The 144,179-nt window shown below is 41.9% G+C and overlaps 4 protein-coding genes across 14 annotated transcripts; 2 read left to right on the plus strand and 2 right to left on the minus strand.

Annotated features, from left to right (window-relative positions):
- The first annotated feature begins 9,798 nt into the window (after positions 1 to 9,798).
- GPR155 (G protein-coupled receptor 155) lies at positions 9,799 to 63,035 on the plus strand. 9 transcript variants are annotated; one of them, XM_061608448.1, is made up of 17 exons: positions 9,799 to 9,878; positions 25,373 to 25,880; positions 34,561 to 34,960; positions 36,563 to 36,728; positions 37,617 to 37,772; positions 39,163 to 39,246; positions 40,511 to 40,631; positions 44,062 to 44,146; positions 44,235 to 44,325; positions 46,768 to 46,984; positions 47,877 to 47,981; positions 50,312 to 50,445; positions 51,572 to 51,667; positions 53,421 to 53,485; positions 55,049 to 55,183; positions 57,538 to 57,612; positions 58,932 to 63,035. In XM_061608448.1, exons 2-17 carry the CDS (start codon positions 25,409 to 25,411, stop codon positions 59,176 to 59,178), a joined length of 2,649 nt encoding a protein of 882 aa, XP_061464432.1. In that variant the 5' UTR covers positions 9,799 to 9,878; positions 25,373 to 25,408; the 3' UTR covers positions 59,179 to 63,035. The 9 variants fall into 9 exon arrangements, with proteins under 9 accessions (XP_061464432.1, XP_061464428.1, XP_061464430.1 ...); XM_061608444.1 differs by lacking the exon at positions 9,799 to 9,878 and adding an exon at positions 10,408 to 11,039; XM_061608446.1 differs by lacking the exon at positions 9,799 to 9,878 and adding an exon at positions 10,408 to 10,960.
- A 111-nt stretch (positions 63,036 to 63,146) lies between these two features.
- On the minus strand, positions 63,147 to 82,573 carry SCRN3 (secernin 3). Of its 3 annotated transcripts, XR_009760469.1 has the most exons (9): positions 82,330 to 82,573; positions 74,671 to 74,842; positions 73,216 to 73,397; positions 71,914 to 72,113; positions 71,066 to 71,278; positions 68,118 to 68,280; positions 66,855 to 67,035; positions 64,663 to 65,250; positions 63,147 to 63,925 (listed from the first exon to the last, which is right to left on the minus strand). XR_009760469.1 is itself a non-coding variant. In XM_061608454.1 (8 exons), exons 2-8 carry the CDS (start codon positions 74,839 to 74,841, stop codon positions 65,095 to 65,097), a joined length of 1,266 nt encoding a protein of 421 aa, XP_061464438.1. In that variant the 5' UTR covers position 74,842; positions 82,330 to 82,573; the 3' UTR covers positions 63,934 to 65,094. The 3 variants fall into 3 exon arrangements, 2 of the variants coding, with proteins under 2 accessions (XP_061464438.1, XP_061464439.1); XM_061608454.1 differs by lacking the exon at positions 63,147 to 63,925 and having other exon boundaries at positions 63,934 to 65,250; XM_061608455.1 differs by lacking the exon at positions 63,147 to 63,925 and having other exon boundaries at positions 63,934 to 65,250; positions 82,270 to 82,573.
- Positions 82,431 to 110,514, plus strand: CIR1 (corepressor interacting with RBPJ, CIR1). Its single transcript, XM_061608456.1, has 10 exons — positions 82,431 to 82,836; positions 86,055 to 86,149; positions 87,080 to 87,153; positions 87,615 to 87,625; positions 89,529 to 89,584; positions 89,924 to 89,972; positions 90,140 to 90,257; positions 104,362 to 104,468; positions 107,042 to 107,127; positions 108,997 to 110,514. Exons 1-10 carry the CDS (start codon positions 82,765 to 82,767, stop codon positions 109,661 to 109,663), a joined length of 1,335 nt encoding a protein of 444 aa, XP_061464440.1. The 5' UTR covers positions 82,431 to 82,764; the 3' UTR covers positions 109,664 to 110,514.
- A 13,579-nt stretch (positions 110,515 to 124,093) lies between these two features.
- Positions 124,094 to 126,350, minus strand: SP9 (Sp9 transcription factor). The gene is made up of 2 exons (XM_061612692.1): positions 126,330 to 126,350; positions 124,094 to 125,431 (listed from the first exon to the last, which is right to left on the minus strand). The coding sequence occupies exons 1-2, from the start codon at positions 126,348 to 126,350 to the stop codon at positions 124,094 to 124,096; spliced, it is 1,359 nt and encodes a 452-aa protein (XP_061468676.1).
- Positions 126,351 to 144,179: the final 17,829 nt, after the last annotated feature.

Genomic DNA, 144,179 nt, shown 5'->3' on the forward strand with positions numbered 1-144,179 from the left:
AAATGTCTTTAGATACTGGATTCCTACCTCCTCTCATGGAGGATGGTTATATCACACAGCATTTAAAGATGAATATGAGACTTCCCTCATGCTGAGGAACACTTACGCATTTGACATACAGTATCTCCTGAATAACCTTTAATTGGGTAAAAAAGGATGCAGGCTCCCAGTTTAGCACTAGGTGTTGTTGTTGTTATGTGCCTTCAAGTCGATTACGACTTATGTCGACCGTATGAATCAGCAACCTCCAAGAGCATCTGTCATGAACCACCCTGCTCAGATCTTGTAAGTTCAGGTCTGTAGCTTTACTAGGTGGCGCTTCTTATTTAAACCTCTACATCAGAATCACCAACTTGTCTGTACTGTAATGAAATCAACAGAACAGGTCCAAGGTAGTTTGTCTCTTCAGGTGTGAAATCCAAATGGAGCCTGCCAGCTATGGTTAAAATACAGTAAATTAAAGAGCTGGTGATTTACTTGAGCTGTCATCTGAGGAAGCCACCTCATTCTACTCAATGCTAGGGGCTGCTCTGGAAATTAGGATTAATTTTACATAGGGTGGGGGGTTTTTTGAAGAGGGAAGATTAACTAATAGCATAAATCGTTCAAAAAGTTGATACTAAGATGCAGGTATTGGGTTCATAATGTCTTTCTTACATTTGTAACAATTCCGAGAGTAGTAGCTGTGTTAATTATTCATTTAGGAAATCTTTATCCCACCCTTTGCCATTATTCACCCCAGGATGGGTTACAGCTGTATGAAAACAATGAATACATTTAATCACAGTAATACAAAAGAGGATTAAAAACACTAAAGCAATTAAAATACATAAAACTAACAAATACTGCGGATGGTTCCAGAATAACAATATTTAAAAGCATGGGGCAAAATATAAGCATTGAACTAACCATAGAGTTAGCCTGCTGCACCTTAAATCATAAATACATAATTGCACAATCTTTTATGGACTACAGTAACTTCAACAGATGGTTCTACTCAAAAGATGTATGTAATTGTAGATATGATTAAAGGGATTCCCCACCTCTACAAGCCTATTCAACCAAACATACTGGTGGCCATCACATTTCATATGCCATTCTGTATAGTAGATGCACACTTAGGCTATCTACTTGTGACTCTTGTTGCTGAGTTATTTGCTTCCATTCCAGAAACTATCTGCATAGTTCTCAATCATATAAAGAGCAATTCATCCTCTCCTTTCAAATTTTGTGTCCAGCTCCCAATTTAACTATATCAATGGTCACATCCACTCTAGGCATTTAAAACATGCTTATTCCATGTTAGCAGTCAAGGCTTTCCCCAAAGAATCCAGGGAACTGTAGTTTAAGGGAACTGAGAATTGCAGTTCTGTGAGGAGCTCCCAGGATTCTTTTGGGGGAAGCCACGACTGTTAAAATGGAATAAATATGCTTTAAACGTATGGTGTAGGTATGACCTCTGTACTGCCACACATCAGCATCCTTTCTGATGTTTATTAGTATCATGCTTTTTTAAAAATCCTAAAATGACCAACACAACCCCCCATGGCTGCACTTTGGATGATGCATTTCAGATAAAGTAATTTGCCCATGGATAGCTTATGTTCGGATGCACACCTTAATGTGGTGTGTTATGTGAGTGTGTGTGGTGAGGGGGTTTGAGTGTGTTATGTGAGTGTGTGTGGTGAGGGGGTTTGAGTGTGTTATCTTCGGATGCACACCTTAATGTGGTGAGGGGGTCTGAGTGTGTTGAAGAAGCTGAGAGCAATGCCGTCAGGAGTCTAGGCCAAGAGGCTAGACTCCTAGCAGGGGCACCCAAGGCGGAATGGTCAAAGCTGAAACACCAGACTAAGATGCATCCAAACTCAGAGGAAGGCAATGGTAAACCACCTCTGAATATCTCTTACCATGCAAACCCTATGAACAGAGTATCCAAAATGCAACACAAGATAGTGCTGGAAGATGAGACCCCCAGGTCAGAAGGCACTCAACGAGCTACTGGGGAAGAACAAAGGACAAGTACGAGTAGTGCTGTGACTAATGACGCAGCTGGGTCAAAGCCAAAAGGAAGCCCAGAGGCTGATGCGCACAGATGCGAAAGGAGAGTCCGGAGTTGTACGATGCACACAATAGGAACATGGAATGTGAGAAGCATGAACCAGGGAAAGTTAGAAATTGTCAAGCAAGAAATGGAACGCATCAACATTACAATACTTGGTGTGAGCGAACTAAAATGGATGGGTATGGGACATTTCCAATCAAGCAACTACAAAATATTTTATGCAGGAAATGAGAAATTAAGAAGAAATGGGGTTGCTTTAATAGCAAGCAGTGATCTAGCAAGTGCAATTAGGAGCTACAACGCAAGGTCTGAGCGAGTGATATCAATGAGATTAAATGGGAAACCTATCAACATAACCATCATCCAAGTCTATGCTCCAACGGCAAATGCAGAAGGAGAGGAATTGGAGAGATTTTATGCAGAAGTTCAAGAAGAAATTGATCACACACCAAAACAAGATGTGCTGATAATCATGGGGGATTGGAATGCAAAAGTAGGGAACAGAGAAGAATTAGGAATTGTGGGGAAATGGGGCCTAGGAGACAGAAATGAAGCAGGAGACAGACTTATTGAATTCTGTGAAGCCAATAATTTGTTTCTTGCAAACACATTTTTTGAGCAACCAAAAAGATGACTATACACGTGGACATCACCAGATGGTCAATATAGGAATCAAATTGATTATATAAGTGGTAGCAGAAGATGGAGAAGTTCCATACTTTCTGCAAAAACAAGACCAGGAGCAGACTGTGGTACAGATCATGAACTGGTCGTATCGAAAAATCAGACTAAAGCTAAAGGAGACCAACAAAGCAAACATAACGCCAAAATACAATTTAAATAACATCCCAGAAGCATATAAAGATCAAATAAGGAACAGGTTTGAGGCTTTAAACTTAGTTGACAGAGAACCAGAAGAACTATGGAATGAAGTCAGAGACGTTATCAGAGAAGAATGCAAAAAGACAATACTTCTAGTTAAAAAGAGAGAAAGACCCCAATGGATGACTGAAGAAACTCTTAAAATGGTTAGAGAAGGAAAGCAAAAGCAAAAAGAGATAGAAACACAGTCAGAACCCTAAATGCAACAATACAGCGACTAGTACATAGGGACAAAGAACTATTACAATAGTTACTGTATAGAAATTGAAGAGGACAACAAAAAGGGTAGAAGAAGAGCCCTGTTCCAAAAGATTAGAGAAATGAAAGGGAAATTTAAACCAAGAGTAGGGATGTTGAATAATCAACAGGGGAACACACTGACTGACCAAGATGAAATAAAAGGAAGATGGAAGCAATACACTGAAGAACTCTATTAAAGAATTGCAAGGATGACAGATTCATTCACGGAGGAATCATATGATGAAGAACCAGAAAATTTAAAATGCGAGGTGAAAGCTGCTCTTAAAATACTTGGAAGAAACAAATCACCAGGAACAGATGGCGTACCAATAGAGTTGCTACAAGCTACCGAGACTGAATCAGTCCAAATTTTGACAAAATCTGTCAAGAAATATGGAAAACTAAACAATGGTCCACAGACTGGAAGCGTTCCACATACATCGCAATTCCAAAGAAAGGGGATCCCAGGGAATGCAGTAATTATCAATTGCCTTAATATCCCATGCAAGTAAAGTAATGCTCAAGATTCTACAACAAAAGCTCTTACTATATATGGAGCGAGAAATGCCAGACGTCCAAGCTGGATTTAGAAAGGGAAGAGGCACCAGAGATCATATCGCAAACATACATTGGATAATGGAATGGAGCAAGGAATTTCAGAAGAAAATCACCTTGTGCTTTATAGATTACAGCAAAGCCTTTGACTGTGTAGATCATGAAAAACTATGGAATCCTTTAAAAGAAATGGGAGTGCCACAGCATCTGATTGTCCTGATGCGCAACCTATACTCTGCACAAGAGGCTACTGTAAGGACAGATTATGGAAAAACCGATTGGTTCCCCATCGGAAAGGGTGTGAGACAGGCAGAGCTTGGAAGATTACTTTTAAAAAGTAATAAATTACAGTTACAATTACTTGGCCAAAAAGTAGTAATCACAGTTAAAATTACAACTGCTCTGAAGTAATCATTACAATTACATTTCAGTTACTTTTTAAAAAAATGCCTACAAGGTGCTGGCCTTGGCTGCTTCACATCTAAGTAGCCTAAAACAATATTAAAACTAAACACACACACACACAGGGGGTAGTAGAAGGGTTTGAATCCCCACATAGCCATGAAGCTCACTGGGTGACCTTGGGCCAGTCACTGCCTCTCATGAAAACCCTATTCATAGGGTCACCATAAGTCGGAATCAACTTGAGGCAGTACATTTATTTTTTATTTTGAAGGTGATGATAATGCAGCATTTCAGATTAATTCTGTATGACAAGCATTCCATGCCAAGCTTGGAAAACCAAGGAGGAGGTATAAAATGTAGACAAAAATACTTTTGACAAAATGCCATTTATCCTTTATATCTATATCTATAATTAACAATACAGCTGAATGATGTATGTAAAGTATTTTTTCTCTTTCCCTTTTTTATTAGTATTTTAGTACTACTGCTAAAGTTCTGATGAAAGAATAAAGCATTCATTAGCCAAATTCAAAGATTAGAACACATCACATAAATTCCACTGAAGTTGGAGTTTTTGCCATAGAAAAGGCAAAAAATACATACCCTATGATAGCCCAATAGACAATCAGAACTAATATAAAACCCTATTGCTTCTCATTTGCAAATGTTGCAAAATCTAAGGTAACTCTAGATCATGTGAGTTCAGGTGATGTAAATTTGTATAGATATTAGCAGAGATTGTCAACAGTCTGAGATGTGTGTGTGCCAATGTGTGCGTTTACCTAAGTGGCAGGCTTTTACCCTGCACTGAGATCACTGAGACTTAAGACTTAGTAAAATAAGAAAAGCTATTTTATTTATAGAAATACATTGTAGATAGGAAAGGCATACCTAGTTCTAACTAACTTGGAGGCACAACACTCAGGTTTGGGAGTTGCCCTCATGGCTCAGGAGGGAGAGAGCAGAGACAAAGTTGTCTCCTCTCTCTTGGATTACTTTATTGCTTAACTGCATTCTGTGTTTGCCTCTGTAATTCTCACTTTTTTTTACCCACTGTTTGAATGTCTTTTGGGAATGCCTACTGATTATTTGTTATCATTTTGGGCTGATTACCTTCAGCTATTATCTCACCAAAGTTGCATACACATGACAGATTTAAAGCACATTTCCACCACCACCCCAAAAAAGAATCCTGGGAACTGTAGTTTGTTACGGGTGCTGGGAATTGTAGCTCTGTGAGGAGTAAACTACAGTCCCCAAGATTCTTGGGGAAAAGCCATGTGCTTACATGTATGGTGTCTACTGGGAGACTCTTACGGATTGATTCTATACTCCCAGAAGTAAATCCTATTTACTGCTATGGGAATTACTTCCAAGTAAGTATGCTTGGAATTGCAGCTTTTAGGTCATGCTTAATAGCCACCTTGTATCAAATTGAACAGTTTCCAATCAGATTTAAATACTAACCACTTAAACTGGTCAGAGTGTCATTCCCTCTATTTCTGAAGCTCAGGCTGGAAGTGTTGTTGCTTATGTAGCCATGGTATCACCATCCATACCACACATAATAAGGAGTATTAGTGGGCAAGAGGGAACCCCAAGTGCTGCAGAATACAAAAAAGTGAGAGAGAAAACAGAAAGGGGATGACTCCCAAAACAGCCCAAATGAGTACTGAGCATGCTCTGTTATGGAATGCTCAGTTGCTGAGTGAGTGAGTGAGTGAGTGAGAGAGAGAGAGAGTGAGAGAGTGAGTGAGTGAGTGAGTGAGAGAGAGAGAGAGAGAGAGAGAGAGAGAGAGAGAGAGAGAGAGAGAGAGAGAGAGAGAGAGAGAGAGAGAGAGAGAGATGTCTCAGCTAACAGAAAATTATAGAACAGTAGAGTTGGAAGGAACCTTTAAGGTCATCGAGTCCACACCCATGCTCAATGCAGGAATCCAAGTTAAAGCACACCTGACAGGTGGCTGTCCAGCTGCCTCTTGAATGCTTCCAATGTTGGAGAGCCCACCACTTCCCTAGGTAATTGGTTCCATTGTCATACTGCTCTAATGACTGACAGTCCTTTTTTGAGTGTTGAAAGATGTTTCAAATAAAATTCTAACTTTTATAATAGTCCAGATTTTTTTAATGTCCATATGATTAATGGGCAGGCTGGAAAGAAAAATGACTCACTAAGGCTACATCCACACCAGACATTTATTCCACTTTAAGCAGTCATGATCTCAGAATCCTGGGAAGTGTAATTTGTGAAGGGTCCTGAGAGTTGTTAGGAGACCCCAATTCCACCCACAGAACTCCAGTCACAGAATTGTCTGAGAAGAGGGGTTGACTGTTAAACCACTCTGGACATTGGAGCTCTGTCGGGAGAATAGGAGTCTCCTAATAACACTCAGCACCCGTCACAAACTACACTTGCCAGGATTCTTTGGGGGAAGTCATGACTGTTTAAAGTGGCATAAATGCCTGGTGTGGGTATGGCCAGAAGGTCATCAAGTGAGTTCATGGCTGTGGTAAGATATGAACTCAGAACATCCCAGCTGCACCCAGCATGGAACTACACTTTCAGCAGCAAATACCAGAAAACCAACTAAATGTGTGCTGATGTGCAAAGCATTTGCTGGGGTGCATTTGGGTAGGTGAAGCAGGAGATAGATGGAAGGGGCTGTTTTCCATGCCTGCCATTTTACCAGTGCAATGCCCTATATTTTTCCTTATTGACCTCCATCAGCTAGGGGAAAGTGGCCAGGGAAGGGGTTTCAGATAAAAAGTTTCAGCAGCAAATTACCCCCTCTCATCACTTCTCCCTAACAAAATGCCCCCCACATCAGTAGCAGACACCAGCAGGGAAGTTCTTTTTTGAGTTGTAATTCAGCTCTCATTCTGTTAATTCCCAAACTACACCAGTTGTCATTTTGACCTACATGCATAGGGAGAAAGACAGTGTAAAGGGTGTGCACAAGGGGGAGGGGATGACAAAGGATTTAGGACTTAAAGATTTAATATTCCATGAGTAGAAAAAAAATACCCTATGCAAATGTCTATATTATTGCAGAAAAGTTCAGTTCTACATATGTTTGCCATCTTTTCCTCAAGCACAACTGTTTTTGAGATAATAGTCTTATTCTCTCTTGCCCTTCACCCAAAAGCCATGTTAGTTGTCCAGTATGTGAAATGACTGCAAGCAGGTGCAGCCCAAGCAGAAGAGCAAATGGTGCCCTGCCCCCAAGTCAAGGTCATAGTACCATAGCTTGAAAAGTTATGTTGGCATTTGAGGCAGAAAATCTCACAAGTACCTCTTCCTGACAGTAAATATACAACAACCAAAAATTAAAATAGCCAATAATTTGTTGCATGGTGCCCCAAATTAGTTGCTTGGGGTAGTCATCTCTTGCTGCCTAGTGAGAGTCGCTCTATGAGAGGCACATAACTGAAGCAAAACACACAAACAGAAGTATGAGACTGCACCTACCTCCTAGTCTCTTGCCAGTTCCCAATTTTCACCCTCTCTGGAGGGGTGCAATGACAAGCAGAGGGGATGCAAAGAGGGTGCAAGGACAAGCAGAGGAGATGCAAAGAGGGTGCAAGGACAAGCAGAGGAGATGCAAAGAGGGTGCAAGGACAAGCAGAGGAGATGCAAAGAGGGTGCAAGGACAAGCAGAGGAGATGCAAAGAGGGTGCAAGGACAAGCGGAGGGGATGCAGAGAGGGTGCAAGGACAAGCGGAGGGGATGCAGAGAGGGTGCAAGGACAAGCGGAGGAGATGCAGAGGGGGTGCAAGGACAAGCGGAGGGAATGCAGAGGGGGTGCAAGGACAAGCGGAGGGAATGCAAAGAGGGTGCAAGGACAAGCGGAGGGGATGCAAAGAGGGTGCAAGGGCAAGCAGAGGGGGTGCAAAGAGGGTGCAAGGACAAGCAGAGGGGATGCAAAGAGGGTGCAAGGACAAGCGGAGGGGATGCAAAGAGGGTGCAAGGACAAGCAGAGGGGATGCAAAGAGGGTGCAAGGACAAGCGGAGGGGTGCAAAGAGGGTGCAAGGACAAGCGGAGGGGTGCAAAGAGGGTGCAAGGACAAGCGGAGGGGGTGCAAGGACAAGCGGAGGGGGTGCAAGGACAAGCAGAGGAGATGCAAGGACAATCAGGGGGTGCCAAGAATAGCAGAGGGGATGGGCGAGCAGACTGAGGGAGGCAGGACGAGTGGGGGGGCAGGGAGAGTAGGCTGGAAAGGGTAACACATACACTCACCTCCACAGCTCTTCACTTCCATTCTGCTGCTTCTGCCTTCTACTCCTCCTTGTCCTCCAGCGCTGTCTGACTCTCCACTTCCTCCCTCATGCCTCCATAGAGCACGAGGGAAGAGCTAAACAGCGCAGAAGCCCAGTTTGAGGCACATATCTTTCCTCCACCATTCCACCAATCACAGCAGCAGATGATTTCCCCTGCTTTCCCCCCAGTAACGTCCAAATGTAACGCAAAAAAGTTACATTTGCAGCTCAAAAGTAATGAAATTACCACTCGTTGTTACATACAAAATGTAACGAAGTTACCCACTCGTTATGCAAAATAGTAACAAATTATAAGTAACTCGTTATTTCTAACTAGTTACTTCCAAGCTCTGGAGACAGGGGTGTGTTTTATCACCCTATTTGTTTAATCTATACGCAGAACATATCATACGGAAAACAGGATTGGACCAAGAAGAAGGTGTGAAAATTGGAGGGAGAAATACCAATAATTTAAGATATGCAGTCGATACCATACTACTAGCAGAAACCAGTAATGATTTGAAACGAATGCTGATGAAAGTTAAAGAGGAAAGCACAAAAGCAGGACTACAGCTGAACGCCAATAAGACTAAAGTAATGACAACAGAAGATTTATGCAACTTTACAGTTGACAATGAGGATACTGAACTTGTCAAGGATTATCAATACCTTGGCACAATCATTAACCAAAATGGAGACTATAGTCAAGAAATCAGAAGAAGGCTCGGACTGGGGAGGGCAGCTGTGAGAGAACCAGAAAAGGTCCTCAAATGCAAAGATGTATCACTGAACACTAAAGTCAGGATCATTCAGACCATGGTATTCCCGATCTCTGTATGGATGTGAAAGTTGGACAGTGAAAAAAGCTGATAAGAGAAAAATCAACGCATTTGAAATGTGGTGTTGGAGGAGAGCTTTGCGGATTCCATGGACTGCAAAAAAGACAAATAATTGGGTGTTAGAACAAATTAAACCAGAACTATCACTAGAAGCTAAAATGATGAAACTGAGGTTATTCTACTTTGGACACATAATGAGAAGACATGATTCATTAGAAAAGATAATAATGCTTGGAAAAACAGAAGGAAGTAGAAAAAGAGGAAGGCCAAACAAGAGATGGATTGATTCCATAAAGGAAGCCACAGACCTGAACTTACAAGATCTGAACAGGGTGCTTCATGACAGATGCTCTTGGAGGTCACTGATTTGTAGGGTCGCCATAAGTCGTAGTCGACTTGGAGACACATAACAACAAAGCTTATGTTAGCTATGGTACACTGAGTGAATGAGGGTCAGCCTCCTATATGGGCTACTACGTTGGATTGGCAGAGAAGAGAAAGGCAATCCCGCCCCCTTCTCAATTAGTAGCAGCCCTTGGGGTGCTGGGAAAGGGGTGTCCTTCCTTCATCCCTGTTCCAGCGTAACGAGATGACGTAGAGTCCACTTCTTTCATCCTGTGCACCTCCGCCTTTGTAGCAGGTTCGTCTCTAAATCCCAGAGACCTGAAATTGTAGCAGAAGAACAAAAGTTTTTTTAAAAAAACAGCGTCCCCAATAAGTTGAAATTAGGGACAATGATGTAACACTCAGGTGTCGGAAAATAACGGTTGTCTCTGATGAATGAGGGCTGTTGGAACATATGCTCGTATAATTCCCCTCACCCATCGACTTCCCCCTCCCAACCCAGTAGTTAATAGGCGAACTATTTTTTAAAAAACGGCAGGCTACAAGGTAAGAAGAAAAAATGATTATGGGAGGGGAAAAATACAGGAAAGGGTAAATAAGAGGAAAGTGAAGCAGTAACACAAAATCTCTCCATGCACAAGATTAACTTTGCCTCTCTAGTAAGAAGTGGTACTAAATTCAATGCGGGCTTATTTCCCGGAAAAGCGCATTTAGCCTAAGGCAGCAATCCTACCACAACCGTACTAAGTAGGAGCTACGTCCAAGCGAAGAGTCACTGGTTGGGACTCTAAACAGGTCTGTTATAAGAGGGAAGGACGGCGCCTGTGCAGCGAGAGGGAGGTGAATAGCTGCGGTGCGTCCAGATTCCCAAAGACCTTGTTTGGACACCGCTTTTGCCGCCGCCATCTTAGCAGGCTTTCGCAACTTCAATCTGGGGCGGGTTTTGCCAGCCAGTCCCGCCTCTGCGGTGACCTCACGCGCCGCAGGTTCAGTCCCCACGCGCTCGGCTCCTGGCGGCCGGGCGACAGCGGCGCTGAGGGCCCGGGATGCCAGCCTTGCTTTTCCTGCCATTGCTGTAGCCCCCGTAGGGCGAAGGCAGGTAAACGAGGGCGAGGCGTTCTCTCCCTTCCTCTCCCGCTTCTCGAGACACCTTCAAAACAGCTGAAGGCGGAGGGAGCAGTTTGAGGAGACTTCACGCCGCGCCTAGTTCACCTTGCGAAGCTGGCTGCTGCTCCTACTCTAGTATTACTACTGCTGGTGTTGCGGGGAAATATGGAGAGCGCTTGGGTGGGCTGGAGACAGAGCCGCGTGCGAAGCGTCGGGGCTGAAAAAAAAATCCAACGAGGCCTCCGAAAGTGAAGCAACCCCGAAGAGCAGGCACGTGAAGCGGGAGTTCCCGTCCTTCTGCCTCTTTTTGCGGCCGCCTGGTTTGGGAGTATGGCTTTGCGTTTGTCAGGTGATGAATTTTGTGTAGACCCCGTACCTAGCGGGGTATGGGAGGCGTTGTTTGGGTGTATGGCTGTACGAGAGTGACCGTTCCCCGGTGGCGTGAACGGCTGTTGTGGGTGTACCGCAGTGTCGGATCACTTTCTCTGTGCTCTTCGTACGAGTGCTGGATTTGCTTTTAGTAGTTTTCCTTCAGGTTTAGCTGTAATCCCGACGTCGCTTTAGGGTCACCGCCACTCAAACTATCCACCAATAAATTCTCCTCTTTTGTTAACTGGATCCCATTGGCTGTGGTGGGCCTTTCAGGGTTCTGTAAATGCTTCTGATGCAGGTTGCCTCTGGCGAATTGGCGGGGGCGGGGTGACTTTGTATTTAATCAGTAATCCCAGCCCCGTTGTGTGTTGTCTGCTCGCCTGTCTCCTCACGCGTTGCAAACCGGATAAGCGAAGTCGAGTGTTTCTCTTCTTGAGTCGCAGTTAGAAGACAGTTGTATGGCTTTCATTTAAATCAGTTTATCTACAGTTGATAAGAACTGGCTCCAAGCTAAGTTCTTTTAAATAACATATTGCAAAAGGCAACACAGCTGGAGGTTTGTTACTTAGTTTTATATAAATTCCAGAAAAGTTATAGTGAATGTTGGATCTCCCATTTACAAACGAGGGAAAACATGAGTTTTCTGAAAGTAAAATCAGTAATGGGCACAGTCCAAAGAAAGTTAGATGCTCCCAATTCTTACTGAAACTAGAGCAACTGATTTTGCAGTTGTTTTGTTAGGTATTTAACCATCTCTGGGTTGTATTTTCAGCTTTAGTCCTAACATCGCTAACTAAACTTCCAATAAAATCAGTTGATCATATATGTCCAAATAACTGGAGCTGCAGCATTTACTTAATCTTAAACCAATGTTTTCATGTGTTAAAATGTTTTCGACACAAGCATGTGTGTAAAATGCAGATAAGTCTGACCTTAAGAATCATTTTGTGTGAGTGAGAGAACATCTTCTGAGGTAATGCTTGAAGTGATGTGTGCGTGTGTGTGTGTGTGCATCAAATAAAAAATAAAAATGAAGGATGTGTATCTTTAAAACTTTTCTTTCTTTTTGGCTTGTGCAGATTTAATCAAGCCACCAACTAAAATTCATATGTGGTTTCTTAATTAGGTAACAGTCCTACAAATAATATCTATAGGATTGTGGTATTACACTTCTGTTCAGATATTTAGGTGAAATATTTTTTTTATTAGTGTGGCATGCTTTTAGTAAGACTTGCATGCTTGATCATCAGTAGGACCATTTGTGAGTTTTGCAACATACTGTATCGCCATCTGGTTCATTGGCAATATTTGGATGCAGCACACAGAACAGGCAAATCTCTTTAGGATGGTTGCTGTGTAAGCCCAGTTCAGTTCAGCCTACATTCTCAGATGGCAAAGTAGATATTTTTGGGGGAGGGGTTGCAAAAGGCTGATCCCACCAGGTATTACAGTAAAAAGAGGTGGGGTTTGACTTGCGCCATGTGCGTCCATTTTCAAAAAAGAGGTAGAGACACACTGGAACCAACGGATTAGTGAGTGTGTCTCTGCCCTAGGACTTTAGAAACATAAGACTTAATGAATGAAAATGGACAAGTCAGACCTTTGCTTTGTCAACAGAATTGGTAAGGAACTGAGAGATGTTTACACAGGGCTAGCATTTGTAACAAGATCAACCTTAAGGCTGCTCAGCTTTCCTGAGGGATGTATTCATATGCTAATAAGTGATTTTGGGGATCTCAGCAAGGAGTAACTTCTCTGACGTTTGCCTCTGCTGTTCGTGTATGGGCCGAGGATCTAAAAAGGATCATTACCATCTGGGATGTATAATCATTTTTATAATTGTGAGTCTATCTTCAGGCTTTCCATAAATATTTTATATTATGTCTTCAAATGGTTAAAGAGAGAAAGAAGGCATAAAAACATGGTTAGAACCCTAAATGAAACAATAAAGTGACTAATACATAGGGACAAAGAGAACTATTACAATAGTTGTTGTATAGAAATAGAAAAAATGGACAGCCTTCAAGTCGATTCTGACTTATGGCGACCCTATGAATAGGGTTTTCATGGTAAGCGGTATTCAGAGGGGGTTTACCATTGCCTTCCTCTGATGCTGAGAGGCAGTGACTGGACCAAGATCACCCAGTGAGCTTCATGGCTGTGTGGGGATTTCCCAGATCTGGTCTCCCAGATTGTAGTCCAACAAGAGGACAACAAAAAGGGTAAGACAAGAGACCTATTCCAAAAGATTAGAGAAATGAAAGGGACATTTAAACCAAGAGTAGGGATGTTGAATAATCAATAGGGGAACACACGGACTGACCAAGATGAAATAAAAGGAAGGTGGAAGCAATACACTGAAGAACTCTATAAAAGAGATGCAAGGATGACAGATTCATTTATGGAGGAATCATATGATGAAGAACCAGAAATTTTACAATGTGAGGTGAAAGCTGCTCTCAAAATACTTGGAAGAAACAAATCACCAGGAACAGACGGCATACCAGTAGAATTGCTACAAGCTACTGAGACTAAATCTGTCCAAAGTTTGACAAAAATTTGCCAACAAATATGGAAAATTAAACAATGGGCCACAGACTGGAAGCTTTCAATGTATGTCCCAATTCCAAAGAAAGGGAATTCCAGGGAATGCAGTAATTAGCAAACTATTGCCTTAATATCCCATGCAAGTAAAGTAATGCTCAAGATTCTACTACGAATATATTGAGCAAGAAATGCCAGATGTCCAAGCTGGATTTAGAAAGAAAAGAGGCACCAGAGACCATATCACAAACATAAGTTGGATAATGGAATGGAGCAAGGAATTTCAGAAGGAAATCGCCCTGTGCTTTATAGATTACAGCAAACCTTTGACTGGATAGATGAAAAACCATGCAGTGCTTTAAAAGAAATAGGGGTGCCACAGCATCTGATTGTCTTGATGTGCAACCTGTACTTTGGACAATACTGTAAGGACAGATTATGGTGAAACTGATTGGTTCCCAATTGGAAAGGGTGTGAGACAGGGTTATATTTTGTCACCCTATTTGTTTAATCTATGCTCAGAACATATCATCTGGAAAATGGGATTGGACCAAGATGAAGGAGGTGTGAAAATTGCACGGATTGCAATATCAATTTTAGATATGCAGACGATACCATACTACTAGCAGAAACCAGTAATGATTTGAAACGAATGCTGATGAAAGTTAAAAAGGAAAGCACAAAAGCAGGACTATAGCTGAATGACAAAAAGACTAAAGTAATGACAACAGAAGATTTATGTAACTTTAAAGTTGACAATGAGGACATTGAACTTGCCAAGGATTATCAATACCTCGGCACAATTGTTAACCAAAATGGAGACAAGAGTCAAGAAATCAGAAGAAGGCTAGGACTGGGTAGGGCAACTATGGGAGAACTAGAAAAAGTCCTCAAATGCAAAGATGTGTCGCTGAACACTTAAATCAGGATCATTCAGTCCATGGTATTCCCGATCTCTATGTATGGATGTGAAAGTTGGTAAAGTGGGTAAGAGAAAAATCAACTCATTTGAAATGTGGTGTTGGAGGAGAGCTTTGCACATATCATGGACTGTGAAAAATACAAATGATTGGGTGTTAGAACAAATTAAACCAGAACTGTCACTAGAAGCTAAAATGACAAAACTGCAGTTATCATACTTAACATGCCGACCTGGGCTCCTACTGGGAGGAAGGGTGGGATACATAATAAGACATGATTCACTAGAAAAGACAATAATGCTGGGAAAAACAGAAGGGAGTAGAAAAAGAGGAAGACCAAACAAGAGATGGATTGATTCCATAAAGGAAGCCACAGACCTGAACTTACAAGATCTGAGCAGGGTGGTTTATAACAAATGCTATTGGAGGGCACTGATTCATAGGTTGCCATAAATCAAAATTGACTTGAAGGCATGTAACAAAACTACAACAACATAATAAATATTTTCATACCAACAGCAGTGGAGAAAGAACTGTTAATTACAATTTTGGATTAATAAAAAGTTGAGATTACATCCACTCCTTTTATTACCTATCTCAAAAATTAAGATGCTGCCCTGGGCTCCTGCTGGAAGGAAGGGTGGGGTATAAATAAATAGATGTCTTCACTTATTTTGTTTCAATGTCTTGCCCAGTCCTGCTTGCTGATTTAAAAGGCGAGATGACTTTTGTAGCGATTTTGCTTGGTTTACAAGAATAGGAAGTGTGCCAGTTATGTCTCATTTTCTTACATAAAAAACCCTCCTGTCACTTGAGTAGGGTAAAAAAAGTACATCTAGCTTCCTCCTACACAGATTTTACTTCAGTGTAGTTAGAAACCACTAACTGCAATCAGTGCTTCTTCCTCTGTAAAGCAGATGTTTCTCAGCGAAGATTCCTTTGTTATAGAAACTTTTGTTCTATTTCAATTTTGTGCACTTGGCTTACTGTAATATTTTGGGGTTCCTAGTTTCACTTTTCTGATTGATATTTGAACAGTTACCCAAATTAAGATTCAATAATTTACTCTTTATTTTAATGTGCAAACTGATGTACTTCAATGTATGTAGGTGGTCCCTCCACATGTGTAGAAACCACTACCTTATTTTGTTCTGGTTTGTTTTCTGCTGGGCACTCTTATTACTTTGCATTCCCTAGTAGAGGGAGCAAATGACACCTGCACTGTATCCCCACCCCCTAACAAGAGTGTTCCTGTTCAGGGTACCAGCCAGCTGTGCCCACCTTCACAATATAAGCTGTATTCACCCTCTCCATCCAGCCACATGGTTTTCCAGTTTACTTTTTCAACTGGCTTTCAACATTGTGAGGCTCCTGGAAGCCACTGAATACACTCAGTCCCTATTGGGCTGATACACTTTGGGAAAGCATTGCCCCCTTAGATTTTTGAAAATGTTTTATAGTTATGCGTACTTTAGGGTTCATCCAACGAAGTGGTACTTCTCCCTTGTTCCTCAGTTTTGGCTCCAATCCTGTCCAACCACATGAATTGACTATTACCTTAGAGAGAATAATATTCATTTCCTGTTTTATAAGGCATATTTGGGAGCAATTTAATGCCCCTTATGATTGAACCGTTATGGCAGAGAAGAGTAATGGTGGGGAATGGGGCCATTGCTTTAATACTCATATTTGGGAGGGCGGTGGAATACACACAGTAGTGGTTTTGTATGTGTAACAGTTAAGAAAAGTAACAATTAGTGTTTGAACAGTATTATACAGCCATGAGAGTGGCTGTATATTGTAGCCAGCATGGATTTTTCACATTCCGCAATGTTAAATTGAAAATACTGTTTCGAATGGACCTTGAACTTCCTCATGAGCAGAGCTCACTAGAAATGCAAGTTCTAGAAATGCATGGCTTCCCTCAGAGAATCTGGGGAACTGTAGTTTGTGAAGGGTGCTGAGAGGAGACTGCTATTCTCCTGACAGAGCTCCAGTGGCCAGAGTGGTTTAACAGTCAGCCGCCCTGATTGAAGCTCTGTGAGGGCAACAGGACATCTCCTAGCACCTTTCAGCACCTTTCAGCACCTTTCACTAACTACACTTCCCAGGATTCTTTGGGAGAAGCCATGACTATCTAAAGTGAAATAAGGGTCTGGTGTGGATGTGGCCAGGGACAGCTTTGGTTTAAATGTGGGTGAGAGGCTACATGTGCCTGCTGTAGAATAAAAAGGTGGGGGAAAGCCTGAAAAAGAATGATACTGTTCACAATGTTTTCCTTTTGAAAAGGAAAGGGTCTTCCCCTCTGCCCAGTACCCACCCATTCAATCTCCTCCCCCTCCTCCTCCCCTCCCTGCCCCTTTCCCAGGTGAGTTCCCCAGGTTGGACTACGATCTGGGAGACAAGGGTTGAAATCCACACAAAGCCATGAAGCTCACTGGGTGACCTTGGGCCAGTCATTGCCTCTCAGCCTCAAAAGAAGACAATGGTAAAACTGCCACTGAATACCGTTTACCATGAAAACCCTATTCATAGGGTCGCCATAAGTCGGGATCGACTTGAGGGCAGTCCATTTCCATTTTCAAACATGATTGCACAGAAATAAATCCCATGGAACTCAAAAAGTATGCAACTGATCAAACCCACCCTTCCTTCTCCTCCCTCCTATCCCCTCCCCATGGTCAGTTTTACCTATCTTAAGCATGATTGCATAGGAGTAAATACCATTGAACTCAATAAGCATGCAAATGATCACACATGACTTTCCTTCCTCTCTTCTCTCCCTTCTCCCCAACCCTCTTCCTTCTTCCTCCTTTCCTGCCCACTCCAGCCATCCTTCTCTCCCCCCGGTTAGTTTTACCTATCCTAAGCATGATTGCACAGGAGTAAATCCCACTGAACTCAATAAGCATGCAAATGATCAAACCTGTCCTCCTCCTCTCCCCCTCCTGCCTGCTCCCCTCCCCCTCCTCCCTTCCCTGCTCCTCCCCTCCCCATTCCCTGTGGTCAGTTTCACCTATTATAAGCATGATTGCAGGGGAGTAAATCCCATTGAACTCAGTAAGTATGCAAATGATCAATCAATTCTTGACAAGCTTGCAGAGGATCCCATTTCTTACCTCCCGGATTAAAAAACAGAGAAATTCACTAATAGTAAAAAAAATCTTTGCGGTTTAAGAATGTACCTATAGCTCACAGATATTTCTATCAAACTTTAAAAAGCAGGGAAATTGGGCAGCTATATTGAATGCACCAGGGGAGCAGGAGACCTGACCTCTCTGAGACATTGTACTGCCTTACAAATTGGTCAAAATGCAAACACAATTTGGGTTGGTCTTTCACAATCCAATCCATTTGCTGTGTAGCTTGGAAGAATTTGGTAACGTGCCTCTGAGCATATGGTGAGTGGTGGCAATACCTGCCATGTCCAAAGATGGAGAATTATATTTTTGTATGTTGGTGTTTTTCTTACTTTGCTTCATTCCTGTGTTACTATTGTTTCTACAGAGAAACTAATCTAGAAAATTTTATTTCTCTCATTCATCCTAGAAACTTGTGTCAAATTTATTTTTATTTCAAAGTCTTTTTATTGGTCAGTGTCATATGATGGTGAAGATAGCCTTTTTTGTTTCAAATTGGAGGTTATGTTCTATTTCTGTTCTAGGTACATTAACAGTTGAATCTGAAACTGCAGTTTGATGTAAAATCAGACAGATTACAATATGTTGCTACTTCAGGAATGACTCTAGCTGTTGGAAAAAACAAACATAGCCTGCCCAAGATGCAAGTTTTCAGCCTGCTGTGTTTAAACCACTTCATTTAAGGCAATGTGAGCACGGTCAATTAAAAACAGAGCACACCTAGAATTTTGTAGAATATATTTCACCTCCCACTATTTTATCTTGTGCAAACTGAGACATTCCTGGTGTCCACTGGAGACTATTCTGCAGAATACAGGAATACCCCGCATTAATGTACGCAATGGGTCCAGAGCGAGTACGTAAACCGAAAATGTACTTAAAATGAAGCACTACCTATTTTCACTTGCACCGCCACTGTGCCACCTCTACTTTACGCGGAGCCTCAAAGCCCCATGCTAAAGCCTCTGCTGCTGCGCTGCGCTGCCTCTGCTGCTGTGCTGCCGCGCCTCTCAGCTGATTGCGATCGCTCCTCCCAGCTGATTTGCGGTCGCGCGATCGTGTCTCTTTCTACCCCCCACGCACTGAAAGAACAGGTCACAACCAAAGGTTAAGTGTCCGTTCTTGCGAAGCGAGCGTAAGTAAACGGGAATGGTGCTACTGTAAGTATGTCCGTAATCGCAAGTGTCTGTAAAGTGAAGGTCCATATAGCAGGGTATTCCTGTAGTCAGTGCCATTATTCCACAATTATTTTTGGAGGTTCTTTAGCGTAAATTTTGCAAAGTGTTACTGTACTTCACATATTCACAGAAATAGAAACAAAAGGAAACTTCACTAAAATTGCAAAGGAAATCAGACATATTTAAAATGACCATCTGAACTATATCAACTGTCTTAATAATGTTGCTTTCTCCCTTCTAAAACAAGATCAGCACAGCATGTCTTGTTTCTATTATTTGGGCTGATTACAGGTGTTGCCACCACTCACCATATGCTCAGAGGCACATGTTACCAAATTCTTCCAAGCTACACAGGAAGTGGATTGGATTGTGAAAGACCAACCCAAATGGTGTTTGCATTTTGACCAATTTGTAGGGCAGTCCAATATCTCAGAGAGGAGGTCATGTCTCCTGCTCCCCTGGTGCATTCACTACAGCTGCCCAATTTCCCTGCTTTTTAAAGTTTGATAGAAATATCTGTGGGCTATAGGTACGTTCTTAAACCGCAAGGGTTTTTTGCCTATTAGTGAATTAACAACTAGGTACGCTTGTTTTAATGTCCTATAAAAAGAAAAGATCCCTCCTGTAATATATGAGTGACAGAAAGTTATGCTTCACTTGGCATTGCACCAGCAGGCAATATTTTAGAGGAAAGGACCCCCAAGACTTTAAAAAAAAATGTACTGGGGTCCAAATATGTTGATATACATGGATGGTAAACCAATTTCGGGCTCATAAAGGCCTCTTCCCCACTCCAGTATATGTAGAGTATTAATCCAATCATCAATATTTGCATTATAGGGGCAAGTGGAAGGGGAGATCTTGAAGAGTAGCTTTCATTCTGCTGGGAAGGAGAAGGGAAAATGGGACAAACCATGTAACTCTTGTAGACATTTTTAAAACTAAAAAGTTTTTTTTCTGGCAATATGAAAATCATGTTCTTTTTGTAATAAGAAGACCCTTGGGTTATCTGCTTAATTACAATATCTGTGGTGTTATAATACATTTCCTCCCACGTCACGAACATTTTCTATTCATATATTTTTATGAATTGGCTATAAATATCTTTTTGAGGCTTCATTAACCTCTTCACCTTAAAATTCTTACTTCTAAAGACTCAAAACTTTCTCAGTATTTATTATCTGACGAGAAAGGAGAGCAGTGCAGTGACCAACTTTACTGTTGACTGGAATAATGAGTGGAATAATGAAGATTTCCAAGCTGAAGGATTGGGAATTAAAATGGGAAGTGCAATTCAATTATAGCAAGTAGCAAGTGATGCACCTTGGGTTAAACATATACACTAATGGGGTAATGACTGACCTGGCAATGATTAACAAAGAAAAGGATCTTACAGTTGTAGTTGATAGCTCGATGAAAAAGTTGACCAAAAATGCTATTGCTATATAAAAAAGCAAATAACATGTTGGGGATTATTCAGAAATAATCTAAAATAAATTGCCAATATCATAAGGCCTATTCTGATCACCCACCATACCTCACAGTGGATGTTGTAGAGATGACAAAGGTGCCGTAAGGAGCAACCAAAATGGTCAAGGGGTTGAAATCATTCCCTGTCAGAAAAGTTTACAACATTTGGAGCTTTGGAGCTTAGAAAAAATATGAGTATGGAGGGACATGATAGAGGTGTATAAAATGATGCATGGTGGGAAGAAGGCCAGTTTTGTCCACGTTGAAAATCTGCTGCTTAGTATATCCACCATCTTCTATGATCTTTGCAAGCTCATGTGGATACCTTTCTGCAGCTTCTGCATCAGCACTAGCTGCTTCACCCTGCACTTTGATGTTGTGGAGATGGCTTCTTTCCTTAAACCTGTTAAACCAGCCTCTGCTAGCTTCAAACCTTTCCTCAGCAGCTTCCTCGCCTCTCTCAGCCTTTATAGCATTGAAGAGACTTAGGGCCTTGCCCTGGATGATGGCTCGGCTTAAAGGCACATTGTGACTGGTTTTATCTTCAGTCCACACCACTAAGAGTTTTTCCATGTCAGCAATAAGGCTATCACGTTTTCTTATAACTGTTGTGTTCACTGGTGTGGCACTTTTAATTTCCTTCAACACTTTCTCCTTACTGTTCACAACTGTGCTAATTGTTTGGCAAGCCAAACCTAGCTGACGGCCTATCTCAGCCATAGACATGCCTTGTTCACTTAGTTTTATCATTTCTAACTTGGCAGCTAAAGAAAGAGGCTTACGTCTCTTTTTTTATCACTACATTGAGATGCCATTATAATTAACACAAAAATATTACTGTACTGTACTGCATATATTTTGTACAGTACTGTACTGCATACAGTATATTTTACTGTATACAGTACAGTATATTATATACAGTACTTTACAGTATCGTATGTTACAGTATAGTACTGTATATATATACAGTATATTACTATATATACAGTATTGTAAATTGTAAAATTATAAATTATTATAATTATAATTATATATTATTATATATAATTACATAATTATATATATATATGCAGTATATATTTATAGAGTACAGTATACTGTACAATATAAATAAATATTATTTATATATACAGTATATATTTATAAGTACAGTATACAGAGTATAATATACAGTAATACAGTACTGTACAGTACTTAACCTTTTTGTAAAATTGCCAGAATGCAGAGAAGAGACGCTGAATGCACTACAATACTGTAACGCTGAATCACACTGCACCGACAATACAGTACTACTGTAGACAAAATGGCGCCCAATGCTCAGAGCTTGGAAACGTTCCTTGCTTCTACTACAACTCCCATCAGCCCAACTGTGGGAGGAAGCTCTGATGACACGCTCACAGCATCGGGTGCCATCAATTGCATCTCTGCGGGAGGACGGGAAATCGCCGCAAAAACGGAACCAGTGCCGCAAAAACGGGACAAGGTGTAAACTTAAAACCGCCGCATGAACGAAGTGCCGTAAAGCAGAACTCCGTAAAGCGGGGCCCTACTGTGCAGTTTTAGGTGAATGCTGAAGATGTGCCTATTTACCTTGGCCTTTGACACCTGAGATGTGTATTTTTAGGACCCACCCTATTTTGTGATTTCAGGTTGTTTTTAATTGTTTTTAATGCTATATTTTAAAATTGTTGTAACCTGCCATGGAACCTTTGGGTGAAGGTCAGGTAATTGATGATGATGTTGGTGGTGCAGTGATTACATGACAAATTATGGTATGGTTTCCACTGCAGATACAGCCCAGTTTCCCCCTCCCCCTGAATTCTAATTCTTCAGAATAGCATACTTCAGTGATTTGGGATGACATTCCATTCTAAAGCTATTCAGAATAGATCCATGGAAGCCAATAGATATGACTGACTTAGGTTCATTAATTTTTTTTCATTAATTTTTATTCAAAGTTTCAAAAAACATAACAGAACAAAACAAAACAAAACAAAAAAACAAATTAATAACTAATACAATAAAATAAAATGTTGACTTCCGATTTGTCGCAGATCAGTTATAGGTCTATAATATATAACAAACCTGTCTCTTAATATATTACAAAATCACTTTCCTCCAGTAATTATCTTAATTAATCATCAAATCTCGTTAACATCACTTTATTCTTTCCGCAAAAAGTCAAAGAGAGGCTTCCACTCCTTGAGAAATATATCCATTGATTTTTCTCCAAATAAACATGTCAATTAATCCATCTCATCAAGTCTGCTAGGTCCAGTAGTTTCAATAGCCATTCTCAGTGTTAATTCCATCTTCCATCTTCCATCCTTGCACCCATAATAATCTTGCTGTCATAGTCATAGTCATATAATAAAAGTCTGATAGGAATTTCTTTCATCACAAATATTTCCTTGCCATCAATTCCGAATGTACCACTGAAATGTTGTTGTAAAGCTGCATCTCTGCTCCTCCTTTCCGCAGAATGCATCAGCACATCTCCCGAGAGTTTTTCCATTGTCACACATCTGGAATTAATTCTGTAAACTTTCTCCATTTCAAGTTCCATCAAATCCTTCCAATCCAGGAATTTTTTTGAACCGTTGATATCTTTATCTCTAATCTCTTCACCAATTCCTTCAAGGACAGCGCTGAATTCCAAACAGTAATATTTATCTCCAGGATCCATCACAGCCATAAAATCCAAATCTTTTTCCAAGTCCATATTTGATATATCTATTCCAATCTCCAGGGCTTGAACCTTTCCTTTAATTTTTCTTTCATCTTCTTTTATTTGTCCAGCCAAATCTTTGGTCTCATCCACCTCCCCTCTCACAGAATCCTGAATTTCCTTCAGCTCCTGTCTCATTTTGCCAAATTCACTTTTCATCTCTTGTCTGCTCTGTCTCAACTCCTGTCTCACCAGCTTAATCTCATTCATTATTTTCTGAAACATATCTAGATAGAGAACCCCTTCCTGTACATCCAGGGTCTCAGCCACCTTCTTGATTGTCATTCTTAACTATTCCCAAGCAAAGAACAGTTTATTTCTTTTTCCAGTCACAAAGGAGTTAATCCTCAAAGCCTGCTGACATCACCCTCTAGACAGCACAAACCACCTTATCTCTTATGTGTCCAAAAGTGCAAAACAAATTTGGTTCACAGCATTCAAATAATTAGTGGCATAGAGAATAAGCAGATTCGTCAAAAAAAAAGTAGATCAGAAAAAATAGTCCCAGACACTTAATACTCAAATGTCATAAAATCAGATTTCCTCTTTAGACTAGATGCCCCTCATCCGTTTGTATCTTTAAAATGCTCAATTCCATGCCAGCTTTTTGCAATAAAAAACAAAGATAGGCTATTTCGATTTTCTTCCTCCTTAATTCCGTGTATATGAGAGAAAGTTATAACTCACCCAGGGATTCTTTGTTGCTGATCCTTTAACAAATCTCTTTTACTGTAACGATAACAAAATGATAAGGATAGACAGAAGGATGCTTGCCTGTTAATACGTTTTTCTTTAAAGAAAGAAAAAAGTCTCGCTTAATCAGTTTGAGCTTGCTTGTAATCCCTGGTTCCGTCCGACGCTGCTGGCTACCTTCTTTCATAGACGAACCTAATGAATTCCAGTCCCCAACAAACACAACAAAGCTTCGTGGATGATCTCTACGTTTCTCCCTTGCCTGGGAGAAAATTTTCCCCAGTCAAAAAAACCTGACTGGTTTTAAAACTGAAAAAGCTTCCTCTGAGACGGGAGCTCGTCTCAAAAGGCAGTCACAGGCGGAGCAATCCTCCTGGGAAGTTCATTAGGTTCATTAATTTCAAGGGTCTGCTCTGAGTAGGACTTAGTTAAATACATCTCTTAACTTCAGAATCTGCAAACAACTGAAATTGTAAAACTTGCTGAACAGGATCAATTATAGGAAAGCAAGAAAAAACAAACATTTGAAAATCTTGGTTGCTGTTTTTTGTGTTAAACATTAATAAAATCTAGACAAACAATTTTTTTCTGGTGCAGAAATTGAGTTATCTATCTTCAGGATTTTTTAAATGTGCACGTAATTCTGACCCACTTAATTTTATTTATTTGATTTATTAGTCACTTGCTACCTGAAGATCTCCAAGTAATTTACAACATAATTAAAAGCCAAAATAATATATCATACATAAAATAAAACAAAACAAAAATAAAACAACCACCACCCACAGAAAGCTTTGGCAGCACACTAATCATGGCTGCCATCCTTTTTTCTGGTCAGGATTCACATTACTGTTGGAATCTTATACAACACACTGATGCTAGAGAGGCTGTGACTCTATACTGCTGACAATCAGAAGTGTTTTTTGGTTACAGATTTGTGAGAATACTTAGTGAAACATAACATCAACTCAGAATAGTTTGATTTGAATGTTATTTGTTGTTTTTTGTATTCTTACTGTTTAGAGAACTTACTTGGATGGGTGCTATACAAATGTAACACATATTTTTAGATTTGTTTGTTTAAAATAATTTCTGTGCCCCCTTTCATAAAATAAATCCCAGGATGGTTTGCAACAATAAATATAACTATACTAATAAGACATAAGTATGAGTTGGAAAAACTTCACAATTACAGTATTAGGGTTGTTAAAAGATAGCATCAATGGTCATGAAACACTTGTGCAAAAATATGTTTTTAGTAAATGGTAGAAGTCCACCACCACTAATGCTTGTATTGCAGAGAGGAGGTAATTCCAAAGAGTAGGTGTCACCATGGAGAAGTGGAAGTAGATGCAAAATGCAGTGGGTCAGATATATTATTTATTGTTATTTCCAACACGTTTCGGACTTTGCTGGGAAAGCCAGAGAAATAAAGATTAAACGTTTAGATGTGCTGTCTCTTCCTTCTTCTTTTAATCATAAAATAATAACTCTTTTGTCTACCCCATTCCTTTTTGCTCCTACTTCCAATTCTTTTTTAGGGTTCCTGTTTTTGTTACATTTTGCCACCATGGTGAAAGCCCTTTTCTGTCTCACTGCAAGATATAATAACTAACACTGCCTTTCTTGTTTTACAGATAAGAATCTATAAGTTACATTTTCCGAAGTGGTGAATGAATATGGATATTTACACGTATGTCAGCACAAAGAATCTCTCTTCTTCAGCCAATATGTCCAGTCTTCTTTCAAGCCGATTTGGGTACCAGATGAACTTAACCAGCGATTCTCCCTCTATGTCAATAAGTAAACTTTTTCCAGCCTTGTTACAATGCTTTGGCATAATCCTTTGTGGCTATATAGCTGGAAGAGTTAACATAATCACATCAACTCAGGCCAAAGGACTAGGAAACTTTGTCTCCTGCTTTGCACTCCCTGCTTTATTGTTTAAAAACATGGTTGTACTGAATTTTTCCAATGTGAATTGGTCCTTCCTGTGTAGCATCCTGGTTGCCAAAGCATCTGTGTTTTTATTAGTCTGCATTTTAACATTGTTGATAGCAACTCCTGAGAGGCGGTTTAGCAAAGCTGGACTCTTCCCTATTTTTGCTACTCAGAGCAATGACTTTGCACTGGGATATCCTATAGGTAAGAAACAATTTTACATATTTTGTTATGTTGACAATATTTTGTAACATTTTGTGCCTTAGGAATGCATAGTACCTCTTTGCACCATTAAAGTAGGGTATGTGTACTATTTAATTCGCTATCTTGTGTTTGAATTTGAGAAAGAACATGTTGTGCTGCATTAATGAAGCATATCCATGTATTGCAATGTTTACTTAATTGGGGGTACTTATATGACTTCTGGGGGTTGACATTTGAACTGTCTGTTAGTGTCGCTCAGAACTGTTCAGTGGTAGGCATGTTTTCAATCTGCCTAAAGAGTCCTTGGCGACATTAGAACCTTTTTATTCCTTTGCCACCAAAAACTGATCCAGCAGAATATTTTTATCTTGTCATTTCTTGCATTACTTTCTGGGATAGATGAGCACAATGTCCATCTGTAGATGGACAGATTATATAATCCCAGTGGGGATGAACAGGAGGATATCCTATAGGTAAGAAACAATCTTTAGCTTTGTATTGCAGACAGTAGACTGGATATCAGAATCAAACACACCACCACAAGCAAGAAAGAAAGTGGCAGTTAGCACTGTTCTGCAAATTCGTATATGAAAGTTTACTCAGTGATATAATAGGAATGCTGTACAAGTATTGTATAACTGCTTGAATTTGCTTGGCCTGTACAACTTGCTGTACAAGTGGAAGAGTATATTGGGATTAAGGCCCCATCTGTAGTATACATTTAAAGCAGTATTGTACGTCTTTATAACGGTCATGGCTTCCCTCCCTTAAATCCTGGGTATTGTACTTTGTTTAAGGGTATTGAGAGTTGTTAGGAGAGCCCCTATTACCCTCACAGAGCTACTATTCCCACAGTTCCCTGAGAAGAGGGATTTTGTTTGTTAAACCACTCTGAGAACTGTACCCTTAACAATTATAGTTCATAAGATTCTCTGGGGAAAGTCATGACTGTTTAAAGTAGTATAATACTGCTTTAAGTGTGTAGTGAAGATGGGGACTTAGTTTCATTTTTCTTGTGTCTTGCTCTAGCACAAGGTGTAAAAAGACCTTCCATCAGGAAAAATTCCTTTCTGTACAGGGAAGGGCACCTTTGAATACAATTCACTGTCTTTGCAGTTGTGTTGCAATATTTTGTTGCACTGTTGCAGAAGTTGGTGTACCTCATTGTAAACCCTTGTTGGTTGATAACTCAGGATTGGGCATTTAGCATTGTTGATAATAAGGTTGATCCAGTGAAAAGAGGCCATGTCCAAAGTGGACAGGCACATCTCTTTCTGCCTTGGGGTCAGTTCATGCAATGACTCCTTTTTGTGTATTCAGTCAATGGCGGAATCCTTGACACAGTTTAATTACTTAATCCTGGTTGATTTTGATGGGATTTAAGCAGGGCTATGGAGCTGGAGTTGGAGTCGGAATCAGAAGCGATTTTGGGTGGAGTTGGAGTCAGTAGAAATGTACTGGTTCCGACTCCGGCTTCAAAATAAAATTAATATTTTAATAAATTAAATTAAATTTATTGGATTTCTTAGTCGCCCATCTGGCTGGCTAACCAGTCACTCTGGGCGACATACAAAATAAGCAAAATAGCACAAAATCACACATCAATACAATAACATTAAAATCTAAAAGCAATGATGTTAAAATTTAGCCCACCCCAAAGGCCTGCCTGAAGAGCCAGGTCTTCACGGCCCAGTGGAAACTCATTGTAGAGGGCGCCTGGTGGAGATCATTTGGAAGGGAGTTTCATAGGGTGGGGGCCACAATTGAAAAAGCCCTTTCTCTAGTCCTCCCCAGTCTAGCTGTTTTGACTGGTGGGATAGAGAGAAGGTCTTTTGAGGCCGATCTTGTTAGGCGGCATAGCTGATGATGCTGGAGGCGCTCCTTCAGATAGGCTGGGCCGAAACCGTGTAGGGATTTAAAGGTCAAAACCAACACCTTGAATTGGGCCCGGCAAGCAACTGGTAGCCAGTGCAACTCTTTGAGCACTGGAGTTACGTGATCTCACCGGCGGCTGCCTTTAATCAGGCGCCCTGCCACATTCTGTACCAGTTGCAGCTTCCAGACCGTTTTCAAGGGTAGCCCTACGTAGAGCGCATTACAGTAGTCAAGGCGAGAGGAGACCAGGGCATGTACCACCGATGGGAGCAGATGATTGGGAAGGTAGTGGTGTAGCCTCCATATCAGATGGAGTTGATACAGTGCTGGCCGGCTCGCAGCCGAAACCTGAGCTTCCATGGACAGTTGGGAGTCAGAAATGACCCCGAGGCTGCGGACCTGGTCTTTTAGGGGCAGTTGTACCCCATTGAGCACCAGGTCCAAGTCCCCTAACCTTCCGTTATCTCCCACGAACAGTACCTTGGTTTTGTCAGGGTTCAGTTTATTCCTTCCCATCCAGGCACTCACCGACTCTAGGCACTTGGACAGGGTTTCTGCAGCCAACCTCAGTGAAGATTTAAATGAGAGATAGAGCTGCGTGTCATCCGCATATTGGTGACACTGCAGCCCAAATCTCCTGATGATAGCCCCCAGCGGCTTTATATAGATATAGATGTTAAATAGCATCGGGGAGAGGATGGAGCCCTGTGGCACCCCACAGGTGAGAGGCCAAGGGTCTGAAACCTCATCCCCCAGTGCTACTCTTTGGTACCTATCAGAAAGGAAGGAACGGAACCACTGCAAAACAGTGCCCCCTATGCCTAACCCCTCCAATCGGTCCAAAAGGATACCGTGGTCAACGGTATCAAAGGCCACTGAGAGATCCAGGAGGACGAGGAAGGTGCATTCACCCCTATCCAACGCTCTCCTCATATCATCCACCAAGGCGACGAAGGCTGTTTCAGTCCCATGTCCCGGCCTGAAGCACGACTGAAATGGATCCAGATAAACTGCTTCCTCCAAGTGCGCTTGCAACTGCTTCGCCACCACCCGCTCGACCGCCTTGCCCAAGAATGGTAAGTTTGAGATTGGGCGAAAGTTGCTCAGATCTTGGGGATCCAAGGAGGGCTTCTTTAAGATTGGTTTTATTACTGCCTCCTTGAGAGCTGATGGCATCGCGCCCTCTGCCAAGGACGCGTTTACCACCGCCTTGATCCCCTCGCCCAGTCTGTTCTTGCAGCTCATAATGAGCCACGATGGGCAAGGATCAAGTAAGCAGGTGGTTGGCCTTAAGGTTGAAAGCACCTTGTCCACTTCATCAGAAGGAAGAAGCTGGAACTGATCCCACATCACTGGAAAACCACTGTCTGACTCTGGCTCACTCACTGTATCCACAGCGACAGCATGCGGAATCGTACTCTTTATATGATTGATTTTATCCGCAAAGTGCTTTGCAAACTCATCACAGGAGGTCTTAGAATGTCCCATTGGTTCCGAAGCAACTAGACCGACCAGGCTTCAAACCACTTGGAACAGCCTCCTGGGACAGTGCTCTGTGGATGCAAAAGAGGCAGCAAAAAAGCTGCTCTTATTGCCACATGGTAGGCCGCTGCAGCAGCTCTAACCCATGTCTGATCGTCCTCAGAGCGAGATTTCCGCCACCAGCGTTCTAGCCGTCTCACCTCTCGCCTCAGAATTCGCAACCGTGGAGTATACCACAGTGCCGTCTGAGTCCTATTCAGGGGGAGAGGGGGTTTCGGAGCCACCCAGTCCAATGCCCCGGTGATCGCCTCATTCCACTCCTTCACCAGGGATTCGGCCGAGTGCCCGTCTGCAGGCTCCATAAAATCCCCAAGCGCATTCAGGAATCCATCTGGATCCATCAAACGCCTGGGGCGGACTCTCCTAATGGGTCCTTTGCCCCCACGGAGGGGGTGTGGCATCAAAAGGTCTACTCTCACCAGATAGTGATCTGACCATGACAAGGGGGTAAGAGATGTAGCCCCCATTTTCAGATCACTTCCCTCTTCACCCGAGGCAAATACAAGGTTAAGTGCATGACCAGCTACATGGGTGGGCCCCATGGAAACAAGGCACAGCTCCCAGGAAGCCATGGTTTCCATGAAATCCCGAGGTGCCCCTGTGAGGGCGGTCCCAGCATGTACGCTGAAATCCTCCAGCACCAGCAAATTTGAGGATTGCGTCCGCGCATCTGAGACCACCTCCAGCACCTCGGCCAGGGAGTCCGTCATGCAGCGGGGTGGACGGTACACGAGCAGAATCCCTAAGCAGCCCTTTGGGCCCAACCTCCAGTACATGCAATCTACAACCTTGGTCTCATGGAGAGGAGGTCTGGTGAGAACCAGGGACCCCTGATAGATGACCGCCACTCCCCGTCTCCCGACCCTCGGTTGCTGCGCATATAGGAACCCAGCTGGACACATGGCCTCAAGGATGGGAGCTGCGGCCTCATCCAGCCAGGTTTCCGTAATACATGCCAGATCCGCTCCCTCATCCAATATCATATCATGGATGAGAGATGTTTTTTGGGCAACGGACCTGGCATTGCATATACATTTGCCATTTATGAAGGAGTCGGAGTCGGACAGTAGAAAAATAGAGGAGTCGGAGTCGAAGGTTTGACATACTGACTCCACAGCCCTGGATTTAAGTAGCCTCCATGTGTATAAGACTATAGAGAGAGAAGTTTTTGGTTTATTGAACAGGTTAATGTTTGTTTGTTTGTTTATTGCATTTATATCCCGCCTTTCTTTCCATGATAGAAACCTAAGGCGGCTTACATGTGGTTCCCAGGCGGTTTCCCATGCAGGCACTGACCATGCAGGCACTTAGCTTCAGCAGGGTGCTGGCCTCATGTGCTTTCAGACCATGGTCTGGGACCGTGTTTCTACTTGTGTTGTTCAAATCCTACTAGCCATGTTTTGCTTTAAAAAAAGAAAGAAAGAAAGAAAGCCTGACAAAGTAGATTGACCCCAGGACAAGATGAGGTTTGATAGTTCCGATCAAAGAAACTTGAAGCATTTGCTTGAAATAGTTTGATTACTGGCTATTAGTCTTTAAGTTAATGTCATTAATCACTTAAGTAGAGTGGTCATCAAGAGCCATACTTCTAGGTAAGTTTAACCATGATTGGTGTACCTTGCACTAGTAAACAAATATGTGCCATGAAAAGTAGTAGTATGCAACTGTATTAATAAGCCAATTTGCAGTATTTATTCTTGCATCTGCTAGAAATGTGGGGGGATAGTGATCTTTTCAGGGCAGTAGCGATCTACACTTGAACATAAAAGCTGAGATGGTTAGAATGCTCCATGCAGTGGATGATACTAAGTTTTGCATTTGTGCAGTATGGTGGCGTTCAGCTCTGGGTTTAGGTCAAATAATTGTTTTTAAAGTGCATGAACTTCAGGGATTTTTGTTAACAGTATTAGGGTTTCTTTTTACATTGGGTATTCTTGCTAAGTCTATCCTGATTTATAAGGCAGAGGTTATCAAACTGGTCTGCAGTATCTATTCTGGTGATCTCTGGGAAGGTGGTGGAAAAGCCTAGAATCTGTTCTTGGCCCAGCACTTGATTAATTTTTTTCTAACAACAGAGAATGAGGCTGCTAACAAATCCCTGGCCTAGGGCCTGTGACTCATAGTATGATGATGGTTTTGACAATGCCAGCACAGAAGGGGGGGTGGAAATTAAGTGGTTGGCTTAGACCCCTTCCCAATAATTTCTCAAGTGGTCTGCAGGGGGAAAAATGATTGAGAACTGCTTCTCTAAGATAATGCTCTCTTATGCTCTCCCCCCCTTCCCCCAATTTAAGAGCATATAACAATCTGTTTTAAGAGGTCATGGTTCTCAGCTGGGAGAGGCAAGCTAAGAGTCCCTGAATGGTGCAATATAGAAGAAAACATTGACTCTGCAAATCCAGGTGGTTTATTGACTCTATAATTAAAAGAACAGGACATAGTTAAGCATTTGTTAGGCTGATGACATAAATACCATGATTAATACTAATTATGCCGAGTAGACAAATTGTAAGCAAAATGAAACATTTGACTTTCTGGTGTAAATTAAATAAGAAATCTAATAGAGTTGGTATTTTGAGACAGAGGAAGTATTGTTACCTATAGTACCTGACCTCCAAAAATTCCCAGCAAAATAGTTTGTGTCAGGTTTATGCAGAAGTATATGCAGACCAATTATTATAAGCTGTGAAATCCGTTGCTATGAACATAAGTGCACTTCGAATCCCTGTGTTTTCCTTTTCTGGATTCCTTCTAGCAAAATAGGGAGTGTCTACAGGACTAACCTATAGAAATACCTTTTCTCATTTAAAATCTTGGCAGCTCGAGATAGCTGGGGAGGGCCTTGATCTGTGCATCATTTATGTGGTAATTTATGGCCTTTTCTGCCTGCTTAGGGGGATAGTCTGTTGCTCAGTGCTTCAGAAAGCATGTGAAAACTCTTCTATTCCCCATTCTTTTGGTTGATTTTTTTAAAAAAGTAGTTTTAATGTGATCGAATTGTTTTAAATACTTTTGTGAGCTACATTGAGTGCCTAGTTGCAATTAAAAGGCAAAAATTAATAAAAAGAATAAAGATGCTATTTAGGTTTTGATAAGGGGGATGCATTCCATGCCTATAGATAGCCTCAAGCTTTCCTGGGGGACCATTGTGAGAAAGCAGTGAGCGTTGGTGGCCCAATTCTAATTTCCATGCCTTAAGGCAGCCTTTCCCAACTAGTGGGCCACCAGATGTTGCTGGACCACAATTCCCATCTTTCCTGACCATTGGCAATGCTGGCTGAGGCTGATGGGAGTTGTGGTCCAACAACATCTGGTGGCCCACTAGTTGGGAAAGGCTGCCTTAATGTGTCCTGCTAGCAAGTTCTGTTACCTAGATGCCATTTTCTCCTTATCTCAGCTAATGTTCAAGATGAAACTTGGTGTCCTTACCATTTCTCTTTGAGCGTTTGGTAACAGACTGGACTTCCAGCTTTTGTTTTGATCTCCTTGCTGGAACTGGGTTTCTTGGTACACCTTTCATCTCGGACTCAATATGTCTTTTATATTCTGCTGTTGGTTTATAATAAACTTGCACCAACTTTTGAATAGCATTTGTAGCATTTTAATGGGCATTCTGCAAAGTGTACATTCTGTTCTGTAGTACTTAATGTCATCAAAGTGACGGCCTACAATTTTTTTTTATTGCTACCACATTCCTGAGTATAAGGAGCGGCAACAGGGTTGCAGACCATCAAGAAACATTTCGACTCTTTCAGTGACTAAATAGCATAGTGAGTGGTTGGTTACAGCCGCAAAACTTCTAGAATTTTTAGTTGCCATTCTTTTACAGTTGGGTGTCAATCTTGAAGTTACAGATGGGTACCTAAAAATATGAGATGGGCTGAAGCTAGTAGCCTCCTCCTTGGAGTGCAATAGTCTCTTCAAGCACCTAGCTTAAAGATCAAGGTGTAGTTGAACAGCTCCAGATTTTTATGGACCTAAATTTGAAATACTGTATAGTGTTTACATATTCAAGAGGCAGGATTGCCTTTCCTACCGGAAAGCATTCTATGCCTATTAGATTAGTTGCCCATGGAGATTAGAAAGGTACAATCCGTCCCTTTGTATTTTATTACTGAGTGACATAACATGAATGCACTTTCAAGGAGAGAATGTGGACAGAGTTAACAAACCTGTGCAGATCTAACAAATTTGTTAAGGAAATGCTGGATCGTGACCAAATAGTGCCAACAAGATCTTTAGGATCTGAATAAAGGGAGTATATCAGTTTTCAGAAGACAGATCCAAAATGGAACGGTTTTAAGCCAGGGGTTCCCGAACTCTGGCCCGTGGACCACCAGTTGTCTTGTGAGCTTCATTCAGGTGGTCTGCAGAATGTCTGTGGATTTGTGATTGAAGATGGGAAAGGGCACTTCCATCGTGTTAAATATTCATATTGATTTTTAATTATATTCTACTGCTTCTTTTGGTTCTTATTTTGTATTTTATTGTATTATAATTTGAATTCTGTGGAATTATGTTTGCTACAACAGGCAGAAATATAATTTCACCAAGTGGTCCACCAAGGCCCTCAGCGATTTTCAAGTTTTCCACGGGGGGCGGGGCGGTAAAGTTTGGGAACCGCTGTTTTTAAGCCATTCAATATTGTCAAGACTATAAACTCTGTATTTTTTGTTTCCAAATTGCTGTTTTACTAATGCAAATTTGAGTTGGTTGATCAATCATATGGCTTTTAGTCAGTAAGTTAAATCAACTGATTTCTTTAATGAGGCCATAGAAATAACTTTTTTCATGTTGCTGTGCAAGATGTAACTCCACCCACTTCTTTTGTTCTATATATTGTTCTGCGAAGTTGCTCTCTACGGTATGTTAATAATGATGGCTGGATCCGAAAGACTGTGAAAGAAGACAAATAACTTCTTGCAGAGTTCAGTGCATGGACGATATTCTGCTAGATGAGCCACATATATGAAGCAGTGAAACAAACAAGGACAAAATTTGGAAGCTACTTATGTGCAGAGGAACTTGCACACATAGAGCAAAATCTGTGGACAAGACTGCTTTTTTACTTAGGCCAGGATCATAACACAGATTGGTTGCCTAAAAGAGCTCTTCTGCATGAACCATAGATAATGGATGAAAATCTTTGGATTCCAACTCATATGGTTAGAAAATTGCATGTATTTGAGAATAGTCATGTCAGTATAGGTAAATGTTTTATTAAAATCCTTGTCAGTAACTACTTTCTATATCTCTATTCTAGTTGAAGCTTTATATCAAACTACATATCCTGAATATCTCCAGTACATCTACCTGGTTGCACCAATATCTCTTATGATGCTAAACCCCTTAGGATTTATCTTCTGTGAAATCCAGAAATCAAGAGACAATCATAACCTTTCTCACAGTAATATCAAGATCGTGGGACTTGGGCTTCTTCGAGTGTTGCAGAACCCAATTGTATTTATGGTCTTCATAGGAATTGCCTCAAATTTCATTCTTAATCAAAAGATTCCTGAATATTTAGAAAACTTCTTTGATGGACTTGCCAGTTCATTTTCTGGCTCAGCACTTTTTTATCTGGGCCTCACTATGGTGGGTCAGTTAAAGAAACTGACAAAAAGTACATTTGTTGCGCTGATTCTTCTCATCACAGCTAAACTGTAAGTTTAATTCCCCAATTTTTTTGTATTCCTGTTACTTTAAGTATTTGGTGTATGTCTTAAAATTTCTGTCATAGGATAGAAACAATATGAATTTGGTGGGGAAAATGGAATTGAAATTTTATTTTTCCTTTGGGGTTGTTAACTGACTGCATTTGGGGGGTTGTTGTTGCAGATTAGGCTGTTTCAGTGGCAAATCCATACCAGGTAGGTTGGATGTATACTTTGCCTTTTTGTAGATGAAAACTTTTGATCCAGTGGAGGGATCCTGCTGACAGAGGGGTAGGGGAGCAACTTCCCCCAGCAGCCCCCAACACTGTTGTGGAAGGTTCCCCCAACTCTCAGTAACAGTGGAGGTGGTGCTGCTGCTGAGGGCTGTGGATGAAGGAGGAATTGGTAAAGGTCGCCTCCTCTTCTCTGCCATTAGGAGCAAAGTCTGGGTCCAACTCAATGTAAATTAATCTGAAGAAGAATCTCATTATTTAAAGTACTTAGTGTTGGAACTGCATAGGTCTGTGCTATTAGTTCTAATACACCAGAAAACAACAGCAACATTTCAACTTAGGAATGAACGAATCTGTCTGGATCCAGTTCACTTTTGCATGATTTTTACCTGGATTCTGTTTCATTTCTGCATTAATTTGGGAATTTAAAACATTTTCTCTCAAAATGAATATTTAAATATATTTTTTGTTGAATTTAAACGGCTGAGGAGATGCACAACATGCAGTGAGCAGCTAAATTCTGATTGGTGCTTTAATCCAAGAGGTGTGGATCAGGTCCTTTCCTATAGCAATTTTGCGAAGATTGCTCAGGCATCCCTAGACTTGATGTGCCCTGCATATTTGTAGTAGAACTTACAATTCTTTTCTATCAACCAGAGGTTTTTTTTAATTTCCTAATGTTTTCAAAGTTTGCCATGTGGTGATGCTACTGAAGGGAGAAGGGGAACCCTCAAAAGTCCCACTATGGGATTGTGTGGGTCTCTGAAAAAGCAGGGATAGGCTGCCTTGTGTGGTCTACTATAGTTCTTTTTATTAAAATACCCGTGACCTACTGATGCGGTTGAATTTGATAAAGCAAGAGTGAATATTCAGGATCTTTTAATAATTAAAGCTTAAGTTATCTGGGTTGTCTTTGAACTCAGTACTCAATATTGAACTGATTCTGAATATGCAATCAAAGTAGATGTTCAACATTCTTTCTCAAGAACTCCATCAACCACAGAAGCTACGACAAGTATGGGGATCCTTTGGCACATCAGGTGTGTGAAAGGTAAAACCACATCTGCAAAGGAACAATTGGTAATCTTAGTGTGAATTCCTGATTGTTCCTCTGCAGTGGGATTGGCACTCAACGGACTTTTAAATTAAGACATAACAGTGTCTTGGCACAAGGTTGTTATCAAAAAAGGAGGGATGATGACATCCACTTAGAGGTGAATGCTTTCCATTGAATTGTGTCAACAGTGTGCTCAATGAACAGATTAGCTTAAAATCTGTTTTACTCTATTATTCCTTAAGGCTATCTTTTGAGGTTAGAAAAGATCCTTAAGATTTGCCATTGGGTAATTTGTGTTTCCTTTTCACTTCCTTATTCTAGACTGTTGATGCCACTTCTATGCCGGGAAATGGTGGAACTGTTGGACACCAGTGGCAGCTTGGTCAACCACACCAGTTTATCAAACTATGCATTTCTCTATGGCGTTTTTCCAGCAGCTCCTGGTGTAGCTATATTTGCAACACAGTTTAACATGGAAGTTGAAATTGTAGGTTTCCTGAAACCGTAACTTGGTGAACAAATGTAAAATTCAAGCAGACTTGAAAACTGATTTTTCTTATGCAAGCAATATTGGCTTATGTTCCTCTAAGGTCACATTTCATAATGGAGCTAATACACTTCTGTCTAAAACTACTCTTGAGAATTATATCTCTCTGGAGGGAATAGGGGTCTCCTAGCAACCCTCAGCACCCTTCACAGACTACACTGCCCAGGATTTTTGGGGGGAAGCCATGACTGTTTAAAGTGGAATAATAGTAGAATAAATGTGTGGTATGAATATAGCTTAACTTTACTACTACTCATTATTTCTTAGCATTTTCTGCCCATAGACTCCCAAAGCATTGTACACAAGTTAAAAATCCATAAGAACACTAAATTGTGATTAAAAACATACCATATGCCAGTAATATAACAGCAAACTCCAGCGGCTAATCAGATAGCATAGTCTCCACTCTAGTGGTCTTCAACCTTTGCAGACCCAGGATACACCTTTAACCCAAACATACATTATGGATTATACCCAGATTTATGTAAGAGATTGTTGCCAGATTGTCTGAATTTCTCCTTTCTTGATGTTCTGTTATCTATTTTATACTGTTGGTTTGCTGGTTCTTGTATTGATTTATATATTTTTAATATTATGTATTGCGCTGGGAACCTTTTGAGTGAAGGGTGGAATACAACTTTAATTATAATAATGTAATGGTGCCATGCATTTTTACTTGCTGAATACTTTCCCATCCATAAATCACTTCAGAAGGCTCACATGTACTTAGAATGTGTGCACACAGTTGTGTTTTCAACCATTTATATGACTCATGATAGGCAGTTGAAGTCACACTTTTTAATTACTCACTTTAATTTCTGGTTGCAGATAACCTCTGGTATGGTGATCAGCACTTTTGTCTCTGCCCCTATCATGTATGTTTCTGCTTGGCTATTGACCATCCCATCTATGGATCCAACTAGACTGGCATCTGCAATCCAAAATGTTAGCTTTGATATTAGTATTGTCAGTCTTGTCTCTTTGGTGAGTTTCAAATGATAAAAACCTGCATTGTTTATTTGTTGATTGATTGATTGATTTCCTGCCCTTCCTCCCAGCAGGATCCCAGGGTGGCAAACAAAAGCACTAAAAACACTTTAAAATATCATAAAAACAGTCTTTAAAAGACATTAAAACAAAACATCTTTAAAAACATTTTTTTTTAAAAAGCTTTCAAGACATCTTTTTTTTTAAAGGAAAAGGTTAAAAACATTGTTCAGAAAAAGGTTAGACACATACTAAAAAGGAATTGTTAAACATCAACAGTAATCTTAAAACAGAACTGGTGTTTACAGTGTATGCTTACTTGGAAGTATACCCCTTTTAATACAAAGTGCTTAATTCCAAGTCAACATGCACAATATTGTGTTTATTTTCTACTATAGCCAGGTGCCAGAAGTCAGGCAAGATAACCAAAACTGGCAAACTGACTGTAATATTTTCACTCTTTTTGTTAAAAGATTATCTGTAATGTTAATGAAATTTTGATAATGGTAAATGCAACTAGTCATCTTCCTTGGAATTGTATAAGGCAGCAAAGGACAAACTGTTGCACTGAAAGCTTCAGAATACTGAACAGATTCATAGGTTTTTTCCTACTGTGCTAGATGGCATTTTGCAGGCATTCCCATTTACAGGTATATACACAGATGTTCTGCTCTTATAAAGATCAGCAGCTAACCCAATAAACTGGCTAGTTCCTAAAACACTGAATGCTTGTGCTGTACCAGAGTAAGGACTGTTTCACACATTGCATTTTTCTAGATATATGTCTCTATTTGGAACAGCATGTACAATATAGTGTGCACCCTTGGATGAAGAATGTGACTCTAGCGGGTAGCTCTGCACAGATACAACAAAATAGAGAGTGCTGCACTGAAAATGCATACCACTTCTATATCTACATCATCCTTGTTTCCAGTGCTCTTTGACATTTCAGAGTGAAGTAATTATATGTTTGAAACTGAAATGAAAATCTTAAGGTCTTATCGCGCTACCACCGACAGCTACAGCCACTGTTCTTGTGCAATAGACAAGATAGGCTTGTGAAACTTGCTGGAGTTGGTGGTTGTTTCCACCAGTTAAGCAAACCTAACATTTTTACATGGCTTGATAATTAGCTGGCTTGTAAAAATCAGAATGCTAACTCAAATGACAGATGGATTTTAAACTATATTCTGGGAAACCCTGGGATTACTCCACTGAGAAGATGAGGTTTCTCAGCCAAAAAAAAAAAGTATGTGAAAAAGATTCTTTGAAAATTTGAATGTCGCTGGAATAAAGAAAATGTTGTAGGACCGTCAAATCTACACATTTATTGTTTACTTCCTTGGGGCAGAGAAAAGTGTAATTTAATCTGTTGCCTGTGTTCCAGGTATGGTCCCTTGCTGTTATTCTTCTGAGTAAAAAGTACAAGCAGCTTCCTCACATGCTTACAACTAACTTACTTATTGCTCAGGTCAGTATAATGCAGATAAACATACAGAAGATTACTTGTAAAAATGATTGTTTTGAAACTAGGAAGTTTATATTTTTAGTGAAGATCTGCAGGTGTGTGCCGATCTCTCTCTCTCTCTCTCTCTCTCTCTCCCTACCTTACTAAAACCAAGCAGGCTTGGCTGTTGCCTGCAAATGAGATCATTTGGGAATCCCATGCATGTTGCTTTGAGTTTGTGATGGAAGAATATAAATGATGATATATAAATGAATACATTGAGTTACATTCATGCAGGGGAAGTGCAAGGACACCTGCTGAAAGGGAAGTCTCCACTGCAGCCGTCTTTAAATTCCCCCAAATTATTTTCTGAGAGTTTGCGGAACAAATTGATATGTACAACCAGTAAGGGGAACTGGGAGAAATCTTACAGAGTCAGCTGTGGTAGAAAGGAGGGGGTGAGTGGAGATTTTCCTTTGTTCAAGTACTGCATTGTATGCAAATCATTATACTAGGCTCATGCTATTGTATGATGAACATGCCAAAAGTATTGGTATTAACATTTTAAAAAATATTAATACCGATATTTTAAAAAAGAAACCTCTTAGATCAGGGTGCCCTCCACATGCATTGCATCATCAGCAAAGAATGCTCTTTCCCTTTGAAAGTATTGTTTGGTTCATGTAGAAATGCGGTCCTATTGATAAGCCAGCTGAAGGGCACTAGGTTCCTTCATAAGTGCCACTATGGTGAATATGGAGATACACTGGCAGAACAACACAGGCAGCAATCCAGTACACACTTACCTGGGAGTAAGTCCCATTGAACCCAATTGAGCTTATTTCTCAGTAGACATATATTGGATTGCAGCTTTAGTCTCTTGCCCACCGGTTGAAAGCTCTTCTGGCATAGATGTTAACAGAGCTGGGGGGAGAGGAGGGAGACAGAGTGTGACGGTGGTAGATATGTAGATGCCTTATTCTTAGCCCCTTCATTTGCCTGATAATGCTTCAGAAACTGCTGTGACACTACCCCCTATCCCTTTCATTACAGTTAATGGGAGGGAAAGGGGGGGACAGCCCTCTCCCTACCTCCTAACCTGTTCATGGCAAAGCAGCAGGGGATATGATGTGGTTGTTGCTCCACTAGCAGATCTCCTGTGTCCCCTCCAATCAGTGAAGGATACAATTATTCTTTAATCAGTCAATTATATGAGTCTTAATTACTAACATGTTCAATTGTATGGCAGACCTAAAGTAAACTAAAAATAGCTGCTTTTACCTTTCAGTTTGTAGCTTGTGTTGGAATGGTAATGTGGAATTTCACTATAAAGGAGGGAAGTATCATTCTGCAGATCCTTGTGTTCATCTTCCTGTATAGTTCACTTTATAGTGCTTTTTTGTGGACAGGTAAGTGGAAAATCTTTAGTTTTTGTAAACCAAATCTAAGCCTTTGTCAGTGGGGGAATGCTGAGAGCTAGTACAGAGTAGTGGCTAAAACAACTGAGCTACAAACTGGGTATTCCCTCGTTCAAATCTTGCCTGTCTTCTGAACTCACTTTAGGTGGCCTTAGGCAAGTCATTCTGTCTTGGCCTCAGTTCCCTCATCTGTAATATGGCTTACATTCCTGGGCAAGGTTCTGGAGCGGGTGATGGCCGGCCAGCTCCAGGGGCTCTTGGATGACACTGATTATCTTGATCCGTTTCAATCCGGTTTTAGGCCTGGGTTTGGTACCGAAACAGCCTTGGTCGCCCTGTATGATGACCTTTGTCGGGAGAGGGACAGGGGGAGTGTGACCCTGTTGATTCTCCTTGATCTCTCAGCTGCTTTTGATACCATCGACCATGGTATCCTTCTGGGGAGACTCACGGAGTTGGGAGTTGGGGGTACTGCTTGGCAGTGGCTCCGCTCCTACTTGGTGGGTCATCAACAGAAGGTAGTGCTTGGGGAACACTGTTCGACACCCTGGACTCTCCATTGTGGAGTCCCACAGGGATCGGTACTGTCCCCCATGCTTTTCAACATCTATATGAAGCCGCTGGGTACGGTCATCAGGAGTTTTGGAGTGCGTTGTCACCAGTACGCTGATGACACACAACTCTATTTCTCCTTTTCATCTTCAGGTGAGGCTGTTAACGTACTAAACTGTTGCCTGGCCGCGATAATGGACTGGATGGGAGCTAACAAACTGAAGCTTAATCCAGACAAGACCGAGACGCTGTTAGTGAGTGCCTTCTCTGCCCAGATGGTGGATGTTCACCCTGTTCTGGATGGGGTTACACTCCCCTTGAAAGAACAGGTTCGTAGCTTGGGAGTTCTTTTCGACTCTTCCTTGTCTCTTGAGGCTCAGGTAGCCTCAGTGGCAAGGAATGCTTTTTACCATCTCCGATTGGTAGCCCAGCTACGTCCCTATCTGGACAGTGACGACCTCGCCTCAGTCGTTCATGCTCTGGTAACTTCTAGATTGGACTACTGCAATGCGCTCTACGTTGGGCTGCCCTTGAAGACAGTTCGGAAACTACAGTTAGTCCAGAATGCAGCGGCCAGATTGTTCACGCGGACAAGAAGGTCCGCTCATATCACACCTGTTCTGGCTCGTCTGCACTGGCTTCCTATTTCCGGGCTAAATTCAAAGTGCTGGTTTTGACCTATAAAGCCTTACACGGCATGGGACCGCAATACCTGGTGGAGCGCTGTGATGCGTCCTTCCCTGGCTCTCCCTGTCAGGTTCCTACCTGCTCGTGGTTACTGCCTGTCTCTAGGCACCACCAGGGACTCCACCAGTCCGGACCGCTCTCTCTTATGGTTTCTCTCCCCGCTCTAGCACAGATCTCAACAGATCCCCCTGCTAGGCAACCACCAGTAACGTCCCAATACTAGTATTCCCAGAGACTCTGAATACTGGTATTGTTATTCTCTTCACCGCTGCCACCATTTGTTACAGTTCCCCTTCAGCCTTGGTCATTACCTTACCCTCCCTTCTGGTCTGTGAAACCCCAGCCAAGGATCAGGCCTTTGGTAAACCAAATTAAGTATTTATTACAGATAACAAAGCTAACAAGATTAACAAGATTTCTTCTTAAGGCACATAAGCATATGGTTTTACTCAATACTAATCCGAACTCCACCTCCCTCCCAGAGCTTGGAAAAGTTACTTTTTTGAACTACAACTCCCATCAGCCCCAGCCAGCATGGCCGCTGATGGGCTGATGGGAGTTGTAGTTCAAAAAAGTAACTTTTCCAAGCTCTGCTCCCTCCTGGCAAACAACTCTCTAAACCCCACCAAGCAACCCACTCAGTTCTCTTCTTCTCCCCTGATTCCACTCTCACTCTTCCTTTTATACATTCAGCCATTTTAAACACTCAGCCAATCATCTCGCATTCTACTGCCCATTCACTCCCCCTCTTTCACTCCACTTACCATGTATCTTCTAAACAACCAACACTTACCATATATATACATTAATATAGGAACATCACAAGCGCCTCTCCCAATATGAAACTACCCGTACACTGTGCTCAACATCTAAGGCCCTCCTCCGAGTACCATCCCATCGAGAAGCTCGGAGGGTGGTGACTAGAAATAGGGCCTTTTCGGTTGTGGCTCCTGAACTGTGGAATGGTCTCCCTGATGAGGTGTGCCTGGCGCCGATGCTGCTATCTTTTCGGCGCCAGGTGAAAACCTTTTTATATTCCCAGGCATTTTAATGCGTATTAGTATATGTATTTGATGTATTTTGCTACTGTTTGATTATTTTGTTTACCTTTGTTGGTTTGATTTTATTGTATTATTGTATTTATATATTTTGATTGCTTTATTGTATGTACACCGCCCAGAGAGCCCTTGGGCTTAGGGCGGTATATAAATTAAATTAAATAAATAAATAAATAAATAAAGGCTTAAGTTAAAGGTGTACTGTAAGGATTATAACTAGATAATGCACGTGAAGTGCTATGAACACTTGAAAGTGCTATTCAAATGTTACTAATATGTTTTAAAAAGTAATCTGGGTGTCCATAATGCAAATCCACAAGCATAACAGTGATTTTACATGTTAATTTCCCTCTTAATTAACAGGATGTTTATGATACAGGCCTCTATATTTTTCTTCAGTCAAGCCAACTTTTCCATGATGTATCCACCATCACCCAAGTGTATTAATCAGGGTGACGAAAATACTTTGCATTTATATTCAGTGTGCAAATTACTTCACATGCATTACAGTCTTAATCTTTATAACATCTCTGTAAGGAAAGCCGGTATTGCCCCTGTGTTGCAGAATCGGAAATTGGGGTGTCAGAGTGGCTTACCTAGAACCATCTAGTGAGTTCATGGCTGAGATGACGTTTGACCTTGCAGCATCTTGGATTACAGCCCTTTCTCTTAGCCACTATGATACAGCAGCTTCCTCATCTGTTTGGATAAGGAAGCAGCTTCCTTGTCTGCCTGTGCCATCTAGCTAGATTTGTAGCAGGTATTAGAAATCTGTGCTACTTTACTAAGAGGAGGGCCATAGCTGAGTAGTAGAGAACATGTTTTTCATGCCAAAGGTCCTGGGCTCAATCCCCATTACCCGCAGATATAGGTGGGAAGACTCCTGTGTGCAATCCTGAAGAGTTGCTTCATTCAGTGTAGATGGTCTGACTTCGTATAAGGCATCTTGCTATGTTCCTGTTCCCCACAGTGTATCCTCATTTCATAACACTCACCAGCAAGCCTACAGTGCCACCTTGGTTAGTTGGGGAGGGAAAAGTGAAAGGAAGAAGGCACCCCACTTTGGGAAAAACTCTGCTTCCTGAAAAAGAAATAAACCAAGTTTTTAAATTTGTTTTTACTAGGTTTCTTATCTTTCTCACTGCTGCTTTTGAAAAGAAGAGAAGCCATAAAGATCCCTGTTCTGTTTGTTGTCATAGCTGGCTGGGGGTATGTTTGCATAGACTTTTTACTGGGCAAATATATAGGAAGTCACAAGCTTATTACCTCTGATTCATGTTGTCTTTGCTTATTGCAGCATCCCAGCAGTTCTTGTGGGAATCCTGCTAATAGCTGGTAAACGCTCTGATAATATCATTGACTCTGCGTTTTTTTATGGAAAAGATCAGGTACAGATATTCTTCTCATTGTTTCATAGTTGCCTTTCCATAGGTCAGTGTTTGTGAATCCTGCATGCCAGGGGAGAGAAGTTCTTTCAGCCCAAGAGCCTTATTTGCTCATGGGCAATCTTTGTTTGGGGGGGGGCACATTCATTTAGAGGGGCAGTGCCAGAGGCCAAAGTAGGCAGAGTAACAGATACGTTTCTTACCTTTGTATAGTAGGCTACATTTCAGCCATGCAAAATCCAGAGATTTACACACATGTACACCCCCACCCCCTCTCTCCAGGCAAGCAAGCGGCATTATTACAGTTCAAAGACACATTTCAGGCAGGAAAAAGTACCCAAGGAAGGTGTGGAGCAAGGTTGGTAGAGGGTGTGTGGCCTGGGGAAAAGCCCAACAGCTGGGTAGAGGCACCTGGAGGGCCACATTCGGCCTTATGTTCCCTCACCCTGCTGTACGCTATTCCTCTTTATGCTCTTGGAGAAAATAGACCAAATTCTTAGAAAAGGGGCATAAAATTTACTGTATACCTTTAAACCAAAGGGGATGTTGGAAAAATACTGTGGATTAGAAACTTGTTTTTGGCTTGAGAGTTGTAGTAGCTGACATTAAACTGACATCAGTTTTACTAGCTTGAACAGATGAGGTCCAGACTAGAGTATGGTGTTCTAAATAAAGCTGAGGCAGGTCAGCATAGCAATTGGAACATGCGGCACTGTCTAGGATAGAGGGCATCCCTCATTTCACCCAGTGCAACTATTTTGGAAAGTGTGAGAGAGCTGTTCAGGCAGTAAATGTCCTATGTACACAACAAGTTTAAATATGTACAGATTTAATTATATATTTCAGAAAGTTGTTTGTTTGCTATCTATTTGGACACCTTTTAAGATACCATAACCAAATTTACATTATGATTCCTGAGACCAAGGAGCATGTTTTCACCTTAGTTTGGTTATAGTTGGACACCAGTTTGATTCAAGGTAAAGGAATGAACCTTCCAAAACTGCACTGATTTTTACCACTAATTTCAGAACTGCACTGATATTTTGGGTTCTTAGAATTCCCAAGCAGTGCTAGGTATGATCCTGGTAAGCATTTTGTAAACTAATAGTAACCTGCCTTTCTGCCTTCCAGGGCCCTTGGTGTGGCTTACAACATAAAAGGCACCATAAAAATATCAGTAAAACATACAGCATAATTAAATGCAGTCAACAGCAGAATTCCAAAATGAAAATACCACATGAGCCGCCACAGGCCAAGTGTGCTCAATACTTCTGAAGGCCTCTATAGAACAGACTGGGGAGGCTTACTTGAGTAGGGAGGCCCATCAGAAAAAAAAATCCCACCATAGAATGTAGTAAATCCATTTTGCTTGCTGGTTGCACAGAATCTAGGTGGCTCTACATCTGTTGTAGAGAGATCACATTTTCCTGGCAGTTAAACTTCAATGTATGTGTTGTTGAGGAAGGTGAATAACAATAGCGTTACCCTATCACAGGGAAGGCTATTTTGCTGCCACCCTTCCTTTCCCCAACAATTAGTGGGCAGTATATTGCTTCAGGTCAGGAGTGATGAGATCCTACAAAGGCTTATGGTAATAATAATGTACAGTTGAGGTCTGCTTTGCCTGGTTGTATTTGTAAGCCCTTAATTAGCTTTTGGAACATGTACTGTATGTTGAAGGCAAAGCAGCCAGGAGAAATAGAGAATAAGGATATGAAACAGCACAAAAAGAGAAGGAAATGAGCGCACCTTCAGTCTAGAGAGACATGGGTCTGATTCCATACTTGCATGCATGTCACTTTACCATTTCATCATTTGTGACTTACTGCTGACTATATGAATTTGTGAATTGGCTCAGTAGAAAAGCATCTGTTTGAGATGGTATGCAAGTACTATCCCCCGTGCTACATCTGTGGTGGCTCATCCTACGCATGCAAGGCACTTGCTGCTACAGTCATCAAATGATGAACATGTATGAGCATAAGAAAAGCCCTGCTAAATCAGTCAAAAAGCCCATCTTGTCCATCATCCTGTTCTCACAGGATGCCAACTAGATGCCCATGGGAAGCCTGCAAATCACTATTTGACACTGCAGTCAACAAATGATGAGCGTGTATGTATGGACTATAGAAGTCTAGAAAGCATGTACATGAGTGGTCTAGAAGATGGTAAGAATGGTTTTTTAAAAAAATTAAAATAAAAATGGAAGGTGGATGAGGTAAGTGAGTAGCCTTCAGCAGAGGAGGCAAATGGACAAGTGTAATGAATATGTTACCAACATCCAATTTTAAAGGCCATGAATAAGCCTTTGTTTTATAATAAGTTTGTTTTATTCAGCATCCTAGAGACACAGTGATGCTTAAAATTGTTTTAGACTGATCAATCACATATGTGCTTTCAGATGACAAGGGATATATTTAACTCTTCCCTCCCTCCTTTTTGCAGATGATTATCACAGCAGTAATTGTATTTGTCAGCATATTGATATCCGGTGTATCACTCATGTGTATGAACAGATCTGGAGTGGAGGCCAACTATGAGGCACTGAATCAACATTCCCAGCACAGTCAAACAGAGGAAACGGAAAGGGAAGTGAATGAGCCAAGTAGCTCTCCAACCAGCACTTCTCACAGCACATTGGCAGACTCTTCAATAGAAAAAGGTATAAATGGCTGCATAAACCTTTAGGAAGAGTAGGAAAGCATTAAATCCTCACTGGTTTCCACTGGCAGTAAGAGGAGAGAACCACGTTTCTACCAGGTGATCATTTTCTATTTTGTTTCAGGCATCTATGTTTCCCACCGAAAGCTCTAGCCAATGCTACTTGCATTGCCCCACTCCCCTTTTCTCTGTGCTTAATATTTATTTATTATTTAATTTATATCCCACCCTTCCTCCCAGCAGGAGCCCAGGGCAGCAAACAGAAACGCTAAAAACAATTTAAAACATCATAAAAACAGACCCTAAAATACATTAAAACAAAACAACGTTGAAAACATTTTTTAAAAAGCTTTAAAAACATCTTTTAAAAAAAGGGTTACAAACATATTATTAAATTAATATGAACATGAAGTAGAGTTCCTCAGGTGTGGGGGACTGGGACTAGAAGCGGCAGCTATGAATGTAAGTTTAAAAGTGGGGAAAGTCACACAAATTGAAGAGGTGTAGGAGCTCTTAACATGCTTTTTAAGAATACTCAAATTCTTCTGAGATAGGATAGGCTGAGAAACGGTGACTGTCCCAAGGTCACCCAGTGAGCTTCATGGCAATTGGGGAGTCGAAATCTACATCCTAGTTGAGCACTGTAACCACAGCACCACACTGGCTGTCAGTATTTGAACAAAATTCACATATTTGTAAATCCTGCTCGCTTTGTAAATTTATTTCAGGTGGGAATTTGGAAAGGAAATTATGTCTGATTGCCCCCATCAAATAGATGTACTGCAGTAAAATTGCACACACATTGCCAGTCTCCTTTTTAAAAGTGCACCATCATGTCTTACCGCAGGAGTCTCCACAAAGATACAGTATTCTAATAAGTTGTTTTCTTATAGAGTGCTGTGCGTGCCAAAAGCCAAATGGAGGGTTATGCTGTTCTGAAGGAGAACCAAGATTTAGTACTAGGGTCAATGATAACTGCACTCCGTCAATTGAGACAGGTAAACTACTGCTGTAGTCTTCTATGTTGTTCAGGCCAGATTACAAATATTGAAATTGAAGTATTGTATTGTTACCAAACATGTACATCTTTTCATTAAGAGACCAGCTTGTGCAGTGGGAGTTATGCAACCTGTATTGCAGTTATCAACCTTTATCATTCTCCCTTCGCACATCAGTTGCATGAAGGGGGGTGTCTGTGCATAGAAAGGGACAGTGAGGCTGTGCCACTTTTTAAGAGTATTCAGATTGGGAGAGGGGATTTCCTGGGAGAATGTGTCTGAGTTTGAACCTAGGTCTCCACACAGATAAGTGCCTCTGTGGGAGCTAGGATTGCACAACTTGGCCTCCTTGTTCCGTCCTGATGTCCATGGGTGAGGACATCTGCAAAAGGGAAGCCTGTATATGTAGACCTCTGTGCATGTAAGTTTCCATGGGAACTGGAACTGGAACCCCAATTGTACAGAGTTCCATCTCCAATGGAAGCCTATGTGTGTAGAGGAGCCTCCACAGGAGCTGGAACCCTGTGTGATTGAAGAAGTTCCAGCTCTTATAGAGGCACCTTCATGTGTACAGACCCCTGTATGTAGGCTTCTCAGATCTCCATGCTGAAAACATGAGCATCAGGATAGTGAATCAAGGAAGCCATACAACCATGTCAGTGACATGCACCCCTTGTCTTTTTCCTGTGTGTTGACTGCATTTGTACAGTTAATTGAATAAAGGAGGTTCTTATGTTTCAGTGTGGCATCATAAGATGAGTTTGGTTGGTGTTTTGTTTCTTCAGAGAATCGTGTATGGACATGTATTCATTCAAGAGCCACATGGCTCTTGGGTAATTATTTGATGATAACTGTGGCAAAATGGATAGCATCAGGTTTAATTTCCGGTTAGTGACAAGTATCTACTCCAGAGAGATCCAAAGAGCAACTTTTGATAGCGGAAATGGGGAAGAGGTTATTCACTGTCCCCTATTATAATTGGGAAAGGGGGGTGGGTAGAGAGGAGAACTGTATTTTAATTTTGGGACAGCTGGAAGGGCAAGGCATCATCCTACTAAATCTCTCTACTCATAGTACAGCCTATGTGAGCATGTGGACACTCTTGCATCATCATCACTCTTGCATCATCTCCTCCAGTCTTAAGGGACTATTCTGGGAGGCTTTAGCTGGGATGGATAGAAAGACATGATGGTTTGGAACAGCAGCTGCCTATATCCTTACTGAGCCCGTAGATGACTGACCAACTAAGGAACCAATAGGAGGGACAGAAAAAAAGATTTCATCTGTTTCTGAAGAAGGGCAGCATATTCAACGGCACATCCAATCATATATGGCTAACTAGTAAGGGAGAGGAAATGCAACCATCTCAAACTACTCTTTTAGCAGGAATTATGCTGATATGGTTGGGGCGAGAGGGCAAATGTGACAGACTTCCTATATGGGCATTTATTAACTTCTTGCTGCCATCTGGTGGTAGCAACATTTTTTGTGGTTGAGGGAAAAAAATGAACTGCCTTCAAGTCAATTCCATCTTATGGCAACCCTATGAATGGGGTTTTCATGGTAAGCGGTATTCAGAGATGGTTTGCCATTGCCTTCCTCTGAGGCTGAGAGGCAGTGACTGGCCCAAGGTAACCCAGTGAGCTTCATGGCTGTGTGGGGCTTCGAACCCTCATCTCCCAGGTCCAACACTCTAACCACTACTCCACACTGGCTCTCCGAGAACGTTTAAAGTGTTCTATAAATAAAGTGAACTTTGATTTCTGATATGGTAAGTGTCATCTCTTTCCTATGAATTTGGCATAGGGACAAAGAAAGAAAATGTTCATATGTTGATCTTCAACTTAGTAAATCTAGACCACGTAGCAAGAATTGTGGGTGGGTATTTCTGTGCCAAAACTCTCTACCCCTCCCCCATCCAGGAAATTTAATGTAACTTTAAAAGGCTATTCCAGAGTATCACTTTAATGCCTTGCTGTTCTAAGCTTTCCTAGTGGTAACTGCCTCTGAGTTTTGAATTGGGTAGTAAAGCTTTGCTTTGTAAGGTCGTGCAAACAGGGTAGCAGTTGTCTGGTCAAAACTCAAGTCTCTGCTCCTTAAAGCAAGCTGCTAATACAGTCCTTCACAAGCAATAGCCAGGCCCAGGGTGGGGAGGGGGACAGCATAATGAAAAGAAAAGAACATACATTTTCTCCATTCTTTCAGTAGAATGTTCTAAGTTTTTTTTTAAAAAAAGTTTGGGAATGTTATATGAATCAGTGCTATATTTACATATTATTAGACTGAACAATACAACCTAAAACTTCATTTTTGCACTTAATGTTTTTCAGCAAATCGGTGTTTAAGTCCATGTAGTTCTCGGAGCTGTGTATTGGCCCAGGAAGAGCAGATTCTGCAAACTGGAGACAAACAGCTGGCTAGACATGTGTTGCTCTGCTTGCTTCTGATTGTGGGCCTCTTTGCTGTAAATATTGTTTTTATTTTTTTCCTGATTACTGTTTAGCTCATTGATTCCCACCAGTGTTTAGGGAAATCATTGCAGGAAAGAGAAAAGCACACACAATACATTTTCATTTTTCCAGTAACAGAGTAAGTGTGTGCAGTTTATTAAAGTTCCAGTTAAAAGTTTGAAATTCTTTATGAACAGGCAAGGGTCATTAGGCAGTAGTGAAAATTATGTATGCTTCTTTTATGGCATTTATGAGCTACCTGATACATACTTTTATGAGCTACATGATATATACATGAAAAGGACAAGACAAGTTCTTCCGGTGAGGATTGTCCTGAAGATGAATTCTCTTCTTACTGTTTATCAGGTGTTTGTATAGTATTTTTACTTACTGCTTTTACATCCCACCTTTCTTCCAAAGAGTTCAAACCAGCATACATCATTCAGCCACCATTTTATTCTCTCAAAAATCCTGCAAAAGTAGGGATTACTTACATTTACATCAAACCTTAAAGATCTGCAGCATTGCACAGAGTGGTTTTTGTAGTAGATGGACCAATAGCCTGACTTGGTATAAGTCAGTTTCCTATGTGCACCTTCTGAGTTGTTAACATAAGAGCATTGTGCAAACCTGTTACATGTAATGATGGCTAAAGTGACCTGCATTATAGTGCTCAGACATCTGTTGGGGTCTAACAGTGAAGTAATACACCAGGGGTAGCCACTGTGGTACCCTCCAGATGTTATGGTCTACAACACCCATAGTTCCTAACCATTGGCTTTGCTAACTGGGGCACATGGGAGTTAAGTCCAACAACATCTGGAGGGCACCATATTGGCTGCCTCTGCAATAGACTATTGCACCTGTCGTCGTCATGCCCCTGTCATATTTTTAAGTGTTGGTATAACACCTGGCTGGTTAGCTAACTGTTCCATCACACTTCCCTAAGTACTTGGCTTTATTAATAGTAATCCGTTAGTACAGAGACAAATTACTAAATTTAAAGTCTTTTAGTGGTCTTTTCTTTTGTTAAATATGTTCCACCATATTTCAAGCCCTAAAGTGGATTGCAATAAAAGTAACATTATTCACAAAAAGACATAAATCTGTAATTTTAAAAAAAACTTTTCCACCCCACAGAATCTATCCAGCTGTTTGTGGTGGTTGTTCAACCAAGAGCCTGGAAGACTGTATGTGGAACTGCAGTTCTTTTGTGCTGTTTTTAATTTTGGTCAGGTAATTATTAATACTGAGTCTGACACTAATTCTCTGTGTACGCTAATTATGTACACTTATTTGAGAGTAAGGATGCAATCCAACTCGTATTTATACTGGGCTGAGGGGAGTTGGATGCGGGGGAACTCTGGCTCATATGGCTGGGTCCCAGCTGAGCTGGGCTACACTGGCATAAGTCCCTCAGCCTGGCTGAGCTGGAACCCAGGTGGCTGACCCAAGTCGAGCACAAATGGAGCCGGCGTAAGGCCTGAAAAGGGGGCATGTTGGGGGCAAGTCAGGGGAGGGGCTGAGATGTGGAGCCTTAGGCCACATCCAACTTGTGTTCGGAGCACACCTGCAGGTCCCAATCCAGGCAAAAGTTATGCTGGGGAAAAGGTTGGTCTAAGAAAATAATTACAATGGAAGTCAATGGAGTTGGATTATTTGATAGGGGTATTTGGGAGAGCAGGCTTTTACTTTCTGGTCCCTGCATGCAGCTCCCAGCTGAGCCAGAGGCTCCTGAATGGCAGTAGAACTTTATGCCGGCTTCTCTTGCTCCATTACAACTTACACTAGCTTCCCTGAGTTGGATTGCTCTGCCCATCTCAGTGAATCAAAGTTAACCTGTATAAGAAGACTGGGATGTGAAAGTTTGCAAGGGAATGGACTCTCTTTGTTCCTTTGCTTTTTATGAACTTGATGAAAATTATGCTGAAATCACTAATTCTTGTCAATTTGCACTGACAAATTGCACTGGGAAGTTGGCTGCTGTATCAGTCTTTAAAGGGGTAGAAGGAAAACATTCACGGCCAATAGATGTTTCATTAGCATCTGTCACCCAGGTAGAGGGAGGATGGATGGCTTTAGCATCTTTAAGTGATGGTCATTAGGGCCTGCAGATTTGAATCAATTTACATTATTGAAGTACTCATTAACTTGTAATTTAGGTGTGCATATCTGCACCCTTTTCTGGTAATTCATGCTGCTATTACAGTGTATGTGTGTGAAGCAAAATGAAAAACCAAGTGTCTCCTGGCACCTTAAAGACTTAACAAAATTATTATGGCATAAATCTTTAGAATGCCATAGGATTCATTTTGTTGATTTTGCAACGAACTAACAGGGTTCCTCCAGAAACTGATGCAAAATAATTATTGAGGGGGTTCAGTATTTTATTATATTACAATATTTTCCTCTCACGGTATTGTCTTTATTTCTTTACTATGAAGATACTTGTAAAATGACACCATGGCTTTTAAAATCCTTTAATGACAACTGATTCTGATTCTGAGATTTTGCCTTCCAGATAATTTCCAGTACCCCTTACTGCTGTTCATCCTTACTAACCTGTCCATTTTTTTACTATCTCCAAATCGCAATTTATTACTTATCTTGTGCCTGTCATTACACTAGGCACCATGCAAAATTAAGACAGACTCATCACTCTCCCCACAGGTTTATGATCTAGCAAAATGTGATTATGACGGAAAGGGAATTAGGAGGGGAAAGATTGTTTTGTTTTGAAATCACAAAATGTTGCTGAGAACTTACGCTTAGTAATTTCCCCATTCAGTAGGCTTTATCACTCCTTGTATGTGAATTTTTTTCCTTAGCTAGTATTTATTTAAAAGTGTTATTAAAATATATAGTTTTGTCCCTGCATTAGTGTTAGTAGATCATTTTATCTTCTCTTGTCTATCCCCCAAATAATTTATTGAATTTTGATGCACTACTCATCCTTATTGTTGCTAAAAAAAAATCCTTTCTTTTTCAGGGATTCATTTCTTTTGGAATTTTTGGTTTAGACAAACATTTAATTATTCTTCCATTCAAAAGGAGGTAATTTTCAACATAAGTGTGTAAATATGTTAATGCCAGCTGCCTTTAACCTACTGTAACCTCTGTCGGTATTCTTTCTGCCTTTTCCTCCTCCATGCACCTCTTGGCTATTTTGAATGTAAGCAATGAATCCGTATCCTTCTGGCCACTGAGCATCATCAGTTAGTCAGCAAAAGTGGCAGTGCTAACAATTCTGAACTTGGGAAGTACAATAATAATAATAATACACTGGTGTAATTGAATTCCATAGGTGTTGACTTGAATACATTCAACACTTTTATCCTAGGTAGTCCCATAGTTTCTGTGCTAATTGTTGCAGTTCATTATTTGTATAGCAATTTCCACTCTACAAAGAACGTTCTCATTGATTGCTTTGCTCCTCCCCAGTCCTGCGGCTGCTGTGCTACCTGGCTAAGCCATGGTTTGGCATAATGTCTGAACCCAGGCTGCCTCAAACGACCATGAGCAGTAAGCCAAGAACAAACCTTGTCTACAGCTTGTGGCTTGTTTGGAATGAGTCATATTATGAACTTGGGTTCAGGCATAATGCTAGCCAAACCATGGCTTAGCCCCAGGTAGTACAGCAACAGCAGGACTAGGGAGGAGCAAAGCAATTATGGTTTTTACTGTGAGTATGCATATGCTCATGCATTCACACTTAGCCATGGTTTGGCTTAGTGTTACATGCAAATTGGGCCAATGACTTGAGTACCCACTTGCACTTTTTATGTAGAAAAAATAGTGTAAAAACTTAGAGAGCTGCTTCCTTGTGGCTCTCATAAACAAAAACTAAGATTTGGTTCGCGTGTGTGTTTATCACTTGATTTCTCATTTCTTGATGTGAACTGTGAACTGCCTCCAATGAAACAAATATAGCATTCTTAAAGTGATGTGAAAGTCCTGTGATTTGCACATATCTTTTCACTTGAGTATATAGATGTGGATCCTCACGTCCATTCCATTCCTGAAACAACATTGACATACATGGAATAGGGCTTTACTATCACCTCGTTCTCTCTGCAGTCCTTTGTTTCTCCTGAAACTTACTCCTTGGAGTTGGTAGACCCTTGAGAAGGCTAGGGGATATGGTATTGGGGTGTGTGTGTGTGACAAATTGCTGTTCTCCTTACACAAACAGAGGAGCAACTTAGGATCCAAGTCATAGTAATCAAACTATGAATGCATATGTATGAATCTGCTCAAAGAGTGTGTGAATTCAGTAGCAGTTATTTACTCCCATTCACCTAATTCTCCATGCCATGTCCAGTATTTCTAAGATAAAATAAAAAAATCAGGCTTGTACTGTTTTAAAATCTTGAAACTAATCATTTCAAAGCCCTGTCATAACAACTCATCAGTACATAATAGAATAGTAGAGTTGGAAGGGGTCTATAAGATCATTGTGTCCAATCCCTACTCAGTGCAGGAATCCAATTTAAAGCATACCAGACAAGGGTATCATTGACATAAATACTTAAAATAAGGTATTCCTGTTCTGCCTTTCCATTTGTTTGTTATTGTGATGCAGTGGGCTTGTTTCAAATTGACTTGTTTTCTCACCAGGCTTGAATTCCTCTGGGGTAATAGAACAGTGGAACGGAGTGAATCCTCTGTACCTGAGGAAGTCCGGATGACGTGCCAACAATTTGTTAATTACCACAAAGATGTGTGTGTAAGGAACATTGTCAAAGACAGAAGGTGGGGCTGTATGTCATTGCAAAGACTTACTTAAACTGTTCCTATACAGTGCACTGTGTACTCTTTGCAGATAATATTGATGTCCTAATAATCTATGGGTATTTTGTGCTGGAAACACTTCCAAATAACACTAAATAGACATATGAAAGACTCTAGACGTGTGTTTTTCTTTTTTAAATTCCAGGACTATAATATGATTGGTATTAAACCAAAATGATGGAAAATAATTTTCAAGATACTTTTTCTGAATTTATATAAGACTAGTGGAAAGTGCCCAGTGTTGATTTGGAATTCTAAGAAACAAAAAAAGGCAGTTTTGAAATCAGTGCAGCTTTGAAAGTTCAGTCCATCATCTTGGTGTAAAATGGCATCCAGTTATATCCAAACATAGGCAGAAACTTGCTCCTTGATCTCAGGGACTAACATGCAAAATATCTTAAGAGATGTCCAAAAGCATAGAGAACAAACTGCTTTCCAAAATATATAATAGAAGCTCCATGTTTTGCTGAAATCATAGCCAGTACATTAACATGCTGGTCAGAAACAATGTGCGTTTCCTTAAAAATTTTAAGCTACAAACATTACATGGCAAGAGCTGGCAATGTTAATGAACAAAAGTAGCAGAAGAAGGTGGTACTCTTTTCTTACCCAGGGGTTGAGAACTTTTTTGGCTCTGAGGGAGATGTTTATGTGGCTCCACCCCACTGGCCATCTTCTGACAGGTGGGTGGACAATCCACCTGCTAATCACATGACATCATGCACATGATTGATAGGTGGATTGTCCTGCACACCTGGCAACATCCCTTGCGCATGGTTCCCAAGCTTGGGAGCCACAGCACAAGGGGCATTGTCAGCCCTATGCTTTGCAGGTGTCACCATACTTCTCCTTTCCACCTCTGATGTCAGAGATTGAAAGGAGCCACACAGACAAGGGAGAAGAGGTTTCCATAGAATGGAAACCACTTCCCCCTTCTTGAACAAGGTGCTCTCCTACCACCTATCAGCTGATGAGCAATTGGGAGCACTCCTTGCTCTTGCAACTGAGAGCCCACGTTAAGCTCCTGATTGTTACTTTTGAAGCCTCACCCTTACCCTCCCGCATATGGTATCAGGTGTAGGGCGGGTTGGTGTGGCTTCCTCAGAACATCCTCACAGTCCAAACAGGGAGGTCTGGCAGGCCAAGTTTGGCCCATGGGCCAGAGGTTCCCCACCCCTGTTGTAACCTGTTATAGTGCATGAAACCAAGAAATCTTTAGCTTAAACTCCCATAAGATGGAGTTCTTGCTTATGTTACTACTTTTTTTATCCCTTTAGATATCAAACCAGGTAGACCTAAATCAGGGGTGGGGAGTTCTTAGCACACTGGCCAGATACGGCCCACAGGGTTTGGATGTTGTTGGAAGGGTGCAATTGCGGCTCTTCTGCAAGAAGATCAGCTGCAAGAAGACCAAGATAAGGGGAGGGAGGACTATCTCAGAGGAAAGGTAAACTTGTGTTCCTTGTAAATATGTGGATAATTCCACACAGCTTGCAATTTTATACATTCAATTTTCAGGACGCAATTGCATTTTAAAGCTTTGAATAGCTATAAGGCAGGGTTTGAATTGCTGAATGTTGTTTGCATTCTGCACAATCAGGACAGATAAAAAGTGTTAAAGAGCTTGAGTGGAGTTACTAAGAATGGAATATATCCTTCTGTATCCATGGGCAAATATCTGAATGCAGGTGTGAACTGCTAGAATGCAGCAACCAACAGCTTTTCACCAGGGTAATGCAACCCTTGGCCTGAAAAAAGTTCTCTACTCCTGTCCAAAATTACCTTTTTGTGTTTGTCATAGTGTTTTCAGATATAGGCAGCAAGGTTTCAAATTCAGGATTACATATTTCCCCAAATTTTCTCTTTCGGGATAAGGGGTAAAAGGGATTTTACAGTATTATCCAATTTAGAACAATACTTGGAATTCTTGAGAATGCTAAAATGAACTGAAACTGTTCTACTGAGTATTTAAATTCTGAAATGAAATGGTATTTTATGTTTTGAATATTAAAAAAAATTATATACTATTTGATTGTAATACACCTCTAAGCAGTACATGTACATTATATGAATGTCCTTATTTCCATACTGTGATAAAATGTATGCATTCTCTTGACCCTTTCTCATCTGTATGTTCTAATGTTCCCTCTCACCTCCTCAGCTGAATGCCCTGCATCAGACCTCTTCTATTTCTTCTTCCAGCATTTTGTGTGTTGGCTTTGCTTCACTTCATTAATCCAAATTAACTTTTGCTCCTTAAGTTAATTAAAATGCTGAGAACTTCCTTGTTTTTGTTTGTTTGCTGTCTTGGGCAGTTATTCATCTTGGCTTGCTCTAACTCCTAGAACACATGCTTCCTATAAGATAAGCAGAAACACTCACTATCACAGGTAAACTTCTAAATTATATTCTTACTGCCATGGGTAGTTTTTTTTGCTCACCATATCATTGGAAATTGAGGCTGATCTTTTCTCAGTAATCTTACATATTCATTAACATTTAGGAGAATAAGCAAGCTTAATTACTGTTACTATACAGTAATAGGGAATTCGCAAATTATACTTGAACTGTTACATAATTGCATTAAAAGGTTTCTTAGACAATCTCAGTCCCCGTGTAGCGGCTGCTAGAAAGCCCAAGACAGCACTCTGCATGTTTAAAAACTCTTTGCTATATGAACCAGCACGGTTGTTTGCGGCATGACCCTGCAAGAGAGATGCAGTGCAGGCAGCTGTGCCATTAAGTCTGTTAGAGAGCTCTTCAGTGCCCTCTTGCTGAGTGGTAGCCTTGACATAGGGGGCCATAAAGTTTAAATGGCTCTAAATTGAAAGAGAGCACTGCTCTAGAAGTTGTGCTAGTGAATGTTTGAAAGGTGGTAAAACTGTCCTTGGACTGTTCCCCTATCAGCCTGGAAAAAAAATAAAAAATGGGGGATTGCATGTATGCTTTCCCTAGTAAAAGTACCTTGTTACATATAAAGTTAGCATACTAATAATTTACATTTATATAGTATGTTTGAGAACTCAAAGCTCTTGAAGGAGGGCTGTAGCACAGTGGAAGGTCCCAGGTCGACCCCAGATGGGGTTGGAAAAGATCCCTGCCTGAAACCCTGGAGAGTCAAACAATACAGGGTTTGATGGACTAGTGTTCTGACCTTATATAAAGCATCTTCTTGTGTTCTCCTCTGGCATTTAGTTCTCAACGTACAAGGTGTTTTTATACATGCATGCAATCCTCCTGCAGTCTGAAATGGTACAGTCCGAGAACAGGTTTACCATGTTGTCTGCTGTGTTTATTTTGTGAACTAGGCAGTAATTGAGCTGACTGAAACATGGCAATAGATTGGGCTTTTCCTTTTAGTTTGTTTTATGTGGTGTGGAGATCTTAATTCATATGATTATGAATGTTGAACCAGTGGTAGATCATTCTATACTAACCCACATAAAGTGTTATTTGATGCATACCCTGGCTTTAAATGACTTGCGCATGCATTTTGATTGTGATTTAGGAGAAAAGGTAATCTAGGTTTGCAAAAAAAAAAAAAAAAGCTTTGCTATACACATGGCTAATAGATCCTCTTTTTAACATACTTTTAACTGTCATGCTATCTTTCCTTGTTTTCCCCTATTTTTTCTTTGTTTTCGCCCATCAAGCAGTGGTGGTACGAACTTTACAGAACATATAGGTGAATCCTTCCTTTGACACACAGGTGTGGCACAAAGACTGTGACTGGGGTCTTCTATGGCTGTGACCTGGTAAACTGGCTCATTGAAGTTGGCCTTGCCTTAGACCGTGGGGGAGCTGTGGTGTATGGAGACAGACTGGTGAAAGGAGGCATCATCCAGCATATTGCCAATGAATTTGAGTTTCGGGATGAACAGTTGTACTATCGCTTTGTACCCAGGAGATATGCAACAAAAGAAAGCAGTGGAAATGAGGATGCACTTAGAAGCTAGCCAGAAAGGGTTTGTTTGAACTCTTTGCTAATACTTAGTTCAAGCTCTCTTCTATGACGTTCTCTCCATGATAATATGGTTCTGTTTGTGTCCTACCCAAAGATAATTATGTCTCATGTGTTGAATACTAACTGAGTCATTTCAGGGAATTAATTTAAATCATGAAAATTCAAAGTTGTAATATGTTGAATAATCAGTTTTGTTTTTTGTTTTCTAAATAACAACAGCTTCAAAATAGTTTTCTCTCCTTGCCTGTGCAAACAGTGCTGTCCAAAAGTCCGCTCTTGAGGAAAGGGTTGTGTTCTCTCTTCAGGTTAATTCGTTTTTGTATCATGTGATGCACTGACAAAAAGATCAGATATTAAAACACAATTTGGTTAGTCTGTTATTTCCTTTTGAAGATAAAATCCTCTATTTGTGCTGACATAATGACTGTGAAGATTGATGTGGTATCTGAGGATTAGAACTGAGAAAACAAGCAGATTTTTGCTGTTAGTAGTTCTTGTTCTTGGGTGAGCAAGCCATTCATTTTATTTAAAGAACAAAAAATAGTCTGCAATCCTGTGTACTATCAGACTGCTTAAATCCAATTGAAATCCATGGGATTTAAAGCTGATGCATGCAGCATTTGCTGCCTAAGCATAATTTGTTTTCCTAGCTTCATATATTGTTCTGAAGTGAGTGACTTATAACTACAGTACTGAAAACAGAGCCATTTGTTTTTACAAATAAATAGATTCTGACTTCAGTTGATATATGTGAAGTTATGGTTACTTTGCACCTCTAAATTAGACCAAAAGCCTATAAAGACCAAATACTTGAATTAGATTTGAGTAGTACCTTCAATATGCAACTTAAAGAATTTATTAATATTTTGTTGGGAAGCCTTGCAATATGTATTTGAAGAACTGTCTTCACAAGCTCCTTAATGAATAAAATCCCAACAAATTCAATAAACCCTTTCTCATTGCAACTTCTCTATTTTTTATGCTTGTGCTTTTTTGTGTACATAAAGGAGCGCTGAATTTTAAAGATGTCTTATTTTTTACTCTTAAGATATTCTATTGTGACCATTTTATTGACGTTTTTAAAAGGCAAGAGGAGTGTTAGAACACTTTTTTCTCACTCTATTAACTGGAAGAAACAATTTGTCACGTGACTTTGTTTCTGTATCTGTAATCTGTTACTTTGCCTAACCTTTAACTTTTTTTTTAGATGGTGTGTGTGTGTTGTAGAGGTACGGATGATGTTGAAAACAGGTTTTTTGGACTTGTGGCTCTTTTCCTCTGGAGTAGGAGTCAGGGCTAGTAGCCTAATCAACATTTCAATAACCATTGCATGTACATGCATGAGAAATGTACAGATAAAGCACTTGTTTTTGCTGTCACACATGTAATCCATTTTATGTCAACCTTGCACATGAATTGACTGACAGTGCTTCTTCTGTAAGGTATACAAACGGGCCTATCTTTCACAAATGTAAAAACCTGTATTTTGTATAAAGTGTGGTATTAATCTGATCTGCAGCTGAACTGGCAGGAGTGCTCCTATTACATTTCAAAAGCCAATCATGCATTTGTCGAATTTGAGAATTATGGAGATGTGTTTTGGAACTAGTTGGTATTTTTGCATTCTCCATGTTGCAGTTTCTCAATAAATCCAGATGTTTTATATTGTTGTCCTGGACACTCCTTTTCAGAGTTGAAGAAAGCTCCTGCATACAGCCTTATGTCCAGCACAATTACTTATAGTGGGACCTGCTACTTTTGCACACTCACCCAGTTGATATTACCAAAGTTTAGATAATACTAGGGTAATGCTTAGGTTAGACCAAGTGATAATATGTGAGCATGGCCGTGGTCAGTAACGAGGGGAGTTGTAGTCCAACAACATCTGGAGGACCACAGGTTAGCCATTCCTGTGTGAGATAATGTTTGGATACTAATGGCATATCAAGCACAAAAACGTGGCAGTTATTACAGTGGTAGACTATTCACTTCTGGAGCTTATGACATTCAGGCTCTAGTAACAATTGATATACTGTACTCAACCCAAGAAAACATACTGTCTGTCCCATATAAAATAATCCAAGTGTTCTTGTTACTGCAAATGGAATAGAAGGGGGGTAGTAACTTTTGTGAATTCCTCTAGCCCCTGAAGTTTCCCTTCAGCTTTCTCTTCATTTAAATGTTTTATATTATACTTTAGCTCTTAACCTGTTCACATTTTCTTTTCCGCATCTAATTGAGCATTGTGAAGATACAGGATTTCCCAGTAGTTATCAAATTATATTGCCAATAATTAAACTGTACTGGGGTCAGTGGTGGTGTCTGGGCAGTAAGACAGCTTCCTGCTGGATTTAGGCTTTCAGCTGGAGGATATGCTGTGAAGCTGCATGATAGGATAGTAGTTAGGATAACAGTCAAAAGAATTACTAGCTACCTTAATTTTGGGAAGCACTTTGCTTGTTTATAAACCACAAGTACTTCTGGTTCGTATAAATGACAAGTAGAAGGAGGTTTGAGTGTCCCTCAGTTTCAGCTTTTTAATGAGGCTTGTAATCTGAAACAACTACTTCCAATTGTTAAAGGTAATTATGAAGTGAATTGGGTGGGAATGGAAGCACCCAGACCACAAATCTTGATTAGAGCTTTGCCTTTTAATAAATTTAACCCATTTAAATTGCAAGAACTTTTAAACCCTTATCCTAAGGTCACCATTATGATTTGGAAAAGATGTACAACTCTTTTAACTCCTTTGGACTTGCCCCCTTTCCCATTCTTGGAACACTCCAGGTTTCGAAACCCATTCAAATGTAATCAGTATAAGCACTGGGAATCAAAGGGGCTTTATAAATTATTGGACTTGTTTGTGAATGGTAACCCCAGCACAGAAGAGCAAATGCAGCTCAAGCTTGGTGGAATACAGCCGCCTTGGCTCCATATAGCACAAGTTAGATCGTTTGCTAAATATATTCAATGCACACAAAGGCCACCTCGACAGATGACCTTCTATGAGGAATTGTGTGTAAAGTTCTAGTAGCAACTTAAAGGGAATGATTTCTTTAATATATAAAGGTCTTTTGTCAGCTTGTGTTGGGATGGCTTTGGGTTTGAAGTTGCTGTGGGAAGATGATATAGGCAAAGAAATAGTTAATATTTGGAATGGTCAGTAGCAGAGACCTCCTTTTTACGCCATTTTGGCATGGGTGAAAGAATCCTTGTTGAAAGCAGTATGTTTATGGTACTGTGCCCTACATGGAATTAATCCAACCATCACACCTGATTGCTGGTGAGGTGTGCATACTTCTACATGTGGTGGATGTGCCCAGTAATGGCAGCATTCTGGACCAGGGTGTTCCAGGAAATTATGGCCGTAGTTGTTCAAATTGTGCCTCCGAAGCCAGATACAGCCCTACTGTCTATCACACCACGAGAAATGTAATGTTTCTTGTATAAAGGTTTGCTTTTATTCTATTAGCAGCGGCCAAGCGGGTTGTAGCCCAACACTGGTGCTCTACTTTGCCCCTTACAAAAAATTTTTGGTGGCAAACGGTTTGGTATCTTGCTCTTATCTTGCATCTGACACATCAAAGTCATTGGATCAAGGGATCCCACTGAAGCACATTTTTGAAGGATGATACATGGATGCTATTACAATCGGCCTTCTGGATGGGTGTGATTCAGATGTGATGGTTTTTGGAGGAGTTCTGCTGTATTGATGTCATTGGGCTCTGGTGTTAAACTGATGGTGTACTGTGTCTCCTGGGCCCTTTGTTACTACATTTCCCCCCTTTCCCCGGACATCTGTGACTGTTTTGTTTTATTCTTGTTATTGTTCTAGTGTTTGTATGTTATAAAATTCAATAAAAATGTTTTTTTTAAAAAAATTAGTAGCTGGCTTGCTAATCAGTATATCTCAAGAACTAAAATTGACTATAGCAAATAACACTTCAAGCAATCCATACCTTTTGCTGTTCATATTTTTATTTCATATATTTTATAATCGGGTTTAAATTCCATTGTTTTTGATGGAAGAGCACTAACTCTCATTGAAATGATGAGATTAGGCTGCAGTCCTAAACACTACTGGGAGTAAGTCTTCACTGAAAACAGTGGAACTTATTTCTGAATAAATAAGCATGAGATTGCATTGTTAAACACCCTTAATAGTAGGTTTATGCTGTACTTTATTATATAGCACTGTTTGTTCTCTACACAGTTTGCAATTTAATTTTTGGCGGCAAAGACCTTGGTGTTTGATTAATGAACAAAAGTTCTCCATGAACAGGTAAGCATGTATACAGCAGTGAACTTTTACATACAAACTGCTAAGAATACATTTTTTCTTTATATTGTATTTTTGTTGCATTATCTTAGTGTTATAGCATAACCTTTTAATTTCTGTATTAATTTGTGTAAGGAAACAAAGGGTGTCCCCGCACTTACAGTGCAAGTTGTTTCCGACTCTTGGGGTGATGTCTTGCGACGTTTACTAGGCAGACCGTATATATGGGGTGGGATTGCCAGTTCCTTCCCCGGCCTTTCTTTACCCCCCAGCATATGCCGGGTACTCATTTTACCGACCACGGATGGATGGAAGGCTGAGTGGACCTCGACCCCTTTTACCGGAGATTCGACTTCCTCCTTTCGTTGGAATCGAACTCCAGCCGTGAGCAGAGCTTCGGCTGTGTTAGCCGCTTACCACTCTGTGCCACCGCCGCTTACCACTCTGCGCCATGGAGGATCTGTAAGGAAACAATAAAACCACCTAATTCAAGTAAAGATATCTAAAGCAATTCTCATTTACTGTCCATTGAAATAATGAAGAATTTCTTCCATGATATTCTGTTAGTTTTTATTCATGCTTATTTAAGATTCTACCATAATTCTCAGCTCAAGTTCAAACAGATGGCTACATAAGAGCACTTAAAGTCTGTGTTTGCCACAGCTAAATTTAGGCTTTAATCCAGCATAAATTGGCCACAGTAAAGATCTAAAAGCAGTGGAACTGTAGTAATCACTAAATATTCTGTTGCTTTCAGTGTATCTTAGGTGCAGGATTGTGGCACTACTTTTTCCTAGCACAATGATTTTAAACAAACATTTCACCATAGCATTTTGATTTTTTAAAATGTCTCCTCTTAAGAGAGAAATTGAAGTGGTATGGATTCTAATCTCAAATACATAGAGCTCCCTGTAAAGGGTCATACTTAGGATCAAAGTATTAATTTAAAATCACACTGTAATGGAAGATCAGTATTTTTTTTAGAGTAAACCTCACATTATCAACTTCCCCAGAATTATACATAAAGTCATGCTAGAAATAGGCTCTTCTATACTAACATACTTAGAAGTCACAAGTGCAACTTTCAGACTTGTTACCACATTGCAATTCACAATATATTTGTACAGCAAAGTAATCAAATGAGGGAAAGAAGAATTCATGACAGAATTTCCATATCTAGACCCCATTTACACTTACCATACAAATTCTATTGCTATTTTTTTTTCTTTTTTTGCCATCTCTACAGGTAGATTTTCATCCCATGTTACTTCTTCCATTCTTATGTTTGCTGAATAATCTTGTGAGGTAATTGCCTTATATTAACAAACAAATTGTATCTTAAAGATCAAATGGTGTGATATTTATTGTCCTGCGTACATAGAGCTTGGCATGAAGTACTGTTACAAAATACATGTAGAACAAAAATCTCCATCATTTGCATAGTCATTTTATAGCTGAGGGTTGAATTATGCTATTCATAATTAGCAGTTCCCTTTCTGAAGCGTAACGGAAAATTTCCTTGCTTTCCAGTTTGATTATGCTATTTGACCAATTCTGGCAATGTACACAGAATAAAACTGCTTTGGGAAGTAAAATTATCCTGAAAGCTAAGTAACTGCCAGTATCATCTTAGGCATATGCATGGATTTCATCTTCTGTGCAGTTTGAGAAAAGATTAACTGCTTGATCAACGTCTAAGCATCCCTTCTGTAGAATATGCTCCATTTCATTCATCTTCTCTTTCTCCAACTTTCGGATCTGTTCCAACATCATTTCACCCTTTTCCTATTAAACAAAACAAAAAACTAAAAAGATAATGCCTGAAAATAAGAACACTTCTAAAAGTTATTTCATTCACTGTTAAGTGGTTCATACCATAGTCCATGCCTATCCAATGAAGGACCACAGCATAATGTAGCAGGATATCCCCTAACAAGAGTCCTCCTGTTCAGAGCTCCAGCAGACTAGGAAACAACCTCATACTGCTTTCTGGGGTTAAAGGAAACACCTTTTTGTCTTTCCCATGATGTTATATTAAGGGAAAGAGCACAGGTTCAGGACTGGCAGCTAAGAGCTTTATTGCTGTATTAGCCTCAGGGCACACATCTCTCTCCCAACTTCTACTGTATTATAAGCTGCTGTTGTAGGGGCTTCAGCAGGTTAATTCTCTTCCTGCCTTCTGTTTTTTTTTTAACACTTTAAACATTCCACTGGCACAACTGCCCTCTAGGATGGATAACTGTTAGACTTGCAGAGTCTGTGGCTTCAGCCTTTCCCAACTTTTGGGTCCCCAGATGTTGTTGGACCACAGTTCCCATAATTCCTGACCATTGGACATGCTGGCTGGGGCTGATGGGAGTTGTAGTCTAGTAACATCTGGAAACCCAAAGATTGGGAAAGGCTGGTTGCTATAGAACAGGGATGAGGTGCCTGCGGCCCTCAGGCCCAATTTGGCTGGCAGGGGTCTCAGTGTGGCCCATAAGGTACTTTCTAACAAACCACCGATGTCTGGCCCACCTGACATCATTTGTGATATCAGACACAAACATGGCTACAAGGGAATAATCTGGAATTTAAAATGATCTCCTAGTTCCTTTGCTAGAATAAGGTGCCCACTACCCGTTAGAGTGCTTCGTTCCAATAGCAAGAAGCTGTTTGCACTGAAACAGCTGCTAAAATGGAAATTTTCACCTCTGTTTTAGCAGCTGTTTCAGTGCAAACCATGCTATAGAAGCAAGGCATGGAAGCGCTTTGCCAGCCCTATTTCGGGAACTTCCCAAGCTGTTGGGCACTTGGGAAGCACTGCACAAGGGACTTTGACAGATAGGGGGCAACTCGCCTGTCAATCATCTGACCTCATAATGGCATCAGGTCATTGAAAGGTGGGTTGTCCCTTGGGGTTGGGGTCAGATAAGGATCTGGCCTGCTGGGCCAAAAAGGTTCCCCACCTCTATCAGGTATAAAACAGTGTATTATATTGCAGAATTGTGGTAAGCCTCTTTTCTAGCTGCATACCCCACATGAAATTAGTGGACTGTATTGGCTGCAGCAGGTCAATTTTTTAAAATACCTAAAAACAAAACTATCACTGGCAGCATACACCATCTAAAGCTCCACTTTCATGGGGTATTTGGAGTTTCGCTGCCTTTGCTTCAGTACAGGAAACAAGATTGTAGTGTATGCATGTCTCCTCTTGACCTTTCAAGAACTGTTTTGGTCTTGTGATTGAAAGGTTAGATGCCAGAACAGTCTCTACCCTGCAAGAGACTGAAGTATTAAATTCCATCAGTGTTATTCAAGGAGAGCAACTTACAATTCAGGCTAAAGGATTTATGTATTTTAAAGTCCATACACTTCATACCATGCACATTTAACTTAAATCAACACACCTTAGAAGATTCCATCACAACAGCTGCTCTTTCATGTTTTTTGTAGAGTTCATGTCTTCTATCTGGCTTAGTCTGAAATCGTGGTTGCTTTTTAACTGGATCATCAGTACCAAGCACTGGGGAGCTGGTTTTTAGCAACTGGGTAATATTTGGCACAAAAATGAAAGGTTTAAAGACAGACCTAGAGAATAAATTGAAATACCAAGCAAAATGGAAATTAGCAAATGCATGTTGGATGTTGTTTTCCACTGCTCTCCTAAATTATTTAAAGTTTAATTTTTTTTTTGTAGCTCACAGCCACTAAAATACTGTAATAGTCTACTGATGGGATCTAACTCCTCAAGCTACTGGCTTTAATCAGAGATAGGAATATTTTCTATTAAAATTAGTGAGGACTCACTGTCCACTAATGTCGTGATTGACAGGTGGGTTACCCCATACACTTGTCAAAGTTGGCCTGCGGGGTGGGGCCACCTCTCCACTGCGGGGTGGGGCCACCTCTCCATTGTCCTAGAACAAAAAAAATAGCAAGGTATTCCAGCATGTTTCAAGAAAACAGTTTTTCAAAGGAAATCTTTAGTTTCCTGGGAAGAACTGCTGAAGCATTATGCTTTTCCCTTGATAGTTTCTTTAAAATGCATTAAGAATCGTATGTGTTGGCTCACAAGTAACACTAAGCTAAAGTATGGCTTAGTGAGAATGAGCTAGTGTGCAGGTAGCTAGGGAGAAAATCATGGCTGCTTTGTTCCTCCTCCAGTCCTGCTGCTGCTGCTGCAGTACCCAGAGCTAAACCATGGTATGGCTTAACAGCACGTGTGAACCAGGCTCATGGTTTGTGGCACTTCCAAGAAGGTTTGTTCTTGGTTTTACTGTCTGTGGTTTGTCTGCGGCAAACTATGAGCCCAAACCATGGTTTAGCTCTGGATATGTGGCAGCAGCAGGACTGGAGGAGGAATAAAGCAGCCATGATTTTCTTTCTGGGTACCTCCGTGCTCTCTCATTCTTGCTAAGCCATGGTTTGACTTAGCACTATGTATTATTATTGTAACATTACACATTGCGCGGCTCTTTTTGTTACTGGATTTTTTGTGGGTCTTCTTGATACTCTCTATTTTTGTGAAATAGGTTCCTCCATTATGGCTTATTGAAATTTTGGGGCTTTATGTTTAAAATGGTTAAAGGTTGATCATGAGTATGTAAGTTGCTTAAATAAAAGTTAACACAGCTAGGATTATAGTTTTCATGACAAAGTATTAGTATCACCTGTCAGGGTCTGGAGTTCCAGTAAAGAAATGAATGCAAGGGAGGCTGGGTTCCTGAGGAAGTATGGAAACCATGCTTCCAGTGGTCATAAAGCCTCCTTCCATATTAATGCCACTCTCCTTATCCCGAAGGATTGTCATCATTGTTTCAGCTGTTATCATGCCTATGCAAGACAAAACATGAGTTTTATATGCAAACTTACCATTGTTAACTAAATAGCACCCATTCATAAACCACATGCATGTTTGTTATAAACTAAGCAATGTTTAGGGAAGTATAAGTGTAAAACAGAAATGACAAACAGAGCTGCACCATTATACTGCAAAGACAAAACACTTTCCTGTGAGTATTAAAAAGTAGTGTTTAATGAAACATCCATCAAAAGTCATCCAAAGATGTCCAACACATCCCACAAGGTTTTCTTCTGGAAAAGCTAGAGATGTTACAGAGAAATCGCTTCTCTCTCTACACAAGTGCTCTTCTGAAGGAGACAAAGGATTCATCCGTCCAGCATCCTGTCTCCAGCAGTGGCCATATAGCGGCCTCTGAGAAGCCCACAAAATAGGTCATGAAGGAAAGATCTCTTCCTTGTCATTTCTCCCCAGCAGTTTTCTGAGATAGACTGCCTCTGAATATACCATGCAGCAGGATGAGGCAACTTGTTTCAGGTAGCACCATGTGGGGCAGGAATTGGTGTCTGAAGGAATGCTGCTGCAGGAAGACTTTTTAAAGTGTTGGCCTGGGGAAGTGGGGGAAGAATGCCAGCTGTTCTCTGCTGCAGGTAGAAAAATGTCTTGGGTCAGTACTAGTTGATAGACCTATCCTCCATGAGTTTGCCGAATTCCATTTAAAACCAATAAAGCCATGGCTATCTGTAGCAGTGAATAGTATAAATTATTTATGCACTGTGTAAACTATTGTCTTTTGTCTCTCCTATAATTTACTACCAATCAATGCCATTGATTGTGTTACATGAAAACCTTTTATGTACTTCTTAATCATATTTTAGTGTTCTAGTGTTTAATGAAAATCTTTACATACTTTCTTAATCATGTTTTTTCATATAAAATAAATACTTCAGCCCATAAAAAGTGCTCTAACCACTTGATCATTTTTGTTGCCATTTTTGGTACCTTCTAAAGAATAGGAAATTATTTCTCCCTGCTACACTTTAGAATTTCCTGACAATGGATGGCTTGCTTTCTGACTTCTTTGGGTGTTCAATTTATTATTGGAAAGCACAAAAATAAAATGAAATGGATGGCTGGAAGTCAACCTGCAAACTTGCAAACAAAAGGGAAGAGAACCATACTACATTCAGTGTAGAACTACCAACTTGCAAGTAGCCAAAGTTGCCCTACATGTGAAAGACGTTTCTCAGTATTCTGGAATTCCCAATATTATGGTTGAGAGATAGTATAGAAATACTGTTTAAAAAAACTGACTAAACTCAAATAGATAAAATTTAATAAATTTAATAAACCAGGCACATCAACAAAGTAATGTATTTGAAATAGAAAATTGGATACAAGACATGTTGAAGATATATGATTAGAAATAAGTAGTACTGAACAGACATGGGGCACACCTATTCCTTCCCTGTACAGCAATACTTAACAAAGTAAATGCATTCTTGGACATCACTTCTTTAACAGAAACTTTGGTACCAGAGGAAGGAATAACATGGAAAGAATAGGGACTGCTGCAATTGGGAGCATTGGGCCTCAGCAGAATGAATATTGAAATGGGTACAATTTTATTTGGGCTTTTTTCCCCCCCCAAACACATACATGCAGTTTTGATACACGTATAGTAAGCAAACAATACCAAATAATGGCTGTTGTAAGAATTTCAAAGGTTGGAAATGTTCAAACAATAACGTAGTACTCTGTTAGTACCCTGTATTGTAATGCTCTTTTCTAAAGCCAAAATCATCTGAGGGGAGCCTTCCTTGAAGAGATGCAAACTGTAGCTAGAAAAAGGATGGGGAACCCAAGGGGGGCCTTATGTGGCCCTCCAGGACTCTCTACCTGGCCCTCAGGACTTTCTCCAGGCCACACCCCCTACCAGGCCACACCCCACTCCAGCCTTACTTCCCATGCTCCTTAAGTTTTTTTGCCTGAGTGAAATGCGTCCTTGGTCGCTGATTATGCTTCTTGCTTTCCTGGATGAAGGAAATATGTATAGAAACTAGCTTCCTGCACAAAGGTAACATTCACATTTGTTGCTTCGCCCACTTTTGCCTCTGACCATGTTCACCTTTGCCTATGGTCTCAATTAGAACTGGCATGTGGTCCCCAGAAGGTTGCCCAGCAGGGAATGTGACCTTTGGGCTAAAAAAGGTCCCCTACACCTAAGCTAGGGGACGTATGACCTCTTCTGAATCACCCAGCTGTTGTGTAGGCCTTGACTGGGCCAAAAAACAGTACAGAATCCTGTTCAAAAGAATGAACTTTTTTTTATTGGTCTTGGTGGGTAAATACTATTCTTTTTTGCTAGTAGCATCAATGTAAATAATCTTTGTATTTCTTGGATCGCAAGCTTGCCACAGACAACTGAGAGAGAGAGAGAGAGAGAGAGAGAGAGAAGACAAAGCGACAGGGCAAAGAGAAAAGTACTGATCTAGCTGGAGATTGCACAGATAAAAAGATAAAAGTGGGTGAGAGAACTGCTGTTACAGGCTGCACTTAAAAGTACATCTGGAGTCTGAAAAAAGTCAACAGCCTTTTAAGTGCCTTTAAGGCAGAAATATATTTGTAATAATAAAACCCTTGAAATGTGCCTTTCTTCCTCTCTCTTCAAGTAAAAAGAAATTAACAGATCTAATATTTTGAAGAGCTGTCCAACTACTCATAAAATTAAATGTCACCATGTGCAATGGTATTACAAGGAGACATTTTAATCAATTATCTAAGCATACAAATGTAGTCATGATTCAATAAAGGTACCTGTATGCTTCTTCAGTAGTTTATAGCCTTCACAGTATCTGCCTCTGGTAGTAGTCATCCTGGCAGTATTTACATATGAATAGGTAGCAGCAAAATCAAATTCTTTTTTGCCATCCCACCAGCCTTTGCTTATAGCATAACTCCTTATTTCTGGATGCTCACGATCCATCTTGGTTGTTATTGATAGTTGATTGGAAATATTCCGTACTCCTCCTGTTGAAAAGTGTGAAAACAAGTCTCTTAGGCTGCCCCGATGAACTTAGTGGGACTTTTTTCTGAGTAATCATGCATAGGATTATACTGTTAACTGTACAGACATCTGAATCTGACCTTTATGTAGAACAAAGTTTCTTTTTATTATTACTTCTATCATCATCATGAGAGCCAGTGTGGTGTAGTGGTTAAGGTGTTGGACTACGACCTGGGAGACGAGGATTCGAATCCCCACATAGCCATGAAGCTCACTGGGTGACCTTGGACCAGTCACTGCCTCTCAGCCTCAGAGGAAGGCAATGGTAAACCACCTCTGAATACCGCTTACCATGAAAACCCTATTCATAGGATTGCCATAAATCGGAATCGACTTGAAGGTAGTCCATTTCCACTTCATCATCATCACAATCTACCAGTTTCATCTTGTTTTGTTAGCCACTATTCTGACAGCAGAGATTGATCAGTGAGCAAAATAACTTCACCTGAATAAGGAACTAAGCTGGCTTTCTATGAAACCACACTAGCAGCAGTGATGTGCATTTTGTCAATATAGTAGCACACAGAAGATAGCCACATGAAGGTCATACAATCATAATCTACTAAGACTTGAATGGAGTGAAGATTATTATCCTTACCTTCTACTTTCTCTGCAGCCCAATACTTTCCAGAGGTTTCCAGTATCCAAGCTTCCTTTCTGTCTGCTATCAGAAAACTATTATGGTATGTAAATGCCATATGACTCTCCATACAGTTTCCACCTTGGCCATACTTGTCCAGCAAGTCAGCAATGACACTGACAGCTTTTTCTGCAGTATCAGCTCTTTCAAGCCCAAGCCTAAAACCACATTGAACTGTTATCTTTTTGTAAGATTCTCATGCGAGTTGAATTTGAATATTATTTCACATTTACTCAATCCAGGAGATTCAGGTACAGGTTAAAAATTATACATGTATCTCATCCTGGATCAGGCGTATTACAGTTAGTGCTATAACAGAAGTTTTAATGGAAAAAAGACTTCCATAAACATATAGCACAGCATCCTAGCATCCATGGAAACATCACCATTCACCTAGTATGGGTATATGTGACAATTCTCCCCTTCCCCCCCAAAAGCCTGAGTGCGTTGGGACAGGTTAGGAAGGCAAATGAGGAAGATCAGTCCTGAATGCTCTTGCTGATGCTTCTTCCATACAGCTGTGAGAACTGACTAGACTGGCATAAGGAAAACAACGGAGACAGCTAACTAGACTATTGGCCAATGGATCCTTCATCGAGGGGAAAGGTATGTTTGAGATTTCTTTGCTTTAGAACTGACCTGAGTCAAATCTAGAGCGAAGAAAGCTCTTTACATAAAGATTTGTTCCACCAGTAAATAAGCAAACAGAATGACGGGGCTACTTCTAGAAAGCAAAACCCCAAACAAGGTTTGTTAGCTGCCACGACATACAGATGCCAGCACACATTGTTAGAGCAACCAAAAAGTCTGTGTATTTATTCATTTCAATATTGAACAAGATTTTCCTAGCAATACTATTTCTACTGTTTGTTGAAATTAGCAGGATGTCTTTATGAGAAGCTAGTAGACTTCATAGTATCTGGGCTAGGCACAAATAATCCATCCCATAATCAGGTAACACATTTGTTTTTCTTTCTAGCAAGACCATGACACTCAGCATTCTGCTTTGAGGCATAATCTACCCCAGGCCCTATGCCTATCCTAACACTTAGAATTACTGCAAAATGTGTGAAACATCAAAATTATAACTTGCATATGTGAAAGAACAGGTGGCTATTTACACAAGTTATAAAGTGTTGAGGACATACAAGTGTTGATGAGAGATTAGTTCATGCGTGAACTGGGCCATCAAGTCTCACTTTCTGCATGATTTTAAAATAACATTTTATATAGCAAATTTAATGCAGATTGTCTGCAAACCTGACAAGATCCATGCCTAGGAGTGCTTCATCATCAGAGACTTCTTCTTTCCCCCACACTGCTTCATTCCCAATGCAAACTCCATGCTCATTGGCCCCCATTTCAGCACCCCAGAGCCAAGATGGACGACTCAGAACAACTGCATACGTTTCTGGTGCTTGTTCAATTTCTATATAAGTACACTGCAATAAGAATAAAAATGATTCCAGAAAATACATAAGAAGAACACTTCCTGAATTCCATACAATGGACTGGATTAAAAATGGTGTGAGTGGACTTCCTAGCCCCTCCTTTTGGGCCCCTCACAAAGACTTTCCAGAGGTTTTGGAGACTCTCCTGAATAGCACTGGATGTGGTATGGGAGGCTGTAGTGGCAGGAGGGAATCAACAAAAACCAGGCTCTTTGGGATCCAGCCAAATATTTTCATTGACCCTGGTATTATTTTTGAAGGCTAGGCAATGGTTCAGTGGTAGAGCAAATGCCTTGCATGCAAAAAGTCCCTTTTTTAATGCCTAGCATCTTCAGAGAAGGCTAGGAAAGATTCCTATCTAAAATACGGTGGAGCCACCACTGACAGTCACTGCTGGCAATACAGACAGAGCTAGACTGACCAGCAGAGCTTGGAAGATTACTTTTAAAAAGTAATAAATTACAGTTACAGTTACATGGCCCAAAAAAAGTAGTAATTGCCGTTACAATTTACAATTGCTCTGAAAGTAACTGATTACTTTTTCTCAAAAGTAATCACTACAGTTACATTTCAGTTACTTAAAAAAACACGTACAAGGTGCTGGCCTTGGCTGCTGCACATCTAAGTAGCCTAAAACAACATTAAAAATAAGCACACACACACAGAGGGTAGTAGAATAAAGTTTTTTATCCATAAGATTAACAGAATGGCATAACAGAATCTCACATCCCCCCACCCCATCCCACCCCCAGCAATGATGAAACCCCAACACACATATTGCATAGAAGCCCAATTTGAAGCACATGATTTTTATTCACAAATCAGAGGAGCAGAAGACTTCCCCTGCTCCTCCCCCCCAATTAATGCACAAAAGTAATGCTGGAAACATTACAATTACTCCTCAAAAGTAATGAAGTTACTAGTCGTTCTATTACCAACAAAATGTAATGAAGTTACCCACTCGTTACTCAAAAAAGTAATAAATTACAAGTAATTCGTTACTTGTAGCTAGTTACTTCCAAGCTCTGCTGACCAGTGTTGTGACTTGTATTGTAATGGCCTGCATTCTTAAGGAAGGCCATGCTTCTTCCTCTAAACTTTTCATAATTGATGTCTGTGAATGGCTACCAATTCCAGTCAGTTGTTGCACCAGCATGTGATTTCACTTTGGTAGAATCAAATATTTGTTCCACTGTATCACCCTTAAAGTTGGAGAAAACATCCTAATATGGCTTTGTTTTCATTCTAGATGCTTTGCTCTTACCTGAACTTTTTCTCCTGGGCCATGAATTGCACCAGGGAAGTACACAATCTCCTGGACTTCATCAGAGGGCCTGTCTGAATTTTTTCCAAAGATGATCCTGCTGCCAATTGTGGCTGGAGGCAGAGCCACAAACGTATCACAGGAGGAAGGTTCAGTGATCATGGAAGCCATCCTAGAAAATTAGTAAGATAAACAAGTACTTTGATAGTGTTACATAAATCATAATACTTTTGATAGGGAAGGTAGTCAGTTTTATGAAAAATATAATGGGGTTTATTGACATGGGCTACATGTGTGGATTGTGCAAAACAATCAAAATATGCATTGTAAACCAAGCGTGTTGAATTTATGCATGAGAGACACAATCCAAGTCCAACTTGCGCCGGGCTGTGGGGAGGTGGATATGGCGGACCCCTGGCTGACCTCGCAGGCTCCCATCATGGCCAGGCTCTACCAGCAGAAGCCCCCTGTCCCGGCTGAGCCATGGTGCCACTAGGACCCTGCTGGTGCCACAGGGGGTCTGCCTGGGATGGCCAGCCTGGCAGAGAGCCAGTGGTAGCCCCAAAAACAGGGCATTCCAGGGGTGTGGTGGGGGAGCCACAGGGGGGACTTACACAATATCCAAGGCCCCCTCGAAGTGCTCCCGCGGGTCCCAGTCCCCTGAGAATTTTGCTGGCGAATAGGCCGGCGCAGTAAAAATATTCCTATGGTGGCCTATGGGGACCACTTACTCCTCGGTAGGCCAGTTCATGGGAGCCAGCTCTTCACTGCCGGTTCCCGTGAACAGCTTCCAACACAGCCAACACTCAACCTGAGAGCTTCCGGGACCACCACTTCCGGTAAGAAGCCTTTCTGTTCGCTCTTGTAGATAACAGAACACAATAACAAATACGTGATTCAATTTTCCATGATTCGGAATTCTGATCCTCGCATATTCAAGCTGTTTCTGTCTAGCATCTGCCAGTTTCAGAAAGACTGCAGCAAAAGGCAATAAAACAGGCAATAAAACAGCGGCAGTAGGGCAAACAGAATCCCTATAGCTGGACTAATTGCCGCCATTAAACTGTGTGTTCGCTACTTTCTCTGCAACCCTCAAAGAGCAGCTATTAAGTAACCTGATCCAAGACGACCCTAGGACAACGCTGAAAGCAGGCTGATCCCCCTCTCACTCACTCACTCATCCATCAATACGTGTTTTTCTTGTTGAGTTCGCTGCCGTCTCGCTGCCGTCTCTCATTAACGCTTATATATTAAGTTGTAAAGCATTAAGCATAAAGCATTAAGCTGTCTAGCAACAACCTCTCTAATACTGACTAAAGGAGTCAAATAATAGGAACTTAATGGCTCTTTCAAAGAGAAACCTTTATTTACAGGGAGCGATGCACGGAACGGATATCCCTCCAGCTGGCGTCCAAACAAAAATAACAATTTTTTTTCCAAGTGAAGGCAATACTTCACAATTGAGGCTGCAGTCCCCAAAAGCTCAGAGAGCACTTACATCATCGGAATCGACCCATGATTGGACACTTGAACACAGGTTTTTTACTAATTTAATTTACTAATGCCCTCCCAGACGAGATACGCCTGGCGCCTTCTTTGTTATCTTTTCGGCGCCAGGTAAAAACCTACCTTTTCACCCAGGCTTTTTAAACATTTTAAATTTAATTTTAAACCTAATATGGATTTTAATTTATAAACTCAATGGCAATTCTATTTTGGATTTTTATCATGTTTAATGTTTTTAAAATTGTATTATATTTTTCACACTTGCTCATATTTTAATTGTGATTTTATTTGTTGTACACCGCCCTGAGAGCTTTCTGCTATAGGGCGGTCTAGAAATGTAATTAAATAAATAAATAAATAAAATAATCCTAACTCAGTGGATAATGCTGCTAAAAGTCTTGCTGAGGAATTAATAGATGCAGGATTTCACTCTAACATGAACTCACTTTACTCAATCTGTGAAGGCCCGCCTTCGGAAGTGTTAACTATTGATTCCTATCAAACTTTGGAAGATCAACACTTGCCCCCTAGTGGTAATATAAAGCAGTCAATTTTGCCTGTGGACGACGTGCATTTAAAAATACACTTGGCATTATTAGAGGAAGTCAATTGTGTTAAGACTTATATCTCAGAGACTAACAAACTACTTACCACCTTGGTACAAGCGATTGGCCCTATTCTAACAAACCACCAAGAAGTACGAAATCCTGACGGTCTGCCCAATGCTAAATGCAAAAGCAATGACAAGTTGGCAAAGAGGACCCCTCCGGTGCACGCTGCCAGTAAGCAGACTAAGAAATCCAAAAACATCAAGAATCCCAAGCCTGCCAAATGTAAGAAGTTCAACTTTAAACCACTGTTCAACTTATTAGACTCACAAACAAAAGTAAACAACTCCAAATTTCACCAGAAAGATGACCAAAGGAAACCTGTTACTATGCACTCTCCAACAAGGTCTGCTCCAAAAAGTAAAGATTGTGCTATTGGCACCGGAGATGACAGCGATCTTCTCACCGTTAATAATATGGACAACTCTACAACATCGTCACTCTCAACAGATACCAGACCGATTTTACCTTCAGAATACTGTAAAACTCACTCCTTTTCGTGGAACTTAGTCCTTCAACCTTCTAAATTGGTATTCTCCTACAACCGGTACAAACGTGGGATCACTATAGACCATCCAAGTATTTCCTTCTTAGACAGATGTATCGAAAAGGCTCTACATCCAGGGCTACGTACCAATTACATCAAATCTATGAAGGACATTTCTGCCAACTCCCACAAGCGGCGCCTGATAGTGACTGTACACTCGCAACATCATGCCAATCAAATCTATCATACAAGAGATTCCCTTTTAAGGAGAAATGGCATCATGATTCAGAGATACTATCTTAACAAGGCTCCACCTGGACCACTGGTTGCCTTATATGCTCCTGTGAGACAAGAGGGCAAACAGTCTGCACTAACTCTGAACACTGATTCCGCTTGTCACCACTCTACATCTACATCCTCAGAGACAACTTTTCGACATTCGGGAAATGGCAAGGAATCCAAATCGACAAGGAGCCATATGAATGAGCTTGAACCAGAGGAGACTTTACTCACAGATCTGTATACCCAGTTGCCGGATACTGAGCAATCGACCCTAATTAATAGGTTCTATCGACTGATTGCACATTGCAAAACAACAGCAGCTGAGGTGGACTTACAAAACAAACTGTTGGAGACAAAAATCGCTGGAGGGGAGTCACTATGTAAATCCCCTTTAGTACAGGATGCCATCATTAATTCCGATAACATACCCAGAACAAGTACACTCTTTAAGCCTATTTTGGTGGGAGATAAATGGGATAATGTGAGATTTTTATATCCAGAAGAATTAGGTTCTCCTTCCCATTCAAGCGAGATAAGTCAGAAGAATAAACTTTCTCAAAATTATAGAATAAACGGAGAAACGTTGGAGGACAGTGCAGTTCCCAAAAGGCGAGCCAACTGAAATCACACTACATACGGAAATCATAAACCAGGCAATGTGCCCACCGCCCTGATTTCTCCTCTGGCATATGCAAAAAGCCTTCCCCCCAATAATGAAGCCCTACGTCTACTCTCCTGGAACATCTCAGGATGGAATTCTAAACTAAGTGACCCAGAATTTCTTGATTTTCTAAATCAACACGATATAATCAGCGTACAAGAGACCTGGTCAAAAGAATCGCCTATACTAAATGGATATTCTATCTACCATTTACCTGCTCACCACTCAGGCAAAATGAAAGGCAGGGCTAAAGGGGGTTTGGCAACATTTATTTCTACCACATTGACGGCCCAACACATGGAATTACAATCACTGGATAACATAGCAATGGCAATCCTCCTAACATTTAAATCTTTGTCCATTGTGATCATCAACGTTTACATGCCACCCTCATTCGTGAGAGCACAGTTGGACATGTGCTGGGGAGAGTTGGACGAGTACATAACGGAGATTGTGCATTCCTTCCCAAACGCGGAGCTAATTTTGACCGGCGATTTTAATGCCAGGATTGGAGTCTCTGGTGACTCGCTTTTTGCTTCCAATCTATGGCAAGGAGAACAATCTGAACAGCATGATCCTGTACATGATAGAGTCTCGAAGGACGCTAAGATAAATTATGGGGGGATTTGTCTTGCTCGCTTGGTTGGCAGTCATGACCTGCTAATACTAAATGGTCTCAGGCATTTTGTGGATATCGGGGAATTCACTTTCATTTCTACCCGTGGAAGCAGCGTGGTAGATTATATTATAGTAACAAACCATCTTCTGAGGTCAATAACTGAATTTGGAGTAGGAACCAGACAAACCAGTGACCATCTCCCTCTCAATCTTACATGTCACATTCCTGAAACAACCCACTTAAACTCAGAATACCATCCCATGCTGAATAACATATACTTAAGACTTAAAAGAACGATATGGACGGAAAACTTAAGCTTCAAGATTGCAATTTTCCTTAAGTCCACATGGGCCATGGATATTCGTGGACGGGTCGTGCAAGATAACAATTTACACACATGCCTTATCTATTATGGGCAATTACTTGCACGCATAACTTCTATTTTGACCCCAAAAATCACTAGAGTTAGGAAGAATTTAAGCTCCAATCCTAGATGGTTTGATAGCGAATGCTTAGAGCTCAAACGCAAACTGAGGAGTATATATTCACAATACCACCTAGATAACGCGGAATCCCTTCCCAAGGATTATTATGTCATAAAAAGAAAATATAAACTGACTTTGACCAGTAAGAAAAGACAGGCCACTCGGGATGAATGGAATTTGCTTATTGATGCGGCTAGATCCAAAGACTCAAAAAAATTTTGGTCCATCATTTCCGCTTCTGAAAGATTTACATCACACTCCTTTTGTAACATACCGCCCCATAAATGGGAAAAATACTTCAATGATCTTTATGAAGCCAATGGTGTTACTAACATTGACCCCAACATCTCTTTTGATTGCACCAATCTCCCACAGTGGCCCCCCGTTACGAGTAGAGAAATAACTGACCTAATTACAAGGCTCAAATCATCCAAAGCCCCTGGCCCAGATAATATTCCCCCGGAACTTCTGAAAAATTTCCCTGACTGGTGGGCACCGATCCTTTGCAGCTTATTTACCAAAATAAATAACACCGGTCAGATTCCCAAGGCTTGGCAAGAAGCAATAATCGTGCCTATATACAAAAAGGGTGACAGAGAGGACCCGTCCAACTATAGACCAATTAGCTTGCTTTCTGTAATAGGCAAGCTATATACATCCTATTTAAAAGCTAAACTTACTAGTTGGATGGAAGGAGAAAGCATATTAGGCGATGAACAGGCTGGATTTAGGAAAGGTCGATCTGTGATAGACCACTGCCTTCTCCTAAATCACCTTGCAGAGAAGTATATGTCACATCGAGGCAACGGTCTATATGTGGCTTTTGTGGATTGGAAGTCCGCGTTTGACTCTATTCCAAGAGACATTCTTTGGAATAAACTAGCACGCTCCACCATAGATAAAAGGCTATTTTTTCTAATTTATAATCTACATCAAAACACCACTTTAAGAGTCCGATGTGGAAGGGATGGAGGCTTAACGAATTCGATCCCTGTCAATAAAGGGGTAAGACAAGGATGTACGTTAGCCCCTCTACTGTTCAATTTATTTTTGAATGATCTCAAATCCAACTGCATATCTCAAGATCACCACATGCCAAAAATTGCGAACCACTTTTGTCCTCTTCTCCTACATGCTGACGATGCTGCACTCCTCTCTCTTTCGAAGATTGTATGAGTGGGGCTTTAGTCTAATTGCGTCTAAGTGAGACCGCCGCATTAGCGAAGTGCCGTAAAGCAGGGCCCTACTGTATATACAGCATGAGTGTATGTTTGAAGACACACAAAGAGGCTTCCTGGGAAACATCCTATATTACTACCAGTTTAGTGAAGGGGGAAAAGAAGTCTGGGAAACAGTGCTACTTGAAAGAAAGCACTATGCTGTGTAGAATTTTATGTGCCTTTTCCCCACGTAAAAGTGCCATTGGTACTAACCCCACAATTCCCACTATCTGTTCCATGGAGATGTAGACCTCATAGAGATCAGGTGGCTTTCCCCACAATCCAGTGTAGAATGGGTTGGACAGGGGATACAGAATGAGAATTTCATGTGCACATGAGGAATAGGAAGGAAGAAAAAATGTACAGAGGGGTAGTCTGTTGCAGTAAAACTCCTTAAAGACTGGATCAAATCCATGTACATATGGGTACAGGAAAAAAATGGTAAAGAGTGGGTCCTATTGGCTATAATATTCAAGACAGCCTGTGACATTACTACGCAAAGAGTGACCGAAAGCACAGTGACCATTCACAACAGCAGTAACTGGCAATAACATAATTCTTCTGAATTACCCTTGGAACTGTTGGAATCCTAAACCAGCACAATCAAATTTATCAATACATTTATGTCAAGAATTCAGGCTGGAGGTTTCCTTTTAAGTTTTCTTATTATTGGGAAATGGTGACCTTCAGGTCAGACTGTACTTCATGGCTTTTTGGCCCCACTATTACAATTTTTTCCATGTAATCTACTAATTGAGGATTAATACTTCATGCATCTGATGATGTGGCTTCTAGTCCATGAAATGATGTGCCACAATAAACCAGTTAGTTTTTAAAGTTCAGTGAGGTTCTAACCTTCCCCAGTTAGCATAAGTTACAGCAGATGTCCTAAATTTGGTGAATGTGAACATACATGTGAAAGTTAACAATCCCAGACAAAAAACATTGGTAGCTGTGTTCATCCATTAGTGAAAAAAAATCCAAAAGTCACAGTAGGATAACACTTTTATTACGATCAACTAAAATAGCACGAAGTTGCAAGCAAGCTTTCATTCTCTAGAACTCTTCAGGCTGGAACAATTTCCTGAGGTATATGCATGTTAGCTTGTTGTGGCAAAAAAACAAAGAGTACTGTGGCACCTTAAAGACTAAAACCTTTATTATTGCATGTGTTTTTCTGGACCAAGCAAGCTTTAGTCCACAAAAGCTTACACCGCAACAGGTAATTTTCTTAGCCTCGTCTAAGGTGTCAGGACTCTATTACTATTGTTCTTCAGGCTGAATGTTATGCAAAACAATAAGGAGGAGATTCAAGAGAAAGTGGTCATGGTGCCCTAGAGTCCTGTTTGATGCAGTGCTGATGGAGTTGTGCAGGCTCCATTAATTCCAGACTAATTTTGAGAGCGTCTAAAAATTAAGAGATATACCGAACAAACATTGGCAGTTACCTAAACTGAGATTTCTGGAGAGGTAAACAGGAAAAACAAAATAGTCTTGTGGAACTTTAGACCGAAAAACGTTATTGTGGCGGAAGCTTTCATGGACTGGAAGCCCAATTCATGCATCTGATGGTGAAGTGTTGGACCGTAGTTCAGGGAAGCTTATGCCCAAATAAATCGATCAGACTTTAAAAGTGCTTCCTGTCCTGACTCTGTTTTTGCTACTTACGTTTGTTGGGTACAATTCTTAATTTTTTGACATGCCAGCATTCACAAGGGGGGGGGGACTTACTTATACCAGCGAACGCTCTCTGTGGGCGTCTAAGGTACAAGGAGAGATCGGGAAGCCTACCCGTCCCTTGACAGCTTCAAGGCTGCCCGATCCAGGCGGAGCCTTACGGGGGACTGCGTCAGCTTCTGCCTGCGCACCAGGCATGGGCTTCGGCCTTGCTCGCTTTACAGTCCGTCGACGTCTCTCGATAAAGCAGGCGCTGTTCTTCCTCACCTTTTCCGTCACTGTGGCTCTGGTTTCAGTTCTGAGGTAGAATAACAAGCAGGAGGGGAGGAGTCCAAGGCCCGGGCCGACTCCTCCTTCTCCAGCCCCAGGAAATATTGCCGCCTGCCCCGGAAGACCCGGGTCAAAATATGAGCTTGTCCGATCTGGCGCCGTGAATACCATACCGAGACGTCCCTCTTCCGAGGGGGGGGGTTGTCATAAAAGACCGTTGCCTGTCGTCCCTCACCCCCAAAGACTTCATTGCCTGCTGCCGCCGCCGCCGCCGCCATCATGGGGAAGTCATTCGCCAACTTTATGTGCAAGAAGGACTTTCATCCCGCCTCGAAATCCAATATCAAAAAGGTGAGCTGACGTCGCTGTTTTCTTCGGAAAGCGCCCCCACAAAACCAGTGGCTTCTTTCCCCCTCCCCTTCCCCTGGGAGATTGGGTTCACGCCGACAGGCTGTGTGTGAACGCTTTACAGTGCAACCCTATACATGTCTATTCAAATGTGAGTGAATTCGATGTGGCTTACTTCCATGTTATAACGATTGCAGCCTTAATGGGAGCAAACCTTTGAAAACTCTCTCCAGATAGTTCCCATTTCTCCCTGAAAAACTCTTTCTCCTGAACATGCACCTGGGGAAACCTTGGTACACAAGGCCCAGTCCGATCCTTACTTGTCCTGGAGTAATAATTTCAGGCTTCCCCTTCTGTTTCCCAGCCTCTGCAGACATGGCTTTGGCATCATTGAGCCAAGTTAGTATTCTCTTCCTCCGGCATAAAGATGTTTGAGAGGAATGCTTGTATGGAATTTCCCTTTTTAGCACTTGATTTAGACCACTCTGATCATGAGTGTTTAAGATATGCAGAGAATACCACACTATCAGCAGAAACCAGTAATGATCTGAAACAAATGTTGATGAAAGTTAAAGAGGAAAGCACAAAAGCAGGACTACAGCTGAACGTCAAGAAGTCTAAAGTAATGACAACAGATGATTTATGTAACTTTAAAGTTGACAACGAGGACACTGAACTTGTCAAGGATTATCAATACCTTGGCACAGTCATTAACCAAAATGGAGACAATAGTCAAGAAATCAGAAGAAGGCTAGGGAGGGCAGCTATGAGAGAAATAGAAAAGGTCCTCAAATGCAAAAATGTATCACTGAACACTAAGTCAGGATCATTCAGACCATGGTATTCCCGATCTCTATATATGGATGTGAAAGTTGGACAGTGAAAAAAGCAGATAAGAGAAAAATCAACGCATTTGAAATGTGTTGTTGGAGGAGAGCTTTGTGCATACCATGGACTGCGAAAAAGACAGATAATAGGGTCATAGACCAAATTAAACCAGAACTATCATTAGAAGCTAAAATGGTGAAAGTGAGGTTATCCTACTTTGGGCATATAATGAGAAGACACGATTCACTAGAAAAGACAATAATGCTGGGAAAAACAGCAGGGAGTAGAATAAGGGGAAAACCAAACAAGAGATGGATTATTCCATAAAGGAAGCCACAGACTTGAACTTACAAGATCTGAACAGGGTGGTTTATGACAGATGCTATTGGAGGTCACTGATTCATAGGGTCGCCTTGAAGGCATATAACAACAAAACTGCCTTACATACCTCAGTACAAAAGTGGAATTGAAGTAGTAGTAGTAGTAGCAGCAGTAGTAGTAAAAGGACAGAGGAATTAGTGGTAGTAGTAGGTCAGCCAACATCCAGAAAGTGTGTTAGAAAAATGAGTTACTGGTGTTGGCATGCTAAAACCAGGCACCTTTGCCAAATCAGAGGAGCTGTGCTACCAACGACAGAGCAGTGGAAGACCATCTTTGACAGGTAAGGGTTCAAGCAAAGTACACACACACACATCAAAAACTATGGTCAAAACATGGCTTGGAATGACATCATTTTAACATACAGCTATTTCAAGCTTATTACATATTTGTTGGCCAACTCATTCCCTGTATTTTGATGCATAGAATGTCAAAATCCAATTGATACTGGATTGATTGCAGAAACAGGAGACACAGCTAGACCCCTTAAAACTGGTACAAGATGAAAAGCTCATGCTATAAATACCAGGTAAATAATGGCTTTGCTTTCTATATCCGTGTCATCAGAGTTGCATCATGTGTGATAAGAGTAATGCCAAGGTTTTCATTGGGGGTAGAAGAGATGACCACCAAAGGAGATATGAAGGCACTGAAGTGGCACATGGCATGCTACAGCACATTTATATCACAGAGAAAATGATTCAGATTAAGAAAGAAATTTCAATCTAAACTTGTCACTAAATTGTTACTTCATGAACCAGCCTGGTAAATAACTCATTCTGAGACTGAGACATTCTGGGACTGAGGGTAGAGCCTGACACTGATTTTATGCCTTCTGTTATAATTTTTACCTCTGTAGTCCCTTCAGTACCACTCCCTATATGTGTGTGTGTGTGTGTGTGTGTATCTATATAGTATTTTATGTATTTTAATTTATTTTAATATTTTTGTGATCTTTATTGTGTATAGTTTTTATTATGTACATGTTCGATTTTATTGTAAGCCGTCCTGAGTGCCCTATTAGAGGGTAGAAGGGCGGGATAGAAATATTTTAAATAAATAAATAACTTCTGCATACATACCCTTAAGGATTCCTAAGTAAAGCATCAGGATGCAGAAAAATAAAATCTCCCCCTCCCTCAATGAATATATATTACATTTTGGTTCCACCAAGGCACAGCTTAAGTGTGTCTTCATATGATTATGAGATGTTACCATCATGAATACTTTTCGTGTCATCTGCTAACTTGGCTTCCTCATGGTTTGACTCATTTATGAATCAGTTAAATAGTGCTAATTCGATACAGTTTATTGAGAAATTGTGAAAACTATGGGTGACATTCAACATTGTGTGAGTGGAGTTCCCCTTCCTCTCCTCCTCCTGCAGTTCCCTGGACACCCTCAATCTGCTCCAGATTGTCCCCAGACTCTCTGGAGCAAAGTTTGGGGGTACACCTATTAGGCTGACAGGTGTGTGATTACTTGGGTCCCTTTGGATTTTTTAATTTGTATATAAATTGGTCTTACATTGCTTTAATTATTTTAATATTCAGTTATATATTTTAACTTAAAAGATCAATAATTTCATATATGAGTCCTTCAAGAACACTTTGGTGAATGCCATCTAGCATGGAAAAGCAATTTAATTCTTTTTCTGACACAGTTATTTAGATCCCCCCCCCCGAAAACACCCATGCATTATAGAGATGGGAAGAACATGCTAAATATGTGATTATCACCTTAGTCCTCAACATATTTATTTGGAAGCTAGTTCCACCGAAGTAAATGGAACTGAAGTAAGTGGAGCAAAGTTAGTGTGTTGGTAAGCAATTTCTATATAAAATGAGATTGTTTGAATTCCACCGCCAGCACACCAAATTGTGTCAAAATAGTGTCAAATCCCCCAAACTATGTAACTGTGCTTATGCATATGCTGGCAGTTTTTCCTAATTACAGAATTTCAGTACGTTTTGTATACAAAGTAGAAATACTTAAATCATATTTCTTCCAATTAGGTATGGATGGCAGAACAGAAAATATCTTATGACAAAAAGAAACAAGAAGAGTTAATGCAGCAGTACGTTAAAGAGCAGGAATCTTATGATAACAGGTAAGAAATGATAAAAATAAAATAAAGCCTACTTTTTCTTTTAATAAAATAACAGTTATAAGCATATACATTTGAGACTTCATTATCATACTACTGATCTGTTTCTGAGAATCTCAAGCTTTTATTTAAAAAATAGTAAGGGTTGTATCCAGTGAAGGCATTGAGCTCGTGGAAAAGCTTCTGCTTGTGCAACAGAATTTCCTCTCCCTCTTATCCTCCTGTGTACTCGTTCAAATCAACTCTAGAGGGTTGGGCAAACCCCAGAGTAGATTTTGGGGAGGGGCAGGGCAGGGGAACACATTTAAAGGAGAGTTAGAGGAAGTTCAATCGCAAGATAGAAATAGTCCCATGACTGCAATGACTGCATTGAATACAACCCTAAGTTTCTAATCCTGATCTGCAGGAGAAAATCAGCAAATACATAGGCTTTGCCTGCTGCAGCCTGTAAAAATATCATTGATATAGGTGGCGCTTGGCATGATTTTAACAGATCTGCTGTTCACCACCTAGCTCCTTATCTTGTTTCTGACAGATCTATGTCAGACCACTTGTACCACCTCTAGAGCTTGTCAAAATACAGTCAAAACCAAATAATACAATTAGAATTATGAAAATACTTGAAGTTCTCACAATGTATTTGGGTTGGAGAATTCCAATACTTTGTGCATTGCATTCAGAATATAGCACTTTAAATGTATTATTTTGTGAAGAATATGCTTAGCGTTGCCTGTACAGTGGAAATGAGCCTGTTGAGCTAAAATATTTTAATACAACTTAACAAGACTTTTAAAGTGTAACTTCTAGTATTAAAAAGTGAATTATATGTTCTAGAACCATTATGTGGTGACACATTTATTTAAAAATGCCTTTAGTATCTAATACACCTTTCTTATATTTCTTTGTGATATATCTTCATTGTTTTCTGTATAGATTACTTATGGGTGATGAGCGTGTGAAGAATGGTCTAAACTTTATGTATGAGGCCCCACCTGGAGCAAAGAAAGGTAATTCCTAGCATCAAGGCAAGGAGATAAAATGTTCCTTCCTGCTCTGCTTGGAACCTTTGCATAGTAAATTGTAATATGGGCTACTGGATAGGTATTCTTGATCCCACATTATATCCAAGTTTTAAATACTATGAAAAGACTCTTACAGCAGAATCTTGTGCAGGTTTTCTTAGAAGGAAGCCTTACTAAGTTTATTGAGATTTATTCCTGAGGTAGTCTGTATGAATGCAGCATTACCTATGAGTCTAGAAAGGTCCTAGGTTATAAGTGATTAAAATATATGTGCATTATTCAAATAAGGAAAATAATCAGGTTTAATAAGTGCTCTGCGAAATAAGATTTTTAGAGATGTATATCAGATGCACTGAGCGTCGTCTGTAATTATGATATCTACAACATGTCTTATCTAATGTTCTGTCTTATCTTTTCCCTGCCATTCTATGCTGATAATCGAACAGAGAGCAAAGAGGTAATTTAGAAATTTAATTTCTTGTTGTTGTTATGTGCCTTCAAGTCGATTTTGACAACTCGCACTACAAATGCGGGGACACCTTTGCCTTTTTTTTTTCACCTCACATTCTAAAATTTCTGGTTCTTCATCATACGATTCCTCCATGAATGAATCTGTCATCCTTGCATCTCTTTTATAGATTTCTTCAGTGTATTGCTTCCATCTTCCTTTTATTTCATCTTGGTCAGTCCGTGTGTTCCCCTATTGATTTTTCAACATTCCTACTCTTGGTTTAAATTTCCCTTTCATTTCTCTAATCTTTTGGAATAGGGCTCCTGTTCTTCCCTTTTTGTTGTCCTCTTCTATTTCTATACAATACCTGTTGTGATAGTTCTCTTTGTCCCTACATACTAGTCTCTGCATTGTTGCATTTAGGGTCTGACTGTGTTTCTATCTCCTTTTGCTTTTGCTTTCCTTCTCTCGTTAACCATTTTAAGAGTTTCTTCAGTCATCCTTTCACTAGAGGTATTGTCTGTTTGCATTCTTCCCTGATAATGTCTCTGACTTCACTCCATAGTTCTTCTGCTTCTCTGTCAACTAAGTTTAAAGCCTCAAACCTGTTCCTTATTTGATCTTTATATTCTTCTGGAATGTTATTTATATTGTATTTTGGCATTATGATTGCTTTGTTGTTGTTCTTTAGCTTTACTCTGATTTTCGATACGACCAGTTCATGTCTGTACCACAGTCTGCTCCTGGTTTTGTTTTCACAGAAAGTATGGAACTTTTCCATCTTCTCCTACCAATTATATAATCAATTTGATTCCTATATTGACCATTTGGTGATGTCCATATGTACAGTCGTCTTTTCGGTTGCTCAAAAAATGTGTTTGCGAGAAACAAATTATTGGCTTCACAGAATTCAGTGTCTTTCTCCTGCTTCATTTCTATCTCTTAAGCCCCATTTTCCCACAATTCCTAGTTCTTCTCTGTTTCCTACTTTTGCAGTCCAGTCCCCCATGATAATCAGCACATCTTGCTTTGGTGTGTGATCAATTTCTTCCTGTACTTCTGCATAAAATCTCTCCAATTCCTCTTCTGTGTTTGCCGTTGGAGCATAGACTTGGATGATGGTTATGTTAATAGGTTTCCCATTTAATCTGATTGATATCACTCACTCAGACCTTGCATTGTAGCTCCTAATTGCTTTTGCTACATCACTTCTCACTATTAAAGCAACCCCATTTCTTCTTAATTTCTCATTTCCTGCATAAAATATTTTGTAGTTGCCTGATTGAAAATGTCCCACTCCCATCCATTTTCACTCACACCAAGTATTGTAATGTTGATGTGTTCCATTTCTTGCTTGACAATTTGTAACTTTCCCTGGTTCATGCTTCTCACATTCCATGTTCCTATCGCGTGCGTCGTACAACTCCGGACTCTCCTTTCGCATCTGTGCGCATCAGCCTCTGGGCTTCCTTTCGGCTTTGACCCAGCTGCGTCATTGGTCACAGCGCTACTCATACTTGTCCTTTGTTCTTCCCCAGTAGCTCAGTGAATGCCTTCTGACCTGGGGGTCTCATCTTCCAGTACTATCTTGTGTTGCATTTTGGATACTCTGTTCATAGGGTTTTCGTGGTAAGAGGTATTCAGAGGTGGTTTACCATTGCCTTCCTCTGAGTCTGGATGCATCTTAGTCTGGTGTTTCAGCTTTGACCATTCCGCCTTGGGTGCCCCTGCTAGGAGTCTAGCCTCTTGGTCTAGACTCCTGAACAGCATTGCTCTCAGCTTCTTCGACACTCTCAAACCCCCTCACCACGTTAAGGTGTGCATCCTAGAGGGGGTTCATTATATTAGGAATAGATTTCAAACTAGGGTGTGTGTTTTTTAACAACCTGCCTTTATATTTGTTTTTTAGCAAGAGGGAGAGACTGAGTACAAATTTGAATGGCAGAAGGTAGCACCACGTGAAAAGTAAGAATTATTCATTTATTATTTGGATAATGTCATGCACAGATTATTTTCATGTATGTATCCTTCACTGAAAAAAGTTTCTTCATTCCTGGTATTGTCTCATAATTGAAAGCAGCTTTTGCTTGGTGAACATCACAGTCTTGACTAAATGATGCTGCTGGAATTTCATAAACTTGTACAGTATTTGCTGTCATTCATTTTCAAACTAAAGGTTTCACTGATTGAAACTGTTCTCTTGTTCTTTATTTTATGCAGTTTGAATCTCCAATAATCGGTGATATAAATGTTGCTGTGGAAAGATATAGATATATATGTATATTTGTTCTTGTATTTTAATAGATATGCTAAGGATGACATGAACATTAGAGACCAGCCATTTGGCATCCAGGCAAGTTACATGCATTTCCTTCTCTCCTGTTATCATGGTGAATTTCACATGTTCAGTGATGTATATAATATTTTACTAGGCGTTTAATATGCAGTTATTTCATTGGACAGAAGTGGATAGAAACATAATTGAAATGTAAAATTATGTCACTATTGCCAATGTTTCAGGTGCGGAACGTGAGATGCATTAAATGTCACAAGTGGGGCCATGTGAACACAGACAGAGAATGCCCTTTGTTTGGCCTCTCTGGAATTAATGCAAGCTCAGTTTCCAATGATGGCTCAGGTAGGCACTTAAAAATGTATTTTAATTATTTTGTTTAATGATATTTTGAAACATTTTCTCAACCCAATTTTGCTTTTGCAAGGGAACTGTTTTGAAGAGGCATTTTGGTGACTTTTCTGTGAAAGGAATAATGATCCTTCTGTAGAGCAATTCTGGTGTTTTGTGAGCCATCTGACCCAGTGATTCCCAAATTGAGCTGGAGCAGTCTAATGTGTTACCAGAGGGACTGACGTGTGCCTTGAAAAATTAAGTCAATATGCTGGATGCATTCATGGCCCTTTGCCTGTTGGGAGGCCTCATGCAGAGCTGATTCCCTCCCCTCATTGCTAGTAGCTGGGCAGTAACATCATACTGATGGAAAGCGCTCTTGGATTTCCTCATCCAAATCACCCTAACTACAGGGCACAAGAGAATCCCCTAAGTACCAGAAAAGTGGGGGACAGGGTGCTGAGAGTATTGGCTACACAAAGCATACTTCCCTGTTGTTCTCAAGTTAATTAAGAAAATACTTTTTTTTTAAAATGTAATAGTACAATCCTATACTCAAAAGCAAGCCACATTTACTTCTATGGGACTTACTGTCAGGGAAATGTGCATAGGATTACAAGCTTTAGAGTAAATTGTGCCACCAATTTTAATACAGAAAAACAGCGTGGCTCAGGTATCATCGTTTAGGAAATGTTAAATCAAATTGAGCTTGAATTCAATTGCAACAGCAGTATGATAAAATGCTGATGAAGTGCTAGTTTCTTAGCTCTTCTAAGTAATGAGTTTCTTATTAAAGCAGGAGTGGGGAGCCTCAGGCCAAGGGGCAAAATGCAGCCCCCATAGCCCTCACTATGCCTGCTTTGCACCCTGAATATTTTTGCCGTCCTTGAGCTCTGAGAATGCCTCTCGCTTGACTAGATAGATGGAGGATATAGAGGCATGTGTGCGTGTGTTTAGAAACTAGCCTACAGTACAAAGTTAAAGTTCACATGCCTTGCTCTGCTCATTTTTGCCTCTGGCCCCAACCCCAACTGGCGTGTGGCCAGCAGAGTTTCCCTCAGGCTGAACAAGATTGTCCAACCCTGCTCTAACGGAAGTTGTGTTGGAACACAAACACATTCTACTTCATATTCTCACACTTTTGGTGGCATTGAGAAAACCAAGAACATATGCAAGGTTTTGATGGGGTGAGGGAAGATGGAGATTCTTTCCCAGACTGATCCATAACTTATGCATCCTACAAAAAAGAGATACATAAAATAGCCTTCCTAAATGTATCTCTCTTTCTTGAAACTGATGAAGTCATTTGCTTATGCTGCTAACCTAGGGGGACCGATAAGTTTGTATTTCTCTAATATGAGAAACTGTTTTGTGATTTCCAGCTTAATGGCTAATTTGTAGCTGGCCTTGTGCTCAGTCTTCTTTAACAGAAATACATTTATCCTACTTATTTAATAAATTTATGTTCTGTTTTTCATGACAATTCAAGGTGGTTAACAGTAATAACGAAATATGAAAATACAGCCATAATAATAAAAAAATAAGTAAAAATACCACCAAAAATGCACCTTTAAAAATTCGAAACATTAAAACTAGCAGCTCAGGATATGTGAAAATAGTTGCAGAATAAAGCAATGCAATAAAACCAGTTACTGAAAAACTGAGCAGCACAATAAAATGCCCTAGGCCTGCCTAACCAGGAAAGACTTAAATCATTTGGCAGAGGACCTGTATGGAGGGTGGTGGTCAGATGAGCTGTCTCAGAAGAAAATTCCATCATCTATGTGCAGCTGTCGAAGGCTTCTTCCTGCTCCCAGATAGACAAAGGTAGGGACAGATTGAACCAATAAGAAGGCTTCCTTTGATTCCCTTAATGAACAGGCAGGTTCATCCAGCAGAAGGTGGTGATATCCTGGTCCAAAACTGTAAAGGGCTTTAGAGGTCGTAACCATCACTTTTAATGAACTTTTTGGCTGTGATTGCTTAAGAGCTATTGTCTCTCCTTTCCTCCTTGCTCAGTATACCTGTGTGTGTGGGTCCTTCTTACAGCTCGTTGCTTATACCTAAAAGTGTTTTTTAGCCCCTAGAACAAATCTTGCCATGACTGACTAACTAGATGCAACTTTTCAAATAATGTCTGCAGCAAGTCTTATAACTGCATGCTGGAATCTGTCAGTGGGACTTATTCCCAGGTAACTGTTTATAAATGTGCAACCTTAAATAGTAGTAGATAACTAGTAGATAAACAGTATGGATTTCATATCTAGATAGTGATGGATATTTTGTTGAGAAATGATGCTAGTAAGAGATGCCAATTTCCTGGTCTACAATTCCAAGCTTCTTAAATACTTGGTGTTCCTGTACTAGCATCAGTGGATGCTAGCTAATCCTAACATTTCATTTTTAAAAATCCACACTGGATCCTCCTTGTAAGGAAGGGTGGGATGCCCTTGCCCTCCTCACAGTCTTGAAGGCATTATCTAGGGCAGATTTCTGGCAGCAACACACTGCTCCTAACAAGGCTGGTTTGAAGCTTTCTGCCTTATGGCGGTAATCAATGACAGCTGGTTCCACTCACTTCCTCCACGGTTCTGCCCCCAAAAGATGACATCCAAGGCTGATAAGGCTATCAAGGAACAGGAAGAAGAGGTGTTCTTTATCTCTGCCCCCCGCCCCTTGCTTCTTACTACCCAGTCTATCAATTTCACAGTCAATGTCTCTTTGTGGTTAAGAGAGGTAAGAAGTGGAGGAGAAATAAATAAATAGTGGTGCTAGGGGCTGGGAGGGGAGAGAAATAGAGATGTTAAGGATGAAGGAGGCAGAAAAAGCAAGGCTAGGGGGTGGGAGGCAGCAGAAAAAGTGAGGCTAAGGGGCAGGCAAGGAAGTGCTTTTTTTCCAGCACACCACAGAAACCAAACATTCTTACTAGGGTTCTCTGTCCCTGCTTTAAACCAAAGCAACACAATCCATCTGCTCCTTCTGCTGTTTCCTGCCAGGTCTCCAAAGTAGTGTGTTGGCTAAGCTCCGTTCTCTTAACACAGAACTGCAGCAGCAGCAATGTGTATCCTGAATGAATGATAGTATCCTGAATGAATTCAGATTGGAGGACACCAGTCAGAGTAAAATTGGGGTGAATCTTTTGAAGTTCTTGCCTTGAATTGGTTGTGGGCATTAGTCTAGAATGAACCACTGTATGTAAAATATAGCAGGTAGTGTCCTGATTGGCTAGGTGTTTTTAGTCTCAAAGAAAGAAGGCTGTTTGGTGGATCAGTGGGTCTTGTTGCCCTGCCTGAACACTATTTTTATATGGGAAATTGCTTGAAAAAAACTGTTTCTCTTCCCCACCCCTGGAGGGTTATGGGAGCAGGGTGGGAACAGGCCACAGCAATGCCTTCTCCAAGCAGGAGGACAAGCAGAGTGTGAGTGATTATAATGTTGGGGGGGGGAGCACTCAGACCCTGAGGTTAAAGGGAGTCTGGGGTATGCTAGGGGGAACTAGTTGCTATTGGTGGGTCTGTTCTTTCTTGTGGGCCAGCCATCCCTACTTTGTACAAAATAGCTTCAGGATGATTGCACCCATATAGATTAAAGCCCCTGTTTGGTGCTGATGAGTGCCTTGTTCTTTAAGAATGGGTGTCTATTTTTTATTATCCAAAACTGCACAGCTCTGTACTGCAGCAGACAGAGGAAGTAACAACTATTTTGTCTGGGTGGGTTTCATTTTTCCCCTTTGTATACAGACCACAGTAGTAATCCAGTTGGTGATTCAAACCTTTAAAAATATAATCTTTCTTCTTTCAAAAGTCTCCTATTGAATTATATATCATACTGGTGAATGGAGATTATTTTTGCAATAAGGCAATTTCACTGGATGTGGTTATCATGGGATAATCACACCCCTGGGGTACAGCCTTGTCTGTAATCTCCCAGGAGTGTAATTATTTCATGACAACTGCACCCCCCCTGGTGTTGCATTTATTTCCATTATGAAATCTTAGTTTGATATATAAAGTAACTTACTTTGATCACTGGAAACTACATGGTAGTGTGAGAATAGTCCAGCTGTGAGGTTTACCGAGACCAGCTATATGCTTTACGAAATCCTTTACAAAGTTAAATTAGGCAATCAAAATGCTTCTTTAGGCTAAGCTGGTTTTAGTTGGGTTTTTTTTTACTGATCATAACTTTCCAGATTCATACTCAAAGACAAGTTAACATTTAAATGCAAAACTATATCAATTGGGCTGAACTGGCAGTGTGTGTTTTCCTGAAGGCGTGTTCAGTTGCATCCAAAAGATCTCTAATTTTAATATAACTCTTTGCCTTCTAATTAACTACCAGTATATGCTAGTTATTTATACCACTAATGAAATATGTTAAAAGTACTGGAGGGGCACAATTAGTTCTGATTCTTCTGAGGGCCAAATTGGATATTGCAGGAAATGTGTAGCCGTCACTAAAATTGGCAGCTGGGCATCTGGTTCCCCCTTTTTGTTCTGTTACAGTAGAACTTGCCTCGTATTATCACAAAAGTGTTCCACATTGCACCCCCCCCATAATCGTTGGATGCTACTGCTGTGAACAAGAGCACGGGACTGCAGAATGTCATGATATGGCATCAGGTTTAGTTTAGTTTAGCATCTCACTTTCTGTGCAGCAGCTAAGGATAGACACACAGCAGTGGTACTTACCTTAAAATTTACTTTTTGGCCCTAATGAGGGCTTATTCAAGATTTACACCTTAGGCTTACATATCCTGCCTTGTTTTCACATGTAATGTAAGTCCCTCCCAAGTAAATCTGTTTAGAACTACACTCTGGAGCAACTTCAAAATGCAGTCTAGGCATTAAAACTAGGGTAGATGTTTCATTTAATCTACAGGTATGTATCCTTGTGCTGTGACAGTGGATGCAAAATAAAGTATTGGCCCGAAAATATCGTGCCTCATGAATGAACTGAATTGCGTTTGATTTGTGTGTTGCTTTTAAAAGTCCCAAGTTACAATTAACTCCCAATGTAAGGTTGTACTGAGAAATACTAAGGAATGGACTTCCATGTATCATATTTATTACCCTAAAATTGTTTGCAACATAACCCCATTTCACATGGGTGGTATACGTGCATTCTCTCTAGTTTCTGCATGAGTAAAATCTAAACTGTATAAAAGAACAGTAATAAGAACTCCACACCCCTGTTTTCAGCCATTTTCTTTCTAAATGTGTGCATTTTCCCCAGAGAAGTTTTAATTTGTATGTTTTGCTTAGAATATGCAGAACTGAGAATGAGAAATGTTAGTTTCATACTCACTCTAATATTTTTAATTGTGGGCAACTGTCAGACCTCCTCTCTTGCTCTGGCCCTGGCACGGACCTCTCACAATCCCACCACTAGATGTCACTACCTGACACGCTGTAAACCAATGCTGCCCTGAGACTTTGACTTAGCCTCCTCCTTTTACAGATGGCTATTAAGTGCCTAGGTACACTTTCAGGCCACAACCCCCTCTGTATCTTTCTGTCTTTAAAGACTACAGCCCTGGGTTGCCTTTGAATACCTGCTGCTGATCCACTAACCATTCACCACTGCCACCATAGATACTGGTTCCAGCTTTGGTTTCTGCTCTGCCCACCCTTCTCCTCTGTATAAACTCAGCCCAGGATCAGGCGTGTTGTTTAACCAAATGGATTTATTAAATAACACTGGGAATAAACAAGATTACTTTGAATTCAGTTGTCGTGTTAAATGATCTTCAACATATTATAATTTCTCTTACTTCATATACTTTTCCTAAACCTGCCTCTCACCCTCTTCAACTCAAAACCAGAACTGAACCCGTGACTAACTGTCATTCTCCCAAATATACATTCAACCACCCAGATGCTCAGTCAGTCATAACACAGCATTCCTCAACATTCCATCACATGTATTCCCCCCTCCTAACTCACACTATTTACCATATTTAACCTGCAAAACCAGCACTTACCATAAATATTACACAAACACTACAGGGGCGTCACAGCAACAACGTAAAGCAAACATCATAGAATAGAAACATTAAAATAACAGGAACCAGAAATTACAGACAGTCCAGCAGCAATCAAAAAATTCTAAAACAAATACCTTTGTCCTGAAAAAACAGCTACTTGACATTAATTGTAAGCTGAGGTACGTGCAAAGAAAGTTTTGCACACAGTTGCTTGAAGAGTAAGTAATGTAAGAGACAACCAAATCTTGGTGAAGAAGAAATTATATCGCTGGGATGCCACAACAGAGAAGGATGTAGTCAAGCTAATGAGCCATTACTAATTCATTAAGGGCATAATCTACAAACAGCAGCTTCTGTGCCCAATCCTCCTCTCCTGCACCAGAGCAGGTAACCCAGCCATAGCTGAGGTTAGGAGACAACATGGTCCGGGTGTCCTGCAGCATACCCCACTAGTATTGTTCAGTGGAGGCCCCTCATTAAGGGCAGGTGGGGCACTGCCCACCCCAACCACCCTAAACCTCCAAACCTATAGCCCAGCGCCCTTTCTCTGTTCCTTGCATTCATATTCAATCCAGTACCTCACATTTAGAGACACTCTGGACTTGTTTCTGTCCATCCAGTTCTGGCCAATCATCTCTGGATAGCGCACCCAAACATAATAATTGCTATGGCCCCACCTCTTGTCTCCAGGGTTAAAATTCTTGTAGGACCTCCATTTTGATTTTATTTCCCATAGAATAAGTTCTAACCCATGGGAAGGAGTCCCTCAAAAATGCATCAGAAGTTCCTTACCTTAGCATTAGGGCAGGACTATGAAGAGCCTCCCCAGTCTATTTTTATCTGAGCCAATGAGATGCATGCATTTGCTTGTACTACTAGAACATCTTCTCTCCAGTTCTCAGAGAGTCTTAGGTCGTGACAACTTTGTACCCCAATAGGTAGTGCACTTATCTATCCAGTGTTGCCACTTGCAAAGTGTTGTCCTGCATAGCCACCTAAGTTCATGCAGTAGGAAAGCCTTGGCTTAGACTTGAAAGGCCATTTACTCAAAACTAGGGCTTCGTGTATGCTGCATACTACAGACTGAGGTACAAAAAATAATTAGAATGTAATATTAGGCAGAGAATTCAGCTTCCTGACAATCTCACCTACTTAATGAGAATTTTTAAAAATGATGCAAAAATGCAGAACTTAACTCATGCAAAATAAGAGAAATTATGCCAGGTTGCTCAACAGTTTCTTGAAGAGAAACATCATACAGTTGCTTTACACAGATCACAGAATGTAAATTTTATTGGCACACATAATTTGTATTGCCTAGGTGCAGAATTTATATTTTTTGCATGGGGATGATTCTGAACAAAGCACTTTTTAAAAATACAACCATCATTTTGATAGTTGATTCCTTCCCTTGAGCCAACAGGATTCTGATGTGTCAGTGTGTGCTCATTGTAACATTTCCCCTATTTCTTAGAATCCTACAACCATAGAGGTGGAAGAATCATGTAGGCCATCTACTCCAGTCCTCTGCTTAATGCAGAAAATCCAGAGCTAGAGTTTCCCAAACAGCTGGCTGTCCAGCTTCTGCTTGAAAATCTCCAGCAAGGGAGAGCCCACCTCCCCTCTAGGTAATTGGTACCAATGCTGAATTAGCATTAAGATGTTTCGCCTGTTATTCAACTGAAATCTACCTTTCTGTAACTTAAACCCATTAGATCTAGTCTTGCCCTCCTATGGGTCTGTGGAAGATTGAGGCACACAAAGTAGAGCCTCTAAAGTTATTCTCAGTTATGCAAGTTCATATGGCAAAAATAAAGCCTTTAAATACCCCAGTCCTAGGCCAATTAGGACTTTAAAAGTCAAAATCAGCCCTTGGAGCCCAGAAACAAACTTGGAGTCATTGATTCAAGAATGTAAACACGGAGCCCCCACATCCATTCTCTAGTATGCGCACCTTATCTTTCACTCTTTGCTGTATGAGGAAGACTTTGCATTGCACCTTTCAGTATGCATGTTGTACAGACTCACATGTCTAGGCACTTGGGATGGGAAAGGTCAAATAACCATAGTAAGCATAAATCTCTCTTTAGAATAATGTGACTGATGATACATTCTTTAAACTGTAAGTGTAAGGCTCATTGCCTTAACGCAGACAGAAAACATTTCAAAGTATACTACTGAACTAGGTAACTATTATACATACATATCTGCAGAGCCTGAAGTAGAGACAAGCCTAGCAAGGGATGCTTTTTAAAATAAAAGTTTAATTTCTGATTTACTTGTCACTTTCCAAAATCGTATGTGTATCATAACCAGCCACTAGAGGGCAGCATGTTTGCTTTTAGTTGCTAAAAATAACCTTACATTTTCCTAATACCAATTGAGTCTGCACAAAAATCGTTCCCTTCCGAGGCTTGCCTTTAAAGCTAACAGCTACAATTTCAACACCTGCAACAGTTCTCAGGACAGAATTCTACATGCAGTCTTCTGTGACCCTGTAAATCTCATGTTTCCAGGTCTCTTCACTCTAAAAATCCCCACCCCGCTTAATATATCAGCATTTGTTGTCCTTGCTGAAATGATTGTGATTACGTTTGTGTTGCCTGGCTGTATATGCACCCAAAGTATTTTTACAGGTATACTGGTCAGTGCTGCTGTTTGACAAAGTAGGAGTAGGGCTGGGCCTGGAGAACCAGACCCTTTACTAACATGACATTATGGCAGCCAGGCCATTCAAGCCAAGCCAAGCCACACCCACCTGCCGTACTCCCGACATCATGTATGACATCAGGTGTGAGACAGGTTAAGGGTGGGGCTTCTTTGAAAGAGGCTTTGTAGGCCCAACCAGTGCAGCACTTTCCAGGTGCCCAACAGCCAGCTGATTGTTGGATGCTTGGGAAGTGCTGGAAACAGAGATTGCAAAGCACTTTGTGCAGCCCTTTCCAAATGCTCAACACAGCTGATTTTCAAATGTTTGGGAAGCACTATGCAAAGCGCTGAGCTTTAAGGGGTATCAATCACCTGACATCATTATGATGTCAGATGATCAATGGGTGGTCCTGCCCACCTTTCAAAGATGGCCCATGGGGATGAGGGGAGATAATCATCTGGCCCACTAGGCCAAAGAATGTTCCCAATTACAGTGATGGCAGCAGCCTGAATTATGGCTGTCATTATTCCATTATCCACCCTGTATGATAGCTGCTACCAGAACAAGGGACAGATCTGGAGAACCAGACTTGCACTCATCCCTCTGCCCTAATTATTTCCTATCTCCTGGTTATACTTATTTTTCATTCTTTCTACTTCTTTAAATCCAAATCTGTACTTACATAGCCAAGAAATATAGAAATCTCCTTGGAATGTCTATCAGCATGCACATTTTGATTTGCTTGGGCTCTGATGCCACACACTGCTCTCCTGTTCAGATTTTGGTAAAGAGAACAAAGATATATTAAGCAAGGTTGAAAGGCCTGCTGCTTGATATAATTAAGATTTACATTTTTAAAAAGTAGTATATCTAAGAACATTTGATGTGGTTACTTTTACAACCCCTTGCTCCGGGGGGGGGGCTCTTGAGGAGCAATCACATATGGTTTGGAGCATAGTTGGGCAAGCCAACTTATGTGTTGCCTATATAATGCCCTGTATCGATTTCAGCTACCAGTCTCAAGCACCAGAATCCTATGCATATCTGCGTAGAAGTAAATCCCATTGAATTCAATGAGATTTACTCTCAGGTAAGCATGTATAGGATTGCAACCTATCATTTATTTATTTATATCCCACCCTTCCTCCGAGAATATTTGTGTGTATATATACATGTGTAATATATATTTGCATTTGTAAGTACATACAGTGCCTTGCAAAAATAGTAAGACCCCTGACCAATGCTCTGATATTACTGAATTACAAATGATACATTGTAATTTCATTCTGTATGATATTTTATTTTGAAACACTGAAACTCAAAATCAATTATTGTAAGGTGACATTGCTTTTTATGTTGGGAAATGTTTGTAAGAAATATAAAAAACTGAAAGATGTTGCTTGCATAAGTATTCAACTCCTGTGCTGTGGAAGCTCCCAGTTTACACAGATGAAAGAAATTGCCCTATCGATGACACGTTTACCTTACCATTGGCCTCCACCTGTGAACCATTAAAGTTACTGTCACATTGTCAGGATAAAAATCCCACTGTTGAAGGATCATTGGTCAGACTGTGGATCTGAAGGAAAATGAAGACCAAAAAGCATTCTACAGAAGTGAGACACAATGTAATACAAATGCATAGATTAGGAAAAGGGTACAAACTAATATCCAAGTGTTTGGATATCCCAGTGAGCACAGTTGGATCAATAATCAGGAAGTGGAAGCTGCATCACACCACCCAGGCACTGCCAAGAAAAGGCCATCCCTCAAAACTCAAACAAGGAGACTTGTGAGAGAAGGCACAGAGAGGCCAACAATCACTTTGAAGGAGCTACAGAGTTCAGTAGCTGGGAGTGAAATAGTGGTGCACTAGTCAACCATATCAAGAGCTTTGCATAACACTGGCCTGTATGAGAGAGTGGCAAGAAAGAAGCCATTACTCAAAAAGTACCATCTGAAAGCATGTCTGGAGTTTGCCAGAAAGCATGAGTGCCCCAGCTGCAATGTGGGAAAAGGTTTTGTGGTCAGATGAGACCAAGATAGAGCTTTTTGGCCAAAACTCAAAGCGCTATGTGTGGCTCAGACCTAACACTGCCCATGCCTCAAGACACACCATCCCTACAGTGAAGTATGGTGGTACCAGCAGCATGCTGTGGGGACTAGGCATCATGTTAAAATTGAAGGAAGAATGGATGGAGCAAGATACAGGGAAATACTGCAAGAGAACCTGTTTCAGTCCACTAAAAAACTGAGGCTGGGGAGGAAATTCACTTTTCAGCAGGACAATGATCCCAAGCACAAGGCCAAAGCAACATTGGAGTGGCTCAAGAACAAAAAGGTGAATGTCCTACACTGGCTCAGTCAAAGTTCTGATCTCATTCCCATTGAGAATCTGTGGTGCTCTTTGAAAATTGGGGTCCACAAGTGACGTCCAACCAACCTGAATGACCTGGAGTGAATTTGTTGAGAAGAATGGGCCAAAATGCCTCTGACACAGTGTGCAAAGCTGGTAATACCTACCCCAAAAGACTTAAAGCTGTTATTGCAGCGAAAGATGGCTCTGCCAAACATTAATGTGTGGGGGTTGAATACTTATGCAAGCAACATTTTCAGTTTTTTGTGTTTCTTACAAACATTTCCCAACATAAAACCAATGTCACCTTACAATAATTGATTTTGAGTTTCAGTGTTTCAAAATAAAATATCATATAGAACAAAATTATAATGTACCATTGTAATTCAGTAATATGAGAGCATTGGCCAGGTGTCTGATTACTTTTGAAAGGCACTATATATGCTTCCAAATCCAATGAGTAGCATCTTTAACATCACCTCTGTTTGTCCCTGTCAAAGGATCACCCTTTATAGCAGTACTGAATACCCTTTTGCAATCTACTTCTTGTTCGACATCAACTGACCCTCTGTACTTAATATACATTTGTATATTATATGTCTCACTGAGGATTTAGGGCACAGGGATGCTGTTTCCTTTTATATTTGATGGGGTGAGGAAGAGCATCATTCATACGCATCATTGACCTGGCAATTAACTTATTTGTAAGTGTTTGATTTAAAAAGGCACTCTTAACAAGCACTAGGATTCTCAGACATCATGCTGCTTGGCAATAAACTAATAAATAAATAATGTGAGCCTAGATTACAGGGCCCAATTTTTCAGAGCAGTTATGAGGGTGTTTAGTGTGCTGAATTAGAAACTGAAACCACTTTAGCTTCAAACCCATCCCACTGAGGAAATCATACAACAACAGCAACTTCTGAAGAGAGGGACTGTGGTGGCAAATCAATAATCTCGAATAAGGTGACTCAAAATATTAAAAATCCAAAGATTGTCTTTTGTTGCTTGCTTGTGGATAACTTTTGTGCTTATGTGATCCTATGTATACACCAAACATCTAAACCTGAAAATAAGCATGCTGATAAATAAATAAAGTCATATTTATATATTTATTGTACTTATATACCACCCCATAGCCGAAGCTCTCTGGGTGGTTTACAGTAACTAAAAACATTAAAACAAATGTACAAATTCAAAAACACATATTTTAAAAACAATTTAAAACACAATTTAAAACAATTTAAAATACATGCTGAAATGCCTTGGAGAAGAGGAAAGTCTTGACCTGGCGCCAAAAAGATAACAGTGTTGGCGCCAGGCACACTTCATCAGGGAGATAATTCCATAATTTGGGGGCCACCACCAAGAAGGACCTCTCCCTTGTTGCCATCCTCCGAGCTTCCCTCAGAGTAGGCACCCGGAGGAGGGCCTTTGATCTTGAACGTAGTGTACGGGTGGGTTCGTATTCAGAGAGGTCGTTCCATCAGATATTGTGGTCCCAAGCCGTGTAAGGCTTTATAGGTCAAAACCAGCACTTTGAATCGAGCTCGGAATAGAAGTATAAGAACACTTTATGTGTTGGTTCTTGAATGAAACTCCTAAAACTGGTTTTATATATGTTCCAGCACCAGTTTTCATTGGGAGGAAAGAGTACCCTTGCGAGAGCCAAACATGTACATGAGCATGCAGAACAGTGGTGGCTGATGCCCATTGGGACTGGTGGGGCGGAAGGCCAGGAGCCCAACAGTAGGTGCAGCCAGAGCCAATAAGAGGTAGAGCTAGCTAATTCTAGCTTTGTCTCCATCCTCCTCCCTGCTGAGTTCTATAAGGGCAACACTGAGGCTAAGAAGGAGGAAGCTGACGCCCAGTACTACTTGGACTGGTTGTAAGTAAGAAGACAGGCTGGTGGGGCTGGGTAAGGGCAGGGCAGTGCCCCATTTGCCCTAATGGGCCAGCCTCCACTGATGCAGAGGTACTGTGCTGTGAAAAGCAGTTTGTGGACTCATGCTCTTTCTGAATTTCTGAGAGCCTATTTAAACATCAAGTTTGATTAATAAATCAATGATAGCAGAGAAGTGAGAATGAAGCAGGTGATTGATGTTACTGAGCAACAAGACCATTATTAGTTCATAAGTATTAACTAGTTTGTTCATAGTAATGACAAGAGACTGCCAGGTAGACTCTAGTACCAAATGAAGCAAATTACCTCTCCCCCCCCCATTATGAGTGGACAGTCATGGTAATGAGAGAGACAGTGGTTTGAACTACAGATTTAAAATACTTGTTGATAACATAATGCTGTAGCGGTGCTTTGCCAGACTTGAAAAAAAAATCATTGGAATAAAAACAAATTAAACATGCAATTCCACCTGTAGAGCGAATATATAGCTGATACATGCCAAGTATGCTGTGGTTAGGGTTAAATCTGGTTCATGTTAGTATAGATATAATAATAAGGCAGGAAACTGGGCTGGGTAAACTTAGGAGAGAGGGGGAAGAATTCATTGAGCTCAGAGAGAGAAAGCATTACATCCTCTCATGGCATATTTAAGAAGTCTAATTCAAGTGATTCTGTATCACTCCTAAAACTGGTTTTATATATTTTACCCCTACATTTCACAAGTCCACAAGTCATGGGCCCTGCACCTGACACATTATTGTTTGAGATTTATACTGGAACCATTTTAAACCATAGTTTAATTTTTAAAAATAATTGTTAAAAATCTTTAGTCCCTCTTAAAAGTCCGTGTCTATACTTAGTCAGAAAATGTTTAAATCTTAAATGTTGGCATAGCTTTCTAAGCTTGCTTTATTTCATTTTTTTGTACTTTTATCAAAAGCTTACAGCCAGACAATACCTAAAATATGTTGTTTTCAACATGACAAAGTTACATAAGAAGAGAATCCCCTTGCACTTAAAGAAAAATGCAATTATTTTCCATTCTGAATCTCCAGACTGCTGTTTTAGAAAATCATATCTGATTATTTGCTCAGCAGAAGATTATTGAGTTGATTTAGCTGTGATTTTACTTAACAAAGCTTCAACTGAATTCCCACTGTGGAGTCCAAAAAAGGTAGAGATATATAAATGATACATTCAAACTGTGATTTTGGTGAACAGGGCCATCAATGCACCCCTCGGAGCTAATAGCGGAGATGAGAAACAGTGGGTTTGCACTGAAACAAAATGTACTGGGGAGAAACTTGACCGCAAATGATCCATCACAGGTAATGATATTTTTATCAGTAAAATGAAAATGTCTGTAAATCTAAATGTGATTGCTTGTGAATTACTTAACGTTTTTATAATATGCATATCCATAGGAAAGCTGAATAGATAGAGCAGGGCATGTGTGTCCTGAAACGTACTGTTTTCCACTTTGTTTGTTAGCCAGAGTGACAGATCTAAAAAATTTCCAACCCATAGTTTAATAAATGAGATGCCTCCTGTGGGTTTTGAGGAAATGACTTCAGCTTCTGCTACCTTGGTTATGAGAAGACAGCAACTGCCTGATCCAGAGCGTCCCATGGGTGAAGCCAAGGGGGAAATAATGAAAATGTTGTTCAGGGAATACCATATTTGCAAGGTGCAATCTAGTACATTTCCCCCTGTATGCTCTGGGAGTTCGGTACAGACATTCCCGTATGTCTTTAGAAAGCCAAGCTTGGAAAACACATACCAACTCAAGGCATACCAGAGTCTGGAAGATGGCACCGGTTTTAACATTGCACTGTTTCCGGTGGCACTCCCCTGTTCCTTGCTGGGGTTTTGTGTCAGCCACAACTTCTGGGAAGGGAACAGAATCATGTGGGCTTGCATTTACTGGTGAGAAAGCTTTTAAAACTGCTTCCTCATCACTGCACAGCAGCACATACATGAGATTTCTGGATCTTTGGTATTGCTGAGGTTCACCTGGGCTCAGGGAACCAGAGTGCAATTTTGTTATAAATTGGATCCTTAGGCTGTATTACTTAATGTGTATAAAACTCTTGGACAAGAGGGTAGTGGGTCTGATTTAAAAGTAAAAGGGGCACACAGGTGAGGGGAGATGACCACTGTGGCTTATCTTCGTATAGTTCCTCTTCAGGCACTTTTTCCCCAACTAGGGCTCCAGTACTAGAAGTGTCCCTGCCTGAGACAAAAGTACTGCATGGAGGTATGCTACAAGAGTGATGAAGATTCAGCCCCTCTCACTCACACACCATCTTTGTTTTTAAAACTGAATATCTCTACCCCCTCCTTTCTAAATGGAAGTCCTTCATTTAAAGGTATGGACTAACTGCTCTTGCATCTAATTTGGGCAGTGTGGTTTATTTTCATAGCAATTGTGTGTTTTCTACCTTTTGTGGTGCAAAGGCACCCACTTGGGATCCCACAAGTCAATCCTATACACCAGTCTTCCCCAACCTGGTGCCCTTCAAATGTTGTTGGACTACAACTTTCATAATCTCTGGCCATTGGTCACACTGGCTGGGGCTGATGAGAGTTGTAGTCCAACAGCCTCTGGAGGCACCAGGTTAGGGAAGGCTGCTATATTGATCTCAGAAAACCCCATTTTCTCTGTGGATGGATCAGAAAGTTAGGAAAATATCAATTCAATACCATACTGTCTGGATCAAATGTTACTTTCTCCAAACTTGGAGGAGGAAGGGACACAGAAGACCCCAAACTCTTAGGCTCAGATTCTTCTCAACATGCAATCTCTGAGCAGGATTCATGTTCATTTTATTTATGTATAAATACATAATTTGAGTCACACTTCATAAAAATCAAGCTCAGACCAATGCATAAAAAATTGTGTGATTGTTCACTGGGGCAGGGTATTCCCAGCATGTTACTCAGCTGCTGAAAGAATTGCACTGGCTGCCCATTATCTACCTGACCAAGATCACGGTTCTACACGGTGTACAAAGCTCTTTGCAGCTTGGGACCTGAAAGAGCATCTTCCCCTTATATACCCAATTGATCACTGCTTTCTGCAGGTGAGGGCCTCTGGAGATACCATCTTATCAGGAGGTCCGTTCCGCACAACACAGGAAGCGGACCTTTAGTGCTGTAGCACCAACACTTTGGAATTTCTTCCCCTTTAATTATTAAATGGGAACCATCTCTGTTATCTTTTTGGTGCCTACTGAAGACCCTTCCTCTTTCAACAAGCCTTTTAAGTAGAGGTCTTAGCCCAGTCTGCATCTGTGTTGTAACTGCTTTTTAAGATGTTTTTAAAGTTTGGTTTTTTTAAAGATGTTTTGTTTTAATATGTTTTGCTAAAGTCTTTTGTTTTTAAGAAGTTTTTGAGTGCTTTTAGTGTGTTTGCTGCCTGAAATCCTTCTAGGAGGAAGGGCAGGATATACATTTTAATAATAACAACAACAACAATAATAGAGAAACCAAAACACATAAAAGAATCCTAAATGCTAAAATGGAAACATTTCATATTACAAACTGATACATCTAAAAAAAATTAATTGGTAAATAAACTGTATTCATAGTAAAATGTCTCCATAATGTCGAACTAGAATTATTGAGGTTGTCTTGTATATTTATCTCCACATGGTTTCATTTAGCTTGACTTTCGAGAGCTACTTTGATTAAATATGTTTCAACTGCCTCTTTCCAAATTCATAGATTACTTTGTTGCAACGTTCTTGACTCATTTGCTTCTCAAAAAGGCTCTGTATTTTACTCAATCAACTTTAAAAATACAGCATTTATATTGTTGTCCTAATCATTAGGGCCTAAGGTAAGTTCTGCCTCTTCCGTTCATAACCCATAGCAGTGTATTTCCTTTTTCTTTGTATAGGAATTTGTTGCAAGTGAAGGAGAAGATGACCCAGAAGTGGAATTTTTGAAATCCTTGACAACTAAGCAAAAACAAAAACTTTTGAGGTAATTGTATCCCTAGCACATTGTGTTGCTTCTGTTTATAACAGACAATTAACAACATACATGTGAAAGTTGTCATTACAGTCCTTTTTATATACTAGAACACTAATTTAAAATATCTAAAATTTAATCACAAAAGTGTTGGAATTCTCTTATTTATTATGAGTTGTGAGGGTGCGGTCCTGCCATATATTGGGAGTGGATGAATCCTAGGTATTACTGGTATGAGTATACTGTAGCTTTAATAACTATTACCTCAGTCTTAAATACATTAGAAGAAGTCCTGTATTTTGGGTGGGGCTGCTCAAGTTTGGGGAATTAAACTGAAATTCTGAAACACCTAACCCTCTAGTCCAGCCTTTCCCAACCAGTGTGCCTCCAGATGTTGTTGGACCACAACTCCCATCTTTCCTGACCATTGGCAATGCTGGCTGAGGCTGATGGGAGTTGTGGTCCAGCAACATCTGCACACTGGTTGAAAAAGGCTGCTCTAGTCACTCTGTCTTTGGCCTATGTACATTGTACTAGAACATACGCCTGAAGGTGATACAGAATCTAGGTTCTGAGTGCTGTTTTAATATGCTAATTTATTTTCAGGGACAAACAGAAGGATTCTCCTTGTAAATAATATAAAATAATGCAGTTATATACAATAACACCCTACTACAGCTGAATGAATAGTGGGTTTAAAAATATATAACGCATGGAAGAAATTTATATTTGTTCTTATTGGATCTAATATTAACATACTCCTTAATCTATAATCATTGATGGAATTATCCACAACAGTTTTGGAAAAGTAAGACTTGTATATAGCTGATTCTCTTAAAATAGCAGAGGGACTTTATTAGCATTAGTATTAGTTTGCATTTTTTCCAATAGTGTTGTGTTTCATTGTGGTTTCATTTTTTAATATATGCATATTACTATTGATAGCTGCTTGGACAACTAGTGTGGAAAACAAGAGTATAAATTTAAATAATACACAACTCTTGTGCATGCACCACAACTAGGATGGGGCACACGTAGCCCCCACAGATAAGAAACAGTTATGCCAATCAGCTGTTTCGTAGATATAAGGGAGGGAGGGATCCTAAATCCAGCCCGGCCATACTGCCTCTCTCAAACAGTGTATTTGTATTGTCACTGATCATCATCCGAGGTTACGCACATGCAGCCATTGCTGCTGGATTGGGCTGAGAATTATGTATACATACACAATTCCCCATCCAGGTAAGCAGGATTCTGTTCCTGCATGATGCGCTAGCTGGTTCAAGTCTTATCAGATACAGCCCACCTCCTAGAGAAATCAGTGGCAAAATTTCCTTTCATTTCTGCATGACAGGATTAGAGCTGTATTCTTTGAAACATGAACACTTTAATTTAAAAGTGTTTTAATATTCTGTGATACTGGGACTCTCAACCTTTTTAAAAAGTCAATAAAAGCAACAGAGCAAAATACAGGTAAATAAGACATCTAGATTTAAATGATCACAACTCTTCAGAAAGTAAAGAGTGCAGCAGTAATTATTCAGGAAACCGGTAGCATTTTTAATTTAAAAAATATTTAGAAGCAGTCTGTTTAAACAATGAAAACTCTAGTTTTATGGCCCTTTGCCCCCTCCACTTCTATTACATGCTGCATAAATCAGCAATTCAATAACTTTCAGAAAGCAAAAAAGGCTTTAAAATGGTCCAGGTGGCAATTGGGGTGTGTGGGGTGTGTGTGTGAAGTGTTTTCTTATTTTTTAAATAGTAAACCCATTACTGTCTGATACTTATTGTGTAGGGTCTGCTTAACAACTGGCCTCTAAAAGATAGCAGTCTACCTCTCTGCTTAATTGCTCTACTTTTCTGTGTTCACAATAAAAGGAAACTGGATCGCCTGGAGAAAAAGAAGAAGAAGAAGAAGAAAGATAGAAAGAAGAAAAAGGAGCAGAAGAGAAAAGGCAAAAATAAACACAGGAAACATAAGAGCAGGTCCTCTTCTCCATCCTCCAGTGAGTCTTCAGTAAGCAGCAGTGACAGTGACAGTGACAGCCAAGATAAAGCAGCACAAAAGAAGATGGATTCTAAGGAAAGAAGAAAAGCCAAGTTTTCAGAGGCTAGCAGCAGTTATGCTGAAGAGAAGGCAAAGACTAAGGGGAAACTTTATGAAGATCCCTCCAGCAGTCATGGTAACAAGGACAATGACAGAGAGAAGTGTAGACTTTTAAAGCAAGATAGTTCTGGAGAGAACAACAAATGGAGCTCCTCTGAGAGCAAAAGAAAACCCACAAGCAGAAATGATAACGAAGACAAGAGAGAATCTGAGAGGTATGGGAGAGGAAGCAGAAGCCAAAGCAAGGAGGAATGGAGTGGGAGAGACGTTAACAGAAGGCACCGGACTCATAGCCGGAGTGAAGAGCGGTGCAGGAAAAGTGAAACTAAAAGCCACAGCTCAGACATATGCAGAGAGCAACACAGAGAGAGCTACAGAGACAAATACAGTAAAATGGAGCAGAGAGAGAGAAACAGGAGCAGAGAGAGAAAAAAATAGATAACGTGGGTGGCAGATGCATTTTTTGTATCTTTTTTTGAACTCCTTTAGTAAGGGTTGCTAAGACACACCTTTCTTTCTCAGACATTGATTGTTCTCAGGAAAAGTCAATCTCTCATTCCAAATAGCCTTTTATGTTTTTATATGTATGTTGCAAACATAAATAGGCTTTGAAATGAACAAATTATCAACAAAATAAATGTGTCTCCTATTTGCGTTGCAAGCCATGCGATTTTATTGTGGTGAGGGTAAGCAGAGGTTATTTGGTAAATCAAGTTGCTCCTTTTTTTAGAAATTCATGTGGAAAAAACTTGGCAAGCCTCTGTAGAATTGGAGCTTTACTAATAAATATTATTTCTCCTTGCTTGTTATTAGATGTAAATACTCTTGTGAGGGGCAGAATAAGTGTTCCAGGTTATATTAATGATGCCAATAGTATCTGATGGTTAAAAATCACTTACAGACTGCAAAATGCTTCATTATTTTTGAACTGAAGCATTTTTAGAGGCCAATTTCTTGAGTTCAAACAACAGAGCAACATAGTTTCACATAAGCTTGTAGCCAACATTTTGACCTCCTGCAGAGTATAACTTGGTCAAAGCTATCTAAGCATCTTGAGCCCCGTTGGTATTTGTCACCACAGTATCAAGTTATTGTTCAATAATTTTCTCAAGACATGGGAAGAATATTTACTGTCTTAAACTGTTCGTAGATATTGTGTGCTTGAGGAATGTAATGTCAGCTCCAATCTTACCTTGTCAGTTTATTTCTCAAGGGTTTGGGGATTTTTTTTAACAATTAGATGTTAAGGGATGAACTACATTAAATAAACTTTTGTTCCAAAAAATTGATCACTTTATTATCTTGGGTATTTCTACTGTTTCAAAGGCACAGGTAGAAAGTCCAGGTGCTGATATTTTTTCAGTTCTCAGGAAGATGGAGAGCACAGAAGAACAAACTGCTGCAATTGAATTCAAGGTGCAAACAAGCAACTTTTCTGTCTCTTCATTTCTCCTCTGGTTCCAGTGTTGTTTTGTGTTTGTTTTCTGAACAACTTTGTACCACCGTGCAGAAGCTTTCACATATCACACATTGTATTGTAGAGGTGCCTTGTTTTTCAGAGTTCAGTCTGATGCATTTCAGACCCTCATATGAATATAAGAGATTAAAAGATAATGGAAGTATCAAATACTAAGCATAGGCATGACTGCACACTACATTAGTTTGTTAATGCTGTCATTAGAAGAAATAAACTAAATGGCACCAGGGTTGCAATCCTATGCATTCTTATTTTGAAATAAGACCCATTAAACTCAACAGACCTTACTTCCTAATAAACATGCATACGACTTAACAGTCAAACAAACAGATTGCAGGATTGAATGATGTTACATAATACTGAGACTAAAAATCTAGCACACCTTGTACTTTTGCCATTTCAAGATTGTACATTTCTAACCCTCCCCAGCTCAAAAGGTCAGCATGAATAACTGAAAAATTATGTATACACATTTTGAATGTGGCATAATAGTTTACTATTCTGCCACCTCACACAGCACTTCAACCCCACCTGTTAGAAACTAGAACACATAGGTTTTACAGCACTTAGGCTTTGTGGAGATTAGTGAAAGTATCTTCTGCAGCAATAAAGTACTCATCAAGAATCTTCTGTATTTACTCTTTCTGTCTGTATTTGACCTAGAGATGGTATTTAAAGGAAACTGTCAATTGACTTTAAAGATTACAATGGAGCAGAGGAAAAGGCAAGCTCTTGTCACTGTCTTAATTGCCGTAAGAAATAGTTGCTCTGAGAGGCAATGTTCCTATCCCTGGACACCAAGTCCCAACAACAATATGGTCTTTGTTTCAAAATCAATGCAGGGGCAAAAACTTGATATGAAGTGCCCAGGGCATGTATTTTCAGAGTTTATGCTTGAGAACACAAAAGAAAGGAGGACATAATTTTGGTGCAAAGTCTGTATTTGAAAATTGTCTTTCACTCCTCACCCCAAAACAAGTTGTGAGACTACTACTTTGAAAGGACCTTTAGAATAACGCATAAGTAGTACAAGACATCTGTTTCTTTTTCTCTGAAAAGAGCAGTCTCTCTCGTTGCACAACTCTGTGGGCTATTTTGCTGTACATAGACAAGAGGTGTTGGTTCAAGCCTGTCTGTGCTGGCAGTGTGCTGCCCAGCTACTGCTGTTACACTTAATCCTCCTGTGTGAGAGAAATGTGTTGCCCCCCCCCCTATTTTTCGTAAGCATTTATATGTGCTCTAGGTTTTGTTTCTGTTAGGGTAGTTTATAAAGGTACATCAAGATAATGTGACTGTCATTGTCCTTCTGTGTTTCTGGTTGAATGGGAAGGCCCTATTTAACGGTTTCATTCGTAATTCTAAATGTGGCCCTTCCATGTAACACAGACAGGACAGTAATCCTGCCAGGCTACTAATACATCCTTGTAATATATTTCAGGTTGATGCAGTTGTGATGAATATTCAACTGAGAAGCTTATAGTAAACAGAGAAAGGTTGACAGTGTTTCTGTTACTGTATTTTGAGATCCATTGAGTATCAAGCAGGCACCTGCATCTCCAGATCAACCTGTGGAACTTTTCTGACAGAACAACTATTTAGCAGGTTCACAGGTTTTAGATGCTCCTTGTTGTTTTGCTCTTAAAGCAGAAAAGGCTTTTGAATACCATTTGAAGTGTAAACCAGGAGTGTGAACTTTGGTCCTTCAATGTTGCTGAACTACAACTCCCATCAGCCCCAGGAAGCATAGCCAGTGGCCAGAGATAATGAAAGTTGTAGTTCAGCAACGTGTAGAGGACAAAAGGTGCCCCACACCTGACGTGAACAGAAAAACATTTTTTTTGTTTCTAGTAGGGCAGAAAAAATTTTGAGATGAAAAGATAGAGCTAATAGAATTGGGTTGTTTAAGACTAGGGTTGCCAGGCTCAGGGCCTGAGACTGATTCTGTATCTTTAGGAGAAGAGAAAGTCAGCCAAGTGCAGGTGTCCTTGCAACATTGTAATGGGGAAAACCACAAGGTGGAATTCTCCCTTCCCCCTGCACAACTTTTAAAGATAAAGAAGAGCCCTTGGAGGCCTGGCCTGGCAACCCTATTTAAGACAGAAAAATGTGTGTATTTGAGCCTAGAATTTCACCCTTGTATAACCCAAGCAACTGGCTGTGGGTGAAAACTTTCCCTTGCTGCCATCACTCTTTTGCTGTCATCCTGTGGGATTTCTGCAGTATATAAATGTCAGTTTAATTTTTCTGAAGCTCCCATAATCCTAAAAGGCCTTGCATATAGCAAGGGTAGTGCTGGGTTTAGGAACATTCCAAGTAAGTCATGGCTTAGGGGCCTCACATTATGAGGGGCTCTAAATATGAGATAACTAACACTATTATAACTGAAATCGCTTTGGCTTAAATAAACCTTGCAAATAAAATCCACTGCCAAAATTCTGAACTTTGACCTCATCCCAATCCCATCAACTTCCCTTCCAGGGCTGCTAGACTTCTTGCATCATCCACAGGTTGCCCAACCTCACCTCAGACCTCAAGAGGAGACAGTGGGAACTAGCCTGCCAGCACATTCTAAAGTCCCATTCCACACCAAGCATTATTTCAGCTCATCTCTCTGCTTTCCCACCACTTTTTCCCTTTCATTTTTTATGCTTTGGGGCCTCTGGCTCTTGACATGGTTTGGCCTTAGCATGTCATAATCTTGCCCAGAGCAACGGAGTTTGGGAAAGGACCTTAACTGTACCAAGCTCTCTCCCTCTTTGTACATGACATTTTTAGGAGCTCACTAACTATATTAAGTGTACATCCAAAAATGTAAAGTGTGATTGCAAGCCCCCCCCCCAAGCCTGTGTTTATAGAAATGTGTGGCTAAAGAGGTTGTTTCGTTTCAAATGGTGAGCCTAGTGCTGGTGTTAAGCCCATCATTGTTCAAATACAAGGCAATGGAAAAATAAGACGAAAGTAGTAAAACGTGCCTTAGGTTTACTTCTAAAAGTGGTTTGGGGGCCTTGTCGTCTGCCTTTCTTTGACAATGGCAAATTGAACCCTGTAGGAGGTGCTGTTGGTTTACAAATGAACTGAAATATCTGCTGTTAACGTGTGTTAGAAGCAAACAAGGCCCAATGCTGGGCTGCGAGATGACAGTGGGATATATAGTCAGTTTGTTCGTGGATTAATTATTCCCAGCCACTAGGCCCAAGAGTTACCCAGAAAACAGCCGCAAACTGCGTGATTAACTCTCTGTGGATAGCCTTAAAGCTTAAAACTTGCACCTGCTGACAATTAAGGGAGTGGACCTGAGGGACGCCTTTGGACTCAGGTCTTCCAACAACATGAAGGGAGATTTCCCATCGTTGCCCTGATTCACTATCACGTGGAAGGGGCTTGGATCTCTGTCTCTCTCCCTCTCTCTCCTAAACTCAGCATCGAACTCGTTCAGTCGTGCCGAGCAGCAAATGCTCTCACTTCAGTCCACTTAAATGTAATGTGAAGAAGTAAGTTTTATCTACGGCAATTCATGCCAAATGAAGCCGCCTCTTTAAGTTGTCACAGGATCTCTGTCTCTCTGTGTTGACAAACAGATTACTCTTTCCCGCCGATGACAGAATTGCTTGCTCTGTAGAGATGTGCTCCTGCTTCAGCCGGTCAAAGGCAGGTTTTGTATGTTTTAATAGAAAGAGCACGAGGTCAGCGATGACCTGGCTGTTTTGTTTGGGGTTTTTTTAAAGCTCCGTGTCACGCACTCTTCAAAAGTAGAAGTTGTGGGGGGACGTAAGTTTTTCGTAGACGGGGCGGCTCTAGACAGCCAACCACCTTACCTCCCGCAGAGCCCCCTCTTTTCGCACGTTTCTCCTCTTTAAATATTAAATAAAAATAAACAAGCTTTTTTTTTTTAATGACATTTTCTCCCACATGAGGGCCCAGCTACCCACTGCTGTTCCCTGGGGAGGCGGATCCGTCACTTAAGGAAGTGAAGAGTAGGTGTGGAGAATGGAGCCTGCAAAGGCAACAGAGAGAGGAGTCTAGAGATCAACCAGTCCTTTCATTTGCTGCAAACACAACCGGGCGGCAAAGAAGTCGCCTGGCAGCAGAGCTGGCTGTTGGCACTGGCCTTACTGCACCGGGTGGAGAAGAAAGAAAGGGGACAGTTAATGAGCTCCTAAACCTAAGCAGCTTTCTTTAACAGTGCAATCTTGTAACTCTCTACTCAGAGATCATTCCCATTGAGTTCAGTGGGAGTTAATCTCAGGTAAGTGTAGGACTGCAGCAGGAATGTGGTCTATCTTACTTTTTGGGGAGCAGGATCCCAGCAGGGTCCCTTTATTTGCAGCATCTTACAAGCCAATCAGCATGAAAAGGGAGTGTGTTAGCCACTGAGAAGAGTCTTCTAGCAGGCTTGTTTGTCCTTTCCTGCTGATTGGAGGCAATCAGAGTGAAAGGAGGTAAGGCTCCCGGGATGTCTGTTGTGGAAGAAGGCATTAACAAGGATTTCATTCTCTACCCCACAGGAAACAGGGGCGTGGTGTGGCATGGCTGTAGCTTGATACTGTTGACCACGGTATCCTTTTAGATCATCTGGAGGGATTAGGAATAGGGGGCACTGTTTTGCAGTGGCTCCGTTCCTATCTCTCCGACAGACGTCAACGAGTGGCATTGGGGGATGAGGTGTCAGACCCTTGGCCTCTCAATTGTGGAGTACCACAGGGTTCTATCCTCTCCCCCATGCTATTCAACATCTACGTAAAGCCGCTGGGGGCCATCATCAGGAGTTTTGGGCTGCAGTGTCACCAATATGCGGATGACACTCAGCTCTATCTCTCCTTTAAGTCCTCACCAGAATTGGCTGTGGAGACCATGTCCAAGTGCCTGGAATCCGTAAGTGATTGGATGGGAAGGAATAGGCTGAAACTAAACCCCGATAAGACCGAGGTGTTGCTCGTGGGAGACAAGGGAAGGTTGGGAGATATAGACCTGATGTTCGATGGGGTAAGATTGCCCCTGAAAGACCAGGTCCGCAGCCTCGGGGTCATTCTTGACTCCCAGCTGTCCATGGAAGCTCAGATTTCGGCAGTGAGGCGGGCAGCTTGGTATCAATTACATCTGATACGAAGGATGCAACCCTACCTTCCTGTTCATTTGCTCCCACGGGTAATACATGCCCTGGTCTCCTCCCGCTTAGACTACTGTAATGCGTTCTACGTGGGGTTACCCTTCAAAACGGTCCGGAAACTACAGCTGGTACAAAATGCGGGGGCACGTTTGAGTAAGAACTGCTGTCGCCGTGATCACATTACTCCGGTGTTAATAGATCTACACTGGTTACCAGTTGTTTACCGAGCCCAATTCAAGGTGTTGGTATTGACCTTTAAAACCCTATACGGTTTCGGCCCAGTTTATCTGAAGGAGCGCCTCCAGCATCACCAATTATGCCGCCTGACAAGATCAGCCACACAAGACCTTCTCTCGGTCCCACCAGTTAAATTGGCTAGGCTGGTGCGGACTAGAGAGAGGGCATTTTCGATCGTGGCCCCCACCCTCTGGAATTCCCTCCCGTTTGATCTTCGCCATGCCCCCTCCCTGTCAAGTTTCCGCCGGACCTTGAAGACCTGGTTGTTCAGGCAGGCTTATGGGATTTCTGGGGTGGGTTAGTCTTTTAACTCTTGTTATTAACTGATGTTTTATTAATTACTGATTATGGTCCTTCTTGGTTTTTATAGTGTATTTTATTGTATTTTGTACATCGCCTAAAGTGGCCGTTTACTTGGCCAGATAGGTGACTCAAAAATAAAATTTATTATTATTATTAGCTTACATGAAGTGACCCTGCACTTCTGAATTTGTCACTACACTACTGGACTGCACCCTTAGTTAATGACTGTCCAGGTATGTGAGTCTTACTAATGACTCACTGGGACTTACTTCTGAGTAGACATGCAGTGGATTGTGTTGTAATGCTGTGATCTCCCAAGAAAAACAAGTGAACGTACTGGAGTTACTTCTGAGGAAATATGTTTAGGATCAGGCTTCAGTTGCAATTCTTGCAACCATGTAATTCATGTTTACACCACTATATTCTAATGGGATTATTCAGAAGCAAATAGTTGGAGTTAATGTAACTTTTCCAGGACGCCTTATAAAGGGGACTTGGGGATAGGAAAACATGTCCCGTCTGCGGATCTGGGCCTAGGATGGGGTCCAAAGTAGACATCCTATATCTTGGTACACTATTCTCATAGCAATGTAGGCTTCTCTAGCCTGCATTGAAGAGTTGCTGAAAACCGCGAATGGCCTGTTCCCGTGCACTTGCGTTGTTATGTGCCTTCGATTATGACTTATGGCGACCCTATGAATCAGTGACCTCCAAGAGCATCTGTCATGAACCACCCTGTTCAGATCTTGAAAGTTCAGGTCTGCAGCTTCCTTTATGGAATCAATCCATCTCTTGTTTGGCTTTCCTCTTTTTCTACTCCCTTCTGTTTTTAGCCAATTTAAATGAATGGAAGCCAACCATTTAAAATAGTTTGTGGGTCGCAACTTGGGAGACGGCTCAGGCGCATACAAACACCAGCGGCAGTGAGGACGTTCAGTCATTTACTCCAGATTTAGGCAGAAAAATTCGGTGGAGCCGGGCGCTTGGGTACCTCTGGACTAGTGAAAGGGCAGGAAAACATCTTAATTCGACGCCGCTTACCATTCTGTAAGTGTGAATATGTTGACAAATGCGGAAGGGGGGCGAAGAGAAATGGGGCTTTTCCAGTTCCGCCCTGGGCTCCTGCCGGGATGAAGGGCAGGAAATAAATAAATAAATAAATAAATAAATAAATAAATAAATAAATAAATAAAATCCGCAGCTCTCCAGTCGCCAGAACTATAAAGAAAACCTAGGATGTCTCGGTCGCTCCTATGCAGTTACAGGGGCACCGAGCGAGAAGAGCTCCTTTAATTGACTTGGATGTTCTGGATTTTAGAGTAGTGCTTGGGGAAGCTATGGATGTACACCATCCTAATTTTCTATGTGATTTATAAAAGCTGGGAAGGGAGGGGATGAGGAATCAGCCGACAGCTTCAAAATTTAGATGGTGAAGAAGCATTAATTATTACTAACTGAAAAGTAAATAAACAGGTGACTTTTCAGCTTAGATTCCCTCTTGGATCGTTACAATAAATATCCCCGAAGGAAGCTCTCTATTTATGTTGTCATTGATTAATTCTCGCTACCTCATTTGATTTCGATTTAGAACGATTTGATTCTAATTTAATTAGCATGTAATTTGGATGTACATAATTACTGTAATTATGACATTCAGGTAAGGCAGCTTTAGGCTGAAAGGCAATTTTTAAAAAAATCGCCCCCTCCCCTAGCAAAACCCTACTTTGTAGTAGGGAATGGACAAGGACTTTGCGCCCTGCTATCCAAGTAGTAATTAGCACATCTTGGAAACAGGCAGAGCCGGGAGACGGATATTAAACCAGCAGCGAGGAAAAAGCCCAAACTCAATCGGCTGCGCCAAGGGAGCGGATGGCGGCGGGGATGCGGAGCCTGCTGTGTAACCGATCAGGCATGTTTACCGAGATGACCGCACCAAACGCCCGGAACCCCCGCCGGCATTCCCTCTTGGCGTGGCGGAGGGAATCAAAGGGGCTGATCTGCGGTTTAAGTCTGCTTGGCTTTTTCCAATGGGCGGAGGGCGGGGGGGAGCGTAAGTCTGCTCTGCTCTTTCCAAGCTATTCGCATTCCCTTCGAGTCTTATATTTACAGTGCAAAAAAGATATACGGAAGGGGATCTTTACAAGGGCGGCTCTGTCAGACTCTCCTCCGTTTTAAGTGGCGATACGCTTGGCTTCCAAGCTTCCTCCACGTCGACTACATTCTGCAAGCCTGAGAGCGGGGACGGGAAATAAGGAACAGGGATTTTTTTTGTGCGAACTGACGAAACAGAAGGTCTGGTCTCGAGCCAAGTTCTTTGGCCGGTCCTTTCCCCTCCACGTCGCTGCTTCTCCCAAAGCTCTGTCTTCACGCGTCTCACTCTGGATGAATTGGCATCCCATATTTCTGGGAAAGGGAATGCGGATCAAATGATTTAAGCGCCAACGCCAGGCTCGGGACTGCTAATGAAGAGCGGCAGCAGGCAATGGAATTGGACTCACGATTTCCAGCCTCGTTGTAGGTTGCACTTGACAAGGGAGGGGTGCTGGTGGGCAAATACAGACCTTTCTCCTCAATTCCTAGGTGGAGGTGTTTTGTTTTGTTTTTTTACTCGTACTTAAATCAGTCTGAAAGGCCACACTCACTTCCTTGGGGAAGAAGAAAGGGGCATCTCTCCCTCTCTGACTTTCTTTTCCACTAGTACAGTACACCACTCGGCACGTGGCGCGTTGCCCTCGAGAGAACGCGCCATGCGCTTTCCCCAAGCCCAGTCCTTAGCTACAGCTTCAGAAAATCTGAAAGCGTTCTAACGATCCGCTAACATCAATATATAAAGAGAGGAAGGGAAGGAAACGGTACAATCGCCTGAATCCAGAGTGAGAAAATATTATCCTTTCGCTCTGTGTAATGTTAGTATTTACAAATGAACGGATTTAATAAAGTGCATCAGCTGAAAATTCGGTCGACGCTGCTTCCTTGAAAATAGAGCTACGAGGCGCAGACTTTGTCAAAAACGGACTTCTATTTAATACCTAATAGATAAAAGTAGCCGCAAGACCGTTTCTGGAATGAATCAGAAGTTCTTCTCATCCTATAACCTCTAGATGGCGCCATAATAATGTCTATTATGAGAAACCACTTCCTTTCTTCCCCTCCCTCCTCTCCTCTCCTCAAAGGACTCAAAAGTGACTGTCATAAAAGAAAACCAGAGTTTTAAAGGTTTTAAAAAATATGTTAAGAATGTTATTCCTTAAGGAAATTTGTAGTTAAATTATTCTCACTTAAAATAAACACTTAGTATACCAATTACCCAAATAGGCCGGATTTTTTCTGTAACATTCTCATCATCTGTATTTTTGGAGTTTGGAAAAGAATCGTGGGTGAATACAGATAACGGCTGCAAATAAATTGCAGATAAACTTGCCGCGCGCACGCGCGTCTGTGTAAAATAATCAGCTGTCATGGTATTACAAGGGTGTACATAATAAAAACTTCCTAGAACAAAATTAAACACAGAGACATCTAGAGCAGAAAACACTAACTGGCACGAAGGGAAGAAAGAATTCCTCCTGAATCAGACACAGATCGGCATCAAATACCCCTTTGGAAAGCAGCGTGCTATCCCTCTGGTTCCAGCCGCTCTTACAGCTCAATCGCCTGCTTGCTTACTCAACAGTAATTCCGATTGAATACGTTGGGACTTACTCCCGGCCAAGGAAGCATGGTTTGGATTGCAACCGGGGGGGGGGCGTACTTCCCAACCCGTGTTTCAACATCGTGCAAAGTCACCCTCTTTAACTTCTCCCCGCCGGAAGTAACAACACAGGTGAAGTTAGAAAAGTGCAAAAGGTCAGTAGGTTGATCCTCATGCGTTGGTTCTTCTGTCCTCTGTCTTAAGTGCCATACTATTAAAAGAGCCCCCTCTGGCCCCCCACCGCCGTCTCAGACCTCTTTCCCTGCCTTGTCGATGCTCTTAATTCTCCAGCCCCCTCTCGCCGCTTTTAAGAGGGCGGGGTGTCTCTAGTAAAACAAACGCAGAGTTGTTTACTCCACTCTTTCCTAGCGATCTCTGTTCATCTTTCCTTAGGTAGAAAGAGGGTCTGCAATCGGAGAGTTCTAACGATGCGTCCAATTATCGGATTGGCTTACAAAAATAAATATGATTTTTAAGAAGTTAACATCCCTCCTTATAGTCCCTAGGCTGTGCAGCTCAGTACAGTTGCTCCCTTCTCCATTTCTGGGGAGTCTGAAAATGATGGACGTTTCCTGACCCGAAGGGGCAAACGCGATGCAAAGAGGTCCTTGATCACTGAGCTGAGAATCGTAACCCTGGCCTGGCAGAAACTGGACCTCGATGAGAGCCCTTTGATCTGTTTTATTACACATTGAAAACAAAGCTGACTTCTGCCCAACACCCAGTGAGAACGCATTCCTCAGAAACCCCACAACAACAGCACAACTGACCGGGGCGGCGAGGGGGGGAGGAGGAAGAGAATCTGCATCCTGTCGCTCATCAAAAGCTCAGTTTACTTTGCCCCTGCTAGAGCGTGTCCGCTTTCCCAGCTGCTGTTGTCTTCCTCTCCACCTTCCAAACCTCAATATCAACACACACCCAAAAGCAAACGCCCATCTATTCTGGGGAATAGGGGAGGGAGGGTGATTCACGCACTGAGCAAGTGCTTTCCCCCCTCCGCTTTGCACAAAGTTCTGCTCACAATATAAGGACAGGGAGATACAATTCACCAGCATGAGACGCCAGTGGGGAAGAGAAGGAGACGAGAAACCATTCTCCATCCCGGCCTCTAAAGGACTCGGGCAAAATAAATAAATTGAAATTATTACCACCAGCACCGATAGATACCTAGATAAATCACTCAAATTGAAATTGCACTTCTGCCAAATTCCTTCTGTCGAGTTTGTCCCTTTATGAAACTGCTTGACACAACATCTACTCCCGGTTTCGGTGGCTGCATTTTAGCACAATTATGGAGGAAAACTAGATGCTAGTCCTGCTAGACACAACAGATGTTTTTATTCAGAGACTCTTCAGTCTAGTTCGCGACCGCCAGCAAAACCAGTGTTTATGGCGAGAGAGATTTGGGCAGTAGATTTGCATGCTCAATTTTGTAAAAAGGCTTCACATATATTTTCGCCTTTCTTTCCGCAACAGCCATCTAAATTAACTTTCTCTTCCCCCCGCCTTTCTCTCCTCCTTCCCCTAGTCTGTCTCTTCCCCCTTAAAGTAGCGCAATTATCTCATTGGAACAATTTTCCTTTTTTAAAAGATATACTGTGACTGTTAAGTTGGTGGTCAGAAGACAAAAGGAGTGAAAATAATTTTCATTTCAATAATTGCCTTCTGGTCAATTTAACTGTGCCTTATTTTGAAAGAGCCAGTCTAAATGAGATTCCTGTCCCAAATGTGTTCCCAGGCCTTATCCCAGGCTTTAATTATTCCTGAGGTTTTTTTCCCCCTTTAGAATAAGACGCTGCACTGCGTAATCACAAAGAAGTCAGAGAGCATCCTTGAACCTTTTCAATAGCAGAGCTACTGATATTCAAATAAGATGCAAGGACCATTTGACTGCATGGGGGACATAAGCATTTCCAATTCACTATTTGCATAGATCAACTGTCTTTTGAAAAGGAAAGGAGCAGTTGTCTTCCATAACATTAAAAAGACCAGTTATCAAATCAAGTGCTTAGTTTGGGAGGCTTTTAAAACGTTTACATTTTATCTCAGGTTGCCCTTAGCCGTTTGACATGCAAATGTGGCGCAGTTAATTTAGACAATTAAAAGGATCTTCAAGGGAAGCTTTGTCACCGAGAATATTCTGAGGGTTTTCCCCGTGGACCAGATGAGATAAAGTTGGCCAGAACAAATGATGTCTAGGAGATTAATTAGATATTTGATAAGACATGAATCTCTAATAAGGGAATACAAGGCACAGGGGGCTGCTATGTGCTCCAAGTCAAAATTAATAACATTTAACAAGATTTTCATTTAGGCATGAAATGTCTTTTCCGGAGTATTGACTCTAGCTATTTATCCCCCCGGGATTGCCTTCCTCTAACCTGGGCAACCTTGCTGGAGGCTTAATAGGCCTCGTTTTTAATAAATATTTGCTCGGCCCAGGGCTCAGTTTAAACTCCTTTAAAGGCAATTCAGTTATTAAAAATCTCCTCCAAGATCAGTGATGGGGTTTGAAGATGTTTTCTTATTGTTTCCTAGGCAACGTCGATCTTTTAGCAACAAATAAGTCGCTTTGGTAAGCTGGATTTTAATATAAGGTTGCCCTAGTCATTCTAAGAACGATGTCCGTTCAAATCAATGGGAATTTTGCCACTGACATTTCAATAGGATGCCAATTGCAATCCTAAAATGATGTTCTTCAAGGGATTTGGCTTTTTCAGATTATCTATTGCCTTTGAGGGGTTCTGTTTGATACCAGACCCTTAATATTAATGGCGTCCATAATTTAATTTGACCTTAACACATTGAACGTGCAATCCTAAGCATGTTTACTCAGAAGTAAGTCCTATCGAATGCAATGGGCCATACTCCGTAATAAATGTGTATAGGATCGCAAACGTCATGTTTTAATCCGATTCAATGTATGTCGAAAAAAATGGTTTAAGTAAGAGGAAGTCAGATTTCAGTACAAAGACTTTTGATGCGTGGGACTGATTGGGGGAAAATGAAACCCCAGAGTGCATTGTTCAGAGTCCTTTAATAATACCAAAATGAAAATATTATGTCAAGTTTTTTCCCCAATACAGATAAACGCATTTAATTTCTTTAAACAACCTTAACTTACTGGTGTGAGTGAAATGTTAACTCAACATGTTAAATATCTCTTACATATATACTGACCTCCACAAAGTGCATCAGAAATAATAATAATAATCATAATAATTTTTTTTTAAAAACTCCCCTGAATTTCAGGAATTACCCCCTCCCCAAAAGAATCCCTGTTAGAATTGACATTTACAAGGGAAAAAGAGAGAACAGAATCCTTTGTGTGAGTGTGTGCGTTTTGAAACCTTATTTATACATTTATTTGATGGATTACATAGATAAACTGTCTCAACCTTTTTTCCGTTTAATTTCTCACCTTTAGCCTCTGTATGTTTGTTTGTGTGTGTATGTGTGTGTGTAAAGGATGATTTCTCCTTTTTCAGTATTAAATAAGAAAAGCGTCGTTGCAGATTTTGTCAATTACGACTTGCTTTAGTCTGCGGTAGGTTTATAAGTACAGCTATATTATAATAATCCACTCCAAAGGACTGCCTGGTGATCTTCCTGGGTGGCGGGCTTTTTGTTTCAATTTTTTTGTTTATTTGGCTCTGTTTAGTCTGCTTTTTTTTCTTTTGGAGAGGGGTATCTGCATGATCTCCAGCCGCTTCTATTGCTCTTCGCCAGGAAGATAAGGTCGTGTTTATTGTCTTCTGAATGGTTGTTTTGTCTGCGTCTCTGCTCTTTCGGGCCGGGTTCAAGTCTCTCCAACGACAGTCTAAAAAGAAAAGTCTAAAAGAGCGCGCCCTTCGCTTCACTTTTTCGCCCACTCCCACCCCTTTCCCCTTGAAAGCTCCTGGAAAAGTGGAGCAAAAGTGGCGGCGCGAGGGCTGGCTTCCCCCCCCTCCGCGCGCGCTCGCCCGCTTTCTCACTTGCGCGCGCTCTCCTTTTGCCTCTTTCTTGGCGCGTCCGGGTCCCGCCAAAATTCCTCCCGCCGCTGCCGCCCTCTCCCTACGAGTCATTCGGCCCCGCTGTGGAGTCTTTGCCTCGCGCCTCGTGCAAGATGAGGTCTGGGGACTCGGACCGGGGCGTCTCCAAGTTGCTGGCGTCTGTGTCGCTGTCGCTGCCCTTTTTGCCCCCGCCTCCCCCGTTGTGCGTTTTAATGTGTTTGCTCAGGTGGTCGCTGCGCATGAAGCGCTTGTTGCAGACCGGGCAGGCGAAGCGCTTCTCGCCGGTGTGAGTCCGCAGGTGCCGCTGGAGCTCGTCGGAGCGGGTGAAGCGCTTGCCGCAGAAGAGCCAGTTGCACACGAAGGGCCGCTCGCCCGTGTGCCAGCGCAGGTGCGCCTTGAGGTGCGACGTCTTGCCGTAGACCTTGCCGCAGCCGGGGATGTGGCAGCTGTGGAGCCCTTTGCGCCTTAGGCTCGCGCCCGCCGGCCCCAGCCGCTCGGCCTCCTGGCAGTTGGGGCAGTCGCAAGTGGCCCTGCCCGAGTAGCGCCGAGCGGAGCGCGCGGAGCCTCCCCCAGCTGCAGCCGCCGCCGCCCCTGAGATCATGGCGCTGGCGGCGGCCACGGCGGCGCTGGAGTCCGTGTAGGAGGGCAGGACGGGCTTGAAGCCCTCCTGGGTCAGCAGGTGCTGGCTGGTGGACAGCAGGTGCGAGGCTGCCGTGGAGCCCAGGCCGGTAGAGCTGAAAGCCGAGTGCGTGAGGGAGCTGAAGTCGGCCGGGTTGTAGGTGCCCAGCTGGGAGTGGAGGGAGGCCTGGGGGGCGCCCGCGTGCAGCGAGGTTTGCAAGCCCCCGGCAGGGTTCTGCACCTCCAGCCACGAGCCCGGATTGGTGTGCACGTCCCACCAGGAGGAGGCCGCCCCGTTGGCCACCTCGCCCGCCGCCAGAGTGGAGTGGAAGCCGGATTTGTACCACGACTCGTAGGGGTGCGCCATGCCCACGCGCGGGTACAAGCTCTCCGCCGCCGAGCTGTGCACTTTGGAGATGAAAGCCGACTGCCCACCCGGCTCCTGAGGGGACACTCCCGCCGCTGCCGCCGAGTTGGAAAAGAGGCCGCTGTAGTCGCTGCTGAAGGCCGACGAGGTGGGCGAGGTGGAGGCCAGGCAGAAGGCGCTGTTGGCTGCGCCGCTGCCGCTGGCGAGCCCGCTGGAGCCGCGGCTGGTGGCCACCGTGAAGCCAGACAGGCTGGAGCCCAGGTTGCAGCTGGACGTGGAGCGCTTCCAGGGGTGGAAACTGCCCTTGGCGAAGGCGCTCGACTCCGGCAAGGTGGTGAGCGGGCTGGTGTTGCCGATCTTATTGCAAGTGGCGGCCAGCATGGCCAAGGGCGTGGTTCCAAAGCGTGGCTCTTCCTGTGGGGGAGACACAAAACGAGTCCGTCAATCTCGCCCCCAAGCCCTTGATCAGCCAGAAGACACAACAGACGCGGGCCCGCTTCCTTTAACTCCAGCGCTCGCAGAGGAGGCCCCGGAGCGCCCAAACCGTCCTCGCGAAAAGTTGTGCGCAATTTATTTCGCTTTTGAAACAAAATAAACAAATAAACCAAACTCCCGTGCCATTTCATCCCGCCTAGCTGGGTCCAAATTTATGGCATGCTCTCTTGGCACTTTTCAGGGACGTCACTGTCTTCCAGGAGAAACGGTGGAACCCGATTTTAATGAGACGTTCCATGACACCCTACAGCACTTACAACACAAGCAGAAACACAAGTACGCTTAAAAAAAAAAAAAGCACACGCCTGCTTAACACAAGGTTGAGATTTATTCTCCCCCTTCCCCTGCTTTTGATGGTGGGTCAAACAAATTGGCCTTAAAAGCAAAGATCCCATGGGAGGAAATCAAAACTATGCGCTCTCTCTAAAGCCATTAAGGCAGAGGTATCTCGCTATGCAACAACGATGCTGCAGAAAACGTAAAACACGGTCGCGGAGGGGGGTGTAGTGCGAACTCTGCCGGTAAAACTGAGACTGCGGGGGAAGCCCGCAGATTTTATATATATATATATATATATATATAGTAAAGGGGAGGGGGTAAATCAAAGCAGGGAATAAAAGGAGATATTTTACAGAAACGGGGATATAAAGAGCCGCCTCAAGTAGAGAAGCCTTATTTTACCTTGCTTGCTCCAGATGTGCAACCACAAACTGTTTGCTGGCAACTGCAACAGTTCTAAGGTCGGTCCATTCGCAAAGCTGCAAAAAACGACAACGACAACCGAGGTCCGTGGACACAGAAGCGTCTCCTGACTTACCCCAAGTATAGACGTAGCCATAGCCAAGTCCCCTGGCTGGGTGATGGGATAGGAAGGGGGGCTCTGCCTTGCGCACGGGCTGGCGAGTGTGCGCGACGTCCTCCCAGCTCCCCGCTGTATTCCACTTGCACTAAGTACACTCCTGGCTCTGGACTGCTAAACTCAGCCTAAGTGTGGGGAGCGCCTGCTTTGAAGTACCGCTGGCTGAGACTCTCGCCCAATAAGGGTGGAGAAAGAACAAGCAGGAGTTGCTCCATAGCCAATCAGAAACTTGGATATGCAAGAACCAGGGCTCTGGGCGCGTGCCAGTCAAAGGCATAAAAGGGGGGGTAGGAAATCACATCAGCGTGCTTTGGTCTTTTAAAAGCATTATATTGCAATTATCTTTTTTTAAAAATAAAGCCAAGGTTTAAATATCGTTAAGGTTGTGACAGAAGAGAACTATAGGGATGACACTTCCTTTTCCACTACCCATTTCGGGGTAGGGGCACAAAGGGCAGGGAAGAATGGGAGAATGTAAACGGGTTGGTTTTTTGTTTAAGATTTTCAGATTCAGCCCCCGCTGCCACCGCCGTTCGAATTTTTGCCTTAATATCCCGAACATTACACAGCTCATTAATTCCCCCGTTCATTAAACTGAAATGGGTGTATCATGCAGGGCCACATAAAGAAGCAGACTTTTACCCCCAAAGTCCTTCATCGTCACCCTGGTGTCTGTGGGGCACAGTAATGTATAGCATCATACGAATTCCGAGGAAACAGTTTGAAGACCGTTACGCGACAAATCGTGTATTCTTATAAAACAACAATGTTTTTGCGCATTTGCTAGTTTCACTTGGAAGAAAGAAGACTGAAGCAAAATACAAAAAAAGCAACGATTATTTTATTATATAATATTTGGGGAGGGGGAAAGGCTTTTATCCCAGTTCACAGGCATCTGAATCATTTCGTAATGCTCATCTACCAGCGAAGAGCAGGTAATCTTAGAAATGTGGATTATAATAAAACGCGAGCAACCTTAAGTTTACCCAGTCTGCACTGAACCTTCTCCTAGTGCCCACGAATCCCCTGGCGGTAGAAAAAGCATTCTTGGGCTAATCTCTCCCTCTGCCCCCGTCCACACATGACAATACCAAAAGCCCTAGAAGTTACAGATCCTTGTTTTTTTATCAGCTCCTTGCATGTGACAAATAATGGTAACTTCATCAATCGCACGCCAGCTCTTTTGATTGCCATTATGGCATGTGGCGAGGACCTCCAAGAAATTGCGTCAAACTCACCCGTTCCGTGGCCGGGCGAAAGATCAACTTTAAAACAAACCCACAACACCCTCGAGATGTTATCTGCAGGGCTTTGATGATCCCCTCGTTTTGGTTTCTCCGTCTAATCCTCGCTGCAGTTTCGAGGGACCGAGGCGGGGACGCAGAGAGGTAAACTTAGGTTCTTCCTCCTGTTAAATCTTCTTTTCTGCCAACATCTGCTACATCCGAACCTCTTCAGTTCGCAGATGCAAAATACACGTGGTTCAAAGGCAAGGAGGAGGAATCACGATTTCCTCCCCCCTCCCAGCCAGCTTCCCTTCTGTCATCATTTAAAGAAGGGGGGGGAGAGAGACGTATGCATTAAAATAAGAACCTCATTTTGCGGCAAGCCCTAAACGCATGATTCACTTCCCCAGCAATCCCCAGCCAACAGAGGCTGTGATGGAGCTCCAAGATCTTTTTTTATTATTAGCATTATTGTTTCAACGCTTTACAGCCTGTGATGTTTTCTTTGGGGTGCAGTAGTCAACAAAAGTCGAGAACTGTGGGAGAGATCTGTGCCCCTCCCCTTTGCCGTCCCTGGATTTTTTGGACGCAATGACACCGGGGCATGTGGGGAGGAGGAGAAGGCTTAAGCGCATGAAGAGCCAAAAGATGCGCAAGGGGAGCTCTTCCAAGACGGCAGAAAAGGCGCGTGCGCGTGTGCGTGTGCGCCCGAGAGGAGCTAATGAAAAACAATCTTGGAGTGGGCGGGCGGGATCCAGCAGTCCAGCAGAGGTGATGGGGTGAGGAGTCCTAGAGGAACATCCGGGCAGAAGCCTTCACCCAACAGGTGACAGTCTCCTCCACCCCTCTTTGCAGGGAGAGACATGAGCTCTCCTGTTTATTTATAGCAAAACCCGCCGTTGCATTGACTAATAGAGGTGATTGCGAAGTGGCACCGAGGCGTTTCCGGCCAACCAGGGGGCAGCTCGGGGAGGAGAAACGGAGGGTCTTTCTCCCACCTTCTCTTTAAGGAAGGTTGACAGAGTGATAAATATAACAACCCCCCCATGCCAATTGACAGAGCAGAGGGGTATGTTTTTATTTTCTTTTGTTTTAATCACTCATCTGAAACCAGCGTCTGTGGGCACCCACAACAGATTTCCTCACCCAATCAGCTTCCCACAGTCCTTCCTAACACACACACACACACAGAGGCACGCACGCAGCGCTTTCCCCAAAGCTGATCCCATTTTTCTCCTTCTCCCGTCCTGTTTCCAAACACACAGGGGCGTCGCGTACTGCCCATATTAATCCACCGATTTTTTCCAAGTAAATAAAAGTAAGCGGAATTGACGAGGGGGACGGCGGTGCGCACCTGAAAGAAAGGGAATCAATCCAGCGCTGAAGGAGCAAGAGAAATATCTGCTCCCAAATCTTTAGGGAGGTCAAGCATTTTCTGAGAGATTTCTTCATACTCCAAAAATTCTAGTTTTTAAACAAAGATCAGCGTGTTATGCTGAAGTGTTGGGCTGACTGTTAAAACATTTGGGGGGGATAATGACAATGTAACAAAGGCCCCGGTTTGGAGTGAATCATCACCCTTTTAAAAGTTAAAGCAATTTTCAGGAGAATGGCTTTCAGCAACCGCTTTACATTATTCAAAACGGCCAAATAATGCTCTATTATAGCGCCTGAATGCTGCCAGTCAGCCCATAAGTGCAATTTGTGCAGAGGCTCGGTGCCTTATCTCTACTTCTTTATAAAGAGGTGAATATAAAACAATTTCTTCCAAACCCAGACAGAGAGCACGAAAATTGCTTCCCTTTCTGCAATCAGGGCAATTTAACTGGAGTGCAATTAGCACTATTAAATGTCGATTCTGCATAAACAAATCTGACTAAGAAGCGAAAGTGGGGTGAGAACCTCATATAAACTGAAACTGATTTTTTAAAATTATGTATCCGGGTCCTTTACAATTGATCCGTGACGTTTTTGTCTCGGAATATATTTACATCGTAAATACACGGTGGCGTAAATCAACATGCATCTCTCTCTCTCTCTCTCTCCTGCCCTCCCTCCTCAAATCTCAATATGAATACTAATAAAGAAGAATGGGCTAATTAAAGGCAACAGTCCTCCTTCCTTTCAGCAAATTTAGTTTCCCAGAGACCCCCCCCTTTCCATGGGCCCTTTGATCTGTACCAACTCCTAAAGTTGCAGTCTTCAGGAGGGGCCCTACGAAACAATTGGTTCATCAGAGATGATTGGGGGGCTCGCGGGTTCAACTTCAAGAGCCTTCAGATGAAATGGCGCTTTCGCATAAACGGAGCTTTAGCTATTCCGAATCAATCGATTGAAGAGCAATTGCTGTTACCATACCCCGGGAATCAGAGAGAGAGAGAGAGAGAGAGAGAGAGTTTATCCAGGGACTGGTGGGCGCGTCCTTGTAGACTCTCTCTCTCTCCGCCCCCTCTCTCTGTGAACCCTTTCTAGAAGGTGCAAACACACCCTTCCCCCAATCATTTGTACAAATAATTGCATCCTCCTCCCTTTTTAAAAAAAGCATCAACGTTTGCTCCCCTCCCCGCCTGCCTCAATTATGGCTTTCATTTACATAGTATAGCACCCGCCGCTTGATTTGACTGGAGAAGCTCAGAGGGGGGACAAATTGGGAACTTTAGTTAAGAAAAGCCTTCTCCTTTCACAGAGCTTGACAAAAAATGAAAGGGAGGGGAGGGGTTGCATGGGTGGGGACGGGGGGAGAGGGAGGGCAAATGAAGCCCCGGTGTCCCTTGTACGGCCCAGTCAGCGCCTTCCTGCCTTCCCCGGCCGCTGTAAAGAGTTTTGTCGTTTGGAGGCGACGGAGAAAGCGGCGCTTTTTGATTAGAGGGGAAACCTCGCCCTTTTGCTTAAGAGAAAGAACAAGGCTGAGTTGGGGGGAGGGGGGAGAAGAGGAGGAGGAGGAGGAAGAAGCAACCCAGGATCGTAGAAATTAAAGGGGAAATGATGGGACTCTCCCACCATCCCCGCCTGCGCTTTCATTTTCTATTTGTTAACACAGCCCCCCCCCTCTCCTCTGCCACCCCACCCCCTGCAAATAAAGCCCCCTAAAGCGGGAGCATTTGATGGACGGGACTTTCATCTCCGCCCGGGTAAGGAGGAGGTGGAAGCCTCAGCAGCAGGGAGGAAACGCCGCCGCTCCGGAGACACAGGGTGGGGGAAGCGGAAGCACCCCTCGGTGCTGAAGTGCCTCTCCAAACGTTGGCCCCCTCGAAGGTCGCCCAAACCCCCACCGACCCGCGCTCCCTCCCCCTTGTTAATATCAGCTTGCGTGGATTTGGATGGGGCGGCCCGCCAATGCCGTCTCTCTCTCCCTCCCCCCCTCTACCGCAGAAGGCACGTGAACAATTAAAAGGGAAGACACTGTTGTGTCAAAGGAAGGTGACTGGATGATAGTTTTAATTACTACAATTATTGGGGATTATCCAACAAAACGTCTTTTGGCTTGTTTACAGCGCCGGGAGAAGGACGTCGAAGAGCCATCGCCTGAAAGGGTTGTTTAAACACCTTTGGCACCTTCCCTGTCCGCCCCCGGCCCGAGTCGGGGAGCGCCGTCCAGGCTGGAGCTCAAAAGTGGCAGGCCTCGATCCACGACGAGCAAGGCCAGGCCCCCAAGCTGGGCGGAGAGCCCGGGCGGCTCACTCCAGGCGAGGCCGAGGGCATGAGAGGAGGCCGACAGGGAGACACAGAGAGTCACCTGGGCCGCGGAGTCACCTGGGCCAGCTGCCAGCCTCCCCCCACCCTCCGCCCGCCAACACTTCGGAAGGCTGGAAGTCCAAGGGAGCCCGTGCAGGGTCACTCCGGGCTCCGTCCCCGTTTGTGGATCTCCCTGGAAGAGGATGGCTCCCGATTCTTTCGTGACACTCAAAATCAAGAAACAGAACCAGAGAATTTATAGAAGTCCCATAACTGCTTTCTTTCTTTTCCCTAGTATGCTGGTGGCGAGATTATTAATTCATGCATTGGCTGCAGAGGCCAAAAGCGACTCTAGACCCGCCATCTGCTGCTAGGGTCAGCCCGCCCACAACTGAATACGAAGCCTTGGTGGAGACATCGTGGGGTTAGAGCGAGAAGGCGGCCCGGGTTCGAATCCCTCGGTCAGCCATGCTGCTCACTGGCTGATCTTGGGCCAAGGACTCCTCTCTCTTTCAGCCTAGCCTACCTCCCAAGGTTCTTCTGAGGACATTTTAAAAGGGAGGGAGGGAGGAAAACCGCTGCTTTGAGCTCCTTGGAGGAATGCGAGCTATAATGTCAAAAAAAGAAGAAAAGGAAAAAGAAAGGCCCTCCATGCCACATTTTGCAGGCAGAGCATCCTGAGGAAGGGATGTGTGGGAAACCCCGCCTCTTCGGTCTTGGCCCAAGCATAAAGGCTGCAAGTGCCTGTCTGGGATTACTGGCCCTCCCTGACGGATGGGGGGGGCGGGGCGGGGCGGGGCGGGCGAAAGAAACAGCCTCTTCCGACACTGAAGCGGGGAAAGCCCATCCTGTCCCACACAGGATAAATAAATGAAACGATCTCCTCCTTCCATCCATCCCCGCCGGCCAAGTAAATAATCAAGTTACTCTGCCTAATGGAATCGCAGGCTCCTTGTGCAATTTGGAGTCCCTCCGACGTTGTTTTCCAAACTAAACCTGGGTTTAAGGCAGACCTTAGCACGGGTCCCACTTACCTGGAAATAAGCCCCATTAGACTTACTTCTGAGTAGACATGGTTAGGATTGCGCTGTTAGGAGTGGGCATGGTATAATCGCTAAACTCTGGGCATAATTACTTAGAAGGCAGCTTCAGAGATTGTACTGAGGCTTTCTCCCGTGTGCATTCCTAGGATTCCAGCTCGGGTCTAAACCCTCTGCGTCCACCACTGGCCTGTTTTCTCGCCATTCCTTTCCGGGCGGAGGAACGGAGCTGAGCCCTTGCCCGTCCTGCATCTGCCTAACAGCGAGATAAGGCAGCGTGGTGCAGTGGTTAGAGCGTTTGGCTTCTCACCGGAGAGACCTGGGCTCCAAGTCCCACTTAAAGGGTGCCCTTGGCCCTTTCTCCTTCTCTCAGCCTACCCTCCCTTGCAGGGATGTTGTGAGGATGAAAAGAGGGCCGAGCACCACGAAGTAAGGGTGGAACAGAAATCTAACGCGAGAGAAAGAGAGAGTCTGGAAAACTGGGGAGAGCTGCGTTTATCGTCATCCTCAATTTTGCCTTGTACGCCGCACTATTTCTGCCATTGCCCCGGCCTTAAATTGAAATGAAACGAAAGGCTCGGAAGGCTGAGTTAGGGAGCTCTCCCTTCCCTCTCCGTTTTCATCCCTTTGGGTGTGGCTCGAAAGGGGTTACTCGCTAAACGTCACAGCTCAACCAGGACCATCGCGGCAACTTGGCCACGTCTGAATGGGATGAGCTGCAGCATCAGAAGAAGACCTTCCCTCCCGTCGCCGGGAGATCCCACGTGCCCCTTTCCGTATTGCCTGGTAACCCCTGGATTTGGAGCTTTAAGGTGAATTCCACCTTCCGCCATGAAACGTTGCGCCGTCGGTGGGGAGCTTTGCAGAAGCGTTTGCCTCGCGGTAATTAGGAGTCTATTACAAGCCATTAGATTGATCAATGTACCTTAAACAATGTGAATGATTTATATGGCGAGGAGCCCCTTTTCTCTCCCCCCACCATTCCCCGCCTTACATCCTTTGTAATATTCCAGAAACCAAGCTAGAGCACTTGGAGAGAGTCCATCCATCAAGCTTTACACAACAGAAGGCTGTTTAGAAAACTTACAAGGAAGGAACGCGGTGGTGATGGGGTGTGGGGGTGGGAGTAGAGAGCTAGGGAGGAAGATCCTCAGCCTCTCCAGGATTTTTCATCCTGCGAGATACCAGAGTTTCCTATGTTTGTTTGTCTTGCTGTTTTTTTCTGCCTTAGAAAGAAATGGAAAGCTGGGAGAAGACCGAGACAGGGAGAAAGGAAGTTTGTTCCTGGTTCCCCATCTAATAAAAAGGGAGTCTGGTCCATTAGGGAGCATGGGGCATTGCCCCACTACCCTCACCCAGCGTCACTCGCCTGGTTTCTTACTTACAACCAATCAAGAGGTGGCTCTGCCTGTCATTGGCTCTGGGCTCCACCTACTGTCGGCCTCCCTGCCTTTCGCCCCATCAGTTCCAAAGGGCACCAGCCGTCGAACTGACCTGCGGGTTTGTTTAGAAGTTAAGTCCCCCTTTGCTCAACAGGAGTTACTTTCAAGATAACCGCATGCGCGGGATTGAAGCAATAGACCCGCTGGTGTTGTTCTGTTACTGCGATCCGCAGGTCGTTGAAGCCTCTGGATTGCATCTGTTTATGGGGCCAAGTCCTCCAGCCCGGCTCAGCTGGTTTGAGGCTCGCCACTTGAAGGCACGACAGACACAAACAGAGATCCCTCACTGCTTCCAAGTCTGCTTTCATCCCGCAAAACTGTCCTAAGGTTTTTGGTATTTGAAAGTGTTTTGACAAGTTTCAGGTTTTACTCTTATGGTGTGTATGTGGTTTGTTAGCCAACGAAAGTGTTAAAATAAAGAGCAATGTCGTGAATGTGAATTCGCGACATTAACTTTAGTACCTCCCACTCAACCAAGGAGGAAAGTGACAAAATTGTCCTACACGTGACCACAGTTTGTCATGTGTCAACTAAGCAGACTCATTGAAATTAATGGAGCTAATTTAGTCATGTCCATTATTTTCAATGGTTCGACCCTGAGTAGGATTAACAGTGGATACAACCCTCATTTTCCTAGAGGCATTGACTTCGGGGTAAGTCCCATTGAGCTCAATGGTGCCTACTTTGGAGTAGACACGTAGAGGGTATATTTTGGAGGGATATATCCCACGTGGATGTGTATCAAAGCTGTTGCAGCCACTTCTAGGGCCCAGTGTGGTCCATTTGGAGCCGCCTCTGCTGAAAACATGCATTGAGCACCTGACAAGGGAGACGCTTTACCTGATCAGCCAACTAGGACGACGCCCTGGTGCCCGACACTTTGCGGTCCCAAAACCTTTGGGGTCGCATGTGAGATGGATTCGTCCCTAGCAGCAATGTAATGGCAAATTCAGAAGTGCAGGGTCCTTCATGATAGTCACAGTCATGTTCCCTTCTAAGATTATAGAATAATGTGGCCGGGTTTGAATACTGCTTTGGAAGACTCTTCTCAGTTGCTAACAGGCTCCCCTTTCATGCTGATTGGCTCGTAGGATGCTGGAGACATAGGGACCCTGCTGAGACCTGCCTCCCAAAAAAGTACAGGGTCTAAGTCCCCCCAAGACTCTGGACAATACACTCCTGATTAGGAGGACGTTTGAGGGCAAGAGACCGTCACAGCCCGGCTCAAGGTGTTGGACTAAACCTCGCCTTAGGCTGGAACCCGAAACTTACTTACGAAGGGGTAAATCCGGTTGCCCTTGGTGGGATTTCGGAGTCAGGGCGCACCATTAGGGAACTGGAGACTGGACGTTAATGACCTTGCGAGGCACTCCCTCTTTAAATGGGAGTGCCCTTGCCTTCACTCCCAAACGCCCTCCCGCTGCACTGGGGAGCCCCTTCTGCTGAGTACGGGCCCTTGACGTCTGCCCCAAAGTCCTGCCCTGACCGCACCGCTGCCGGTGCAGAGCCTTGTACGTGCGCTGGTAGAAAGCGAGGGAGCAAGGGAGAGAGGGAGGCCGGACGAGTTTCAAAGCGGATCTCTTGGACAGGCTGCCACGTTTCCGAAGATGTTCTGAAGAGGAGGGGCAAACGCGCGCGCGCGCGCAACTAACTGCGCTTTCAACTGACCAAAGTGGAAGCGGATGGAGGGAGCCACAAAAGCGCGCTCCGAGTTGGCCGCAGCCTTCCGTCAAGCTGAGGGAACCTTCCCCACCCTGCGGAATGGATAGAACCACGAATGAACACGAGAAAGGCTGCCATCCTAGCCTTTCTTCTCGGGGAGTAAGCCCCATTAAACTCAGTGGGCATCACAGTTTGAGTAGGTTTATAGAGGAATGTGCTCTAAGTCGTGGGAGACGCACGCAGACACGTTCCATTTGCCAATACTGACTTTTATGTTGATGTTTAGCCGAGATTTCAAATCAAAGTCCATGCAGAGCTCTCTGTGTACCTTCCTATGATACCAGAAGCAGCAGAGCTCATAACAACACCCCCAATTTGGTGGCAGTGGTGGTGGAAGAGACCAGTTTGCTTTTCTATCCAGAGCCCTCTGACCTAACCTCTTGGGGATCTCTGGACCATTTTCACAGGGTGCTGTCTCTGTTCTGTTACATCATCATCATCATTTTATATTGTATTGTCTTATATAATAATTTATATCCCGCCCTTCCACTGCCTTGGCAAACAGAAGAGGGATTGCAAACAGCTGATGAAATAGTAAACTAGGTTATGGCCGCTAACGTTTCAGACTGGAACTGCCATACCACGAGTTTATTCACACCTGTATGAAACAGAGGGATAATCCCTGCAAACGGAAAAGTTGATGTTTGGGAGACAGCTAGGTTACAAGCTTTCACCTGACTGGTACTTTTCATTGTGCAAGGGGTTTTTTTTAAATTGTACTTTTGCATGGAGGAGTCTTTTCTGAGAACTAGACTTTTGTGAGAACCAGACTGACAATTGTGAGGTGAATGTGATAAGCTTGCAGCTGCAGAGGCTTGCAGGCAAGCCAGCTTTGCTTGCTTTCACTTTCCTTCCTGGTGAGTGCAAATTCGGTGGCAAACACTGTTCAGCCTCTCTGCCCGGTGTGCGGAAACAGCCTCTAAGCAACAGCCCTAATGGTTTGCCCAATCTGCTTTCAGACAGATGAAGCCCATTTACAGAGCCATCTTCTGTTCCCTTTCCTGATAGATGCTGGAGTCTTGTGTGTACATTTATATCCTGCCTTTCTTCTTTTATGGAACTCCTAACAACATATATAGTTCCTAAGGGATCACCTGTCCAGGCACTGATCAGACCTGCCTGGCTTAAGCAAGGGGAGCCTCATGTGCCTTCAGATCGTATCTTGGGAATGTATTTATTATAGTTATATCCAGCCTTTCCCCTAGGTAAAGCTGTGTGTGAGAGAGAGTGACTGGCCCATGGCCAGTGAGGCTATGCAATCTAAATGGGTTGTTGTCTTGCACGGATTTAGGCCCAACCTCTAATTCTTAACCAGCTTCTATATTAATGCGAGCATTGGGGGAACTCTTACGTCCCCTTCTGAGGAAACCCAAGTTGAGATGACCTTGTCTTCCTTTTTGCTCTTTGGTCAATCTTTTAAACACAGGCAGAGTTATGTAACCCTCTAGATCAGTGGGTCCCCAACTTTCCCCCCCATGGACCACTTGAAAATTGCTGAGGGACTTGGTATGCCATTTAATGATTTTTCTGCCTGTTGTAGTACTGGCAATGTGCTGTGCTGATGCTGTAGGATTTTGAATTCCATAGAAATCAAATTGTAATCCAATAAAATACAATGTAAGAAACAAAAGCAATATAATACCATTAAAATCAATACAGTTATTTGATGTGGTCATGCCATGGGCCACCTGAATGAAGCTCACAGACCACAGTTTGGGAAGCCCTGGTCCACATTGTTGGAGGCCAACTCTTATTATTATTATTATTATTATTATTATTATTAACATTTGTATACCGCCCCATAGCTGAAGCTCTCTTGGTGGTTTACGTTAAAAACATTAACAATAAATATACAAATTTAAAAACATTAAAAAAAAACAATTTAAAAACACATGCTAAAATGCCTGGGAGAAGAGGAAAGTGCTAGGATGGCCTGCTAGTTCCTGCTAGGATGGCCAAGAGTCAGGGATGATGGGAGTTGTAGTCCAACAACATGTGGAGAGCCATGCAGCCTCTCAATTCCTGCGGTTTGGCTGCCAAGGTGCCATTGAGGCCACAGTTCCAGCAGACCCTCCACCAGGCCAGAAGAGAAGATCCTTCAAAGGCCTAGCACATTTCCCCTGTCTCCTCCTCTCCTCTCGGCCAACCTTCCCGTGCTTGGAAGAAGGAAGAGCCCCCTACCGTAGCAACAAGTCTGCCTGCCTCCCCAGACATTTCGCTTACATCTGGCTTGCATTGCCCTTTAATGATCAGCCTATTCATTGTGATCAAGTGAACTTTTACTAATCTCTACCCCCCTTCTTATTGTTTGAGGGAAACCGATGCTGCATTTCATCAGTGGGGTGGGGCGGGGAGCCAATCAGACAGCCACAGCAGAGAGGCTCCGAGTAACTTAAGTCAACTGTAAAAGAGTTCAGGGAGGGTCTAATTACAGAGGAAGGCAAAACTGCTCACTTTAGCATCAGGCAGTATCTCTCTCTCTCTCTCTCTCTTTTTAAGCTCCCCTTTCCTTCTAAAAACACCCCCCCCACACACACACACGCAACAGAGGTCAAGAAGGAGCTGCCACTCCACCCCTGGCGAACTTTAGCAGCTCCAAGCCTGCTAGGTGAGCACTTGCAGCCAAGCACTGCAATCCACCAAGAAGGGGAAGAGAGCGGGAGAGAGGGAGAGAGAAACAGAAAAAAAGATTGATTGCATCTTGGCCCTGCCGTTAAATGAGCCATTATCAGGAGAAGCTGCAATAATGCATACAGTCACTTGAAAAGAAAAGCAGGTTTCCTTGGCGAATACACCTATTATTTCAGCAGTACTCCAGGAGTGTTTCAATAGTGTCCAGGTTTGTTGCTTATTTGAAATACATTTGAATTGAATACATAGACACTGAGGCTTAAAGGGGAGGGGGGGAGGAGGAAATAGAAAGAAAACGAACAGGGGGGGGGAAAGTGGGGTGGGGGGGAAGCCAACAACACATTTTCGCTTGAGATATGCCTGAAGTTCTCATTAAACTTACCATTTGGAAAAAGACAGATTAAAGGGAAATGGCTTTTTGAGAAAAATAGACCTGGAAATGATTTTGGCCCCTTCTGACCTAGAACAGGCAGATTTGACAGCTACACAAAGATATTAGTCACGGGAAGGATTTTCTGGCAGGCATCTTTGCACAGTTTCTGTGGCTGGACCTGAGAAGAACACCTTCAGAGGCAGCCTTTGTATCCTCCTCCTTTCCTTCGGTTGTTTGGTACTCTTAAATCAGGGGTGTCAAACCCAAGGCCTGCCTATCTTCTGCCTCCCCCCTTGCAGCCTAACATTGCACGCCACATATGCCACAACAAATATGCTTATTTCCAAGGTGTCCCAAGTGTCTCTCTTTTGGGGATGTGCTGCAACTCCTTCAGAATTTCTTACATCAGTTAGTGAACCATTTCCAGAGGCAGACAGAAATGTCCTTGGTAGGGCAAAGAGGCCAACCCACCAGTCATTGTTGTGTGCCGTATGCATCAACATCAGACCTGGCACCTTTCCAATTCAATTAGTAGTGTGAGGGACGAAGGCCAGAGTGCATACACAGCACATGCTTTACCTTCTTCCTCTCCTCAGCAGCCCCCAGCACCCCATTGCACATAGTTCAGAAGCCCCCTCCCCCACACACACTTCAGAGATGGTTGGAGGGGGTGTGCGTCTCTGGTGGTTTCAGGTAGAGGGGAGGACCGAAAACTTTCCTTCTATGAATTTCTTTCTGTAACCTAATTAATCTCAGGATCTAAGTCTCTAGTTTAAAGCAGATGAAGATGATGGTGGTGGTGATGAAAATATTCTGCCCTTCTTCCAGGAATTCAGGACAGCATCCATAGCTTCCCTCCCCTAATTTTATCATCACAACAACCCCGTGAAGGCAGGTTTTGCTGAGAGACTAACTTCTAAGTATGATGGTGTTTGGTTTGCATTTTTCCGTGTGTGTGTGTGTGTGTGTGTGTGTATATATATACATCTACCCACATCTATCTATAACTTTCTATTTACCTATCCCTTCAATCTGAGAGAGAGACAGTGTGGCATAGTGGTTAGAGTGTTCGATTACAACCTGGAAGACCAGGGTTCGAATCCCCACACAGCCGTGAAGCTCACTGGGTGACCTTGGGCCAGTCACTGCCTCTTAGCCTCAGAGGAAGGCAATAGCAAACAACCTCTGAATACCGCTTACCATGAAAACCCTATTCATAGGGTCGCCATAAGTCAGAATCGACTTGAAGGCAGTCCATTTTTATTTTCAATCAGAGAATACATTTGAATTGAAAAGCAGTGCACAGTACGGCCAGTCATATGGCTGACGGCGATGGCTTTGGTTCAAGAAATGTGGCAGCACAAGTCACAATCTAACTTGGATTGCATCCAACAAAGTTGTCCCCTGTGTGCAAGGACTTCCGCTTGTGCAATGGAAGCTACCCTTCCTCTCCTCTCCCCATGCCCCCCCCAAGAAATCTGATCGGAAGTATTGGAGGAAAAGTCCAGAACAGATTTGGAGGGGCGTGGGGAGAGGAGAGGGAGGGGAACTTCCACTGCGGAAGCAGAAGACCTTGGGTGAACAGGGTGACTTTGTGTTTTGCAACTCATAACGGTGCAATCCTAGGTATGCCTATTCAGAAGTAGATCCTATTGAATTCAGTGAGGTTTATTCCCAGGTAAAGAGGTATAGGACTGCAGACCTAAGTGAGATCCTAAGTGAGATCCTAAGCATGAGTGAGATCCTAAGCATACCAACTTGAAAATATATTCAGTCTAACTAAATGAGCCTGATTTCAAGGAAATGTGTCGAAGAATGTACAGCCAAAATGACACCAGTTCCATGACCAGGTACCTGGTTCGACTGTGTGTGTGTGGGCTAGATTTGTGTGCCATCAGGCTGTTAAAGCCGTGAATGGTTCCACATAAGCAGCCTGGCTGTTGAGCCTCTCACTCAGATACCACTTTAGGAAGACTGGATATGAAGAGGCTGAGGCTAGTCCTCTCTCTGCAGCCAAAGCCAATGTGTGTCTGTGCATTTCAGATAGACACGTTGCTTTTTCTGTCTGTCATGCTAGTTCTCTATGGCATGGTATGCCAGTTCTCCTGCCCTCAAGAGGTCAGGAAGATACACCACACCGGTTAGCTCAGTATTGCCACGAGAAGAAACCAGCAGCTGGAATTCCTGCCTTCATACAGACTTTTGTGGGGTACAGAATGGGGTGGAAAACAGGTGGGATGGTAATAGGGCTGACTCCTCTACACAAGATATATAGAGAGGAAAGGATAACCTCATGGAATCAAAATAACGCTAACCAAAGGTACTTCAGCAGCTGTAGTAATGATAGAAATTTTGAGTCTTTTTCTTCCTCTTCTTTTTAGAAATTATGGTTCCTATAAATAAAATAATATAAAATACTACACAATATTACACAATATCTCCAATATATCCTAATATTTTGTACTTTTCATACAATATACAAGATCCGCACTCACCTTCACTATCTTGCAGGAATATTATGCAAGCACAATGGTGAAAAGATGCAACTCCTCCTTAAAATTATTACATTGATGTTATGTTATGCCAGTATGTTTGACAGGAATAACAAATGCAAATAATACAAAATCTTGGAGAAATAGTAATTGTCATGGTGCGTGTATACATATGTGGTGGTCGTGTCCCATTGTATCACAGTTTTGGAATATGGTGTTTGCAGTAATGGCAAACATTACATATTAAAGCTGTATATGTACACCAGCATCAGCTCTTTAATAATTTGGGAAGAACAAAATGAGAAAGTAACATTTAAGGGACTAATAGTATTTCCATTGATGCATTGATGCTAGCAGGCTAAAGTTGAAAACTGCAGAACTTTTGACAGTGAAGTCTCAGTAAAGTGAGCAAATAGCTGCAGCAGTAGAATTGATGTGCCAACTTAAATTAGCTAAAGGCAAAGCTTATATATTTGATTTGTATGTAGTGGTGGTATGATTTTATCTCATATGCAAATTGAGGACATATGCAGTAACATTTATCAAAGTCTTTCCTCTGATGATGGAAAAGAGACTTAAGTATAAACAGTAATATTATGATGAAGTATATAGAAAATCTCCCAAGTTGCAAATAGATCTTACATATATCATTACTTTCTGTTAGTAATTAGAAGACGTAACTGCCTATTTTGGGGTTTGTTGTTTGTTTTTGATTTCTGGAAATACATATTTTTTAAAGATGTGAGTCCTCTCTTGGACCCAGTGTTTGTTATTAAAATAAAGGCCTGAATCTCTCTGAAGTCAACTAGTGTTGACTTAAAATTACTTCAAAGATCAACTGGAGGCTGATCTGCTCACCCATTCCAAATGTATCTTCTTCAAGGAGATCAGATATCAAATGGGCAATCCTATACATGTCTTAGAAGTAAGCCCACCTGAGTTCAGTGGGACTTACTCCAAGATGAGTATAGGATTGTAACACTTATCTAGGAGTAATCCTCACAGAACCTAGTGGTACTGACTTCTGAGTAAACATTTTTAGGACTATGCTGTAAGTAATGAGGCCACATCTTCACTATACATTTAAAGTAGTATTATACCACTTTAAACAGTCATGGCTTCCAAGAATCCTGGGAACTATAGTTTGTTAAGGGTGCTGAGAATTGGTAGGAGACCCTTATTTCCTTCACAGAGGTACAACTCCCAGATTACCTCAGAAGAGGGATTGATTGCTAAACTCTGAGAACTGTAGGGATCGTGAAATGGGATAGGATAACTTTGTTGCTTTGATGTCCCTGAAGGAAAGGCAGGGTTAAAATGTTAGAATAAATAATTATTTATAATAATAAAGAATTTAGGTATGATAAATACATAATAATAAAACTACCTGCTTCTGTCTCACATTGAAGCACCTCTAACTCAGGGATGAGGAATCTGTGGCCTCAGATGTGGTTCTCTGGGACTCCAAATCCCATCATCCCTGAACTTTGGCCATGCTGGCTAGGGCTGATGGGAGATGGAATCCAACAACATGAGAAGGGCCACAGGTTCCCTACTCCTGTTCTAACCAATCCAGGAACATCCCATCTGCAGTAGTGTAGTGGCAAATTTGGAAGTGCAGGGTCCCTTCATGGTAGTTGCAGCCCTACACACCTTTCTTTGCTCCTGGGATGAGAATGAGATCCTTGCTAGTGCCTTCTCCCACAACAGACATCTCTAGGAGCCAATCAGCATGAAAGGGGGGAGTGTTAGCTGCTGAAGAGAGTCTTTTTAATGGCTAACTCCCCTCCTTCCCCTTTGATCAATTCCAATCAGCAGTAAAGGACAAAGAAGCATGTTAGAAGACTCTTCTCAGTGACTCACACACTCCCTTTTCATGCTGATTGGTTTGTAGGATGCTGGAGACATAGAGACCCTGCTGGGACCCTGCTCCCAAAAACTAGGGGGACTAAGACCCCCCTAGGCCTTACACCCCTGCTCAAACAGATCATTAAAATAATTTTAGGGACATACCTGTTTCAAAAATATTTAGCAAACTCCTATGGAGTATGCAAATAATTCTTTAAAAAAATTTTTTTAAATCAACATTTCTTCCAAATTTCTCCTTAATTTCTCACAGCTATTCTTCTTGTGTGATGGCAAGGCTAAGATACGCAAGTAGATGATAGAGCAACCTTGCTGAAGCTAAGCATGTTCTGTGTTTGGTCGGTGTCTTCACTGGAAGCTACACGTCAGCCGTGTGTGTCAACTTCAAATTCCATCATGAAAGAAAGGTGGGGTATAAATGTAATAGAATAGAGAAACTTGGAAGGTTTATCATATATTTTAAAATTATGATATGGTCATGATCCTGCACAAGAAAATACAAAGGGGCCAAAGGTCACAATGGTCAACCAGATTGCCAGTGGGAAGTCTGCAAGCAGAACATGAGTGCAACAGCTTGTGTTCCCCACAAACTGCAATGGAACTTCAGAAGATTAAGGATGACTTAATACTGAAAGTATTAATTACAAGTCACACAAAATAATTAAAGCCAGTCTTTCATTTAGACCTTAGGGTTGCACCAAATTTAGTGTAAATATCCAGAAGAATTTCCTTTGTAGGAATAACATCTTAATATTGCTCTGATTAAATCCATATGTTTGCTCAAGCTCATTTTTTTTTAAAAAGAACCCATCACAGCATTTTCTCATTTAAAAAATGATGCAATAAGGGAGTTTCTCCAAAACCCTCTATCTAATTATATTCTAATAACCAAGCTTCTGAGCTTTTAAGGACCACTGTGTCTTTCCTATATAGACTAAACTGCACTGCGGTGGTAAATTGCTTTGCAGATCACATCTGTACTCTGGCAGGATGTATCTTACCTTGAGTGTTTTATGAGCTCCCTGGTCTGAAGGGATGGGAAGCAACATACACATCCATGGTTCAGCAAATGCAAATGATCCAATAAATGGCCTAGTAAATGCAAAGAATCTACCCCACACATTCCAACCAGACAAGAACAGTCAAGGAGGGTGCAAAGTAGGGCTGGTGCCTGATGTGGCCAGGGCAGAGAGACACGGACTGGGACTGGGGGGGGAAGGGTATGTGGCCAGACAGAGAGGCCTCAAGGGCTGCATTTGGCCCCAAGGTCCAAGGCTCCCCACCCCTGAGGACAGGATTAAACTCTCAGCTGCATACTATCTTGCTCTGACCCAATAACTT

The sequence above is a fragment of the Rhineura floridana genome, chromosome 2, assembly GCF_030035675.1.
Source record: "Rhineura floridana isolate rRhiFlo1 chromosome 2, rRhiFlo1.hap2, whole genome shotgun sequence".
NCBI classification, from domain to species: domain Eukaryota; kingdom Metazoa; phylum Chordata; class Lepidosauria; order Squamata; family Rhineuridae; genus Rhineura; species Rhineura floridana.

Coding starts and splice junctions, on each gene's coding strand:
- SP9 (XM_061612692.1), bottom strand. CDS start 126,350: ATGGCTACGTCTATACTTGGG. Junction 125,432..126,329: donor TGGCTACGTCTATACTTGGG/GTAAGTCAGGAG, acceptor TCTCCCCCACAG/GAAGAGCCACGCTTTGGAAC.
- GPR155 (XM_061608448.1), top strand. CDS start 25,409: ATGAATATGGATATTTACACGTATGTCAGCACAAAGAATCTCTCTTCT. Junction 46,985..47,876: donor AGACTCTTCAATAGAAAAAG/GTATAAATGGCT, acceptor GTTTTCTTATAG/AGTGCTGTGCGTGCCAAAAG. Junction 47,982..50,311: donor CACTCCGTCAATTGAGACAG/GTAAACTACTGC, acceptor AATGTTTTTCAG/CAAATCGGTGTTTAAGTCCA.
- CIR1 (XM_061608456.1), top strand. CDS start 82,765: ATGGGGAAGTCATTCGCCAACTTTATGTGCAAGAAGGACTTTCATCCC. Junction 82,837..86,054: donor CGAAATCCAATATCAAAAAG/GTGAGCTGACGT, acceptor TCTTCCAATTAG/GTATGGATGGCAGAACAGAA. Junction 104,469..107,041: donor CCGCAAATGATCCATCACAG/GTAATGATATTT, acceptor TTCTTTGTATAG/GAATTTGTTGCAAGTGAAGG.
- SCRN3 (XM_061608454.1), bottom strand. CDS start 74,841: ATGGCTTCCATGATCACTGAACCTTCCTCCTGTGATACGTTTGTGGCT. Junction 72,114..73,215: donor CTAGGCATGGATCTTGTCAG/GTTTGCAGACAA, acceptor ATGTGGTTTTAG/GCTTGGGCTTGAAAGAGCTG. Junction 65,251..66,854: donor TTGTGATGGAATCTTCTAAG/GTGTGTTGATTT, acceptor TTTGTTTAATAG/GAAAAGGGTGAAATGATGTT.